The following is a 144,179-nucleotide window of genomic DNA, read 5'->3' as shown; positions in this document are numbered from 1 at the left end:
CACGTCCAGCCACTGAGCACACAAAACGAAACACGGGAAATAACACTCTGTGACGAGCGAAGTCTCTGGGCGGAAAGCCCTCCATGCCAAATGAGCATTGTTGGGTTACGGCAACGGCGTAATACGCAGGCTGCGCTTCTTCGATGCCTTCACCGCTGCGGTGGGTGGTCGTAGCTAGTTGTAGCAGATAGTGTCACGTTTGTTGCTCGTACCAAAACACCAGAGCCGCCTAGTATTCTTGTTGCCTATGTTGCCTATAAGCCTATGTTCCCGGTCTACACACACTACACAAAGGCAGCCACGAGCAAAGCTAGCTAACCCCGTTTCTGCTTCGGCGACAAGCCGTCAGGGCGGTAACACCGCCGCTGAAACTTCTGCCTCGGCCCTTCAAACCAGGGCCACTCAGTGCACAACCATGACACTTGCTAGGCTGCTCTGCCAGTACCAAGTGACACGCGCCCGCATGTTGCGTCTCATAATTCTTCTGACTGTACGTGCCCCGTATTGTACACGGTCATACTGTGCACACGGCGAAAGTTCCCTTTTGAAAGTGCTCCACGGTCGGCCTATAATGCTGTGAACACATAGCACATGACCACTATAGGTGATGACACTTGGAATACTTGTCATCCGTCATTGTGGCGCAGTCGCTTTCTCAGTCGTCCTCACAAGGGGCAAGGAAAGGCAGGCACTGCATACAAAATCAATACTTATTATAACACTGGCTGTGGCAAACTAGTTTCAAAGATGATACAGTCATGTCTTCTTAATAGGGAAACCTCCGTACTATAGAAATTTTTTTTCTATGATGTAAGGTGCTTATATGAGAAAATTAATTTAAAACAAAGATTGGATAACAAGCATAGCCACACAAACAGTTTATTCAGCTAAAAAATAATGAGATGCGAGTTTGCTCTACCGCTTTAGAGCCGTTTAACATGTAGCACTACTGTCGTTTACAAGAACAGAAGGCTGTAAAGTGATGACCGGTTAAATAGCAAAACATGTTGCAATGTATGCACAAGCCGGATGTAATTGACACTTAGCTGCCGGCCAGTTAGGATCCTATAATCTTATGATCGCAGACGCAAATGACATCTGGGGCCTACGGCCGGCCGGAATAATGTCTTGCTTCGTGATAGAAAAAGCACAAAATAAACACAGGATGGAGAAACCGGGTGTCACAAATTCAGGCTTCTCTTTATTTTTTTTTACATACTTTTATGATCTTTTTTTTTGGACCACTTTAAGAGTCGGTACGGTCAGGAAGGGGGAGTGCGGTGCCGCTTTTAATCTCAGTTCGTCCCGTCGTAGTTCCTTTCTAAGTCCCTAACGGATTTGCTCGTTTGCGGAATCAATTTTTGTTGACGGGCGACGTAGATCATCCCAGGTCACAGTTTGTGGCTTTGACCTCGCGGACGGAGGGGTGCGTATGCTGGCTCGCATATGGTGCCGATTTGACATGCGGGGGCGCTGCCAGGATACAAAGATGTTTACACTGGCTAGCGTGCTTTTTGAAGGCGGCGGCTTTGCCCAGTCTGCCACCTGTCGTGGTTGTCGTGTTGTACGTATCGGCGATAATTGATGTTTTTGGATTCGTACGGGGGAATGGATGGGCACGTATGTTTGGTTGTCGGAAAAATGTAATAGGTTTTGCCATTTGGGTCGATGCCGGGTAGTTTTGTTTTTCTGGGAAGCTGACTGACCCGAAAGGCGGGGAAACGGGAGGTTGGTCGGTAGACGAGCCTATAAAAGGGGGTTCGGGAACAAAGGAGGTAGTCGAACCCCGGAGCTGGCCGGCTCACTGCTCGACGCGGTTCCTCCCTGCACTTGAGTCTTGGAACGTTTAATTTTTCGCTTCTGCCCTGCCTATCGGGCAAGTGTTCGAGTTTGTTGTGCTGAAGCGTGTGTGGCTGTGTGGTGCGCGGTGTCGACCTCATCAAGCTTCTAACCGGACCGCCGGACTCCGAGCCGTCGTTCTTCGGCCGACAACCCGACTACGGACTGCTCTGGACTCAGCACCTACCGGAAAGCTAAGCCTGGTTTTCTACGACTTGTATACTTCATCCTCTGGCTCTGAAGTACGAACTGTTGAACGTTGGGAAGATTTTTACGCAGTGTTACTTTCTGTCACGACTGTTTTGGGGGATTACCCCTGTGTGTAACGGCAACGTTCGAGTTCCATCTCGGTTTGCTCTCGTTGTTAGTTAGTTTCAAGTTCTCGTCACTGTTTTGTTGGCTTGTTCCTGTTTTATGAGCTTCGAGTCTTTCTAGTATTAGTTTCTGGCTCGCTGGGCTCCATAGCGTTGAGCTGGAGTGTGGTTTCTGCTGAGTGCTCTATTGCTGTGTACAGCTTAGTTTTTCACTTTATTAAATCTAATCTTTTGTTTGCTTATCCTGCCTGTGTCATTGTCTTTCTCTAATGATTATACACCAGGCGTGGGCCTAGCGCTAGTCACTGGTCGAACTTAGCTCTTTTGCTCTTTTCCCGTAATTTCTCGTTTATCCTCAGAGTGGATCATTGATTTATTTTTATTAATTTGACCCCACTCCGTGACACCGAAGCAGATGGGAAAGCACCACAAAGTATTAAACTCGTCGGACATTAAATTTTTTTGAATTACACCTCACCCATGCTTGCTACGTGATGAATCCCAAAGCTTAGTTCAAAGCCAATCAATATTAAATGTATTTAGATGGGCACCTGCTCCCCGATCATGGCCTTCATTGCAAAGCACTGTTCACACATTTGCGAGCCCTGCAGTGCCTTGCGGAACCGTGGGCGATACTTGCCGTTCCGCAAGGCACTGCAAGACAGATCAGGCTCAACTAGTGCCACTAAATAAGCTACGCTTCAGAGTAGCGACACTTGGCCATATTGTGTCTTAAAATCATGGTTGCCAGTTATCTGAAGCTTTATCTGAAATCACAGGAAACGCTTTTCCGCCCTTCACAAATGTTTAAACAAATCGTGACAGAGCAAAGTAATAATGCGTGACCTTCCTAACACGAAAGCTAATGCTGAGGAAGTCGCACTTTTGAATCATGACGATCGGCAGTTGCGTCTGCTCTGCATACGAGCCAAAATGGCGGCGTCCACAACAATGCCGGGGAACAGAGTGCCGATACTCTAAGCGCAGCTCATTTAGTGGCTCTAGGCTCAACTATCGAATGTCGACGTGCTTACGGAATGCTGCAGCAAACCAATCATACGCCGAGGGAAAAAGAAAGAATGCTGCATGCCTCCGTGTGCTCATTGCCAGTGTTTTCCGCTCTGCTATGTACCCTGCTTGTGTGCTATGATTTGCAAGCCAGTGAAGGATATATTTCCCCGATTTGTTTGTGTGTTCAGCTGTGCGAGGTTGTGATTGAAACAACATGTATAGTCCACCATTCTTTTCTTCAAGCTAAGGTTTCGCTCTGCCGAACGGGGACGATGACTGCTGTTGTTTACACGATTTTCGACAGCTTTGTGGATTGGCTCTGTGTTTAAAATTGCAATCCCAAGTGCAAAAAGAAGTTACCACAGACTATACTGTTAAAGGTTGCAGTTTAGAAATTTCAACTGGCAGGCTGTGGCTACAACCACCTTAATATTCATTCAACATTGTTTGCATTTCTACTTACTTTCTGATCGCTTCATTTGCCAAACACGTTAGTGGCCGGTTACCTTACCAATGAAGCTAATGTGCTGGTGTCTCCGGCGAAGAATTCCCTCAGGGCTACATGCACTGCACAACACAGTTTGTAGCCGGTTGTGACTGAAAGCTTTCACACTGGGGAAACGTTGTTGTTGTCACAAACGCAGTGAAAGAATGCGATAGGATTGAAAGACAACAGGGGGATTATCCAAGTTGACTGACTGACAGCATGTTTCTATCGCCACCGTGTTTCCTCCACGCAGGCGGCGGAGAAAACGGTATGAGACTCCTCGCGCTTAAAGGGACACTGACAGGGTATTTATGCTCGCCGAGGTTTTTAGTTGTACGTGACATATGAGAGCTCAACTACCCAGAACAGAATTTGCGGCTCGAAATTCGTTTTTTTTTTCCGCCCGAAAACCGCCGATCAAGAACTGGCCGGTTCGAGTCTCGCTCACTCTCTTTTCCGCGGTCACGGGCCGTTTTCTAAGGTATCGATGCGACCACCAAATCTAATCAAAGTCGTGGGTCATTGAAAGCACACACTCAATATTAAAAATAGAAAAAAAATATAAAACCCATTTTTTCTGGCTTCTAAAAAGCTGTAAATACGTTGATTGAAAAAAAAAAAGTTCCACAGACAACCGGAAGCATTCTGTGCGTGCGTCGTTTCGCGTATCGTGGGACTCGCAGGGACGGCGATGGCAGCGGACGACGGGCGTGGGACCTCTATTTCAGAACTGTCGTTCGCGGTACCGGCGAATTTTGTCTGCCTTTAAAAGAGAAATTTGGGACTAATCAAAAGAATTGGTATTCATCCCGTACGACACGCCCGACCACCAAGCCGATTTGCACGAAGACGTCGCCGAGCCGTCGCTCCCTTCTTGTGGCTGAAGACATCGCTCGCGCAAACGTCAAGCGCGACGTGTCTACTTCGAGTGGAATATGCACGCGTACGATTTCTTTACTAGGTGAGAATGTCGCCAATGCGTGGTGCATCCCGACTTCGACCCGGGAGTGCTTTTGCTAGAGGAAAATCCTCAGCAATCTTTCCAACTTACAGTTTATCGGCTGAATTATTACTAAGGAAAAAGATACTCCACTTTCGATATGTCCCAGTAGCTCAGTGGGAAAGACGTCCTCTTCGCACCCGGTAGAGCCGGGTTCGATCCCCCGTGAAACTTTTTTTTTTTCTAAATATTTTCTGATGTCTACATTTCTTTCTTTTTTTACAATTATTACTGAAGAAACAAACAAAAAAATAAGAAACAAATGTGTTGGACGACACGTCGCTGAATTAGATGGTATGGGATATCCTTTTTGACACCTGCGAACTCAATGTAATCACTTTCCACAAAATACAAGGAGCATATAAATCAGGTAGCGTCCGCTTTCCGAGGTGCCCCTAAATGGTTTACAGGAATTGCAGCCAGCCATTGGTCCCGATCCCGTTGATCTTTCGGAAACTTTGTCGCACAATGCCACTTCTGTTTCGGACGCGGGACATGTGAGCCAGCTTTTCACGCAACATCTTGGGTGTATTCTTTTCGGAGCCGATCAGAATTCACCACGGGCACTCACTACTCATCTCCAACTCCTCAATGTACAAAACAACTCATCTTGGAGTAGAGAACAACGAGCGGAACATACATAACTGCAAAAATAATCCCACGGCGAGCAGTTCCCAAACACCGCATGTCGTCTGCTACCGGGAAGGAGAAAAAAAAAAAAAACACGGTCGGGTGTAGCCACGTGACTTCCGCCACTCACTCTCTTCTCTCCACTTCTCCGACCTCCGTCGGGTTTCGGTTTCGGTTTCGAGCAGTTGCGCCTTTTGACTTTATTAAAAAAAATACGCTACTCTGTTGCAAAATATTATTTGGGTAGTCCTCCGACACCATAATAAAGCGCCTGGCAAAAAATTAAAAAAAAAATTAGGGGGTGTCAGTGTCCCTTTAAGTCTCTCTACACCGTCGGAATACGAGACACCCAGCAGCGAAGTGTCGATAGTGCCGGTGAGAGCGGCGGGACAACGACCAGCGCAGGATTGCGGCTTCGTCACTTTTATGCGACGGTGTCTTCGGTTTCCGCTCTCTGCAGCATCCGCCGGGACGATAGCCGTGTCTAATTGTGCTAGATTTGCGCACCACAGTTTGTACAGTTCTCAGCGCCCGAGCGAAAGCTCGCGCAAAAGTCGTTTCCTATCGTTGGGGTTGCTGAACGCCGGCTGTGTGAATCGGGCCTAACGATATTGCGTGATACACGATAGAGACCTGAGCCGGCTTGCTCAAAGCAAATCTAACGTTCTTGAACAGCGCGTAATAAAAATTTGAGGCATGCTACGTTCTATACAAACTTGATAAAAAAAAAAACAAAAAAACACTCACCTTCGACTCCAAAGACCGCCGTACCGCTTCGAGGCAAAAGCACGTTTTGGGGCAGCGTTGGTTAGCGTTGGGGCACGGTGTACGTTGGGGTGTTGGCCTGAGGTGTTTTCAGTGTTGCTTACACGCCTATTCGTGTAAACCGAAACCGAAACACCAATTTTTACTACCCCAAGTAATTTTTTGACGATTTATCACTAGCAGAGCGTGTAGGAATATGCTAAGGAGTGAAAATGGGGTGTAAACAGGGTGAATATTACATTTTCGCTAACAGTGTATTCAATCGTATCGAGCGAAACGCCAGTTCTACCTAAGGCTTCTTTTTTTTTTTTTTTTTTTTTTGTGTGTGTTTCGCAGACCCTGGCAGGATCGCTTAACCATTAAAGCCTGTCCACACATGCAGCGGAGCGCTACTAGGGTGCCTTCATGTGCGCTTTGCTTAGGGTGGAGACATCTGGCCATTTTGTCTCACACTTTTATTTTTATTTTTTGTTCAGAAGCGCGTGAAAGAACGTGTCCCAGCACGCGCTCGTGGCGCTGACTGTGCTACGGCGACATTTTGTTTTCGTCGATTTCTTTGTATTTTACCTTTAGCGCGTGCTGTCGGCATCGGGTACTACAAAGGGTGACATCACCCTAAACAGAAGGACATTGAGGCACCCTAAGCGCTACAGGCATAGCGCTGACCTAGCGCTAAGCGCGTGCTGACGGGATCGGTCACCAGCTTTGTATTGCACCGACAAAACTCTTGCTCATGGCAGACGAAAAGTAGCTCATGACACGTGAGCAGCGCTACATCAGCGCTTCGCTGCGTGTGAGAACCGGCATTAATTGAGACATTTATTCGATTGTACACTAGACTTTCGCGTTGATGGCTGGAGATCGTGCCGTCGTTTTGAAGCATAGTTTTAGCACGCACGCGCTTGGTCTGTAATTCGCAGCGAACGGTCTACTAAAAATCTAATATTGCGCTGGTCTGCTGTCAACAGATTGCATGTTGGATGTGAACCATTGTAGCACTTATGCAGCTTTTTGTTATTTTATTATGCGTGTGTTATATCTCATACTTTTGTCAAGCGATTGAGTATTTCACACTGCCCTGTTACTAATAATCCAAATTCATCGCAAACAGGCAAGAATCTGCCGGTGCCCCAATAAACTGTGCTGGGACCACGACCGGTTTGGACAGACGTCCCAGTGTCCAAGCCATCGTCGACGCAAGTGCACTCTTCGGAATTTGGCCTTATCGTGGATTCTACCGCCCAAGAACTTCGACTTCAGTCATCCTTGAGTGCGATGTGTATCTACGAGGCAATAAATTGCGTTTAACCTGTACTGCACATTTCGTTTCGGTGATTTCAGGCTCGGGACCAAATGTAAAGGATAAACCTTTAGTCTCAGAAGCCTAAATCCAAAGGCACAACGTATAGACCCAAGGGTCCAAGTGCAAGGGCCAAACAGTTAGTCCTCGGGGTTCCTTTGAAACGATGTAACAGTTAGTCCCAGGGGTCCAAGCGCAAGGGCCTAACAGTTCGTCTTCGAGGTTGAATTGAAACGGTGTAACAGTTGGTCCCAAAGGACCAAGTGTAAGGGCCTACCAGATAGTCCTTGAGGTGCAACTGAAATGGTGTAAGAGTTAGTCCCAACGGTGCTAGAGCGTGGGACTAACTGACGGGGCGCAACAGTTGCTCCCTCTAGAGTTGCTCCCCTAGGGGACTAATGGTGGTGGCAGCGCATTTGGTCCCCCGAGATCTAAGTCGCGCTCCTTTTTTTCTTAGGGTGTAGTTCAGACCTGCTGGCGGATCTCAAACACGAGCCCAAACCTTACGAACCCTGCTCGATTACTCGACGTCGGGCGACCTCCATCAGAACATTCAAAAAGGAGATATTTTAAGGGAAAAGTCCCGTGAAAGACGTCGCGCGTGAGTGCGACCACTTATTCTTTTTCCCCTCATCAAACGTTTTACACACACACACATTCTTCAATATCGTTGATTATGACGAGGAAAGAGTATATGTTAATGATGATTTATGCATATTATAATCTTCTCTATGAGCTAATACAGCAGGCAAGTGCCAAGCTGTGCCGCGTATAAGAAGATTTTGTGTCGACTACGCACGAGGCGCGCACTATGCACGGCACGCAGACTATGCACCGGGTGGAGACTATAGTCCTTAAAACAGGGCACTTATTTGTGCCGCTCTTATAGCCGCCATTACTTCACTCAAAGAAATGACCAGCTGACGCCTCGAAAGAGCACGTTTTCATACGACAATATGCCTTTTTTTTTTCGAATTAGGGGAATGCAACTTGAAGTCGGGAGTTTTACTTTCCTCGAAAGTACCAGAAAAAATGCTTTAGTAAAGGAAAAGTACATACCCAGAGAATATACTTCAAGTAAAGTGGAAGTTTTCTAAACAGAAGTACTTTAAGTGGCATGCACTTAGAGTACTTCCCAACACTGTTTGCTTATAATTTTTTTTTTATGAAAGTTGGGGGAATTACCAAGGTTTCTCGAATGTTTTTCGAATCTTCGAAGGTCTGCAAATTCTGAGTTTTGGGAGGAAAGGCAACGCAAAAATGTCACTATTGCGTTGCCCTTTAGCGAGATTCTTCGAGTACGGCACAGATTATGGGAGCACCAAATGAGCTTCAAACCGGGCGCTGCATTTTGTTGCCTCCATCGAGTGAGGATGCATTGCGTGCACCTACTGTAGTAAGCAAAAGTTCCTACGTTGGGGAAAAGCGGGTACCACCGCTTTCTTCAGATGGGTCAAGTGTCATTGAGCTTCGGGACAGAAAGAAACGCGTGTTCGGCGCTAATCCCAGATTTGCTCGGCCTCTCTTGCATCATGTATGTTCGCTTCCCACTTCTCGTAGCAGTGTTGTTGCAGTGGGGGCTCGTGAAAATTTTGGGGGTTTCAAAATCTCCAAACCACTTTCTCCCCCCCCCCCCTTTTTTTCTACACCACACGTTTCTCCCTCTTTGCAAATGTCAGCTGATCGTCCCACATCTTATCTCTTTTTGTGCGGGAATGTTTTTTGATTGCAAAAACAACCACTAAAATTCGTTACAATTTTGAATTTGAGTAGAATTCACTCAGACAAAGTACTTAAAGCAAACAAAAATTTACCGGAATAAAAAATGTATTTGAAAGTTACCTTACACAGAAAAGTAGTTAAATTACCGTAACTTGAGTAGAGTAGTTTAACTAGGTACAAGTCTGACGGATATAACACGTGTTCTGCTGAAGACGTTAGCAGCAACTACTTCATTTGGGCGCGTGCGGCTAATAATGCGTACTACGGAAAAGGAAGACAGCACGCGTTTACGTGCGTGCTGTCTTTTTTGTTGTTTTTGTTGCTGTGCGGTTGCTCTTTTGTGTGCTCTTTTGGCACGCACTCTTCTGTCGGTCTGCTTTTTTTACGCTGTGCTGTTTTGTCGCGTGCTGTTTTAACGAGCACTGTTTTGATGCGATGCTCTTTTGAGGTGTGCTGTTTTGACCGTGCTGTTTGTCTCGTGCTGTTTTATCATTTGCTGTTCTGTCGTGGTGCCATGTGCGTTCTGCGCGTGCGCAGAAATCAGGCTCGCGTGAACGCAATCGTCTGCGCACGCGCCCAGCCAACAGCAACGCCACGTAAGGGCCTCAGGTTACGGCCGCGTGTCGGTGTTTAATCCGGAGAAGCATTCTTGTCATGTGACACCGCCGAGTTCGTACTCGCACCTGCTGTCCGTTTTTTTTTTTTTTTTTTTGACTGCCGTTAAACAGTCAGAACCCTTTCGGTACATGTCAACACATTACTTGTCAAATACACGGCTGGCAGCAAACTATCTGAAGTCTAGCCTTAGAAAGTTAGGAGTGGAAGTTACACTTTGAAGCGCTTTCAAAGACACCAAAATTGATAGAGACCCAACGTTAGAACATGCTTTGAATGGATCAGAATGACCAGTATACGGTTGAGACTGCTTTCTTATCAAATAAAAAACAATCTCTACTGTGGCTTTTCTTAGTTATACCTTAATATCGATAGCGTTTTTATTTGAGACAGATTGAGGACAACGCATATTGTTCAATTTGTTTCCGTAAGGAATAAATACATGTCATTAAATAAAAGATTGTATGGGAAGCTTATGTGCCAAAATTTTAATTGTTGTAACTTGAACGCGTTATAACCACTCTCAAATATAATCAAAATATCGAAGCAACCAAGCTTGTTATTCTTTTACGCACGAACAATAATATACGAGTTTGTATAAGTGTTTTAACATTGTGATTCTTGTAGTTTGAATTAAATTCCCAGGCAAATGTGACGAAAACGACAACACACCAAAGTAGGATCGCAGTTTTGGCGCAGTCCTAATTTCTGTCTTTCCTTTAAAAAAAATGTTTTAAGGCAAAATACTTTCCGAAAGCATGGTGAACAAATACAGCGCAAAACAGGAGCACAAAAGAGCAGCATACTCGACACAGTGAAAAGTAACCTCCAAAATATATATATATATATAAATAAAGCTTTGACCAGACTGTCTACGTGATGAACACCAAAATAATTCTACTTAAAACTGCAGTGGCACTCGGTAACTGTGCCAACCGACCACATGTGAATCAAAGCACTTTTTGGCGCAAGCGAAAAAAAACACGTCCAGTGACCCTGTTTTTTTTTGTCTCTGATATATGGGGCTTTTGAACGGAACTGAAGAGACATATACGTTTGTGTTTTTAGTTGATTCTTACGACGCGCCCAGAGCATGCTGCTTAATTATGTTGATTGTTGGTCATTCGCACGGCTTTCGCAATCAGCCCAGCCCCTTTCTGGGAATAATTAAAAGGCGAAATAGGAGACACAATATTTTGACATTAAATTTTATGTTTAAAGCGTGCTTATTTCATCATTATCTTGCAATGCATTACGCAAACGATGATCAAACGAGAAACTCAACTTTCATTCATTCTTTACTTGTGAACAAATTGCGATATAATGGCATAAGCCCTCCGATGTACACCAAGTTTCTGGATTACTTAATAGACATAATATCGCGCGTGTCGAACAGTCCTCTGGATATCACGTTTCACTTAGAATGCGGAACGCCGGAGTCCGGCGTTTCGCTGACGCATTCGAATGCATTGGAACGCATTCGACGAGTGCAGTGGAGACAAAGGCTGCTGACTTTAGGTTTACGGAATAATCATTCGAACCAGAGCTCGGCGTTCTGACGTACCCAAGTGCTCTCATCTCCTCTCCCTGAGCTTCTCGGGACATTCAACTTCCCACTTTGAGTTTCTGAAGATCTAAGCAAGATTTAGTATCTTTAAATAATTGTTTTGACGGTTTGTTTCACTGTCTTTATCTCACGTGATTTAGTCATGTTCACTTTACGACGTGAGTTTTAAGAGTTTTTTCTACTTTCTTTACTCATTCAATTATCTCAACTAGCGTGCCCGGCAAACAATGCTTGTATATTACCCTTGGTGCAGTGATTATTTATGTTTTGACTCATATTTTTAGCATTTGAGTTGTGTCTGACGTGTGCGATTGATTGTGTGCTTTTGATCACCAAGGCAACAGCTGTCGTTGAGAAAATCAAATAAATAATTTAATTAAATAAATAATGATTCAACTAGCGGCGGAAGGATAGCTCGGGGCTTCCAACGGTGTAGAAAACCTCTAACTGACCCTTCCTAACGTTTTTCAGTAAACAAACCAGAAAGTCGCAAATAATGGATAAATAAGGGGTACTCCGCAGGTTTTTCATTGTCTCCGCTTTGCTTGAAATTTCGCTGAACTCACCAACGAACATCGCTAATGTAGTATCCCACATATTAGGTCAAAATACTGTTTTTCGCGAAGTTCTTGAGTTTACAGTTTTGGTACTCAGCGTGTTTTTCAAACTGAAAGTTGTGGGGATTGTGATCACTCAACATTCTGTCGGGTCAGCATTTTGGCACGCCGTTTGGCCGCGCTGACGTAGCGAGAGGTGGCGCTGCTTACCACTGTGAGTGGCTTCCTCCTCTCCCCTTTTGGGGCGATTTTCGTAACGAACCCCCGCAGAGAGGAGATCGACGTGTCGCTCCTTGATTGGCCACTTCGCCCCCGCCGTTATCTTAAAACCAGCGAACAGCAGTACCTCGCTCTCTCTTCTTCCTGGAATTCGGCGGCGGCGACAACGGGGAACCGCCCGGCGCACCGGTGAGCGTTTACCCCGTCTTTTGCACCTTTGTGAACGACCGTTCGGCCGTGGGCGATCTCCACACCGACGACGTTCACCAGCTTATAGCCGCTGTTTTCTTCTTTTTCTTTCTTTGTAAATAAACAGAGTTTATCACCGTTACCAACGTGACTGGTGTCTGTTTGCGCTCAACGAGCAGCATGCCACGCGAGTACGAACCCGCTTCATGGTAGAGCGTCTCGCCGCGAACGTGGTACTCCCAAAGGCAGTGGCTGAAAGGAGAACCACAAAGTCTCTGCTGGCAACAACGCAAAGGTGACGTCAGTGGAAGGCAGGGGTTCACTCTTTAAATTGTAAAATTTGTTTCCAACTGACTCGAAGCAGTTTTATGGTGTCAAATGGATGCTTCGGAAGCTCGCTCCAGTACCCGCGCTTTAGAAAGGAACAAATAATCGGCATATTCTATTTTTAGACCGTTTGCTCGACTGTCAAGCCTCCCTGCCATGCACTGACGTCATGGCACTGAAAAGTGCGGGCATATTTGCATGTTGGTTTTACATCATTTTTCGTTCTTGCTTCCATAATAACTATTATGAATTTCGCCACACCAAAGAGCATACTGGGCCGGGTAAAGGCCGGAAAGTTATAAAATATGGTTAGGTGAGGTAGCTGAAAAAACGATTGGAGTGCCCGTTCAAGATCTTCCTGATAAAACGTGTGTGTGCGTATTTGCAATAAAAATTCGGCCGTATATCGAATAAGCATTATTCAACAACAATATAAGAAGAAGTTGAACGGATGCTTTCATGTGTACTATAATAAAATGTGAAATACACCAACCCAACAAAATATGTCAGGTCCACGAAATCGTCTTGTTCAATATAATAAATAAAACTGACGGTGCGCTAAACATTTGAAAAAGTTTGTTTCAAAAAGATTAGATATTGTGTGGTTTGATCCATGATGAGAAAAACAATGCTGAAAACTCCCAAGGTGTGTTGCCTAATTTGTAATTTATTATCACAGATTTCGTATAAGCTAGAAACGAAACCTGTCCCTAAAGGAGTAGCCTCTTCGCGATGTTCAGCGCCATCGTTCCTCCGACTCACTATTACATGGGCTGCACACATGACTGTGAAAAACAATACAAGTAGAGCAGAACCGAGTAGAATGGATGCTCCCGTACATGACCAATCCACCACAACCATGATGGTTGTGGTAGATTGGTCGAACTCCGCACTGTTTGCAAATAGTCTGAGGCGCTTGAGGCCGTTCCTGAGGTGTCGTCCAGCTTGCTCTGCTTGTTTCAGGCGTAATACTTGCGGAAGTTAAAGAATGGAACTTTACAGACTTTTCCATCTTTACTTTTGCGATATTTGAGAGTTTGCTCACTCAGCTGTGATTGTTCCAGTAACGCATGCCGATAAAAAGAAGATCTGCGTCGTCACCTAGATACTCCGGGGGAATGGCAATTGTCATGTCCTGGACTCTTGAGTTGAGGGTACATGCAAGAAGAAATTAATGTTGGAACCCACATATGCTGCTATTTCTAGATCACTCCTTTATAACACATTTATATACAAGGAAAGGCAGCGGTGCATCAAATTACTGACGAAAATCCGAATAGATGTTATTGAGTTAAATATTTAACTCGGTGGAACGTTTATTATTTAATGCATAATCACTTTAATATAATATTCTAAATTCCAGACTGCTGTCCTCTCAATCCACGAAGGTAAAACTGAAATTTAGCCCCCTTTTTTTCTGTTCAATATTTATCATCTTGTTTTTGAATCCGTGTTTATTTTTTGTTCCTTCTTTTAGTCGTTTGCAATTCGGAGTGCAATTTTTTGTATCCACATTGTATCGAATAACCCTCTTTTTAGCTGACTTTTTTCTGAATATGTTCTATGATGTTTCATAGCTCGTTTTCTGTAAATGGCTGCATGGAATAGTTTTTTGTGCCGCGTCCCTTGTTTGACGGATTTCACATAAACACCCTTTATGTAATCCCAATCGGACCTTTGGGATTAGTTAAATCAAAATAAATCTGATTTTAACCGAGCCACGTAATTATGCAATGAGGACCGGGTTCATAAAATGGTCAGCCCTATAAAAATGTTCAAATAAAAACGTCTTTTTAGCTGTGTTTTGTGACACAATTTCTAGTGTTCCACGACAGTCTGTCCGAAGGTTTTGCGCAAAAAGCTAGGTATTGCACTGAAAAGTAATTGATACCATGTCAGATATGTGCATGAAACACGGCAGTTTTTTTTCTGCAACCCACCCCGAAATGCATGTTTCCGCACTTCAAGGTGCATGTCGAGAGGCTGTAATTTTTCATTACAAATGTTAAAACCTTTTCTCATGTTCAACGCATATTTATTTGGAAAATCTTAGACACTTATTAACCAGAACCATCAGCAAACATTGCCACAGATATGTTAAAAGCAACAACTTTAACAGCGCTGCAGTGTCGTTTTGGTTCTAGCACTGTATCCTTCGGGGCGTAAAGTTTCTTTAGGTACTCCCTATTTAAATTGTAACGAGTTGTGCATAATATACCGACCAAATTTTTTACTCCAAAAACTGTTACATATCTCTGTTTCTCGACAATGCAAAAGACGCAATGTTACTTCCAGTAAAGAAAACATTCAAGATCTTACTTCCAAGGGTCAACCGAAATCAACGATCCAGTCACGACTTCGTTCCACGTAATCAGAGTTGTTTGCGTAAAGTTTTTTTATGAGTTTCTCTTTGTTATCACTAATTCTAATTTCGATGAAGGACGCTGCAATAAATTAGGTGTAATCAGCGGTGGCGTACGTAATTATATTCACCTAAATGATCAGATCCTGCTTAGGGGTACGGCACCAAAAACTGCAATAATTCAAGTAGACTACTGATAGCGTATAACAATATCGAAAGAAAAAAACCTTACATACAAACATCAACCAAGCAATAACCGAACACAAAAACGAAAGCAGTAAAGCCTTTTTGCTAGTTTAGTGCTTTTTTAAAAATATTGTCTGCCATTAATAAATTGCCGTTTTCAAGTTGGTGAAAGTTTTAGCGGAGTCTAGGTCATGTTAGTGATCTTTCTCGCGGTATTTAATGTATTACTTTATGTTTATTCATCACAAAATGCCAACTTACTTGGTGCGCTTAGTTGGCAAGTCATAATGCAGGTCAGCTGTGCTTACTCCCAACATGATAGTGGCGGGTTAAGTCAAGCCGCTAGCAATGTCATTTAGATATTATGGTGAAAAGCACTAAAACTTGTTGTGGACTGACCCGCGCGTGAACGCCTGAATGCGTTTTCAAAGTGCGCCAGAATATTTATGCTTGATAGAATAGGCATAAATTAAAAGAGGAGCTTTTATGCTCTTAAAATTCTAGACTGGTTAAAAAAAGCTCAAAGCCACTCCAGACAAGTCAAGTTTACCACTATAAACACGTTTCCGCAATGAATGGAAAGATTTATCGAAGCGCTGAGTTGCATCGATTGTTGCACAAAACTTCAAAATAGCGGAAGCCAATTTTGTTAGTCGTGGCAAAATGCCTGGGACCAGCGGTAAAGTAAGATGAACAAGCGCACATTGTTCGGCGTATAAATGGGGGAAGAGGGGGTTTGAGTAAAAAGAGCATTTTCTCGTGGTGTTTTTGTTTTAACGTGCGTCTAAACTAAAATAAAGCAAATTGAAATGCAAATGTTCTTGCCCTGCTCTCTAACGTCAGCCGTTTTTAGAGCGCCTCCGAATGCATTTTACGGATACTTGATTTTTGAGTTGGCATCACTGGCTGAAACCCCATTTTACGTTATGCATTTTAAAAAGCGTTATTGGGTCCAATAGCGTCACTACGTACAGTCCTAAAAACTTGGAAGGCATTTTATTTAAATACTCTTTGAAACAACCTAAATACTTTTCAGTATCCTCATTATATGTTCTCTAACGTAAAATAACAAACATTCAAAATTCTGCACAACAATATGCTTTATATCAACCTACGTAGCTTATGTACATGACATCAGCTTTCACGCTTGGATAACCTGGTGGACGGTAAAAAATCTGTGATATCACCTAAGGACATATAAAATGAAACTGAAATAATTATCTCCAGATCCAATTCAGAAAATGCAGAGAAGTTGTTTGCCAGGCATAAATTGAACAAGACTGAACGACCAAAAAAAAACAGAAGTAACACAAATATATAAATATATTAACTCATTGGCATCTAATGTGTTAAAATTTGTTGAAATCAGGATATGATTGCATTCGTTATTTTAACTTTTGTACTTCGCCTGACATCAATACTGCTCAGTAAATCTAAGTAACAAAAATATAACAATATAATTTTACAAATCAGTTGTTCATAATATTCCGTAACGAATGCGGTATTTCTTGTCTTGTGCTTATCGCGCTTCTGTGCTCCTCTGTGTGCCTCGCCTGCTGTGTCTTTATTCTGCTTTGCTGTCGCTGCCGTTACCTACGCTCTCGTTGAGACTTAATTCCTGTTCTTTTGTGTTTCTCCTTCACGCCATTTCAATATAATCACCATTACTTACGCTTCAAGTAAACTACCTCTCCTTGTTGAAATAGCCTGGCTGTATATATAGTGTAACATTGTCATTTAGCTCAGATCATCAGGCACTCTGTGGTCACTATCAGACAAAAACTTCCAGATATGCTTGAAATCCAAAAGTTATACCATATTTTCATAGAACAAATCATAATTTCTATCTTCAACCCTATTAATACTCCCCAGGTTGCTTCAAATATTCTTTTTTGTTCGCTGTATAGATCCGTGAAACACGCCTGCTGCATTTCTTCTCAATTCTAGAGATGTCATATCATTCACGAAACAATTTTAAACGCAACGTTTATGTACATAAACTCTGGGTTTGGTGGTATGTTTTTCATCACGAGGATAAACATTTACAAAAAAATATATAAGTCACAAACTAAGTTACATATTAACTAAAATTAAGTTGATAGAAAGAAACAAATTGCATCACAAGGGCGTTTACAGATAAGGTCGATCATGTAAGGTTGACACTTTTAATTCTTACAAAAAATCTATTTTTGTTTGTTTGTGTACCGAGAAACGTATTCCATTTTTAATTAACCAGAACAAAAACCTTCTAAAAATATTTTCGCCTTATATTTTACGGTAACTCTATGTGCCGACAATCCCGTTTCTCACCTTGCGAGTGAATTCACCGCCACCAAACATCCGGCTCAATGAAGAGACGAGTGTAAACGGGGCATTTAAAGTTAGTTCCCACACCAACATTTGTAAGTAAAAGAGATGTTGCAAAAGTCAAGGGATCGGTACAGTCTCTTCATTGTCCACAAAAAAATGCTTGTATTGCCTGCTCAAAAAAAAATCTTTTGTTTATGATTAGTTTATTTCAACAAAATCTTGCAAGGGTAGACTCTAATAGAAGGCTTACATTTTTCGGCATTTTTCTTGCTCATCCTTGAAGTCTGAAACTTATTATCTTTCTTTACTCTAATAACTACAGCAAACCTGCCATAAATTGCAAATACAAAAATTAGCCGATATATTTTTCAAGGGTTGTATGAAGCTGAATATTGGCCTCAATTTCTGAAAATTGAACAATAAAATAAAAATGGTATTTTTCAAAAGATTATTCAAAATATTTCAAAATAAGTAATCTTTCTACGTTTGAGCTAACTTTTGAAAAGAATAGGTGTCTTAAATTTGTATAAAACTTTTACAAGCAATGAACACCTACACTTGTCCCAATAATCCTGGAGAATCTCAAATTTCTAAAATATTTTAGTGCGTGCATACATAGTTCCATATTTAAAAGATTTGCATTATGAGTTATGTTTTGTATTGTTATATTATAAAAACATTTCTTTGTAAGCAGTCCAAATGTTAAATTATTTTACAGTATGTCCAGTCTCTACCTAAAATATATTAGGCTCTAGCGACAAAAGTTTGTGCAAGATGACTATTCAAAATGTCGATTCCGTGCAAGTCCCGAAACACGCATCTTACCGACAGCAATTGTGTGATATTTGTTCCGTAAAACAAATCCCATTTTTCCCCCAAAAAATGTGAATTTGTTTTAATGTAAACTAATTTCTTTTATGTGAATTAGGAATGTTGACCGAGCATGGTCGTTGGATCTTATCTAAAAGCTCCCACAAAGGTTGGCTTATTTGCAAGTACACAATATCAAGCAAGCACAATTCACTATTATTGCGCTAAGTAAAGTATATTTGTTAACAAGAAATATTTTGTTAAGACGTATTTATATTTTAACATTGTTTTCTTAGAACCTAGTCTAGGAATGCTGAAATAAGGTACAATATGTTGTTTACCAAGTCGTTATCTCGCATAACAGGACGAGGTCAAAATAATGAAATGACTTTCGAGTGCTACGATGCTTGTCTTCAAAGTAATCTACACAAACAAAAAAAAATGTTGAAGCATGCGTACCTCTGTAGTGGCCACCGTATGCCCCCATGCTAGTCCAATTGAATGACACTAGTGGTTTGTGGCGCCTAAATATTGAACGGCCACTAACTGAGAAGTCTCTGATTATGGTAGGACTGTGAACTGTCACAGCAATATCCTCTAATACAATGTATCCTCCAGAAGGCAGAAATATGATGGGCAAATTTACTCGTGCGACTGAGTTCTAGGAATGTATTAAACACAAAAAACATGCCTCAAAAACTGGATATACAAACCCTACTGAATATCAATGTGTTTGAAAGTGCGTTTTAATTGCGTCTTCATTTGTCTTGTTTATAAACGTTTATAAATGTTTAAATTTTGCAGTGTAAAATAAACACCACAACAAAACCGATCACAATGCTTTGAATTAGTTTTTTTTTTCTTTTCTGGTAAGATATACATTTGCTTGTATTAGCCCTTGAGAGCAAAAACAGATCGTAATAAACTTGCTTCACTATAAAAAAAGGGCAAAGCAGATATAATATAAATATTTTAGAGGAAACATGACAAGCAGAGAAGTAAAATTTAGTAAAACCACTTATAATATATTGAGTACAGCTGTTTAAAATATATATATTACAAGGGGTTTACACTTTAAAATATATATCATGGACCTTATTGGTAGATTCTTTTTTCATTTTTACCTCTACTTGCTCTGACCCTAAGAGCCCGATAAAAACAAGTCCGCAGGTTGGCTAAATGATTTCCTTTTTTATCAATGACCAAGAACCAAAAACCAAGATTTTAGGTAGAAGCAAAGAATCAAAGAGCACACGAGCTGCGAGAGGCGCACTTCGTATGTAAACGGGTACAAGGGCTTGCATCTTTGCGCCTGTGTAGCCTATGTTACCGTAAGGGTAGCAACATATATATATATATATATATACGAGGGCGGTCCGATAAGTACTTAGCCTCACCGCCCATTGGCACCACTATCGCAAGAAAAATATACTATCGTGCAGTACATTGAATAAAGTAATTATTACATCAGCGGTATTGTCAAACATATCACTCTACTTTTTTTGTGAGTAAAGCAACACGCAGTCAACAGTTGCTCTGGTATCACACCACAAAAAAAACCTGATGTCACACCACAACACCAGATTGCTAGTGTAACACCAGAAGACCAGATTGCTGGTGTCACGCCTGCACACCAGATTTCTGGAGTCACACCAGAACACCAGGTTCTTGGTGTGAAAAAGTCAGAAATCACATCAGTGAAAAAGTCTGGGGCCGCTTGCTCGAAAGCGTTGAGACACAACTTGAGACAGTCTCAGCCGAGACCGAACGTGAGCAACTTGCTCGAAACGAAACTAAGTCTGGACTTGTGACTGAAACCGAGTCTCTGGCTCAACTTGTGTCTCAAGCCGTGAGACAGCCCGGTAGCAAATTAGCTGGCGGCCGATTTAAGACCCAAACGGAGACCCAAACTGAGACAGTCTCAGAGGTTAGCCACTTGCTCGAAACGAAACTTAGTCTGGACTTGAGACCAAAACCGAGTCTCTGACTCAACTCTAGTCTCAGATCGTGAGACAGCCACGGAGAAGGCTCACTGGCGGTCTCAGAGTAAACAAAATGTCGGACGTGGCCACAAGACACCGGCTCCAAACAATCTTTGCTGCATGAATGCACTCCGCGGCACCGTCGGACCGGTCGGACCGTGTTTTCCAGGACTGATTTTGCCCCTTCGACGTTTCTGACGAGGTTTCGGTTTCGCCGCGACGGCAATATGCGCATCGCCGGAGTCTTGGAGGTAAGAAAACCGTATTATTTCTAATGTTCCTCTTCAACTATATGTTACATTTATTAAGCGGCCGTTGCGAAGTAATTTTGGAGCAATCGAGACTTTTGTTTTCGTCAGTTAAAAGCCTCTTCTGATCAACACGCGGCGCCATCATTGCGTCCTCAAAAGGTTGTGTAGTGGTCCTTTCCCAAGCTCTCTCTATTTTTATTGTCTTACGTGCGGCATGGCCTTTCGTATCACGGTGAGTTTCTCATTACGAAAACAGTTTTGAAATAACGAGTTTCACAACTTGTCAGTGGAAACAGCTAGTATACTTGAGTGAGTTTTGAAAAGGAGCAGACTCTTCAAAACGGTAGCGAATGACATGTATTGATAATATCTCGCGGCAAGCTTCGTTCTTTTGAGGACTATGTCGGCAATGGAAACTGCTATAGTATTCAACTGACGGCGTAAACCACGTTTCCTCCTTCGGGTGGTCAACAGCAGCGGAACTCCCCGAACTGCAGCAGAAGTTCTACGCCATGGGCGGATTTCCGGGAGTCGTGGGAGTCATCGACGGCGCCCACGTTCGGATCCAAGGGCCGCCGTGCACGAGGAACTGTTCGTGAACAAGCACTACGTTCACTCCATCAACGTGCAGCTGATTGTGGACGCGCGCTCGAGGAACCTGAATGTGGTGCCATGTGACCCGGAAGCATCCACGATTCCTACGTGCTGTCGCAGAGCAGTGACGGGGAGAACGTCGCGACGGGCGCGTACGGCGGCCTCCTCTTATAGGCCGTTGCAGCAACCCGTGCAGAGCGTGGGTGATAGCGCCTTTCCGATCGCCCACCGCGCCAGTGGAGTGTACTTACAACCAGGATTACGGAACAACACGGTTTGTAATCGAAAGGTAGGTATTATGAAGAGCTGCTTTCAGAGAAACAGTGTGCCTGTGAGATGTCTCGGAGCTACCTTTTTCTAAAGCGCAAAGGGCACACTGCACATTGAATAGCCATACCATGCACAAACTGGTTTATGTGCACAGCGTATCTTACGTCGATAGCCACCATGCCAGGTTGTAGATAAAATTTGATTGTAGCCAGACTGCACCGAATGGAAAACAGCAGCTGTACCAAGGGGCCTGGCAACAAAACTGCTGAGTACAGTTGTATCGAGCATCACAATAAGTGGAGTCCAGAGTTCTGTTTGTTGTTGTAACCCCACAGACAATGAGCTGAAACACCCGATCCTGACTTCTCTGTGTCCATGATCCTCACAGGCCCTATTACCTCAGTTCGCTAGATTTATGGCTTTTCGGTACATCACGCTGTTTTCTGTTCTAAAGGGTGCGGTACGTTCTGAGTATCTTAATTTCGCGCCTCCGCCAATGAGCTTTCGACTTTTTCCAGTAAGAAATAATTGCGAACCTAGAAGCGTGACCATATTAAAATACACTCTGTGTTTCTTACGCTGTCAGACACGATATTGAGGCACGTCAATTTTTCAGATGCCAATGAGGGGTCAACTTTCTGCGGAAATACAGATACAGAGCCAAAGCATGCCATTTCGCTGCGTAGCTAAATATAGTTCAACCAAAATAGTTTGCTGGCTTCACCACTTTAAGAAAACTCTTATTGTTCTTTTTAGCCTTGTTTCGGCAACATTGCTATGATATTAGTCAGAATGTGTTAAACATGTTTTTTCTTTTTTATCTCCCTTGGGTTTCCTTCGTTTGTTTGCCGCAAGTTTTCTCTACTTCATTACATCATAACTGGGTTGGGAAACGGCGAAGGCTCCAGTCTAAGCAAACCAATCAGCGGGTTGGGAAGAGACACTTGACTCACTAGGTGCGTTCAGAGCTGTCAAAGACATGGGCGAAAAAGAGAAGAATGCCGCTTTTGTGAAAATTTTGAGTTACAGGTAAAGTTTCAGGGGAGAGAAAGGAACTTCCAAGTTCCTCCTTTCCCACTTCTTCAACTGCTTGGGTTACGCTTTGCCTCTGTCACTGATTGAATGGAGGGGGCCGTAGCACTTGCTCTTTGCCAAGTGACGGTGAGACAGAGTTTAGTTGCCTGTTGAACAAACATGGCGTCTTTCTCTTGTGCAATGCAGGGGTGTGGATTGAGCCACAAGCTTTGAGCCGAGGGTCCCTGGGTTCTGTATTGCGAGTTTTTGCTATAGAATTTCCGAGCTGTGGTACGCCACTGACTCTACCTAGAGCCAACACTAATTGAATGCGATCCAAATAGGATTTCGCTTTGTGCTGTAGCTTGTGCATGCTCCTATTTTGGTGTATTGCGCAGACGCTATGATTTTCCAGCACCAGAAGAGTTATATCGATAACCTCAAAACTGCAGTGCCGGTGAACCTAACGGCGTTGAACTTCACGGCATTCACGGCACGACACAAATACTAAATGCATTGACGCTGCCTACATGCCACTCGGCGGTGAAGTCTCAAAAAGCCTGTACAAATGCGGTGGTGCGGAAGGCAAAACTTTTTCTTGAGGTGCGGCCGTGGCAGACGTTTTTGTGGTTTTGACTTTCTCTTTTAGTTGACTGAGCGTCTAAAAGTTGTTGCAACCTTTCTATGAAGCCATAATTTCTTTAGTTTTGCATGCTGCCAAACAAAATAATGAAGTGGAAGGTTTGTGCATGATAGAAACTAAAGGTGGGGACATTAAATAAGACTGAACAGAAAAAAAAATTTAATATGCTTACAATTCCCCCCCTCCCCCTCCCCCCTCTTTTTTTAGGGGCCTTCTTGTTGAGCAGCCTGCCCAAAGCAGGGCAAAGACTTTTTTGCACTGTTCTCTATAAAAAATCGCCGCAATCTGCGTCTCCCTTGTTGCTTTGTGCACTGCGCCTGTGCCGTTCTGAGCTCCTCGAGGGCTGTATTTAGCCACGGAAGGACACATTTTCATTTGAGTGGCATGTTTTCCGCCTGTTGCGCAAACAGGTATTTATAATACTGCCTGTCTGCAGCCTGCAGGTGGTATGGTGGTCCTCCAAACTGATTGTGGACAACACGGTCCCGGTCAGCATAGGCCTGGTGGTGGTGGTGGTCGCCCTTCCAACGGCAGCAGTGCTGTCTCAGGCTGAAGGGGCGCCTCCTCCTCGTCCAGCTGCCAGTCCGAAGGCTGGTAATCTTTCGTTCCCCGGATTTCGGCATCTTGAGGAAAATGACCCCGGAGGCCACAAAGACCTTGTGGCCGAAGACCCAACCTTTCGGGCCAACCATGTTAGTTGCTGGCCGCACATTGACTGGTGCTTTGTTAACCCTGAATGTTTTTCAGGGTTTAAAGTATGTTTTCAATGTCACGCCTGTACACAGTTCGAGCGCACTCTGATTTGTTTCTCAGGAAATCGTTTTGTGTGCATGTGGATCAAGCTCGATCCCTCTGCTCTCAATCGTTGCGGCTATTAGTTGTGAAAGTAGCTGTGCTCGAGTAGAGCCAGTGTACGGTGTGCACGTCAAGCGGAATCTTAGCTGTTGCATGTAATCTTTGTGAAAATAGCTTGCTTCGATTTGGGCCAGTGTGCAGTGTTGATGCAGGCCACCCGATTTTCTGGTTGCTTGTCCATGTGCTTCTTTCCAGTGATTAAAAGAATACCATGCTAAGTAGCAGGTGTGCTAGGGTGATACCAAATTTAGCGAGTGTATGCCGGTCGGTGCTTAATAGATGGTACTAGCTCACTGCTCAATATGTGCAAGCAAAGGATGACTTCTTATTAATTGTGTTCCAAAAAAAAAATTAGACGTTTACAATAGACAACTTCCATAAAGCCCTGCATGCAACACGGCGCGCGTTGCAGTCTGGTATCTAGTTGGCCAGGGAGGAGAGTGGCATGGTTTCGGTTTTGATCGACACGTCGACAATAGACAATACACAGAGCGTGGACTATTAACGGCCGTTATCTTATGTTTTCTGGTCCCGAGAGCGTCATTTGTGGTCTCTAAACTAACCTAAATGGCCAGACCTCGAAGCTTTAACACAAGCCCATGAGGTGTAGCTTGTCTTAACGCATGCTTGTTGAATTTTTGTACTTGAGCCTTTCTGTTAGCGTTTCGAGGTATGTGGACGAGCCAGTGCTGGGAATCTCGACGCTTCGAAGCTCGGGGATCTTGCTTGTGTACGAATCAACAAGCTGTAGCAACCAATAAGTATGCATACATCGAGCTCGTGCCTTTGCATTAGTGTTGTTGATCAGGAAGTTTGTTTGTTTTGTGCGTCCGTAGACGAAAAATTACTTTTTGCAATTACTGTTCTCTTAATACGCCTGAGTACGCGAGGTAAAACTCGGAAAAGCTCCATTTGAACACACTTCTCATCTCTTATCTGTAGTGGCGGGTTCGAATCCCGGCCGAGGTGCCCGTAATCTGACGGAGGCGTAGCCGGGAGGCTACGGTTGCACGTCAATAGATACCCAGGTGGTCGAAATTAATCCTCAGTCCTCCACTGGGGCGTGCCAGATGCCCGTCGTAGGTTTGGCACGTAAAACTCCCAAATTTGAATTCGAATCTTTTATCTGTACTGCCCCGCAGCTCTGCACGAAGCGATGTCCCCACCCACTTTCATTTTACTAATATTCAACATCGCGCATGCGCATAACGTTATCCTGCAATCGTATAGGCACATGCGCACATACAAACCGTTTTAAGAAAGCAAAAGTCGAGCACTTGAGTTAAAAATGTCGCACCGTTCGCCAGAAGTACGCCGGACGGGCATGAACCCCTGTGCGGTGCGCCAAACGAACGAAATTATTCAAAGCGTATTTGACGGTTGCTAATGGCCATAATATTCGTTATGTGTTTGCTTTCTTCCTGACTGAGTATGCCGAGATAATTGCAGACACACCGTTCAGGCACAGATCTTGGGCGTCAGTAAAAGCTCGTTCAAAAAGGCTCAGCGAGGAGCAGGGGACACTTTTTAGGGCCTCCGTCGTAGCTAGCCAATATCAGCGTTTGCGAAAACCTAATCTTCTATCAGCATAAAATTTGAGTGGGAGATATATGAAGACACGAGGAAGACATCACAGTAACTTTGGTGCAGTAGTGAGGTCGAATTTATTGCGTTTCCTTCAAAGTCCATGCGTCAACGCTGGGCTCAACTTTGATACTCCTGCGAGGATGCGGCTTGCTTTTCGCCCAATAAAGTAACAAGAAGCAGCCGTTTGGCAAACAAAATACGTGTAAGGCTCCAGGTGATTAAATTTCAGTTGTAGTTCACTAGTACTAGACGGGATTATTGAAATTGAACTCAAAGATGAGGTGACTAAGGCACGTCTTACTACGTTTGCATACGCACTCATAATATCCGGTGTTTCGGGAAGCAAGGAAAGTGCCCCGGTCTTCGTTTTGTATCGATCGAGAATGAGTGTATTGTACGTTCGCGAAAAGTCAGATAATCCAAAACGCGAGCAGCGCGTTTGGTCGCGGAGCGATAGCATAATATGGCGATGCCCAGGCGAAACCAAAACTGAGTGGCCAACTAGTTCCTAGAGTGCACTGCGTGGTATTTCGCCGCGGTGGGGTGCGTCGGTTTTGGAAGAAGTCCATTCCCTGTAATGCCGAACAAGAATGCATCTCTTAGGAGGGTACGGAGAGGAGGGTGTTGTTTGTTTATACCACATTTCTGGGACCCGGATCGAATGGATTTGGGGATGAAAAACGACATACAGCTGTCAAGCTTCCATCTTGTTTATCAAGCGGGAAGAGAGGGGGAAAAATACAAACAATAGGGTAACGGCTGCACGACCTTAGCGCTGGATTCGTGGCGCCATCTTATAGCGGTCCATTACACTACCAACAGGTATGCCCTTCCTGTCTGTACCCTCCCCTCCATCCTCCCTCCACCCCTTCCCTCCTTCCTCTCTTGTGACGTTCACGAGTGACCTTTGTGACGTCACTCGTGACCCTAGTGACGTCACATGTGATGTCATTATGGGAAACGTCCAATGTAACACAGAGTTACGCCAACACCGACGCCGTTCACTCCGGAGACGGGCGCCTAAGAGCTGCACTATAAAAGACATTCTTCATGTGGGCAATGTGCATCTTACAGGTCTTGTGGAAGCTTGCCGAAGTGCATATGCTCCGCGGCTGCGAGCTCAGCTATGGCTACGAGTGAATACTACCTGTAAAATGAGCTAGATGTAAAAGCACCTGCACATACATATTTATGTAACAGACTCTCAGCTTTGTGTGTGCATTCGTTTGACTTGGCATCTCAGTACAGTGGACGCAAAGAAAATGGGTCCCAAAGGGAATGAGGTTCAAGTGTGGTGTGCGTTGCCTTTGGACCTACGGAGATGTAGATTTTTCGGCATATAACATCAAATTCATGTTACTGCTTGCCATGTTTTGGCTTTACCTCATAAGCTTCTAGACTGTGTATTTTGTGGTGATCGTGCAATGAAAATACAATAACCTTTGTATTGTTTGCATTGCCTAACTTCTTTTTAAAATGTACCTTCTAGCATTTGAGCAGTGTACAAGATTAATTCTGCTATCGATAAGTGCAATGTCCTTTCATTGGAATACCGACCTTAACTTTTAACTGAAATGACATGGCTCAGAGTTTCAGTGTTTTTCAATGTGCACAGATCCTTCTTGCTTGGGAGAGAACTAGCTGGAATGTTTCCTAGAATGGGCCCATTATTTAGTATTTGCATACCCAAGATACTACAGTTATGAAATCAATGTTAACTTTGCTAGTAGAACCCCCAATCATGTCAACCTCAAAAGGCTAGACTTGTCTGCATCAAATGGTACATACTGCATTCTAGCATATTTGTAGAAACAGCAGTAACATGACAGCTCACTGGTCCTGTGCCTGTGGAAGACGGCTCTTTTTACATTTTCTTGGGTCATTGGATTTTGTCTGATTGCAGCAAGTGCATTCATTGTTTTGATTTGTTTGTAATAAAAGTTTTCAATCCAGAACTCTTGACAACTTCTATAATTTAGCCAGGAAAATTAGAAGTGAACAAAATTCCTTGAGCTCATAAAAGGTGTTCTTGATTGTATTAAAATGTTCAAATCCAGAGCTCTTGACTACTACTATAACTCAGCCAGGAAAATAAGAAGTGAAAAAAATTGATTGAGTACATAGAACGTGTGCTTCATTTTTATGTGCAGTAAAGACAAATGTATAATAAACTCGCCCTTGTGGAAAGCGTCAACTCTGCAGCTAAAAAAATTTACGTTCTGCAACTTCTTTTTTTTTTTTACTTTTTGTCTCGTGCGTAGCATCAGTTGGTACCGCGAGTTCAGTACGGATAGTATCTATGATCTCTATGGAACGGATGCCGTGCTTTCTTTTTTAGTAACTTTTGTAATCTTGTTAAATTTCTCTCGAATTACGCTTTTTGGTTTCTGCATTTCGTACACCAATTGATACTTTTTAACTTTGCACAAAATTACATTCGTCTTTACCTTTGAAGGGACGTACAGTGCTGTTCCTTTTTCTTAGAAAATGCATCGGCACGAACGGGCATTTCTGTGGACACCTTTATTCGGCGTACGCAGTCAACGTCGACGATGGTGGTGACAGACACGTCCAGAACCGCGGCTTGCTGTCGCTTTTCACGTGTAACCACGGTTTGCACAAAAAACACGACGCAGTTATGAGACTGTCGTCGTTTGTCGCTGCCCAAAACGACCGCGGCTTAGCAGAAGCAGACGACCCCGTGTCACATCCACGTCCGAATTCTTCGTTTTTCTCCGTTTTTCCTAGATTCCCTCTCGAGGAACCGCTCACTCCGTTCTAGGTACCGGACTCAAGTCCTGACGTGGCTGAGACGGTTCCGATTTCGTTTCGAGCAAGCGGCTCAACCGGCGTTTTACGCTGGGTCTCAGCTGAGACCCAAGATGAGACCACACGAGAAAACAAAATGTCGGACGTGGCTACCACAGCCACTACGCACCGGCTACAAGTCATTTTTACCGTGTTAATGCTTTCGATAAAGCGAGTTTAAACTGCTTTTACGCCATCGACGTCTTCGACAGGAAAGCCTGCCACGACTGTTTCGTTTTCGGTTTGGTGGTTTCGCAATCGCTTGTTTTCCTGTGAGCTTGACTGGTCACCCATGTCCTGATGCAAGTGCTCAGGTAAGAAATAATACCAATAACACCAGTGTTTAGTTGTGCTGTTTCGTAAAGGCAAATGTGAATAAGTTTGGCATAATTATAACTTATTTTCGCGGTTCAGTTCCTGACGCAAATGCAGCGCCATCCATTCAAGAATGAACGGAAAGCAAGACGTAGTACGTAGTCTTATTGTTCAGACGATTTTCAACCCGAGGATCACGGAGTTGGCCAAGGTACAGTTTCGAGGCAATCCTTTCTTTGTAAGATGATGTGTTTCGTGTTTAACCACAGTCGGAAAAGCAAACAGTTTCTCAAAATGTCAGCGTCAACTCCCAACGGACGTCATGTTCCAAAACATTTTGGAAGATAGCGAGTAGCTTGATACGTTATAGCAGTGTTTATGAACCTTCGCTAGGAATCGTTATGGCGGGGCTATACATATTTGAATCGAAACTCCGCTGGCATTTTTATTGTCTGTCGTGAACGAATCTCAGACATATTTCTCCACTTAAGGTGGTCACCAGCAGCGGAGCTCCTCGGAACCAACGCCGGACAAATAGGTAGTCCTCTTGGTGGTCGGCACATGCTCACAGATCGTGAGGTGCTCGCCAAGTGGCAAGGAAGCACCCATGACCTCCACCTGCTATCGCAGAGCCGTATCAGAGACAACTTCGGAGGAGGAACTTCAAACGGGCTCGTCATCACGGATGGCGATCGGCTACGATGGCCGTGATTGATCGTGCCTTACCGCTGGGTAGACACGCCAGCGTAGTGCGCATGCAACCAGGTGCACAGAAAACTGGAAAAAGTAAGGGTTAGAGGTAAGGGTTGTCTTTGAATTAGTTAGGTACAAGTACTAATCACGCTGTCTACGAATATCTCGGGGCCAACTTTTTTTAAACGGTCTGATCATACTGTGCTTGAAATAATGAGTCCGTAACTAAGAAACTTTTTTCAGTACACTTCAAGTATAGTCACTTTTAGATTCTGGCGGGTAGATGACGAAAAGATAACATTAACGATTAATTAACTCAAGATACAGAGGCTACATGACGACGTGAAAGGTTTGCTGGCTGGTGTAGGCCGTTGACTGCATGCTTTGCAATGTTCCCGCGGTGTGGCATGGTCTTCTAGGTTTGGCATCTGTTTCCAGATGGTACCACCACTCAATACACACCACTCCTTCCCCCTAAGTGAACTCCTCGAAGAGCTCGAGCCCCGTCTGATCTCTTCTGCCTGGCCACATCCACTTTTTGCCCTGGGCCCATCACCGACGTGTGCACTGCACTGCCTGTATCAGGGTGCCCAGGTGGTTGAGGACGAGCAGCTTGCCGCTCTCCGTGGCTGATGCTGTCTGTTGCGACTCTCAACGCACCCCTCCTACATACTTCGTCGACAGAACGTCGCACGATAATGCCCTCCTGGGTGCGGGTTTCGTAGGAAACTGGACCCGTCATTTCAACCACTGTCGCCAGTATCCGTGAAGGGCCACTGCTGTAGCTGCAAATGAATACTGGGTCTTCTGGTCGAAACATTCGTGACTTCGGTTGGGCTCCTTCGCTGGAATGTTCATCAGCTCCCTTCCTCATGCTCTCAGCGAGGTCCGGGTGCAGTCGGTCAAGTATCGTCTTCAACGTCCTGTTCATCAGCATATTCACTGGGCTCTTGCCTGTCATCATTCATGGTGTTACATGCTGCTGTAGCAGAAAACTGGCCAGATGCCGCCCTCATGTTCCCTTTTACAATACGCTGTAGCAAATCTTTCGTTGTGTGCACCATGCGCTCTGCTTGTCCGTTAGTTGACGCGTGGAAGGGTGCTGACGTGATGTGTCTGATGAGACCGGCTTTCAAGAATGTGCGGAATTCTTCAGAGGTGAACAGCGCTTCGTCATCCGAGACCACGGTGCTGAAGTTGCTTTCCATGCGTCTACTGAGGCACGAGGAGGTGCAAGTCGTTACTCCTGGCATGCCATGCACTTGATCACATGCTCTTCTATGTTTCTGTCCATCTTGGGCCACCACACATAGCTGCGAGCCAGAGCCTTCTTTTGGACGATGCCAGCATGTCCGGCATGGAGGGCCTCCAGCAACACCTTCCTGCCTTCTGGGGGAATTACGACCCTGTTCCCCCAAAATATACATCCTTTGTGAACCGGCAGCTCATGTTGTCGAATCTTGAATGGCTGAAAATTTGCCTCAAGGCCTCCTGGCAGCTAACCCTTCAGAGCCCAGTTGAGAACCCTTCAAACGAAATTCTTTGCTGTCATTTGTGCGACGTCCTTGGCGTGGAGCGGTGGATTGGATGTGTTCTCCAGAAACAAAACTTCTAGAGGAGGTGGCACCACAAACTCTGGAACGGTATGTGAGAGGCGACTAAATGCATCGGCATGTTGTATGTCCTTCCCAGGTCAATGATCCAAACTGTAGTTATAAGCATTCTGTAGGATCGTCCAAAGCAACATTCGTGGAGACAAGATGTATGGCATTTGCTTTGCAGGTGTGAACAGTCCCAAAGGTGGTTTGTGGTGTTCTGGTCTCGAAGGCGATACGCGTAGTCATGGAACTTCTTTACGCTCGCCAGCACTGCAAAGGCTTCTTTGTTGATTTGAGCATAGTTTGGCTTTGTAGATGTCAATGTGCGTGAGTAAAATGCGACGGGGACCTCTTTGCCATCTTCCGGTCAACGGCCAAGTACAGCTTTAATGTATGTCTTATGGCGAGGCATCACAAGTGAGCACAAAGGGCTTTGTTTCATCATAATGGTGCAGCACACTTGCTGACGACAGCAGCTGCTTGCGTTTGTTGAAAAATTGTTCATGAAGAGGCGTCCACTCCCACCGTGCCTCTTTGTCAAGTAGCTGGCGTAGTAGCTCGGCCACCGCTGCCTTTTTCGTAGAAAGATGCGATAGAAGTTTAGCAGTCTTAGGAAAGCCTGTAGCTCCTGTTTGCTTGTTGGTACTGGTGCCTCATGAATTGCCTTCATTTTTTCTTTTGTTGGCTGCACACCCGTCTCGTCAATAAGAAATCCCAGGAACTCGAGCTGCGACACTTCAAAATGGCACTTTTCACTTTTTGTCCTGAGTCCAGCATCAGCGAGACGGTGCACGACTTCCTCGAGGTGGCCTGCCAACTCTTCTTTGGTGCTTGCAGCAATTCAAACATTATCGAATTATTACACAACCCCGGTGATCCCCTTCAGGAGGTCGTCCATGAACCTCTGAAAGATCCCAAGAGCAACATTTACTCCAAACCGTAGCCGCTTTACTCGAAATGCTCCTCGATGGGTTGTGATCGTTTGTGCCTCCGCCGCCTCTTCATCAACCACCAGCTGCTCGTAAGCTTCTGTCAAATCCAGTTTTGCAAACAGCCTCCCCCCCGAGAGTGATGCCAGGAGGTGCTATACCATGGGGATCGGGTACGGGTGTTGAGCGAGTGTTTTGTTGAAAGTGCACTTGTAGGCGCCGCATATTCTGATGTCTCCAGTTGCCTTCATGAGCGTCACAATCGGGGTCTCCCACTTTGGTTGCGTGACCGGCTCCAAAATGCCTTGTTCAATAAGGCAATCGAGTTCAGCGTCAATTTTAAGCGTGAGTGCGAAGGGCATTTGCAAGGGTTTCATGCGGATGGGCATCATTGTAGGGTCAAGGTGCAGCGATACTGGGGGTCCCTCAAACTTCCCAATCTTTTACTCGAAAACGCCATCATACTTTGTAAGCACACCTTCAATAGACAGCCCTGTGACCTTATTTACCCCTAGCAGCCTGATTCCCAATGGTTTAAACCAGTCCATGCCAAGGAGGGTTGTCCACTGTCCCTGTGCTACTAGCAGTTTCAGGTCTCCTTCGAAACTGCCGTGCTTGACATGGACCTTATACACCCCCTTGATATGCACCGTATTGCAATGGAAATCTGACTTGCCACTGACATGGCTCATCCGCTAGAGCATCTTCTTCATGACCTCATTTGTTTGTTCTGGGATGATGAATAACTCTGTCCCCGAGTCAACTTCCATCATTGCCGACGTCTGGTGCTTACGTGTCTGCGATGCCTGTGCCGGGGCCAGTTGGTCAGTATCATACACATCATCAAATTGTGTGTCCAAGTTCAGAACGTTCGCCGTGGTTTTGGATCCTCTTGTTCCGATGACCCGCTCTGCGCTCATTGTTTCATGCGACACACACAGTCGATGCGGCCGATTTTTCTGCATAAGTGACACTGGGCATCCTTAAATTGACAAAACTCCCGTGCATAAGCTCCTCCGCACCCATTGCAAGGCTTTGTTTTCCCGTGGTATACTGTTCTCTTGTCGGTAGCCTAAGCGTGTTTTCTCCTTCCTCTTAGTCCTGCACGTATAACAACTTCGGTTGCCACAGCTGGTTCTCCTCGCCTCACATCGTGGGTTTTTTGAGCCACCGCTTCAGCTGCCAGCACTTCTTCCTGAGCGATCTTGAACGAGAGTTTTGTTTTTGCGAAGAGTCGAGCTTCAAGAGTTTCATCCCTCAGGTCACACACGAGTCGATCTCACAGTGTTTCCGTGAGATTTGGAAAGTTGCAGTTTTGTGACAACCACCATAGTTCCACAATGAACAAGGCCACAGACTTCTCTGGACCGTGATTCCGCCGGTAAAGGCATTCTGGCGTACAGCTGCTACGGAAAAAAGTAGCACAAGTGACCGACGACCGGAGCGGAAAAATCGCGACACGCGGTGCTATTGTTCCCGAGCGCGCCGATAGCGAGAGTGCCAGTCACGTTCAATGTCTCATTGCGGGGGGCGGGGGGGGGGGGGGGGGGGGGGGGGGGAGGTGGCCGGCAAAAAACAGCCCATCCTAAAGCCCTAATTTTAACAGCTATCTTATCTCTCAATTTAATGCCGGCCACCCCCGCGTTGAAACATGGAACGTGACTGGCACTCTCGCTATCGGCGCGCCCGGGAACAACAGCACCGCATGTCGCGATTTTACCGCTCCGGTCGTCGGTCACTTGTACTACTCTTTTTCCGTCGCAGCTGTACAATCTCCGACGGTTGGCTGAAGGTCTTCGTTTTGGGAGTTGCCAACGCGAGTAGTGACTGTACTAAGTCAAAAGTGGCAGCTCCGCAAACGCTAAAAACAAAACAGCACGTTTTTTGACTGGGTTGGTGATATCGTTTGCCTCGAGGTGGAAGTTCAATCTTGCCTCGTAGGCGTCCCACTTCTCCGGAAACTCAGGGTTGAATTCTTCTATCTGACCCAGGGTCGCCATTTCTTGTCGAGGGTACAGGGAGGGTACCCGAACAAAGGGCGATGTTCACAAACCTTGTGAACATCGCCCTTTGTTCCTGATAGCGATGCCCTTTGCCTTTATCTTCATAATGTAGTTTCCATGTATTGAGCGCACCATCGGGGCCTCCTCGCCGATTACGGGAAGCATGCCTCGCCGCGAGCTCGGCCAGGCAATGATCAGTCGGCAGTGGCCCCCGAATGCATGCTCGCTGAAACGCTGCCATCGGGACATCGGCATTTGCGGTACATGACATATGGATCCTTGCATTGTTTATCAATACTTCACTAACTCATGCCTTTACTACGAGTGGCGTCTAGAGCCGCTGGTAAAATAATTGCGGGATTCCAGTTACGCCTTGAACGCATATTGAAATTTCTTCTTTCGACACAATAGCCTTTCGCATCAAAACTTTGATGGTGGCATATTTGAACTTTCTGCTCGTAGCACGCTTCACCAACGCCGAAATCTCCCGTACGTACTGTTTGAACGTTGTAATCGTAAGTTTGGCGCAGTTTTTAAAGTTCACATGCCAAAAACCAGGTAGTTTTGTAGAAAATATAGTGCACATCAGTGCATGTCCGGGCAATTTGTGGCATCCTATGCCTTGGTAAGTGCTTCCATGTGGTGGGAAGTAAACCACCACCATGGTGCGGGGCCCCCGATCGTTTGCCGTCTGATAAGCAAATTAGTTGCTTCGTTTTATATGAACCACAGGCAGCCCAAGGAGTTGTGGCTACGTTTCGATACAGTGCAGACAAACGCACTGAAACGAAACTGTGTGTATGGACCTTTACGCCGCTGCGCTTCCATTTTGGACCTGCAGTTTGTACTTTCTTTCGTTGAAATTCCCACTCGGCTTTGACGTCAGTGGATCATAGATGAAGGTTGTTCAAACATAAGAAGGGAGATGAATAGTTAGATGTCTTGGCTGAATGTGCCTTAAGCAACTTCGACAATAGGCAGCAAGAAGAGAGATGATTGTAAGGACTGCAAAGGAAAAAAAAGCTTTGATGCTGACTGCATGCCACGTCGGCGGTGACATCGCTCAGGCCTGTACAAATGCAATGGTGCGCAAGGCAAACATTTGTTTTGTGGGTGCGGTCCTTACACGTGTTTATTACAGTAATGACTTTCACTTTTACTTAGCTGAGTGTGTAAAAGTCGTTGCATTTTTTATGATGCCATCATTTGTTTAGTTTTGCATGTTGCTAAATGAAATACATAATGCAGTGGAATTTTTTTGCATGCTTGGAACCAAAAAGGCATTGAAGAGAACTAACCAAAAAAACTGTTTATTGTATTTACAAAGTAAAGCTAAAACGGTAATGCCTCTTTTCCAAACTGAAGGCCCCTCCTCCCCTTTAAGGGCCTTGTTGTAGGGCCTTCCCAAGTACCGTGAACATTTTTTATCCCTGTTCAATATAGAAGTTTGCTGCCTGTTTCATCATTTCGGCAGCCTCGCAGGCTGCCCTTGCTGCCCTTGCCTGCTCTTCCGATGCCCTTGCCTGCTCTTCCGTCGCCTTCAGCTTGGCAAGGAGGCACTGCCGTTCTAACTTTACGTTCTCGTGTTGTTGCTCCAGGATGTCTCTATAAAACTGTTTTTCTGCAGCCCGTGTGCTGGCTGCCGAGCCTGCGGGCGGTGTGCTGGGCCTCCAGACCGGTCGTGGATGAGGTGGTTCCCGCCGGCCCCGGCCCAGTGGTGCCGATCGCCCTTCAACAGCAGCTGCTGCCTCAGGCGGTCCCCCTGCCACAGGAGGAGGCCCCTCCCGACGTAGCAGCGCAGCTGCTGCACCAGGCTCCACGGGTGCCTCATCCTCGTCCAGCGGCCAGTCCGGAGGCTCGTAGTCTTGGGTGTCATCGGATTGCGGCACCTCGAGCAAGGCGACCCCGGAGGGCCACGTCGACCTCATAGGTGAGGTCCCCTTCTCCCACCTCGTTGGTGGTTGGCTGCACGCTGACTGGTGCTGTGCTGGCCCTAAGGAAAATACGCAAGAATGTCAGTCTTGTCACCCTTGTACATAATTTGAGAACACTCTTATTTGTGTTTCATTCAGGCTTTTTTGTGTGCATGTGGATCAAGCTCGACTCCTCAGCTCTCGACCATTGCTACTATTAGTTGTGAAAGTATGTGGGCTTTAGTAGAGCCAGTCTACAGTGTGCAGGTCAAGCCCGATCTTGGCTGTTGTGGCTATTAGATGTGAAAGCAGCTGGCTTCATAGATCCAGTGTGCAGTGTTGATGCCGGCCACATATTTCTGAACGCTTGTCCCTACAACTCTGTTTTATGTCAAAAAGACTACCATGTTGAGCAGCAGATCTGGTCAGAGTGATTTTAAATTTAGTGGTAGTGTCTACTGGTCGGTGCTTAATAAATTGTACTCACTGTACATCATATTTGAACTGTCTTCTCAGGATGATTTCTGATTTTTTTTATTTATAAATACTGTTCACCTTTTCAGGGTGATTTTATTCCAGAAAAAAACATTCCTCATGGTATGCAATGTGCATGTTGGAAGTGTTGCAAAAGCTTGACGTCAGCATATGCTCAGCAGCAGCGAACTCAGCTGTGACAGTGAATGCTACCTACAAAATGAGCGAGATTTCAGAGCACTAATCTCGCACAAATATGTTTATGCAACAGACTGTCTCAGCTTTCTGCCTTCATTCATTTGACTTGCCATCTCAATACAACGAACCTGAAGCAAATGAGGTCCAAGCTTTGTGTTTGTGACCTTTCGGTCTACGTAGCTGCAGAGTTTTCAACATAAAACTATATATTTGTTTTGCTGTTTGGCATAGTTCGGCTTGACTTCATAAAAGTCTAGCCTGTATACGGTCGTCTTGCGATAATTCGAACTCGGATATTATACTTCTGGTTAATTCAAACGAATTTCCTAAGTTTGGTTGTCTCGCTATGTTCTTAGTGTATCCATATGCCACTTAAACCGAATGCCGTGTTTTCCTGTAATTCATATTTTTTTGTTCTTGCAGCCCTTTTGTTGAGTGTGCTTCTTTCCGAGCACCGGTCCACTGCAGAGGGAACACCCATGGAGCTGTTGCTTCTCCGCAATGCACCGGCGCTCGGTGATAAGCACACTCAACGGGACTCATGCGGAAATTTCTACAGCAACTTGCGCAGACGCTGTGATCTGGTAGCATGGCATACGCCGAGCACCGGCACATTGCGGAGAAGCAGCAGATCCATGCGTGTTCCCTCTGCAGTGCAGCGATGCTCGGAAAGAAGTGTGCTAAACAAAAGGGTTGCAAGAACAAAAAATATGAATTACAGGAAAATGGCGTTGAATTTAAGTGCCATAGGCATAGCACGCGCATGTCACAACGACCTCACAAGTTGCTATGAAAACTTTGGTGCAGTGCCCGCTTTTATTGTTCACGTGTCCCCGTTTAATAGTTCACATTGGACAACTTCTTGACCCGATTAACGAACTGAATTTTGTTTTAAGTTGTCATGGGCTGTTTGAACAGCCCACAACAATGAACATTTTTGAGGGATAAATAAACTTTTGTCTTACATTTCACGATTGTTTCATGTGTAGCGTACCTGGTTATGATCAGTAGGCCTATGTAAAGGAAAGCATGAAATATCTTCTGTGTATGTAAAGCCATTCATAAGGCGAATCATATTTTTATCTTGCATCATTATTTAGATAAATTTATGATAAATCAAACGAAATTCATGGCTTCCTGGAGTAGTTTGAAATCATGAGAGTATAATGTATTTTGTAATGGTGCAGTAGAAACACAATCACCTTTGTCTTGTTCGCATTGCGCGACACCTTTTTAGGATATACCTTATACCATTTCAGCAGTGTAGCAGCCTAAGTCTATCATTTTTATTTCCCAAACCTTCAAGACTCGGCCAACGGCGCTAGGGATGTTCAGAAGACTGGGTCGTCCTCCCCTTGTATATGTGGGCTCATAATCACCATCATTTTAATCTTGCATCTCACAAGATTAGGTCGTTATCTTACATCATCACATAATCACCATCGCTAGATGTGGCATTGCGGGCGTACCTTGTACGGGCTGTTGCCTTTCTGCAGTGCTGTGACTCTCCTGATCCAATAATTACTATTATTATTATCATTTATATTCTTATTATTATCATCATTGATGAGTACAGTGGCCTTTCATTGACATGCCTAGCTCGACCTTAACTTCAAGTAACATGCCTCAAAGTTTTAAAGTTCTTGGATGTGCACGGTTCTTTCTTGCTCTGGAGAGAACACACCTGAACGTTTCTTTGAGTGGCCCAGTGTTTAGAACTTGCGAACCCCAGATATGAGTATGAATACAATATTAGCTTTGCTAGTAGAACCCCCAATCGTGTGAATCTCAAAAGGCTAGACTTCGTACAAATAGCCGTAACATGACACCTCACTGGTCGGTGTCAATGCCTCCCTCGATACCCAGAAGGTTGGGGCTAGTGGTACCGATGACCGCCAGCACAGCTTCAGCCAGCGGTGTCAGTTGGTAGTTGTTGCGCCCTGCGCCTGTGGAAGACAAGGTTCTCTTTATACTTTGTTTGTGCATTAAATTTTGTCTGATTGCAGCAAGCACATTCATTGTTTTGATTTAATTGAATTAATAGGTTGATATCTTAATTGCTTCTATAATTTAGCCAAGAGAATGAGAAAGTGAAAGAAAACTTCTTTAGCACACAATGTGTGCTTCGTTTTTATGTGCAGTAAAAACATATGTATAGTGAACTCACCGGTCGTGGAGTGTGCCTTCTTCGAGAGGGTCAGTTCAGCGTGGCTACGAGATTTCAAGTTTTGCCACTGCTTTTTGAGCTGCGGCACAGTGCGCAGCGTCGATGGATGCCGCGAATTCATCACGGATGCGATGTCCTGCCATGCTTTTCTTTTAGCAGCTTTCGTAATATTGCTGTTAAATTTGTTCTTAATTACACGTTTACGTTTCTCAATTTCGTAAACCAATTGAAACTTATCATCTTCGGACCAATTTGATTTTTTTACCTTGGGAGGCATCTGTGATGGACCGGCGACATTCATGCCTGCGTGCAGCAAACGCAGACGGTCGTCTGCTAACTTAATGATCGAAACTTAATTATCAACTTTTATTGCAAATGCTTCCGAGAAAATACGTCCAGCGCAATTTTTTTTTCTTTAAAAATTGGGCGTCTAAGGACACGCAGGAATTTCTGTTGACAACTTTATTCGGCGTACGCACGGGACGTCGACGACGGTGGTGACAAAAGATCGCGATACGAAGCAATATGAGAGCGTTGGTGCGCACTAAACTCTATCCAAAACCGAGCATCGCTGACTCTTTTTTTTTTCTTCTTTCTTCTATTTTGCACGGAACCACGGTATGTACCAGATATGTGCCGTCGTTTCTTTTTGCCCAAACCGATCGCAGCGTAGCAGAAGCAGAAAATCTCTCGCTTGCCGCCTCGCGTCGCTGGCGCTTTCTTAATGGACAGGAGGGCACAACTCGCCACTTCCACGTCCGGAATCTTCGGTCGTGGTCCAAAATTTACTCGGTCTCACTCTAGGGTGAAGGTTTTGTACCTTTGCGATCGAAAACGTACCCGCGTCCACCATTACTCGATTTTTGTTGTCACGTGACATGATCCGCCAGGGTAACTGGGATAAATTCGAGTACATTTGAAGCGCACCCTTTGTTTTCTCCAGTATTTCTTCAGTTTTTCCTAGATACTGTCTCTAGGTACTGCTCACTCCGTTCTTGGCGGTCTTGGTGCCAGACTCAAGTCCGGACTTGAGTCAAGACCTCGCTGGAGACTGTGCTGGTTCCGTCTTGGTCTCAGTCATGGTGTCAGCCGAGACCGCCAGGCGCCTGAGTCAAGACTTGAGCCAAGATTTGAGTAAAGACTTTCTAGCAAGCGGCCCCTTGTGTCACATGAAATCACAACAGCCCTCGACCTTGTGTATGTTTCACTAGGGCAGCTTAAGAGTTCAGAAGATGCTCAGCCTCCATTGCAAGTTTTGTGCTTTTGGTAACATTTCGTCGCATGCGCAGCCAAAGCCCGGCTAAGGCCTCGAGCACATGCTATAAGCAGAAATACTACTGCATTATTTGCCTGCCACCGGCTGTAATAAGCAACACATGCTGGATTTTTACGTCACCTACCGCGGGCCTGCGACGACGCAAATTAGGCACGAGTAATGAGTCTTCGGCTGCGACTCGTTTTTACCTGTGAGAACACTAGTCAGATCAAACACTGATGCAGCGTCTAATGTTCAGTCGGTGCATTAAGCCCGTTCCGCAGTATTGTACGTGCAAAAACCAGTAAAGGTGCCTTGTTATCGAGACGGTGTTAGCTACTCCAACACAGTATATGTACGTGGCTGTACGAAGTAAGAAGCGGCAAAGTCCACGGAACAAACGAAATAAATATTTGTCAGGAGCTCTGCTTTCAAACAAACTGGTTTCGTCTCAACTATTTAATATTGATGCTCTCTTTGCCAGAAAACGATTACTGGTTGGGGCACTCAGTGCCTTTGTAGTACCAAAGGAAAGTTTTGTTGTTGCATGCGCCAAGATATTTTGAGCAGAAAGAAGAAGGTAGTTCATTCTTTTTCGGACGCTTACTTTCCCAAAGCTCGCAGTCACCTGCAATTGAAAGAGTAACGGCCATCAAAAGTATATTAAAGGAGATCAAAGTACATTCCGCAATTTAGTATAATTGTCAAATTTGTTTTATGGTAGTATGGACAATGAAAAGAATACGAGGAAGAGGAAAAAAAGAACAGTCAACGGTGCCGACGAATTAAGATGACTGAGGAAAGAATCCGAATGTGGTCATGGCTAACTTTTTAGTTTACTTTATATTCTTCTTTTTACCATAATCTGGCCAAGAGCGAACGATGCGGAACCCTCGTGTGAATCAGACCGATGGAGGCGAAGCACGTGAGAGCCCTTGCCAATGTAAAGGGGCGGACACTAGTACGAAAGAAAATAGTATTTTAATAAATCAAAGCATTGAGATTCATTTAAGTCAGATATAGTTTACTTCGATGAGGGGATTTTGAGGTAAAATACTCTGGCTATAAAATAGTTATTCTTTGTCGATTTGGTCCTTTTCTCATCAAGCACTGTCGTAAAAAATTAAAAAAAAACATTTGCTTTTTGCGAAGTTACAAGCACTTTAACGTTAATAATTAATGTGTTGCATTTTAAATTAGATATATAATGTTCTAAATTAACATTCGAACAATTATACCTGGAGGAGGCTTATCTGCGTGTAGAGCGAAACACATTTGTTTTTCTTTGTGACTTTGGACTGATCTATGTCTTTACTTCGATAGTTCCTCAAATTGAATCTACAATCAATTCCTTTTTTTTTTTGAGGCAAGAGTAGTACTCGACCGTGTGAAATTAATTTTAGAGATTAGTTTTAACACATCACTGAAAATAGACTCTAATAACAGGAAAGCATGTGTGACTTCATTTTCTTGCAAAATAGGGGGAAACGAATAATGGCAAAGAAATTACTGAGCTCAAAATGTGATTAAAAAAAAACGCCGGATGTGCAGTTTGACAATGAGGATGGCGTTTCATTTGCCCACTGTCCCTTCTCCCATCGTGCTTCCTCCCTGCGTGCTGGAGATGCACCATCTCCAGCATACATCTTTTGCTTTCCGTCATGCTTTAAATACACGCACACCAAATTGTTAGGAAAAGCAGAATGCTCCCGCTGAGTAAGAATTTTCTGTACTTCGTTTCAGCTGAAGTCCAGACACAGCCGCGGGCATGTGGCCCTGAACAGTGCTTGTACTGCACGAGCGCGCGTGTTGGCAGGATCGCATGTGCTTCTCTCGCACTTACCACTCATTCACGCTGGAAGCGGATCCGCTTTCGCAAAGCGATTGCGAACGCGGTTGTACAAAGATCCAGTACAATCGCACGCGCGCTTGATGTCACCGAGTGCGCGTGCAATTGTACTGGATCTTTATACAACCGCGTTCGCAACCGCTTTGCGAACGCGGATCCGCTTCCAGTGTGAATGAGCGGTTACGCCGCACTCACACTGGCCGCTAAACCGCATTCGTAAAATGGTTATGAACGCGGTTGTTTAAAGAAGCAGTACAAAATCACGCTCATTTGATGAGGAAAACGAGCGAATCCGCTTCCCGGTTTTCTTTATGGTCAGGAAAAGAGAATAGCTCTCGTTTGCATTTAGGCGCGGAGGGATGTTTTTATATGAAAAGAACCCGTTTTGTGCGCTTGCTTATATTACTTTGTGTGTTTATGACGTGTTGGACTCCTGCATGACAACACCCTTGATATAAGACACACAAGTTTCCAAAAGGGTGCTTACCTGATTCTTTATGGTAAAATAGAGCGCATGAGCTGCGGTCAGACAACAAGAGACAGATCCTTCCTGAATATATTTCTAGAAAAAAAAAACGCGGGACATGCTTGGCACGTGAAAAGAATATGCTAACAGACTAAAACAAATTACCGCAGAAATAACCTACGTGTATTTCCTTGGTGTCTGTAGGCATCCATGCAGTTGGGAAAACTATATCCCTCCGATCGAGTTGGCTTCATATCATACGTCGTCATTAACCTGCAACGGTTGTTAAGTGGAAACTGAAGCGGTTTTGTATTTCAGGAAAAACTTTAAATCTTCTTCATTTGGTGTCCAAGATCACATGTATCACGAATATTTTTTTTATTTGGTGCATGGAGGCTGCAGAACATCATTTCCCGATTCGATAACTGCCATTTATTTTGGTTCAGGAGAGCCGCGGCGCCGCAGTAAAGCAAGTCCCCCACAACGTAAAGGCCGCGGAGCCGCGTCCAACAATGATCAGATGACATTGAGAGGCGCATCTTGAGCACCTGCCAAAGTTATGCACGCGCATATACTTGCGATTTTTGAAAAGGTCCTAAAATCACGACACGACTGCTTCAGTGCGGAGAAATATACTTGGCAAGCTTCCAACCAGTGTTGCGGAGTTGCCACTCCGGAGTTGGAATGATTCCCGGAATCATACCGCATTTTCACGTCCCCAGAATGAAATGGGAATGGAATGGCGGCAACGTTGAAAGGAATGGAATGGGAATGAAATTAGGTGCCTTTTGCCCGGAATGGAATGGAAATGGAATGGGCACGGTTCTTCTTCTTTTTTTCTTTTTTTTGTGTTTACGGTCAGCTAAACCGAGCCAGTCAGTGAGTCAGTTGCTCAGAAATAAAATGAGCGGGAAACTGCTAGCCCGCGAGGAGCCCTAACAGACAGCAAAATGCAATACAAAAAAAACAAGCGTCAAACAAAGAGCAAAGGGGGAAAGGGGGGTAACGAAACAAGAAACCAAGCACCAAGCAAAAGAAAAGGGAGCGGCAAAGAAAGAAACCGCCATGCACAACTCCTCATCGTACTTGTCATGCTTTTTTTGTTGTTGTTGCGACGGTTTGTAGAATGCACGCGCGCGCACAGACTGAGATCTTGGAGCGGAAGGGACTCATAACTCGCAGAGCTCTCATAACTCGTTGACTTGGGCGCCGTCGAAACGTTGTTTAGCAGGCAGCCAACCCTGCTGCCTTCCACGTTCATTCGTGCGCACTCCTTTGAAGTGCGAAATGTGGGTTTGCTTCGGCATTAAAACAAAGTGAGATTCACTTCCCTGTTCTCTTGCGCTTTGCTCCGAGGCTTGTTTTTTTGTACTGCAATTGTATTGTATTTCCGCCTATTACTTGGTCTTTGTTCCGATGCTTGTTTTCTGTGTTTTATGTTTTAGTGGGTTGGACTTGGGGAGGGGGGGGGGGGGGGCTACAAGCAAGCTAGCGGATTCCCGCTCATTTTCCTTGACTTTAGTCTCTGCATACATTGTTTCCCCTTGCGATGGACCGCTGCGGACGCTCGCTACGAGTCACCCTAGGCAATCCAGTACCGTGTACGGGAGTGCAGGGTGACGAAGCACTCAGAAAGCACTGGATTGGTTCGACGGCTCTCGTGCTGTCTGTTGAGGTCCATTGTAGGGTGAAGTAGACTATCGTCGCTGCTCTTGGTGTGACCGAACTGACTAGTCCTGCAGAAAGACCGTCCCGCGCCAGACGAGGTGCGACCGTTGCTGTGAGGACAACTGATAAGGAGAGCTGGGTGCTAGCTGCCGCTGAGGTTTTGGCTTCCGTGCGTCTCGGCTGTCCGGTCTGCATTCGTGCTCCTTGTCTTGGACCCTATTTGAGGCGGTGAGAAGTCAGTTGGACGGTGTTATTGAGGAAGAGGAAACACGGGGTATGTCAATTCGAACGGTGCGGTATTACCCCGTTAATTGTATCTTGTTGTGAAGAGCTTTGTCAACGCTGACTTCCCTACCCGTCGCCACTACGCGAGCAACCGACACCGAGGTAAAAGAATGAATCGGTTGGTACCGTCTGCTGCCTGAACCCGCCACTCGAGCAGCGCGAAGAGGAACATCATAATTCCGACGAGAAGGCAAGACAATAACAGCTTGAGTCATGGCATCGTAGAAGACATTTTTCTACATTAGTCGCAAAGAAAATAAACAAGCTGCACGCTGAAAGTTGTGCAACAAAACTATACACGGTGCAGTCGGCGTATATAATCGAACTTTATTCGCCGCCTGATGAGGAAACACGAGAATGAGCATGCGAAGGGTGGAAAAGGGCAGGCGAACCAGCCAAAAATTGAATTGAATAGGATAAGAAATATCGAGATTCGTAAAGCAAGCGTGAACTTATGCGTTTTAAAACAGGTTTCGTGACATGGTCTATACGGTCCCTCGTGCTGCGCCGCAGAGGTTGCATTTTGTCAGAGGATGTGTTCTGCCGCTGTGCCTGGAGTCGCCTCAAGGCAGTCTACTAGCCGTGTTGCTGTATTTGAAGAATACAGTAATACGGCTTATTCCTCCGCCACGCACGAACTGGATATTTTTTTATGGTCTTATCAAACAAACACGCTGGCCGCGTATGTCTTAAAAGTCAAATGCAAAAAAAGTTAAAAAAAATAAAAGAAAATGAGTGCATTTAAGTTTTGCTGTTTGTTGCGAGCGACGTGGTCGCGAGAACGACGTCTTAAACAAGCATTGACATATCAAGGGGCTTTCTCGATGTTTGCAGTACATTGTAAATAAACACTTTCTGCCACCAGCGGTCCGCTTAGTAAAAATCAGTGCTTTTTTAAGGAATTTTGCTTGTTTTTCTTTTTTTTTGCAATTGTTTCTGCATTTGATAATGTCAGCTTTATGCTGCTTATGCCGGCAACAAAATGTAGCTGTCAAGTGCCAATTTTTACGTTTAGGAATTAAAGGAATAGAATGGAAAGATTTGGCCATTCCAGGAGTGGGAATGGGCTCAGTGTCTCCATTCTTAGGAATTGAAAGGAATTGAATTATCGAAAACTCTAATTCCCCGGAATGGAATTGGAATGGAATGGGGGTGCCCATTCCGCAACACTACTTCCAACTGCACGCACGCCCCACACGAGCGACATGTGCTTGGCGGCCGAAAGACCTGGGTATGACGTAATGACTGGTCAGAGGTTTTTTTGTGTTCTTCCCCGTATTGCTACGCCTTTGAGGAGAGCGAACGCGATATTCCAATTCATGAGAAAAAAATACTCTATACTCGTCCGTCATGCTACATTGTCAAGGCTAGCCTAGCCTCACTAGTGCTCCAGCGTTGTCAAAGCTATTCTCGGCGTGAACTATTTTATGTTACGTCACCGGGGGTAGCGTAGCTTCCACAGTTCTCCAACACTGTCAAAGTTAGACTTCGTTTCAGCTGAAGTCCAGACGCAGCCAAAGCAAAGATGCAATGAAGCCTCAGCCCACCAAGTGGCGTCTAAACACAAGTCACTACGCCGTTTCTGTTTATGATTTGTTCAGCGATTATAGAACACCGTAAAGGAACATGTCGAGCACCATTATGTGCGCTTTTTACGCTCTCTTATTTATACCCTTATCTCGTAATGTTGACTCCTTCTGGAGTATACTTGCGCGAGATCGCACGAAGGAGACTAAATATGAACCTAATTACATCTTCAAAAGCGCGGGGCTGCTGCGCTGTGGACATTATGCAGGCCTTACAAATGTAGCACGAATCAGTTTACGCCGAGTATAGAACCCAGCTCTAACTCGTTTTTCTGAAGAACCCCTTCACCTTCCCTTTAAACAGGCACGGGATCAAAATAACGTGAACGCGAGCTCTCTTCTCTTCGAAGTCAGTCACCGAGAAGCGCAATGCGTATTGCGCTCGTGACGTCAATAGTTCCTGCAGGGCTAAGTTACTTCCAAACGTTGCCGCCTGGTGGCGTCAAAGCGTGACAATCTCACCTAGAAGTAATATCCGAGGACAGTACGCCCTACGGCTTATACATAGCTTGCCCATAACGTCATTCGCAGCCATGCCGGTACTTTATGGTCCACAAGCATTCGGCTTACCGTGTTAGTTCCACCACCCAAAGGTGGCAGCGTGAGGAAACCAATAAGTACAAATAAGCGTAAGTGCCGAGCAATGGCGACACCTCCAACCTTCACTTTAAAAAAGCCTGTGCGTCTACTTTCAAGCACAACACTCGGAGAGCGAATTACCGCAACTAACGGAGGCATCTCGCTGAATGACGATGCCGAAGCCTATGTTTAGACCAACAACCGCAGTCGTAGTTCTGACACTAAGCAATGCAACCGTGACATTTTGCATTGCTTAATGTCACAACTCGGACTGCGTTTTTTGGTCTACACATATGTTTCGGCGTCGTCATTCGCTGAGATACCTCCGTAAGTTGCGCTGATTGGCTCTCCGAGTGTTGTGCGGGAAAGTAGACGCACGGTCTTTTTTTAGGGTGTATGTATAAAACATATTCACTGGGTGCCATATTTGAGCGCGCTAAACACAGCGCATAGGGGAGGAGTGAAAGGGGGGGGAGGGAAGAGAGGAGGGGGCTTGAAAGGGCTCCCCGCATACTCAGATTACGCTCCTAACGCCTGTAAAGAGCGGCGATCTTGAAGGTGTGCAATGCAAGTTCCGGAAGCAGTGTGGGAGCTTGAACGTATATAACGTAGTAAATAATTTTTTTTAACCAGAATCAAACTTAAAATTTTTAAATCGCTATTCTAGCCCGTCTTATGCTACGCGTAAAATAAGTAAATCCACTGGCTCAACTAATTTAAAGTTACTCCGGGTGCTGCATAGAAACTTCTTCATGCCATAGCTAATGTTCCTTCAACCTCCCCATTATTGTCCCTCTTTGACAACCTTTTTAAAGCCGATGTGTGAAAACTTGAGTTAACGATTAATATTAAAATACCAATTGGCTATAAAAGGTAAATCTGAAGCATTTATGAACCTCGCTAAAATGTGGGACCTTCATTCCCACATTTTACATCCATGGCAATACATCCATGGCAAATATTAAAATTGCGTACTAACTTTCGCCACAAAATAATTAGACATGCACTTCCTGCTTGCTAAATTATATCGCATCACAAGAGATTAATGTTATGTGACTACATAAAAATAACATCAATAACATTGTATAAAAAGTCGCATTGTTTATTTGTTTGTTCGTCTCTTTTGGTTGTTTCCTTTTGTTTGTCTACCATAAAGAAGTAGCGAGGGCTCGTCAAGCTGTACAGAAAAAACTTTTTCCTTCTGTATCCTCTATAATCATGTGTGATAAAAAATAAAGATAATATAGAATTGAAAAAAAAAACACTTCAGAGTTCTTAGCCTAGTCACATTTAGTACTAAGCAACTACAGGAGCGAGCCATACTTCCCCGACTTTGCACTGCTTCCAAGGAACTCATAACGTGCGGCTTTCCAACGGAACTTCACAGACCGCCCCAAGAGGCTTTTTTGAAATCTCTAAATTTTCTCCGAAATTAGTTTTCTTGACTTTCCTGCCGGTAGCCCCGAAACACTACTCTAGGTTGGTGTTTCTCGACAGACGGCGCAGCAGAAACTACACATAAACAAAAAAAAAAGAGTGCATACATTTGATTTCCGTACCCCTTTAACCAAGCCCTAATGGCATAAAAGTTTTTTCCTGGAAGGCCTTATGAAGGCCTGATATAATTGCGTTAGCCTAGGGTAGGATGTGGGCTCACCGCGCCCGCTGCTGAGGCGGCTCATGTCTGAATTGAGTGATGGCGCTCCGGACGACTTCTCCTGAAGCTTCCCCGCGCACTTCTGTGATCACGTACAGGTCAGTGCGTGTGTGCGTCGTTGTTTCCTTCGCCAGATGTGGGAAGATTCGAAAGAATCGCAGAAACTGTGTCGGCCGAGAGAACAAAAGTCTAGACGGCGCTGCTCGTTTGCAAGCTCGACCACAAGCTGGGACAGTTCAGATCCCGAATCCGCAAAGATCGCCGCTCGGCCAACAACGGCTCGAACCCCTGGGACCCCACCACGGGAATGCTGAACTCCCTGCATCGCAGGAAATTCGGCCGGCTCTTCTGATATCCGGGCATGCAGGGAGCCCTCGACATGTGCTCGAAACCGGCCTGCTAGAAGTCAACAGCCCATGGTGGCCCCACAAAGGCCACTGTCGCGAAGACCGCTAGAAGCCAAACGCTCTTCACCCTCTTCAATTGCAAGATCCACCCCTCTCCGTTCTCCACAGGTTGCATTTAAACCAGCATCACCATTTCTTTAAAAAAATTAGTCAGTGCAATACCATCTCACCGTCGTTTTACGCGGCGCCGCTGGCCTTCACGGTATAAACAACATGCCTTATTTCGGTGCCGCGGCTCTCCTTGGCCTAAATGAATCACTATCACTATTTAGTGCAAATCTATAGATCCTTTTTGTAAAGCCGCTTTCATCTTGGGAGTTGCAGCGCCGATGATGCCGTCTAACGGCTTAGACTTTCAAATACCGGCTGGGTTTGGCATCCCATCTATCTGGGTAGGCAACCGTGTGGTTATGGGATAGGCTTGGCTAGACATGGCTATGGTGGGCTACAATACCTTGGCTGGAACTTGGCCGGTCCAATCGAGCTGGCTAATGAGAGGCCATCATCTTGATTCTCCGAAAGAATGAAAACGAAGACGGTGGGGAGTTTTGAATGAGTTTCTCCAACGAAGCTATATATGAGGAGTTTGATGTAGTATATGCAGGTGAGCTCTTGGCATTTGACAGCTGCATTTTGAGTGGTGACATATAGACGTTTTTATATTCTTCACGCGAAAATGAAGCAATAGTATACCTTGGAGTGATAACCTAATCGGACACATGCACCGGATTCGAATCGGTCCGTTTGCCGTAGACGAATTTGACGTGAGCATAAACTTGACGATGAGTCTGATACAAAGGCCTCTCGAAAGAGTATCACAATAGACTGACTTTATAAATAAGAATCTTTGTGAAACATGTGTAGCGTAATCACATTGCAGCACCACTCTCGCTGCAGCTTCTTGTGGTGCACTTTCCGCGATTATTCTTATGCTTACTAAAAATATTGTTGCAACCGGCGACGGCTCAATGATAGCCAGACAACCGTAGATTTTCAGAAATAGTAAAAATAAGCACTTAAAACTAATTCACGCATGACGTATGTTTCTATGTCCAACATCCAGAAAAGCACCGGGTCGAGGGCACGTCAGTTACGCACTGGTATGAGGTTACACGAAAAAGGTGTATTTTTTACTCTCCTTCTTGATTTTGAGTGACTTACCTTCCCGTTTTTAACTGAAATGAATAGACGCGCAGTTTGTTTGGAAACAACAATACTAATCGGGGCTGTGTGGATATTTAAGGAGCGTGTCGTTCAGCCATTTTAAAGTTGCGACGGGTCACTCTCTGTAGATGAGCAATTTAGCCAGTGCAGTACAACCGCTAGCTTGGGGCCTTTAACGTGCAAAACGCACTAGTGAGACACGACCGCATGCCGGTACGATAAATAACTTGAAATAAATTATGTGTATGTTTATACAGCCGGAAATTAGTCTGTCTCTGGGCGTCCCGTGTCTCAGCGGTAGATAAGCAATTAAGCCAGTGCAGTAACACCGCCAAACTAGGGTCTTAAACGTTCATCACGCATTACACTGTTAGCAAGTCCCGTGTACTTGGTGAATATTTGGGGTAAAAAAACACGCTATTTACACAGATTACCTTAAATTTACGCGTTGAGTAACGGATAATTCATTCAAAAATCATGCGAGGTTGTAAAAAACGTGTTTTGGTTCGGTCATACACGTATAACCGTGTAGCTGACCTCGAAAACACGCATTACCCCCGGCGGCGATCGCAGCATTGCCGGCTACTGAAGCACCGGAATGCTTGAGGACACGCCTAGAAAGGACCGTGGAGACAAATTCCGCGGAAATAAACATGTCTCGGGGGCAGATATGCACCAAAAGCAATTACGCCATGTCGCGGGACGAGGCGAACAACGCGCTTCTTCCTGCCATTGGAGCCATTAATTCTGGTCGATGGCAATGCGGCTTCCCTCATGTCGCCATGTTTGTATTCATTGTAGGGGTCTTAATATTTGTTTCTTACACACCACAAAGAAATTTAGGGGTCTATCACTCGTTCTAAACATTTACAATGGTTATAAAAAGCGTACAGTGGTAATCACACTTGTCTATAACGCGCGAGCGTGCGGCTTTCTCCGGGGAGCGCTAGACTGGTGGCATTCGCGGAAGCTAAGCTAGTCACGTGGCGCAACATGGAACGGCCCGCTCGAGGGGTGTCGTTCCCACTCTATCAGCTGGCGGCGAACGCGGAAGGCGGCTTGCAAGCTTTTTACAAACGTCATTGCTCGAACAATAAACAAACTGAAGCATGAAGGCGTATCGACGATTTCGTCATCAAAGAACAGAAAAATATATCATAAAGCACTTCACTTTTATCGCTTATCAAGCTGATAGAGTGGGCAGGACAGCCCTCGAGCGGGCCGTTCCATATTGCACCACGTGACTAGCTTACTTTCCGCGAATGATAACAGTCTAGCGCTTTCCGGAGAAAGCCGCACGCTCGCGCGTTATAGACAAGTGTGATTACCACTGTACCTTCGATCTGAACACGTGACATTGCAGTTGGTTTCGTTTTGGCTTCAACCCTTCAACTGCAAGCGAAGGTGCCGCCCCTTCCTATGCACCCTCCTCAGAATTTACGGCGCTCCGTGGTGGCCAGTGTTGCTGCATCTGTAGGTCATCTTTAAGTTAGAGCTGACAGAGAAAACCTGGCCACGGCGCAACGCCGATGTACGCTGGAAGCTAGAGCCGGTTTGCTTTCGTTGTTTTTATTGGGACGGAGAAAATCTAACAAAAACGCACGTTTAACATGGCGCCGGTATTGTTTTGGTTGGACGGACAGGGGGGAAGCTGCTCGGTTTGTGAGCACATGTGGCGAAAACGTGACCAGAGAAGTGCCCCAGTAATGTTCCCGGAAGACGGAAAGTATCATTCGGAATTATCGTGTGTGCTTGGAAAACGAAGGTAGTCACGGGGTCCACGAGTGCGCCACCACCAGCCAAGGTTCACGACAGCGCTGCGTTGACTTCGGCGATCTCATTCTGTTTGGTGCAACCCGGCGATGCGACTAAGAGCTGAAACGTTCGCGGTGTGTGGTGCGGTGCTTCGAGGTAGAAAGCCACACTAACACGGAGAGCGAATTGGTTGTTGTGGGGTTCAAATTCTACGGGTTCAGTCCCGTCGTCTTCAGTTGATCCGGTCCAGCTGGTCCGGGAGGCCGCAGCAAGCGTCTTTAAAAGTATATCTTCCTTCGTTACGTTTCAAAATGTGGAAGTATACCGACGCATGCCGTGAGTAAACAGCTGCGGGCGTTTTCAACAAAATTACGTCGTTTAAATTGAACAATAGACTCCGGATTGTTGTCCTATATCTGCCGTTTTTTATGTTCCGTGTTGTTGGACTGCGTTTGCACGGCGACCTCTTTGAACAGCAACGCACGCCGCTCAAGTAGATGATTCGCTCCTACAAACGACCGTTATACAGAATTTCAGGGGAACTTAAGTCTCCACCGATATTTTCCTGTAAATCACGGGCGAGTTTTTTGCGCTCATCATGCGGTGTGAGTAAATTAGGGCAAGATTTCGTACCTGCCCACAGATGCATTAACTGAGACCATTTTTTATGTAGTGAACATAGTGCTTTTTCTTTATTTTGGAAAGAGGCGTTGGGGCATTTATTGCTGTACAATCACTTGAGAGCTTAGAAATAGCGGAGAGCGAGCAAGCTTTCCCAACTTTGTCCCTTTTCTCTCTGGCACTGCCCCTAGTTTCAGTTACAGTAGGTATTCCTACTAGCAGGTACAAACTGCTCTAAAGCATGTAAAAGACAGGGGAAGTCAGGACGTTGCGAACTTGTGTTTTGCGCTTTTTGCAAGGTGACTGGGTAAATGCTCTTGCGAACTATGCGGAATATGCAAACGAGTTAGTTATGCGCGTCGTTTGCGTCTCTCCAGCAAAACGAATAAGAAGATATACAAAGGCGCAATCACAAGCCAAGATTTACGATAACTGCCTTTGGTTCGGTGGTGCGTGTAGTTGTATTTTACCCTGCTCTCAGCAACACCGTCTCATGACGGAGAGCTGGAACGGTCACGGTTTGTGCTGGCCTACCGGTTGACAGATACCCGCATCGCCCGCATCGGTACCGAGTGTACTTGGGCTGTTGATGGTCAAGCCTTTCATCCGCGGCTTGACGCCAGCTGATCCTGCTGGTCAACGGTGAGGAAGCGCCTAGAGTGACCTCTTAGGTAAATTAAATCCTCGTTCATTCAGTTATCCGTTGTCGAAGTGTGGAAGATGTCCAACGTGTACTGAGGGAGGAAAGTACGAACGTTTTGCCTTGCTTTTATAACCAAATCCAGAGCAGCGAGATAACTGCATTGCGTAGTTCAAAATTACGAAGCAATAAGTTTCAACCAGGTCGAGTACTTCACCGGGGATAGAGGCGAGACGGTGCACACTGTTTAAACGCTTACAGTATAGTCACGAGTGGTACCAGGAAAACGACGTCAACAGAGAAGGAGCTCGTAATTCAGCATAATGCAGTGCCACGGGCCCTGGTATTTTCGAAATTCGGAAAGATAACGGTATAAACAAAAACGCATTAGCGTTACACAAGTGATCACGAATAACACCGGTCACAAACTCCCGAGTCCCACCGCTCCACTCAGCACCGACACGACATACGACAACAAACTGCATTGAAACGCCCCAAAAGTGAAGGCGTCTGCTCCCGTACTGCAACCAGCGGAATTGAAGAGTTGGCCGGATGTCCTTCACAAGAATATATAAAAGATGCTTTGCGCAAGGATCATTTCCATTTAATATTAATTACATAATGATAAAATCCCAATAATTTGTATCTAATTCAAGCTAGTCGGACTGCTAATAACACTGGTCTAGCATAAAAATAACAAAAATATAAACTTCTTCACGACCGGTTTAAGATTTATTGTTAATACATCGTTATTTTTCGCAACGAACTAACATTATAGATTTTGCCTGCATACTTTTTAAATGCAAACAGTTCTTTCATACGGCTGTCCATTGTGCCGTGATTTGTGTTTTCTTCTCTAAATCTGTAACGGTCAGCAACTAAAGAGCTCACCCGCACATGTCAAGCTTATATACGCCGCGGGGAGGAAGGCACGTTGAGTAGGAAGTGTCGGGCGCAGTGTTGGTGCTGTGTTTCTGTATATGTCGGTGATGTGTAATGCGTGGTATTCGTGTTGTCTGCGATATATGTAGGGTTCCCGTTTACTCGTGATCGGTCGTAGCGTATTAGCAGACTCGTTGTTTTTTTCTATAGACTGTTAGAAATCTCGCTAGGTGGCGTAAGTTAACGCTCCATTCCAAATAGTTCGCTCGAATTATTTGTTCATGTAAGTTCGACACTCGTGTTTCTGTCTAGCGGCTCCGTCACACTGCCGCACTGCGTTGTAGGTACCGACGCCGTCGACCGCCGAGGACGCACGTACGTACCTTTGCACGCAGCTACGTCCGCCGCTTGGAGACTGTTTACTGTGTATAAAAGACATCGAACGAATCAAACGCGTCCTGTGTGCTCTTTATTCGACTGAAAGGCTCGTCTCTCGCCTGTTCTCAGCTGCTGGCCGCCATGTTTCATCAGCAGCACGCTCAGAGCACGCTCAGCCAACACGCTCAGCCGTGTTTAGCGGAAGAAAAACACGGTATATTGCGTTAAGTTTACACGGCACCTGATATGTAGACGAATTACACACATGGCTGCGTGTAAAACGAAGACGTTATGACGTGTCCGCTATGGGACTACGATTTACACGTCTGGGCGTGTTATTTTCGCTAACAGTGTAGGGATACACGACCGCATGCCGGTACGATGCTCATACAGATGAAAACGGGAAGGGGCGGGTAGTAAAGCCGGGATCATGAGTTCTGCAGCGCGAGCTTTCGCTTCACGTTCTCCGAGTTCGTGTGCCCTAGACCACACAGCCACAAATTTTTCTTTGTATTTATTGCATGGAAAGGTGACAGAACAAAACATCAAGCATACAGTGCGACTAAGTTATCACTTATAAGAATAACAATACAAACAATTAATCGTTTCTTGATCACAGAAAAGTAATTTTTTCGCTTTACGCTCGGGAAACGAAGATAGGATTCAGAATAAATTACATAGTTAAAAAACAAGAAGATGGAGAGATCAATCAATGAGAGCTATGGGAGCCGAGGGTGAAACACGCGGCAGAGGGCACGTTACAGACGGTCGGTGGAGAAGTCACGAGCTGGCGCGAGACAGTGCGTGATGAGCGAGGCTAGAGCTGGGCAAGAACGTCGGAGCCGGGCTGCACGGCGTGGCCCATGGCGAACCCCACCCAGCCAGGTTCGAAGTCCGGACTGGTAAAAACGGCAAGCCCTGGCCATATGACCTGGGCTACGACCATCCCGGGGTGGTTCCGCAGCGAGTCTCGGCAGTGATATCCCGGGACAGCCAGCCTACGCAGCGCTGGCGTGGGAATGACGATCCGCCGGCCTGGACACGGACCCTGAATGTGAGCTCTGATCGACGAGCGACAACAAGGAACGGTGTGCCCGGACTGCCAGCTCTCGACGACGGGCAACCGGGAGGTACAGTAAACAATTAGGTGTTTCTCGTTGTGTTACGTCACCCCCTGGGTGACGAGCGAAACGCATACCTATTCTCATATGTTATTCAATGTGCACTAGTTCCTATTGGAACAATTTATTTACCCCCCCTATGTAATACCCTCTCACGAGGGCCTTAAGGGGTAATATGAATAAATAAATAAATAAATAAATATCGGTCGGCTATTATTAGTAGAGGGACCTCCATAAAAAGAACCCAACATTAAGATGGCGCCCAACGTGGGGCCCGTTCGGTATGCCTCTGCTTCTACTCGTTCCCACGGAGTCCCATGGATCCGTTGAGCGGGTTGTTCACTAACGCTAACAATGCCCGTTTAGACGAAGTATGCTGGAATGTTGCGACTTGTGTCACAGCAGGGCTCAGCAGGTGTCTCCTCGAATCGAGTACCTAAAGGGCTCGAAGGACGAGGTTGCGGGTGCACATTTTCGGGTACTCCAGGATAGTGGTTGCCGGGAGGTGATGCAACCGGGGGAGGCCGAAGAGCGCGGTTAAGATGTAAGAAAGTCGTCTTCGGAGGCAGAGGAGAGGCACGGCATATTCGCTGGAAGGCGGGATAGCGACTGGCAGGAGGGAAAACAGCCAGGACTCATTGCAGACTTAGTATATAGGCTTAGGGTGATGCGGTAGGCAAGTAAGCGCTTCTCGAGGCCCGGGGTGCAGATTGGTTTTTGTCAATAGGTGCCAGAAAGATTGCGGGAATAGCAGTTGACACCGGGAGCGCTGGCGGACGAGAGTGTCAGCGGGTGTCGGGTAAACAGGCGGAAATGGCGGTTGACATCCGGAACGCTGGCAGGCGAGTTAATGAGCACTCTGATTTGTAACTTTCTGGGCCATGACGGCTCGTTGCTTCGCGTCATTCCAAGAATCGACGGAGTGCAGAGGGACGACTCTCCCTTGAGAGGGGTCGTTCCAAAAAAGTTACGAAATGATTTATATGATCCTGTCTCAACTTCACTCTGGCCGGTCGTGGCAGTGACAGCAAGACTTTTGATAAGTTATGTCGCGTCACGACCTGGCTGGGGGTGAGGCGGTAGACATTTAGGGGGCTTGTTGCTGTCCAGATTTCCTTGAGGCGTGAACGGTTATAGTGGGCTTGCTCGCTGAGCTGCCGCCCCCTCCGAAATCCGATCAGTCCCTAGAGCTCGTATGCACGTGGACGGAACGGGACGCTGAAGCTTACATCGAGTAGCACATGGTGTATGTAGCCTGTATTGTTAGCCTGGGCTAGATGTGCAGGAAGGTTAATCTAGCCCAGGCTAAACAATACAGTAAGCTGTGGCACCAAACACAAGACAGAATACGTTCCATGCGCCAACGGAGTCGTATACAACATACCATTGTCATGTGAACGTAGCTATATTGGACAAACGGGACGTTGTATAAATGACCAAGTACGAGAACATGCAGCTAACTTAAGAAACATGACTGCACCTGGACACTTAGGAGCTCATTGTAGAGCATGCATGTGCAAGGCCAAGCTCGAAACTGTAAGCATCCTAGTTCACCACAAAGACCGGTCCGCCCGAGAAATACTTGAGGCCTTAGCCATAGAAGAAAATAAGACAACTGCGTCAGTTCACCATCTATCACCCTACAGGAAAGTGAAAAGAAGTTCCTGCAAGACGCAAATGCCCGTGAACGTACAAGAAGATTAAGAAAAAAGAAAACGAAAAAGAAGAAGACGTAAAAAGGACAACCACAATACCAGTAGAAGAAACAGCAGAGGGTTAATAAATAGTTGGTAGTCCAACGAACGGATGTCTTTTCTCCTTTCTCTCCTCACCCTTTTCTGTAAGTTCAGCTGGTTTCCACAATCCAAGTGTGTACAACCAACTAGCTCAGCTCCTTCCCATTTTATGTAGCCGTTGCAAAACGCGGGTATGGTATATGGCCGTCCCGGCACAGGCTTTGGATCCCTTCGCTTGCGCAAAAGATGGACTAGGTTTACACCATCGTTACCTGTTCTGAAGGAAACTCACGCGTTCAGCAACGCAGCTGTTGGTTTTGCCGCATCGCTTGCTCCGAGGTGAGAAGGGTACCTGAGGTATAAAGACGTGAGCGTCATGTCTTACTTTTAGGCTTATTCGGCGAGATACAAACGAGGAGGCTTGACGGGTTCACATCGCTGACTTGAAAGGATACTACCGTCGTCGCGATGGGGAAGACGTATAACATGACGTTGCGGTAGGACACAAGAAATACCCTGTTCTTGGCAACCCAGGAGGGAGTTTTGGAATGCGGACTTGCTGAGTAGGCCACATGGTACACGAACCCGTCGGCAACCAATTTGTCCGTGGACGCTATGGCCACTGCCACAGTCTGCGGCAGAGTACTTGTTCGCTGTGTGTTGTTTTAACACTTTGTTCTGCGCAGAATAGCTTCTTGGAAAGACGGCCATAGACGGCATAACCCAGGAAGTCCACCGGGAGGAAAGACGGGCCCATTCGTTTTCCCAAGTCTACAGGGTGGCTGACAGCTGTTCGGCCTGACGACCGGTTCAGGCAGGCAGCTCTAAGCCCGTTGCGACCTTTAAGCGGAACGGAGCAAGTCTGTCCGCGTCGGGCGAACCAGCTTGAAGCAAGCCCCCTGCTGCATCGCGATGAGTGGAACAAATAGCGACGGACAGGTCGGCATTGTCTGCCGACTTCGCTAGAAGAGCCAGCTGATGCTGGCACCAAGAAGGACCGATGCCGAAGGTCCCACCACCACCTACGCCGCTTTTGGACGCTGCAATATGGCCACTCCGGCAACAGCAACAGTGGCCGCCCATGACGCCCAGCGGCTCCCTGAGGCCCATGAAGTCCCCCGAAGTCCCGGCCTTGAGGGGGCTGGGGGGGAGTGTGGGATCCGAGGGTGAAAGGCGAGGCAAAGGGCACGTGACAGGCGGTCGGCGGAGAAGTTACGAGCTGGCGCGAGACAGTGCGTACTGAGCGAGGCTGGAGCTGGGCAAGAACGTCGGAGCCGGGCTGCTTGGCCTGGCCCATGGCGAACCCCGGAACGGTCCACCAGCGAGGTTCGAAGTCTGGACCGGTGGAAACGGCGGCCCCTGGCCATGTGACCTGGGCTACGACGATCCCGGGGTGGTTACGCAGCGAGACTCAGGCACTGATAGCCCGGGACAGCCAGCCTACGCAGCGCTTGCGTGGGAAGGACGATCCGCAGGCCTGGACACGAACTCCGACTCTGAGCTCTGATCAACGGGCGACAACAAGGGTCGGCGTGCCTGGACTGCCGGTTTTCGACGACGGGCAACCGGGAGGTACAGTAAACCCATTCGCTGTCTTCTCGTTGTGTTACGTCACTCCCAGGGTGACGAGCGAAACGCATACCGATCGAGCGGCGATTATTAGTAGAGTGACCTCCATAACAAGAACCCCACAGAGCATACCAGTATATTTCTCACGTCAGATACAGTTTCTATAAAATTTGATTTTGTAGTCCGAGGCGGATCGGCATTTCTGTCGATTATTCTCGCCTTCCAGAGACTATAGTAGTAGTAGATTGAGATTTTATGGCGCAAAAGCAACTTAGGCTATGATGCTCCAAGAAATAAAACTATTGCATAAGAGGATTTAGCAGAAGCAAGAGCTTTAGTAGCTGGTAATTTATTAATTTCTGAACATGAAATATGTATAACATATGCGCAGGACCTTACATTGTGATTAAAGCTACAATTTGCGTAAAAGATCAATACTTTCTCGAAACTTAAAAACCAGGGTTGGTGCGAGTAGTGGCTCGTTTCCAAGTAACACACATAGGTGTAAAAGGACATGCTCTTTGTACCTCTGGGCGAATCAGTGGAGGCATTTTTCATCATAAACAGGACATTTAAGAAGAATACTTAAGACACTCAACGGTTCCTGGCAATGTTCACATTCAGGAGGAATCTCCCCACCTCGATATTTATTTATTCGTACATTTAAGTACAGGCCGCATAGAAGGCGTTTCCGCCCGTACACATATGTGCCTATGTGGCCAGCTAGACGATGATGGCGATGCGAGGCTTCTTGGCTTGAGAAGTGTGGGATGATGATGATGGGATGGTGAAGAGGGTGAAAAGTGATGTGGGTGACGTATGATGAGGTACGCAGGGCATTCGTGGGTGTTTAGAGGTGTTTGGCTGCTGCCGTGCAGAGCTGTGTCACCTCGTCTCTGTCTGTGATGGGCAAGTTGGTGATGACGTCAGGCAGAAACCTCCAAAGCCTCGCACCCCGGAGGAGACATAAGTTGTCGTGCCGTTGGGTGCGCGCGAAGAGAGAGTCTATGCGCCCGGTTCGTTCGTTGCGCCGGGGCACAGAGCGAAGGTAGTCGTCCTGTGAGATCTCAGGACCAATCACCTGAGCCGGCAACCGTAGGGTGGCTACATCTCGCCGGTGGGAGAGTGTACTCCACTTGGCTGCTCTCAAGAGTTGGGTTGTCGGGATGTCACGTGGCAAAAAGCGAGGACTTGGAGAGGTTCAGCAGTATACGCCATAAGGTGCCCGCCGCTGGATGGTCTCTAGTGTCGCCTGAGCTGAGGCTCCCTGCGGTGGCCAGATAGGCGAGCAATGCTCTGATAGGGGCAGGACCAGCGCAGTAAACAGCTGCGCCAGCACAGCACGCCCCAGACCCTTACTGATAGTTTGCACAAATCCCAGCATCTGCCGTGCGCGTGAGGCGACGGAGTGAACGTGTGCAATGAAGCTCAATTTGCCGTGGAGGGTGCCACCCATCAGGGTTATTTTCTCCTTTCGTTCCCATGGAGTTCCATTAACAGTTAAAATTACTTGTGGATTCTCTGCTTCCTTTTTGTGGTGAAGTGAATTGTAGCAGTGTTTGATGCACTCAGGGGTGAGCCGCGTGTGTCCAATGCGTAGTCGACAAAGGACTGCTTCATAAAACCTGTCTCTTTGCCTAGCACTCTTCCACTCACTAAGGAAGGGCTTAATCATGTGCAGTTTGTTTGAGACCTGTAGGCTCCATTCTGCTTGCCACTGAGCTTCAGCACGGTGGGGGGGCACAGCAATTTCTGTATGGGATACTACCAATGTCTACAGCACCGGTGCAAGAAATGCCCGCAGCACGGTCTACCTCTTCATTCCTTGGGATTCCGACATGGCTTGGTACCCATCAGAATAGGATCATTACATCCTTTCTTGCTCGATGCTACTAGTTTGTTTTGTAATAAAACAACGAGAGCATTTTTGGGGTTTTAAGTGATGTCATAGCCCGTAAATCACTCAGCAAATGTGTATATATAACTGACCAGGAGTTTCTTGTTTGGATGATGTGATCTACTGAATCAGAAGGCCATGCAGTTCAGCAGTGAATACAGTAGCGGAAAAATTTAGCCTGCGAACACTTCTAACTGAATGAAGGGCCAATTAAGGCACAGCCAACAAATTATGCAGTTTTTGTGCCGTCTGTGTAGTAGTTGAAATGAGAATCATGTTCGCTGGGTAGTTCGAAAAATTATTGTCACATGACCTCAGTTGGGGTATCCATCTTATTGAATTTTGTTAGTGAAAACTTCCAACGTACGCAGTTAAAATCCCATGGCGCGACCGTCCTTGCAACTGTAGCAACTGGCAGCTTACTGTTTATCGCAACAAACTTTGCCAAATTCCGGTTTCTCATCGTGAATGGAGGGATAGTGTTAGGCTTGTTTTCGAATATCCTCTGATAATTAGTACCCTCAACAGCCTCCCGGGCTAGATGCTGAGCGACTGATCGTACCCTTAAAGAATACATAAATCCCAGGGAGAATCGCAGTCTGTCAAGAGACATCTCATTTCCCTCAGCACAGAGACTGAGCACAGGCGATGTTCTGAAGGCTCCGGTTGCTAAACGAAATGCCTGATGGTGAGTGGGGTCCAGTGCCTTAGGAGCCGATTTCCTAGCAGATCCATATACGAAGCTACCATAGTTCAGACGTGAGCGAATCACAGAGCGATAAATTTGCAGAAGACATTTACGATCAGAGCCCCATGACTTGTGGGACAGAACTTTAAGGAAGTTCAGTGATTTCTGGCATTTTATCATCAGGTACTTTATGTGAGATGTGAAGGACTGTTGACGGTCAAAAAAAAGGCCCGAAAACTTAGGCTCTAAGTTTACAGCGATGGGAATCTGGTGCATTCGTAAAATAGTTATAATTTTTTTTTAACATGGCTTTGTGACAATAGAACTACACTTTTATCAGTACGTGTATAAAACGCAACACTATCAAACTTCTGATAATTCATTTTTTGGCGTTTCGGCAGTACAACATATAGTTCTGCTTCCGTGAAATTTATAAATCACACATGCATTTAGAGATCAGAGGGGCCGTTGAAATAAAAGAAAATCCGGTGCTCCGGAAAAAAAAAAAGCTGGGACTCTAATGGCTGCTGTTTGTATCGTGAACTGGTTAGTTTTGTTTCTTTTTCGCACAAGGAGATAAGACACTTTTTAGAGTGAGTAGCTTTATCTTTTAAAGCACTGCTTCGCGGGAATGAAATGTAGGCGCTGAGGGACCCCTATTTAGGACGCAGCGCCATTCTGACTTGTGGTAGATTATTTCGCAACATTATGACACAACCCAATGAAAGAAATCAATGGCATATTTTGTTTTTGCAATGACGATATCAACAATCTACATTTAATTCAGAAAATCTTATCGTATGAGAAATCTCGGAGCGATAAAAAACCGAAAAAAAGGAAACTTTCGAATTGTTTTATTTTTCTATTTTGGTATTAAAGGAACAAAGGGCTCACTTTGCGATGGCTTTGCAAACCCACATCCATTCTCGCCGCTCGCGGGGCGGGAGGCTTTTGGGGGGAGGCTTTTAGGGTCAAGCCGTCCGCCGGTACCAGAACAAAAGGACGAGCTTTTTCTTTATTTTTGTTTGGAAGTAGCACTATATCGCGTAAGCCAATGGGTGGGAAGGCTTCCTCCACAGTGCCACCTCGATTCAGGAAAAGATCCTATCGGAGATTAAATTCTACTGCGATATCCTCCTAAGGTGTAACCCTACCCTTGGTTAGTGTGATTTTGAACCAACAGATGGCAGTGGGATCGCCTTCCAGGCCTTACACCAATGCGAGCAATCGTGTCTGGTGGCGCTTCGATACGTGGGGTGTTTCTTTATATCCTTAATTTGACGTCTCTGGTCGTTTTCTTGTTTTTCTTTGCGCGAGCTTGTTTTGGAACGCGCACGGCTGAGTCAGTTTTTGTGCAAGGGGGCCAGTTGCCTACGCTTTGAGCTCACGTTTCCGGCAAATGTGAGCAGAACAGAACGCGAAATTCGTCCTGAGCCAAGTGGCGAGACACCTGCACAGCAACACCACCGACGCGTTGAAAAATATAAAATTGCCTGTGCGCCGTTGTCGGAGATTTTAGAGGTCAATTACACATATTTTAATGTGATGAAATTTATATTGTCCCGAATGAAGATGACGAGAGAACGGACAGTGAACTGAAAAATAAAGGTTTAATCGGCGAACTTGTGCCAAACCAAAAAAGTAAACAAAGAGCGTCCAGGCAGCAGAAAAGCAGGCGGCGATTCAGCAGCGTAACAGAGAGCAAGAGCGAGACTGACTCGACAAGGTCGCGGGCAGCTGCTTATCTAGAATGCGTCACTATCTCGAAAGTGCGGCGAAGAAGGTTCGAACGTCGCGCGCTCGGGGTGAGGATGAATTGGCACTTTCGAGAACAAGAAAGCAGAGCGAGAGTTACATCTGGTGCAAAAATGAATGCGAATCTTCTAGAAGTCCGTGACCGAGCGTTGCTTTTTCAGCTCTGCGGGCGGCAATATGTCGGGCCGGCCCTTTTGTCGTGCATGTCTTTGGCTCTTCATGGATTTCCAGGAAGACGTGATGACGTGATAGACTTGGGTTTCCAAAATTCTAGCTTGAGGAATTAACTACTTATAAAATCAAAGAAAATAAACTATTTTTTAGGCGGTCAGGTGTCTTATTTAGGTAGCTGAGTGTTTATATTGACCAAAACCGCGAGACTAGAAAGAACACAAAGAAAGGCACTCAGGTTTAGATGTTGAGTTTGGCAAACCCAAAGTAGAACTGTTGTGGGAGTCATTATAAAAAAAAGCCGATGTTAAAAATTAACTCACAGCAATAAATGATAAGAGTTTATTTTAAAACGAATCTAGTGATAAATGCAATGACTGGGCAGGCAAAGATTCTGGATCTGTGGATAACTTTTGCACATAGCTTAAGCAATGTAAAAGGTATCGCACACAAATATAAATACAGTTTTTTTACCGCAAGCATAAACTACACATCGCCAGACACTCATTCTCCGCCAAAAGGTAGTGCTAGAGGTCACAAACAGATGTCAAAGTTTCAGTCTGATTCGATTACTTATTCAAAAATTATAAGTGATTTTCTAAAAAGTTCAATGGGAAAATGGTGCCCGACGGAGATTTCGAATACATGGGGCTCTATGGCACCAGAAACCGAAAACAGGGAAGAATGGGCGCCATTTTCCCAATGAAATTTTCAAATAATCACGTAAGTTTTGAATAAGGTGTCCGTTCGGGATGAAACTTTGGCATCTGGTTGTGACCTAACGCTACCTTTGGGTGGAGAATGAGCGTTAGGCGATGCGTAGTTTATTTTTGCGGATAAAAAAAAACTAAATTTTTTTGCTGACATCCTGTACCAGCCTTAATTTGGTGATTTATGCGCGCTAGTAGTGGTGTACATAAATGAAAGAGATGCCAACGGGTAGAGTTTGACGTTGTATAAAATATAGTGTAAGCACGCACCTGGTACGCTGATTAAGTATGAAACAGCCCTGCATTTTACACTAGCGTCGAGCGTATCGAAAGTTAAGGGTGCGTCAAAAGCTAAAGCTTGTACACATATACTGCTCATGCCGTTATGTTTGAATACTCCTAGCACTTTATTACCCTAAAATTTGGGGTAAGTTGACTCCTGATTGCTTACAACAAAAAGACAGAAACATTCTAAATCCGGGTTGATAGAAAAAGTCCACCTGCTGACAGCTACCAATCATCTCGGCGCTGATTATGAGTACTCACTGCATGCCACCGATCGCGTGCTTAGCACGAGTTTTCCCCACGTGATTTCATACAATCGCAATTGTTCTTGACAAAAAACAATGTTTACTCAGATAAGCGGTCACTTGGGAAGCTTAGAATATTTTGTATTGAATGTGGCACACGTGGCAAGTTGCTTAGGTTTTTTTTTTTTTACAATACGCGAAATAAAATGCTGCTGGGTTACCTTGGTCTCTAATGAATGTAACACACAAAAGGTCACAAAATGAATCGCAGTGAAAAACGAAAACTAGACGTCTGCACGCGTACGGGCCAGCCCGCGGGCCACGGGCCGGCAAGGCCCGCGTGCCGGGCTTGGGCTTCGCGGCGATCATCATGAAAGCCCGGGCCGGGTACGGGCCTTGCATCCAAGTCTACAAGGCGGGCCGAGGCGGGCCAAAAAAAAGAAAAACTGAGTTAATTATTTTTTTTTTTAAGTGGAGGGGTCGCCGGGGGGGCTAGAAGGGAGGGGGGGGGGGTTGTTTTGCAGAATAAAGTAAAGACATACGATAAGGCAAAACGAAAAAAAAAAACAATTGGGGTACGTGTGTCGTTTTCGTCGCCGGCGGCACCGCCGTCGAGGAAGCGCTCCTCCCCATCCAGCGCCGACACAAATGGGATACACAATGCTCAGTGCCCACCCTCGCAGGCTCGCGCCATCTGTGCCTACAACTCACAATATGGGTAAAGAGGTACTGCTTCCGCCAAGGCCGTTGTCTCAAAGGCGCTTCTTCACCTAACCACTTTCTGGCAAACCACCGGAGGAGACGGCGCTATTCTTTTGATGACAACTTTTTTGTCGGTTGTGGAGGGCTGGAGCGAGCAATTCAGTATACTCCGTTCACTCCATAGCTGAGACTGTAGTGGGAGCTACGTTCCCGCCGGACCAATCCGCCGCCTCCCTCTTATGACCTGACTCCGCTGTCCGCGCCTGGGTATAGGCTGGAGCGTAATGACATGCCCAAAAGAGAGGCGTATGACTGGTCCAACAAAGACGTATAGCTTCCATCGTTGTCTAAGTAAACGGAGTGTAGTTCGTCGTTTCTTCCTCTTTTTTTTCACTTTCAACTTGGGGAGACGCATCCTTTCTTTCGGGACTTTTGCACGTGATTTCGCTTACTGTTGCTTTCAACACTGGTTTCGTCTCATCCAAAAAAATAAGAAACGGAGGCCGCTTTTTTTTAAATTAGGAAGCGGTGCTGCGTGAGGGTGGTATATGTCTCCAGGATCGCTCAACAAAGGCAGCAGTAAAAAAATGAAAGCCGTTAACATCTCCCTGTAACGCCGGATTAGAGCGCAGCTCTTGAGGAGCAGGATGGAAGTGCACTGAGGGATAGGTGACTACTTGAGGTCACGTGACCTCAGGGGGAGGGGGTCGTGTCACGTCAAGGGGTCACGTGACCTCGGGTGGAGGGGGATCACGTGGATCGCACGACCTCAGGCGGGTCACGTGACCTCGGGGGGCCACGTGACCTGGGGGGGTCACGTGACCTTGAGGGTCAAGTGACCTTGAGGGTCACGTGACCTCGCGGTTTCGCCGACGGCGACGGCGACGCCGACACCGCTCAAGCCGGAAACGGGTCCCTAAGAGCTGCGCTCTAAAAAAATAAGTTTGAAACATCCTGAGCTGGTAACGTTTGGCGAACGAATGACAAACACGAAACAAGAAGTTTCGTGATCGTTTTGCTATTCCTTGCCAGGGTCTTCGACTCAAGCTGGTAGACATTACCAAACCGCCTGTGCATAAGCTAGTACAGCGCGTAGTGCTTTCTTCGGGACGGAAACACTTGTATGGTAAACAATAAAGCTGGGAGGAAAAAAAAATCAATTTGGGAGCCATTCCATCAACTCATTACCCCAGTGGCCAGCGATGTAGCTGGTCTGCGGAAGCTCCATAGGGGAAGGGCTCACAGCATCTGTAGACAATAAACCCCGCCCAAATATTTTGGTATTTTGTTTGTTAGTATCCTCAAGTTCCCGGCGTGGGTGACGAGATTCTCGATCCGGCAGTGCAGCAGCGTGCAGGTGGAAGATGCAAGTTGCAAAAAGACACTCGGATTTGAAAAAGCAGCTATTATCCGTTCCGGTGTGCTAAAACTTTTGAGCAAAACGAGCGAGAAGAGCAATATCTGAAAGACATTCTCTATGGTGGTGGGTGCAGTATCGTCGGAACCGCATGGAATCGTCTAGTATGATGTGTGCAAAGGATTTCTGACGTACAGCGGCGGCAAGACCGGCACATAACGCACCTTGGCCGGCACCGGTGGAAACCCGTCCAGCTTACAGCACCTATCACCTCCTTCCTCCAGGTAAAGGCACTCAACCTATACTCGAAAAGTCGAGGCGAAGTAATCACGGCATGTGCTTAAATGCGCGCCAGGGACCTACGTCCTTTTTACACAGGAAGTGGAACTGGCTTTAAAATGTGTGTCGGGCACTAATCAAAATTGGCGCCAATTTCGGAATTCTTGACGTTGCGGCTACCCTCCCTGACGCTACAACAATTTCATATCATGTGGCCGACGTCGCGGACAGTCTCCGAGGCGCAAGAAGGTCGGAAGTGGAACTTGCAATGAAAAAGAGTAGATGTGCAGCAACCACTGACATGTGGACCGAGGACTTCAGGAAAGTTGCTTATACCTCGCTGACAATTCACTTCATCGATGATACTTGGAACATTGAGAGCAAGGTACTGTTCACTTGTGACTTTCCTAACGAAAGAAAGAGCGGCGAAAACATCAGGAGAGAACTGCAGCGCAGATTCCTAAATTGGGGCCTTAATGTGGAGCTCTTGAAAAACATCACTTTCGTGACAGACCAAGGCGCCAACATTGTTAACGCGCTACAATTGTTCACGCGACTAAGCCGTGGAGCCCACTTGTTGAACACTGTGCTTTGCCACGTGTTTAACTCGGAGTTCATGGCAAATGAAGTGCCAAACCTGAAGGATTCGATTGAAAGAACAAAGGCTGTCGTGACCTTCTTGAAACAAGCGGGCCTTCTGAATCGCCTGCAAAAGACCGTCAATCAAGACGTGCAAACGGGGTTGAATTCAAAACTAGGCATACTGAAAACGGTCCATGACCAGTACGAGAACATCCAAGCAGTGCTGGACGAACGAGGTAGCCTCCTGACGGAAGGAATCAGCAAAATTGATATGAAGCTGCTGATTTTGTTGTTCAGCCATTCAAGGATGCCAGCGATGCGATGGAAAGGGACACGCTTCCAACATTACTGTTGTTCCTATTGCACTGGCACAAGCTCAAAAGGCACCTGAGCGCATAATGCCACCGTGACGATGAGTTCACACGGATCAAGAATCAAGCTGCAAATTTCCTTGCAGCAAAGTTGAAAGCTCACGACATTCACATGACTGCTAAATTTCTTTGGTCCCAGTTTCGTCAGCTTCGCATGCTTTCTGGCAGTGATCGCTATGAAGTCCTTGAGAAAGTCGGGCAGCGATTGAAATTAAATTCGGCTTGCGTGAGCCAAGATTAAGAGCTCCCAGGATTCCAAGAAACGAAGTGAGCAAAAAGAGCATCGGACGACTTTCTTGAATGGAACGATGTGCGTCAATTAACTTCAACTACTGAAGTATCTGACGAGCTTCAGCGATATTTGAAAGTAGAGTTTCCAAACTTCAGTGAGAGAGAACTTCTGCCCTTTCGGAAGTGCCATCAGTGTGAGTTTCCAGGGCTATCTCGACTCTCCAAGCAGCTACTTTGTGTGCCAGCCACGAGTAGATCCAGCAAGAGGAACTTCAGTGCTGCTGGCTGTCTCATCCAGGAAAGGAGATTCCGTCTAAAGCCACATACGGTCAATAATCTTCTATTTTCGCACAAGAACCTCTAAGACCACTCGCTCTACTTTTTGTTAATCTGGACCCGAGTCTTGGAAAATATTTGGTGTCTTTTTCATAGGAGTACATTTTTATTTTAAAGCCCTGTTTTGTTTAAAGTGTCCGAGTACCGATCTCCCTTTGCCCCACTGCCGACTCTTCCACTGCCGACTGGTTGAGCGCATTCCTGTGTTGTTATTTAGTTTGGCGTGTTAAAAGTGTCTTATTTTCGTCGTCAACGAAGTTTCGCAATGTATTTTAGATGGCTTCACGTGTGCTGATTTGTCTTAGTAACTGCATGACTTGATATACATTTAAGTGGACTTCTCGCATTCATATTCATTTAATATTACACTTTGTCTCACAAAAAGGAGGGTTTAGTTTTTTATGATATAATTTATTTGAATTCAAAAGGCATGTCAAAGAGTGTTTTTCATGTGTGTTTTCGTGTGCTAATATTTCACGGTGAACATTTATTGCCTCTTGAGTTGTAATGCAAATATATGTGTGACAAAAAAATGATGCTAACTTTCAAGTACACTGTAATAAATATCCGCACTAGTGGCAGGTGAGCCTGCCATTCTGCGTAAATTCAGCTTGATACTGGCGAAAATGGAACGGGCCTGAGCGCCCTTACGAATATGGCAGATCTGGACTTATATAAAAAAAAAAAACAAATATGGATATATAAAAAATTGGACAGATCTGGTCATATCAAGCATATCAGTTTATATAAGCCTTATATAACCAGATCTGCCCAATTTTTTATACATCCATATCTGGGTCTGCCAAATAGGGGTATATCTGCCTCCCATATCAGGGTGCTTTTTTTTTTTTCTTATTCTTGCAGGTTTGTTTTTAAAAAAAGTCATGAAAGCCACACTTATGCGGTTTCTGCGAGTGAGTTATACGAACAGGGGGACATTACGTGGGCACTAAGCTTTGCGATTACTCGGCTAATTAATTAAAATTCACTAATGAACTTTTCAATTAGTGAAAATAGACATACGGTTCCAATGAGCAGCTAGCGGGGCGTCGTCCAAAATCCCTAAATCAGTCATCTTCAGAAAGTCTTTCAGCGCGTGAGAAGCGCACTTAAGCCACCACTCGTGGAGCGGGTACAAGGCTAGCGGTTTCGGTAAGGCGCCCGCGCAATTTTTCTGTCTCTTGTCTAGCCCCAGCCTTGTACCTGGTCCACAAGTGGTAACTTCAGCGCACTACTGCGCTTCACACGCGCTCAGTCTTTCTAAAAATTACTGGTTTAGGGGTTTTGTACGACGGTCAGCAAGTTTCTAATTGAAACCATATGTCTATTTTCACTAATTAAAAGTTAATTAATGAATTTTATTCAATTAGCCGACTTATCGTAAAAATTGGCAAACTACATAACGTCCCTCTGGGCGTATCACTCTCGCACAAACCGCATAAGTGTAGCGTTCACGGCTTCTTTTAAAACAAATCTGCAAGAATAAAAAAAAACAAAAAAAAACGATATTTATTGTGCTGGTAGTTGACACTTCGACCCTCCACAGCGGGAGCAATGGTAGACTGTGCCGCGCTCGGCTGTAGCAATTACCCGGTATCCCGGCGATCGTTTCGTCAGCATGAACCGCGAAACAGTGTCCGTCAAGTTAGAGAAAGTACAAGCGGGCGGAGAGGGATACGCCCGCGGATGACCTAGCATTGTTTACCAGTATTTCGCAAAATCGTAAAAATCTTTCTACAAGCGACTCGTAAAGCCGCTCGTCAAATTTTGGAACGCGTAATTAAGAGTCTGTGCTTCTGTTGTTTTTTGGCGACACGTCAAAACTTTGTCGGCGGCATGTCGAGACTTTCTGCTCGTAGCGCAATCGCACCAATGCCGAAACATTCTGCACAATGATTCTCTAGGCTGCCAGAAGATAGACACGGCCTAAATCTAGAGGTAATCTGGAAGAATACATTTAGGAAAAACGATCAATTGTCACGAAGTAGGTTGCGGCGCACTTACGTTGACGAGACGCGACTTGAAAGGTGTTGTACGAGGGAGAAGTCGACACGGCCACGGCAAAACCACCACTCGAACACAGAAGCGAGAAGGTGCCCGTGAAGATTCAACACGATGTAGCACAAGCTGTCGCTTGTAGAACCGAACACTAAACGCATCAGAAAAAATTCTTGGGCTCCTTTGAAGAAATCACTTGCAGAAGCAGACATACGCATCTGCCACAGAGGGAGAATTCACACGCCAAACTAGGTCCGGCTAAACGCATTCCGAGATCGGCAACGGCTAACGCGTCATCCGTCAAACCACGTGACCACTCACCATTTACAACGCTTTCAGCTTAGGGAGAGAGAAAAGGATCGAAGGAGCGGCCAAAACGGGGTTTCACGAACAAAAGGCTTATCTTTTGGGGCCACAACCAGGAGATGTGTCACTTGTAACGAAGGTTGACAGTGCTGTGAATGCTATGTGTGGCCTTGGGCGCCAGGCAGGTGCGATGTCCGGCTTTGTCACCAGATCCTAGACTGTAGTCACGTGATCCTAACCGGAGACACGATGGGCCTAAAACACGCGTAGCGTCTACCCTGCTGTCAATACCGAGTGAACATACAGCTCTATGAAGTCTAGCTTTTGAACTCAAAACGATGCAAGTTTCAAAATACTATGTTTTACGCTGTATAAACCACATTATAATTTTAAATGAAAAATTAATGCGACTATTTTTTTTTGTGCATGATGTCGACAAATAAACAGATAAATAAATATGTGTATATATATATATATATATATATATATATATATATATATATATATATATATATATATATATATATATATATATACAGAAATCAAGATCAGAAACGACGGGTCACTAAGCTGCGAGGGAAACGCCGAGATAGAGCTATATGAGCAGAAAAGACGCAACGAGCTGTGGATAACGAAAAAGAGAAAACTCGAGCGTGACAAAATATCTGACGCATGTCCCCAACCGACGTTCATGATGAGTACTGATTCGATGGCAGCCGAAGCAACTATCCATGCCCACTCTCCACCGCCAGGGCCTACACGGGTCGCAGACGCAGAACCGTCGCTGGCTTCAAAAAACTTCGCCGCTCTAGACACGATTGGCTGCCGGCCGCAAGTTGCAGCGCGTTCCGGGAGACATTGCGAAAAAACAGTGGACAAAGGCAACATAGTAAATTTATCGGACGCAGTGTTAACGCGGGAAGAGACCAACATCCTTTCTAAAGGATTAACCTTCTGCCCCACAACTGGCCACTACAACGAGTTTCAATTGTACCAAGATCTGGACAAGTTTGCCCGAAACATGAGGCTCCGCGAGTACTTTCACGACCGCCAACCGAATCCTAACCAAACGATTCTGACCAACCCAGAAAAGCAATGGACGCCTAATCCGCGAAGAGATAAGTACCTCGACATGTACATTGATATCACGCAACGCGAAATCATTTCCGCTGTGAAGAGGCAAAGACCGACAAAATATAACCTTTCTCGGCCAGAGAATGAGTGCCTGAAAAGACTCAGTGCCAGGGCAGATTTAATTATTAAACCTGCAGATAAGGGCGGCTCCATAGTTGTTATGAACCGACAAGATTATCTTGATGAGGGCTTTCGGCAATTGAATGACGCATCATTTTACCGCGAACTACCGACAGACCCCACACAAAGGCTTGAAACGGCCATCATAAAGGAATTAGTAGCTCTAAAGAAAAGTGGCAAAATAACCAAGGAGGTTTTTAACGCCATAAAACCATCCCACTCCAAACCCGGTCGCTTTTATCTCCTTCCTAAAATACACAAGATCAACAACCCCGGGCGACCCATAGTGTCAGGAATAGGCACAGTCACCGAACGTATCTCGAGTCTTGTCGATACACTGATCAGGGACATTCCTCCAACCTTCCCTTCGTTTGTTAAGGACACCAGCCACTTCCTGCAGAAAATTTCCCCACTAGACATTCCGGATAACGCTTTTCTCGTAACCCTTGATGTGGCTTCCCTATATACAAATATACCCCACAGAGACGGAATTGCGGCAGTGATCGAAGCGTATGAACACGCTCAGCACACACTTGACATCGAGGGGGACGTCCTTTCAATTCTGATGAAACTGGTTTTGGAGAACAATCACTTTGAATTTGAGAATAGGCACTTCCTGCAGACCAATGGAACCGCTATGGGAACTAAGATGGCGCCAAATTACGCTAACATATTTATGTCACAACTGGAAACCACCTTTCTCGCTGAACGCCCCACTCAACCGCTGTTTTACACAAGATACATCGACGACATATTCATGATCTGGGCCGGTGCTGAAGACGAACTCATGAAATTTATCGCCGCCTTCAATTTAGCTCACTCATCGATAAAATTTACTCACTCCGTATCACAAAAGTGCATAAACTTCCTGGATGTAACTGTGGAAATTTCCAACAACAAATTAAGTAGGAAACTTTACAGAAAAGCTACCGATAGACAACAATACCTCCATTTTAACAGCTGCCATCCTCGACACTGTAAGACTAGTCTGCCGTACTCTCAAGCGCACAGATTTAAGCGCATATGCTCAAACAACAACGACTTTGAACAAAACGCTCAGGAACTGAAACGCGTACTAACCCAGCAGAGGTATCCAGCAAATGTAATCGATGACGCTATAAACAAGGCAAGAAACCTCGACCGCTCAGAAATCATTGGCAACCGAATAGAGCGTCCTCAAGAAAGCAGACAGTCTAACCTCATTTTAACGTATACAGGCAATCTTCCAAACATCAACAACATATTGAGCAAAAATTACAATCTTCTGTCACAGAGCGACCGCCTCAAAGAAATCTTTCCCGCCGCTCCTCGGGTCGTCTATCGACGCGGCAGGAATCTCTGGGACGTCTTAGTAAAATCAAAAACTACCACTCCCGCAAACCTAGGTTGCCGACCATGCCGAAAGCCCAGGTGTAAAGTATGCAAGCACATGTTAGAAACAAAGAACGCCACGAGCACAAATTCAGAGTTCACGTGGAACATAAGGGGTAGCTACGATTGCGGCACGTCAAACGTGATTTATCTCCTGCACTGCAATGTCTGTAATAAACAGTACGTCGGACAGACTAATTTGGCTTTCAGACTACGCTTTAACAACCACAAATGTCACGCACAAACACTCCCCGACCTTCCGCTCTCAAAGCACCTGTCTCTTTCTAATCACTCAATCAAGCACATTTCTGTTGTAATTTTGGAATCAGGCTTCAGCACAAAAATTGAAAGAGAGCAAAAAGAATCATATTTTATTTATAAGTTTAATACCTTCAACCAGGGCATTAATGAAAGTCCGGGAAGGCTGTTTAGTTTGCAGCTGGCTCGTTGGAGAGCTGATCCTCTCCGCCCTTGAGCTTCTCTAGATGCACACACTGAAGACACTAGGAGATCTTTAAACTTAACAATCGATTGTTAAACCACATCCTAATACGTTTAAGTCCGAAGAGAACCTCCAAAACGGATAAATGCGGCTCAAGCGGTTAATCTCAGGCAGGCACAGACTGTCACATCCCTACCACTCCTTATCCAAAGAAAAATCCCCCAAAGTGTTTAACTTCGACCTCTAGCACAAAGGAATGTCACGGGATTTGGGGGCGTCGGTGGTCACAGGTATCCTATTTCTGGTTTGAAGACGAGCCACCCCCTTTTTTATTTTTATTTTTTTTATTTTTTGTGTGTGAGAGGAAATAATCTCTCCACCAACAACTTTTTTTTTTTTTTTTTTTTTTGCGCGAGCGTAAATAATTTTCTTTTGCGTTTTTTTTTTTTTCTTTTTTTTTTTTTTTTGATGATTGTCAAGTTTTGGTGCCCTCTCCTTTCTGTGTAATCTATCTGTTTTGTCAACGCTGTTTCCATTTTCTACGGCACTTTACTCCCTCTAATTTCTTCTTAGTTGTATATAAACATTCGCGGGCTGTATACTCGCTACCTGATGAAGAGCGGTCCCCGCTCGAAACGTCGTAATAAACTTCGAATTAGTAACTCCGACAGTACGCATCTTTCACTTATTAACTTTTCCCGGTCCATTGTTTTCATATTTACCTTACTTTACCTATATATATATATATATATATATGTATTTCTACCAATAAATTTAAAATCACGTGTACACTGTTTCAGATTTTTTTACGAACGAGTTATACATAAAAGACACCACGGACAGCACATCTTCCGACTTTCAACACACGATGAATCGCTGTCGCTCGCGAACGAACGGATGCGATGCTGCGCGAACGGTTTTGAAAGAGCTGCGTATTATACTCCGGGCGCAACGGCTTTCGTTCGAAGGGAAAAGGATTCGGGACGGCGAAGTAGCGTCTTGCATCTTGAGTAAGCTAACGGTTCGTGTTTACCCGCTCAATTTAGCAAGGAAACATGAAAAAAAAAATTAATTTCATTGCTAGATTTCGCAGCAAAATTGACGTCACGTGACATACGTACCAATTCAATTTCTCGCTAAATTTAGCGGGGCGGTTACACCGATTGCGACGCCAACACCGCTTAACTCGGAAACGGGTGCCTAAGAGCTGCGACTAAAATCCATTATTTGATTAACTCGCGTTCCGATCGCACTTCGTCATATTGTCACACATCAAACATACAACCAAATTTCATTTGTCTTTCAATCTTCAAATTGCACAATTGATTAATTGGTTCAAATACCTGGAATAACTTCACTTTCAGGATGTTGAAAATAGTTAACCAATTACATGAGACTCATGCAATATAGATCAATCAACTAGTGTCTTAGCGAGTACATATAACTTGTTGCTTGCACGACTGAAACGGGCCCATATATCATTATCAGGGGCGCTATATTTGCACGCGTATATGGTGATATATGGACGTATTTACGCACTTATACGGCCAGATCTGGCAGTATTTGCCCACCTATATGTCGAAATACGGCCGTATTAGCTCCCATATCTGGCGAAATACAGCCCTATTTGACTGCTTATATTATTATATCTGAACGTATATAAAATATATCAGGGCCATATCTGACATTTTCGTACGGGCGGGCCTGTCTAAGCCAATGAGTCGGGCCGGGCCGGGCTGGGCCGACTGTCGGAAATCGACAGCGGGCCGCGAACGGGCCAGGGCCAAAGTAACAGCGGGCTGGGCCGGGCCGGGCTATTAAACATCAGCCCGTGAAGACCTTTAACGAAAACTAACGTGACAAAGAATCATGTAATCACGCGAAAAGTGGGGGCATTGCACATATATAGAGAACGTATAAAAGCTTTGTTTCACTAAATACATTGCCAGTAAAGTATTTGGTTTTATCGTCTGAGCGAAGCGGAACATACAACTGCGAGCATACTGCCCTCAACTACACTTCCAGTTAAGAAGCGGACCATCCAAAGCATCGAGCTCGCTTTTATAGCTTTTGGTGCGCTGAAACCTTTGAAAACACAATCATAATAAATTCTACTATTTCAATTATTTTTATTAAGTGCGCCTATGTGTGTGTGTGTGTGTGTTTTTTTTTTCTTTGGCGTTAACGTGTCATTTTCTTAGTTATATAATATTTTCCAGAAGTCCGACAACTATAGGCTGTTTCATCACAAGGAAGAGCCCCTTAATCAAAGATGTAAACAAAAAAGGACGCTATCACGCGAACACACATTAAAATGCAATGTAATGGAGCATTCAAAATTAGTCGTTAGTTTTTTTAGAGAGCAGCACATTCGTAGGGTGACATTGTTACCCGTTGAAGATTATAAAAAGTGCCGCACAACTGTTAGCTCGGGGTCTTTAACGTGCATTACGCAGTGTATGTGGTACACGATCGCACGACGGTGGGATGCCGATGGGCGACTGAACCCAGGGTCCCTGATAAAGCCCCTTGATAAAGGCGTTTTTCACAAGCACCGCCAGCCATTGTTGTCGAAACGCGCAAGACACGTGCCATGAGCGGGTGCTACACCGCCATTCGCTTTCAAGGGCCAGTCATTTTAGTGCTGCGCCGCCATTTGCCTCCAAGTGCCGCTCGAGAGACGGGCCTCGAGTACTGGCACACATGAGTGTAGTTGAAAGACCAACGCAAACACATCGAGGGTCGTTGCGAGAGGCGGACAGAAGGTAGTGAGGGCCGGAGGAGGGGGAGGAGGGCGTATCTTTTCGCGTACGACTTCCGTAATTGAGGTAATTTAATAACGTTGATCGCTTTGGCCTAGGCATAAAGAAAACCCTGGCTTTTAACTTTGAAATCACGCCGTGACAAAGAATGCCGCGTCGGTCCCTCTACTTCCAGTAAGCTTGTGTAAAGTGAAAAAAGAAATAGTCTTACGGAATATTATTCACAAGATTAGAATTCAAAAAAATGGACAAAAATGATCTTGTAGTTTATTGCCAATAAAGACAAAGCTTTCTTTTGTTATTTTCTTCGTTTCTTCTCTCTTTCTTGTGCATTAACCACCTGCAGTATGCCTTTCTTGTGGGAGATGGCTATAGTTTGCATTTTCTCCTGTCTCTTTCGTTGCTCTCTTAATAATCTCCCCCAATCTTTCAGTGTGCCGTCGAGGGGGCAATATGTCGGTGTTTCTTCAGTTAAATTATATTCCACCCCCCGGCCTCAAATAAAAACAAAAACAAAATTCGAAATGAAAGACAAGTTTTGGCGCTTAGCGTTATATCGGAGATATTACGTGTTTTTTTTTAAATTTTTTTAGAAGCTGAGTTTTCTTTGAAAATAAAGCATCCTTCGAAATAGAAAACGCACCGAAGACACTTCAGACTGCTTACGTGTAGGAATGCGAAAGCACTGTAGTCCGGCGGTGACATCACGCTCGCCACTGTGCAGGTGTGTGCCCCTTCCGGCTTCACAGCTTCCGTGACGATGCATCTGCGTTGGCTTTTCTTTGAGTTCTATTTTTGATGCGCGTCCACTTTGACTTTGAGCGGTGCGTGCTTGAGGATGTCTTTTTATGGGCATCTTTCGGGGACAAGGTCGAATGCTTTTTCGTAATAGAACATATAAGTCTTTCACCCCAAAAACATTTTTAATCGCAATGTGGATCGGTGGCCGATTGAACTCGGAGCACGTGGAACCAATACTCTCACTCCAGAATCAAGAGGCCCTGCCCCACCCCTGCCCATTTCGATGTCAATGAGGATCGTACCGGTGTGCGGTCGTGTGTCACTATCGGCTGGTGCACGTTAAAAACCCAAAAATAACAGATGTACTGCACTAGCTAAATTTATAATCTAAGGCTGAGACACCAGACGCCCATTGCGGCTAAATCCCGCATTATTATTACTATTTTTTTCAGCGCGAACTGGCATATATAAGGAACGATCCTAATATATTATAGGAGCAGTAGATGATAATATCAAGTGAAATCCCCATCAAAACTGCTCGTCTAAACTAAAAATATAATAAACAAAAAACGTGGCGACCAAAATTAATACACATTTGGTAACATTGCTTCTTACGCTAACTTCTTACGCCAACTCACAAATCCCTCAGCGCTCACGCTGACCACCACGAAAGCACTAATTAGATAAATATATACTCCATAAAATCCGGACTAATATGGCCATCCAAATAGTGTACTAGATTACAAATAAGTTTAACTGATTCACACTCATCGCGCCTAACCTTTAACCGAGCAAGTAAACGCAACAGCCAAAGCAAGATTTGAAAAAAAAAAGATAAAATAATAATGAAGGCAAAGTGAACAGCTATTTTTGTAGAAATCTTATACTATATTTTGAAAATGATGGTTTTGCTACATATATAGATTACATGACTAAAGCTTTTATTCGCATCTTTATTCTGCAACTAACAGTGAACAATTATTATACTCCTGTTTTATTGCGCCAACGGGACTTAAGATAATCCGGTCATTTGCCTTGATGTTGATGATAATACGTATACATTTCCTGAAGAAAGCGATAGATATAGGACAATAAATAAATTACGCATAGCCTTTCTTGAATTTTCAATATTACTTGAAGTTTGCGGGCAACCTAACGATCCACAGCGTTCGACCAGGTTCCCCGCATGGTAAAGCGTCTCACGTGATTTCGACCGAGAGGTGGCGAAGCGTAATCTGTCGCGCAAGCGGCTCTCCGCCGCTGATAAAGGAGGGCACAGAAATATGCACATGTTTTGAACTATTGCTTTGTGTTTTTCTCTTAGACAAGTAGCAGCAAGTAAAGAACTACAACCTCCAAAAATACTTTTTAGCTGCATAATTTTTACGTACATACCATTTGCCCCGAAGCCTCGCGGTATAAATCCACCGCTGCAGGGAGAATTTCTCTTCGGAAAGTTTTCCCGTTTTTACGATTCCGCATTTGAAAGGTAGTTGAGAATTTTTCCTCAGAAGAGGGTCTTCATCAAATGTACCTCCGACCACGTAAAGCGGTGTCTCATCTAAGAATAGCTGAAGAATATGCATGAATTATTATATATTGTGTGCACTCTGCTGAGAAATCATAGCAGTGAATAAATTAATTCTAGGTAATAGGTGTAAAAGAGTAAATAAACATGAAACAAGGATACCAAAAAGCTGCTGAAGATTAAACAGTTGCCTTACTTGAGACTGGACTATATTTTGTAGGTTGCGGTTTCAAGAAATTCTTCTAGCCTTTTTCCGATCATAAAAGATTTTTTTCGTTTCCTTGGCTCCTCTAAAATTGTGAACTTTAGATGCCCGACCTCAATTTTAGTTTTTAGCAGCAATGGGTACCATTACAAATGAGAGTATAAGAATTAAGTATTTAAAATGCATTGTCTTCTGTCTCGTTTTCAACCATATATTCAGAACCGTATTTTTCAACTGTATTTAAATAGTGTCGCCTTGTCGTCTTGTCTTTTGTGTTATTTATTGTTGGCTCGAGGTTCAGAGTCTAGAAATTTTATGATTGTATCTAAAATACTGTTTAAATGCAATTTCGGGCGCAGTTCTTCTCAGCGAACTGCGATTTTTGTTACTCTTCGCGATGAAATTCATATGCAGAACATGAAATTTCATGCGCCGATTGCGGACAATAAATACCGAAAAAGAAATGAACTAGGCATGACCGCGATGGGTATAATTATTGTGTTTTTGACTACGTTTTTTTTCTATATTAAAAACGCATCGATTTTGAAATTAAACTCTACCACAATTCCATATGTTTCTGTCTTTGTTTTCAGGCACTGATTTAGAGATGAGATCGTCAATAGAAGGCATTATTAAGTTATATACACCAGTATATGTATTTATGCTCAAGTTCATTCCAACAAAAGTTGTAAAATAATTTAAAGCGATGTTAAACCAAACGACGCAGTGTCAAAAAAAGTAGCGCATAATCTTCCCACGAGCCAGCCGACACAGGTGTGCGCGAGCACGCGCAACGAAATTGAAGCCGTAGTCCGCCATTCACGGTTAAGCCCTGAAGTACACTTCGCGCTTTCCACGCCCTTCGAAGAAAAGGAGAATAAAAACAGGCATTTTATTTATAGAGGGGCCTGGTGTAAAAGGTAAGCGATTAATTTCTTCAATTCTTCAAATCCTTCATAAATATATTATCAGAATCCGCAGATGAAAATCGCCCTTCTCAGTGCCCCAGATTGAGTTTTTGCTAAGGTCGACAATGTGTGTAAAATAAAATTCATCCACAGTTCATCCTTGTTTTTTTACACTTTTATGGTACCCCTAGTTATTTATTATTTGGATTCATCACCCAACGACTTTGTAATAAAAATTAGCACCTATACGTTTTATTAACTTAACATTGTTCTCGTGGATCAAAAGAACGATTCATAAAATTGTATAGTAATATGTTAGCTTGCTGTTATCGTCATTTAACATTCATTTCATGCTTTGTTTTGTGGATTTTATTTGGATTTTTTTAGCTTAAACATTGTCATTTTACGCTTCATTGTCTTATACCATGAAACGGGTCCTCAAGGTAAATATATGAAGTGAAATTAACTAAAATATTTGGTCAAACAAGCATGCAGCTTTCACTTGTGAAGATAAAAAGCCTTTCACTATTCAAAAAACTTTTCTGCGTTCACTAAATACTACATGGAATGACTCCCTAACGCTATTATCCGAATAAACTTGCTTTAAGTTCTTTTTTTTAAGAAATGGCGCTCGACAAATTAATTCGAAAAATATGAGCATAGTCCATTCCTTCAACTTGGAGCCACAACAAGCGGCCGTGTGGCCTGGTGCCTATCCTAAGTCGCTATACTCCGTTTCACCTTCAGTCCGAGCGCAGTGGACGCCACGAGCCATCCCAGCCGATCCAGCGCCCGGAGAAAAACGCCTGACCTGCCGGTGGGGCGGGGCGACACAGGGAGCTCAAGGTCGCATGACACTCCCTCAACGCCGCATTGGCTGGGATGGCTCCTAGCGTCCGCTGTGCTTGGACAGAAGGTGAAACGGAGAGACACGCGCTTCGGTCTGCAAAGTGGGAAAAACTTGCTGAGGCCCAGGCAATCTTAGGGTTCGCCAATTATCATCGCCACAGTGGTTGGACAGGAGCCACTACACGAGTGTCCGCCGAGGTATTCATTACTACGAGCTGAAGTCCAGTGCTCAAGCAGTTCTCGTGTCCAATCCATGAGCCGCGCTCGACTGTCGTCAGGCAGGTGGTTTCGATAAAACAATTATGTCATCAGGCTTTGTGAATGCAAGACTGTTAAAAACAGTCTCTTTTTATCGCAATTTCACCGCCACCAAGAAGCTTCTGATTCAGTGGCGGTCCATGTGAGGATATTTGGGCAAGACTACGACCCATAGGCCTCTGTAAAGTCATGAACATTCTAAGACGATATTGTTTCATGTCCCCTTTAACCACGAATGAAGGATTGTGACGTCAGTTTCATTGCGTGTTCTCGCGCAAACCGGCGGCTTCTATCTCGTGGAAAGATCGTGCGCCACTTATTATGGTTACTAAATTGCATGGTTCAGTACCCTTTAACGCTTGTGGGCAGCCTGGTGATTCACAGCGTTCGTCCAGGTTGCCCACATTTTAAATCGTCTCGTGATTTCTGCGGCGAGGTGGCGAAGCTCAATGACCACGCGAGCGGCGCTCCGCCGTTCATGAAAGCCTCACACAGAACTGTACATTCTAATGACGTGTTCACACTGGAAGCGAATCCTCAAACGCGAAGCAGATCCGCGCGTTCTCACCCGCAAAGCGGCTAGGATCGAGCGGTTGCAGCACGTTTTAGCCATGCGCTTCGAGACCGAGTTCTCCCAACAGCTTTCACGAACCGTAAAGCGTCAACCAATCACAACGCGACGCTGATGTGACGTTAGTGACTTTCGAACCAAGATGGCACCTGTCGCTAGTGAGGCGTCCAAGACCCTTACAAAAAAGTGTAATTCTTTTTTGTGGAAAGTCTGCTGCAAAAAATCAACACAGTTATTAAATATCAACAGGTTTCCATCATACTTTCTGCAGATTGTATTTAGCTTTTGACTTGACTTCCAGGAGCCGTTTTGCCCAAAGTTCGTTAGAAAGGCAGCAGACTTCTTGGCGCCTTGTCAACTTTTTGTTGACACTCCACTGAAAAACTAAATCTCCAGCATAAGATAACCTTGTGACACCTCCAAATTGGCTGCAGCAAAATTCCGTAAAACGGGGTAAAAACGCAATTTTCTTTTTTTTTTTAATTTTGTTAGTAAATGGTGTCTTTATGGTGTTTGGATAAACATACATAAATCCGAGAACTACACATTAGCAACGAACACAAACGCCTGACACGCATTCCCAATGACTGCTCCAGAGCCTTATATAGCCTACATATTGAAGGAATTCATCTGACCGGTGACCACTTCAACACCTATTAGGGTTCAAAGTATTTGATCTTCTCCTTGGGTGTCGTTCAAAGGGAAAACAGTGTTTTGAAGGTCGTGAACGATATCTCTTAATAGAAGGTTTTGGTACATCTAATAATAATTCGGGACAGTCGCTAAAGCAACAACCACAAATACGGCTCCTAAAAGAAATATCATCGCTTCTCTGCATAACACCACTCAGGATGAAGCGAGTCAAGGCAGTTTCTCCGATTTCAAATAGTTATTTTTTTATAGTTGACTATTTAATATCGTCATTCAAGTCACTATAGTCAGTTACAAAGTCAGAACGGCAGGGCATGCCTTTCGAATGCCTGGCCTCCAGCATGCGCCCTATACCTTCCGTCGTGCTTTGACTGCACACGCGCGCTCGACGTGCACGAACGCCGCAGCGTTGTCGAGGGTAGTAGGCGGCTCGCGCTGGAGGCGGGACAACTGAAGCTGCTTCCCGTTCTCATCTTGTCAGAGACTATTAAAATCTTAGCTACTTTTGACATCTAGTCGAGGTGTGCAATGTTCAATAAAATATGAACAGAAAGTTTTTAGCTTTTCTATTGACACCGGCTATAGAGAGTCAACTGAAAATTTTCAACACGAAGTAAACAGAACGTCTGCAACCATTCTGATGACACTGTCAACAGAAAGTCAGCAGAAAAAAAAAATAAACATAAAGTCAATACAAAGTCAACAGCTCTTCTTTTGACTCAAGCTGAAAAAAAATATTCAGAAAAGCTTCAACACAAAGTGAACAAACGTTCTGTTGACCATGTCAACAGAAAGTCAACAGAAAAGAATCAACATAAAGTCGAAAGAAAGTCAACAGCTTTTCTTTTGACTCAGGCTGACGAAAATCATCAGGAAAGTTTCAACACAAAGTAAACAAACTTTCTGTTCACCATGTCAACAGAAAGTCAAAGTCAAAAGAAAGTGTTCACAGTCAACAGGAAGTCAACATGTTTTCAATAAAAAGTCAAAAATCATTTTAATAGGGGTAGTCCTAGCGCTACAGCAGACTAATTGACGGAGAAACGCCGGTGTCCACGTCCGTCACTTGAACACGCCGCGAAAAGAATTGACTCGTAATTTTAACGGGCTTCTTACCGGTGATTTGGTTCGAGTAAGAGTTAGTTTATTATTCGGATGCCACAGCCCGAAGCTCGCTGCCTTGTTAGTCTCTGCCCGTAGAACGTCAAACCCGCCCCTGATCGACCGAAACGTCAGCTTTTTTATCCACTAAGAAAGTCGCGTGAAGTACTGAAAGCTTTCGACACCGTGCATGACCAAAACGAAGGCCGATAGAGACGTCGTAAGCCTGATTGCGTAGCCAACGCACTACCGCTGAGAGGGTAGGGTACCTGCGCTAGCTCGACCTGTAACCTGTAACGTTTATTACTAACAAAATAAAATAGAGGAAACATACTCAAGAAATAAAGGATACGTACCAGACGAGGCAGAGGTAATCTATCGGCGTCTATTTGAACTCAATGTCAAATAAACAGTAGACTCGATCGACGTGCGAATGACGAGAGGAGAGTCCGCCGCCAACGAAGCCATGACCTGCTAGCACCGAACACGTTCCCCCGCACCACGGTTCAGCCCACCGCTCACAACTTCGAAAATGTTAAGAGCAAACGCGGGAGGAAAACTGGCCCAGGGGCCCTCTATCCGGAAAACACGGTCAGCTATTCAAAAGGAAAACGTCCTCTTCGAAAAAAAAAAAAAAAAGGCCGGGGGCATCCTTTTTTGAGTCAGCAAGGCGCGCATAGCTGGGCTTTGCTTGTAAGCAAAGTCGAGGGAATTACAGGCGAGTTTTGTGGGTCCATGCCTCGTTTTTCGCTGCCTAAACTCGTGAAGCGCGTGAAAATTCCCAAGAAAAAACTTCAGCGCCAAAATAGCAAAATTTTGGCTTTGGATCATAAATTAATGTGCATTTTGGATTGTAAAGCAGGGTTGCCAAACGCAAGTCTCAAAAGATCACGCGTGATCGGCGAGGAACCGCCAACCGCCTACCGCCTACACTCTTAGAAAAAATGGTATGTATAGTCCTCTCATAGGGGAGGCACGGTCTTGTAACCTATGTTCCTTCAGAAAGGGAGAAACTTCCATTTCTGAAGCAGGGGAGCAAAGTTCCCCCTTCGCCTGCATCTCAATATGGCGGCCCCGAATCGAGCGAATCGAGCCCAATAAGGCTTGACGAGGGCGCTACGTCTCTTGTCCGGGACGAGAGGAGCAGCAAATAAAAGCGTAACACGAGCTTTCCGCGAACTGTGTTTATTTCCGAAGCCAGATTCCCCCCACAGATACAGAAACTTGCGTTTCGAAAGCAGTTACTCAGTCTCTCGTCGACAGCACTGCGATGTTGAACGGAGACAACTGATACCCAGCTACTTCGCGCACTTTGCGTCTTACCTTTGGTGTCCCTCGAGTCACAATTCCTTCGTCAACCGCACATTACGGAAAAGGGCAAACTCAATCCGCGAAACAAAAAGCCGCTCTCGAAAGAACAAACTCAAAGCCGCTGTTTACCGCGTAGCGAGAAAGAACGTTAAATCGCTAGCCACCAGATGGCGGGGTCAAGCAGAGTAATTGCAAATAGCTAGGCTAGGTGGCGTTAGGTACCACCCAATTCATGTTCTACAAAAAAATAATTTGATTTCCTCAGGCCACTATGCCCGCTTGGGGATCCTCTGCTAAGCACACATCACGCTTGTAAGAAGCATTAGCTGAACATACTTTGAGCACATATACGACACACACAAATATCAATACAACCGACCACTACACTAAACCGAACACTACACCCGTGCTCCGAGTTTCCGCCTTTTATACTGGTCGTTTTGAACGGACGAAATTTTTCGGTGACTGAATAATCAATAAAAAATATTCACAGCATGATGATTTTTTTCCAGCAATGTCATACCTCTAAGACTATTTTGAATGGCTCAGGGGGTGAATCTCTTATTAAACAGCAAACGCTCGATCATGTCGTAATTATTTGAAAGCCAATAAATCAACCGCTCCAATGCGGTTCGAAGCCATGAGTTTGTTTCCCCGCACGGCACGTCGTAGACTGTATTTCTATTGTAGTGTTTGTTTTTCTATTCGTGCTGTTCGCGCAAAGCTGCAATTGCCGTCTTGAATTAATCTCTGTAGAGCGGATATTCACTCAGCTGGAAGTAATGCTTCACGGGCTGAGAAATCGCTTTTCGATCAACTTGAATGCAGTCAAAGCCGCGACTTGCGCCAGGTGTTAAGTGTACGGAGCGACGCCGTGGTGACCCCGAAAACTTCTAGCGCTCATCCCAGCGCGCCACTTGGAGGGCAGTTTCTCCAGGAACCGTAGTGTATTTAAACAGCAAAATAAAGGGTAGCTTTCTTTTTCGATTTTGCCTAGTATTGTTTTTTAATGCTAAAATTCCACACTGTAAATAGACGTACTTTCCGTCACGATTTTGCCCCAGAGCGCAATCGCTCTCGGGGACGAGACAGTTCCGACAGTCACATTGGTCACTGTACGATATTAGCTTATACTGTTCAGACCAGCGTTCCAACATGACTATCCGCACGTTGATCGATCGCGCGTAATCCCTCAAGTGGTATTAAATTTTTTAATGTAAACCGGAAGGTCAACCTGCGACACCCCGCCCCCTCCGATCACGGCCCGACCAGCGGCATCAAAGTCAGACAGTTTACGATCTCATCTTCGTGTTACACCACTGATACGCGAACACACGGTCACATCAGCGATAATTCCAGTCTTCTGTTCACAACCCACAACACTGCCATCACGATGTTGCAGCTATGTTGCTGATACGCACAAATACAGAACCACGTCGAACGCCGGTTGCACTCGGCATCGGAAAACAGAACCGAACTCAGGACGGAAGGCACCCAGGCAGCCGGCAGCAAAACCTGCCTTTCTTGGACGCAGTTCCTGCGGTTTCCATAACGTCGAAAACGTCGACACAGTTCCGCGTGGTTTCGCTGTTGTAGTTCCGTGCCGCACGAGTCCTGCAATCCGGAGACAGCCATCCCCCATGTACGTGGCGCTGCTGGCACCGGTCCGGAACTTCGCTGTTTCTAGCGGCTTCGTTTGTTCGTTTGATAAAATTAGTGACAAAAAAACGTCAATGCAACCGAAATGTTCTGCACGTTTAGACTAGAAGACGGAATTACAGGCGGCTTTCGCTGCCGCTCAAGCTCAATCAACTCAACAGCTATTTATTAAACAACGTGCGCGACCTGCTCGAAACGCGAAACCGAAAGAAGATGAGTCGGTAGGGCGAAAGTTTTCTCCCGTCTGCCTGGAGAAGCAGAAAAACGTTTCGTTCCTCCACTTTTTTCCTGTCCACTTGGGGGCGCGTCAGTAGAAGGGAGGAAGACGCGCCGTTGCTACTTTTTTCCTCCATTTTTTCTTAGAGTGTAGGTGTAGCGTATTCGGCGACGCGATCGGCCATCTCCGCGAGGCGGTCAAGACTTAAGTCTGCAGCTGTGACGAGGGCCATGCACATCCCTTGGGGCCAAGCGATGAAGGAACAATTCCCGTAAAATGGGATTGCTTGTGTCAGACGCTTGCTCACCCAGCAGTTGCCGCATGCGGTGGAGCAGCTGGGATGGCCTACGGTCGCCCAGCTCTTCAGTGTTTAAAAGCTGCTGAAGCCGCGATGTCTCCGACTCCGTCTTCCTGGCGAGGATTGTTTGCTTGAGGTGGTCGAAAGCGTCGTCAGGAGGTGGCATTGCCAGTATGCCGTCAAGCTCATCAGCCAGTTCTGGGGGGAGTGCCGACACGACATGATAGTAGCGTGACCATTGGGTGGTAATGTGCCGCAAGTGGAACTGTGCTTCCACTTGGGAAAACCAGGCCCGTGGATTTTTCGCCCAGAAGACTGGAAGGTGGAGCTGGACGGTAGTGGTCAAGCCTGCGTCGTCGGTAGAGTTGCCTGCGCTCTGGTTCATTGCAGTCGGACGTCCGGGTCACCAATTTGTCGGCGATGTGTTCGAAAGCGCCGGAGAAGAAAAAGAACGTCCGGCGCAGAGTTTAGACAAAAGGCATATATTCTCTTATATCGCGCGGCTCCCGAGGCCACGCCGTAGCGTGAGCTGGCGCGCTCACCGGCACTGCGCCCGGCGCAGTGGAGCCTTGGTTGTTTAGTCTGGAACAACATTCACCCTGGTGTTTTTTACAACCCGTGTGGTTGTGGCAGCTGTCGGCTCTGCTACAATATATATATATATATATATATATATATATATATATATATATATATATATATATATATATATATATATATATTCTTCAGGCAGTGGCACTGCCTGAAGAAGGCAGTGCCACTGCCGAAACGTCGACGGACGTCAGGCCCTTTTCTTATTTTTATTCATTTTTTTATTTTCAATTTTTATTTTATTTTTCATTTAACAATTTATTTTTGTAAGTTCTTGTGTGTTAACTTTGACTTTTACTCCGTCCTGTTTAGAAGTTTCTTTCCCACGTAATTAGCGTTGTTGTGCCTAGTCTTCATTATTCCCGTAAACTAATACAACTTTTTTTCGGCACTTCACCCTTTTTTCTTGCGTGACTTTTCTTCGCCATTAAATTAGAATTTTACTCTTTTCATCCTACGGCTGCTGTGTCTGCGCACATCACTCTTGCCCATATATCAACGGAAGCATTTGTCAACATTCGTCACTCTTTATATATATATATATATATATATATATATATATATATATATATATATATATATATATATATATATATATATATATATATATATATATATATATATATATTTATTTATTTATTTACTCATATATATATATAATAAAATTTATTTATATAATAAAATAAGATTTCGGTGGGTGTTTGGACACCTGAACGCCCCCCACCCCTCCCCCCCTGGCTACGTGCCTGAATCAACCCGTACTGAATACCAAGCGTAATAATGTTATTCGTCGTTTTTTGCTGGTGCATTCGCACACACACAAAAAAAGAAAAATAATATATGTATGATATTTTTTTTCCCTCTTTGTGTGATTGCACCAGCACCTTGAAACACACCCAAAAACATTTTCTGGCTACGCCCTTGGCTTGATTGGTACTATCAGCTCGTAGCATCGGCTGCATTGTGACTTCACTGATGGGCGTGGAACGAAAATGTAAAAAAAAATCTAACGATTTTTTTTCTTATTTTGAATCAACGCAATGGCACCGTAAGAAAAAGTATGCACATAATGATTCAGAGATGATCATGCACATACTACGTATTTGTGCTGGACTGCGTGCAGTCGTGTATCGCTACGGCGTGATGGACGCTAAAAACCCCAAGCTATCAATGGTACAGCAATGGCCAAGTTTCTCGTCTAAGCGTAAACTTGTTTCGCTGCTTCTGAATGGTAAACCGACATTACACGGTATACACCGAGAAAGTGCGGAAGAAGAGGAGAGGAGAGCGCCAATGCACGTCAGGACGCCGAGATATGGTTCGATTCCTTATTGATTAGGCCTAAACCATTGCTGCCCTTGTTTCCACTGCACTCGTCGAAGCGTTCGAATCCGAAAGCCAAACGGAGGACGCTGGCGTTCCTCATTCTAGCGTGTTTGACGAGTGCAGTAGGGACAAAGGCAGCTAGCTATAATTCTACGCACTAATCCTTCCAAACACAGCTTGGCGCTCTGACGTCCCCGCACCTAATCGTATCCTCCTCTCCCTCAGTTTGTCTGCGTGTAAACACAAACATCACATCTATATTTGTGTCCCTTCGGATATATACGCCTTCGGCCCCTTTTCTATATATATATATATATAGATAGATAGATAGATAGAAAAGGGGCCGAAGGCGTATATATAGCGAAGCGAAAAACTCACGGTGAGAAACAACAAACAGCGGAGGTTTAATCGACAGTTTCGCTTCCAGGCGACCCTACGAAACGCCACACTCAGAACGTACCGTCAGAGGTCAAACAACTTGTACACAAAGGCAAGGTAACCATTAATGTATATAATATAATGGAGCCAAAACAAGCATCCCCCCGTCGCTTTTAAATGCCTCCGAAAATTCACAAAAGTGGTAATCCAAGCCGCCCAATCAATCCGGGATAGGAACAATAACGGAACCTCTATCGGGCAAATAAGACGACCTAATTCGGCACATACTTACAACTCTCGATTCACATGTCAAGGACAGTACCGACTTCTTCAGGGACATATTAAATTTACATATACCGGAAGGATCATATCTTGTAACCATGGACATGTCTTCATTGTACACGAACATTCCACACGACGACGGAATAGCTTCTTTAATAGATATGTACGAGTCCCAAAGAAACCCAGAGAGCCCAGATAGTGACGTCATTGCGACTCTACCAAGGCTTGTTTTAGAACTAAATGTATTTGAATTTAATTATGAATATTTTAGACAGGTTAGCGGTACCGCAATGGGCATCAAGATGGCACCCAGTCATGCTACCATTTTTAATGGGGAAGTTGGAGCCAAAAGTTTTGTGCGATTACCCCTTAAAACCACTACTGTACAAAAGATTCATAGATGATATATTTTTTATCTGGACATACGGCGAGGCGGACCTGCAGGACTTCATAGTTAATTACAACGCTGTCCACCCTAACGTTACTAGATTCTCTTCAGTTCCCAAACTGCGGAGCTCCGCCTGACGCCTATCTGTAGCGCTCCGCTTGGGGGCGCGCGCGACGGAGTTTGCCTAGAGTTCCTGTATAGCTCCCCCGAAGGGGGAGGAGAGTTGCGCATTCGTTTTCCCCGCGCCGCCACGCCGCTATTCGCCGAGATCCATCACGTGAAGAGCAAAGCATCCGGCGCCGTGTAAGAAAGCCACCTTTACGGTCGCTCCGCCGACGTTTCTCGCGCCCCGGCGTATGTTCCCCTGCTTTCGCCCTCCTTCTCCTCCTCTCCTGTTTTCCATGCGCGGCGGCGCGCGCGGCGCCGCTATTCGCCCAATTTAGTCACGTGAGGAGCAAAGCATCCAGGGCGTGCGGGACAGCCGGCGCTACGGCCACCCGCCGAGGCTGAATGCGCAACTCTGCTACCGTAGGTAGCATATACAGGAACTCTAAGTTTGCCCGTAGAAGCGCCAAACCCTACGGCCGACCCGGCATAGCAACACGTGAAACACGTTGCGAGCAGTGTGCGGCAGTGTTTCCGTTTGGTTACGTTTGTGCTCGTAGCCGCGTGTGTGGTATTTGTGCATCGTGCTGCAACTGCATGAACAATGCCACGCTCTTTCGTGCCACGGTGTAAAAGCGGGCACGATTCCGTGCAATCTGCGGGAGAGAAGAGACATTTTTTCAGGCCACCCAGCGACGCTAAACGCCTTGAACTACGGAAGGGCGCAATACCAAGGCTGGACAAAAATCTTTCGAGCTCGTCTTCCGTTTGCGATCTTCACTTCCATGATGACGACATCTTCAAGGTCTTCGAGCACAACGTTTGTGGTGATGTGGTAGCGATACCGTGCCACAAATGGGCACTGAAGCACGACGCCGTGCCTCGCCTGTTCCCGAATTGTCCTAAGTATCTTTTTAAACCGACACGGAAACGCAAAGCACCTACTCGCAGACTGTCCCTGGCAAAAAGCAAGCGCCGAAAAGAACAAGGTGAGCGGTCGATTGCAGCAGTTCTAGGCGAGCCGAGTGCTGTACTTGTTGGTGTGGAGGACACATTGAAGACCGCTGAAAGTCTCGGCGATCAAACAGAGCTAGCTTGAGCAATGAGATTCAGGCTAGGCTACTGGAAATGACATTTTCATGTGTTACTCCTGACCAAATCAGGGATGAGCACAGCTACTTTAGAGGTTCACCAGACGACAGTGTTGCGTATTACCTATCTGGGTATGTTGTACACAAAGCGAGCAAGCGCACAGAGTGCCAGTTGTGCCTGCATGACATTAGTTCAGCAGCTCCTGTCGTCGGTTCTGACGCATACTTGACCATATATCGGAGCTTTAAGAAAGGCAGCCTGAGGCACCCCAGCATCAAGAGGCTACACTTCGTGAGAGTTGTATATGAATCAGTTTCACTTTCTCTTGATGAGGAAGGTCTCTGTGGGGACTTGTTTTGGAAGGTGCTGGACGAGCTGGATGAGTGCAATCAACGCGGCTGGGTTCATGTGCCAAGTGTTGTATTTTTTCATTGTCACGCGGATGCAGTTTTACGCGACGGATGTCAACCGTCGCCTTCAAATTCTCGAGAAAGTCGCCATCGCCAGCAAAAAAGCTCGTCTATCGTGAAACCATGTTGAACAATCCCACTGCAGCAAGCAGTGATTCTCCCCCAGACGTTCCTCCAGTCACTCAGAATGACATTGCAAAGCTGAGTATCTCATCGGAATTGAATAACGGTTGTAGGACTAGGACAGCTCGTACATCACGGGACATCAACCCGCGACAGGTCAAACCCAAACCACGCTCCAGTAGCGAGTGTATAGGACGGGCCGGTCAATGGGTTGCCCGCTTCATCGCGATGATGACTGCACTACAAACATGGTTTAGCGCCCGGCGGGTAAGTAGGCCATCATCGGCAGTGACATGGAAGCAAATTCGCGCCAAACTGCTTTGGCCATTTCGTTTTTGTGCACCAATCGATTTTGTTCCATTCCTTGATAAGACGCGACGAACGAGAAACGGGGCCAGAGAAACCTACATCATAATTGACATTGCCCGGCAGGAAATTGCAGCCCTTTTAGATACGGGTGCCACAATATCTCTTTTTGGAGACTTCGTAAAACAATTGTGCAAAGACCGTAGTATATCTAATCGATCCTCATAAAAAAGTTGGCGTATGGTATCGAACGAAGTAATATCCGCTAGCGAGGGAGCTCGCTTGCAACTCTCCCATGATGGACGGAAATGTTGGCAATACCTTACTTACCTGCCAGGTCTCGCCTGTGGCATCATTCTTGGGAGGGATTTTATAACTTGAGAGGGCATCATCCTAGACCTCGCAATGGGAGAATACCGGTATGGCTGGAACTCAACGCCTTTAAATTTTCCAGTGAGACCTCAAACAATACCAGAGCGTCTCCCCCGAGGCGAAGCACGCCGTTCTGAACAAAATGCAGACGTTTCGTTGATCACCGACGTGGTACAAAATATACGTGTAGCCTTGAGTTCATTCTCTGGGACAGATATTCAACTCGAACGTCTTGCGAAAGTGCTGAAGCCGTTTTCGCACATGTTCACTGAGATTCCCGGGAAGACTAATATACTAGAACATAAAATCGATACTGGGGATGCCCGACCAATTCGATTCAGCGCGCCCCTTGAGTGTTCATAAAAGAGAGCTGCTCGACCGCGCGTTAGAAGGAGTGATCGAGACCAAAACGGTGCGCCCCTCAAACAGTTCGTGTTCCTTTCCTACTGTCCTGGCGCCCAATAAAGATGGAACAGCGCGTTTATGCGTGGACTATCGACCTCGTAACGCCATAACGAGAAGGGATGCATACCCTTTCCCATCGATCTCGTCCGTAGTGTATGCACTGGGATCGGCAAGCATTTTCACCACTCATGACTGTAGTAGAGGGTTTTTCCAGATTCCTGTCGCCAAGGCCGACACTCCTAAGACGGTCTTCATTTGCCAGAGGGGCCTATTTGAATTCGATCAACTTCCCTTTCGACTGTCTAGTTCTCGCGCAAGCTTCCAGAGGCTCATGGACACCGTCTTGGGGGATACTAAATTTAACTGTGCGAAGGCTTACATGGAAGATGTAGTAGTGTTTTGAAAGACCTTGGACGACCACATTAACCATTTGCAGGTTGTTCTGCAGCGGATGAATGATGCAGGACTGACGATTAACGCAAAGAAGGTACAGCTGGCCTCAAGTAGGGTAGCACTTCTTGGATTCGTGGTGGAGCATGGATTCCTCCATCCACAGGAGGAGAAGTTGAAAGCAATGATAAAATTTCTCACTGCTCAGGACAAAAATAGTTTTACAGCGATATCTCGGCATCGTGGGATTCTACCGCCAATTTATATCGATCTGTGCCGACTTGGCCCGACCTCTTCATGAGCTGCTGCGCCAGGATGTCCAATGGAATTGGACTACAGCTCACGAGGAATCATTTAGAATGCTGGCAGTCGCCATTGCCGATAAAGCGTCCCTCAGACTTCCCGATCTCAATGCCAAATTTGTGCTACAAACCGACGCCAGCGAGTACGGACTAGGAGTAGCGCTCCTGCAGGAAGATAATGGGGCCTTACGACCCGTTGCATTTGCGAGTCACACACTGTCGGCAGCGAAGCGTAACTATACCGTCACCGAAAAGGAGTGCCTAGCAATAGTATTTGCCCTAAAGTATGTACCTTTAGGGCAAATAATATTGCAAATAATACAAGAATATGTACCTTGACGGAGCCCCCTTTACAATTAAGACGGATCACCAAGCGTTGACCTGCCTCAACAATCTTAAAAAACCTAGCAGGACGTCTAGCTTGATCGGCTCTCACCTTACAGGGATACAATTTCTCCATTGAGTAATGGCCTGGCAAACCCAACATTGCGGTGGACGCCTTGTCTCGCGCCCCCCTTCCACCCCAGGAAAAGAACGAAGCGACGGAGTTGGTCGCTGTTACTAACGAGCAACTTTCCTGGGGTGTAGTCATGACCCGGGAACAGCTGCTCAGAGCCCAGCGAGCAGACGATCTGTGCCAGCAGATATCTACGCGGTTAAATCAACCCACTTACAGGGGACAGGACATGACTGATGCACCCACATACACCTACGTTCAGAGTAACGATGGCCTTTTACTTTGATACATACCTCAAGCAGATGAGGGTGACCCTACCACGTCGCCATTTCGCGTAGTCGGGCCGAAAATATTAAGACGTACTTTTATAAGTTACTTTCATGACAGTGTCCTGGCAGGTCACAGTGATGGGAAAAAATCCTACCAAAAGCTCTGCCGCATTGCAACCTGGCCTCGAATGAACCGCTATGTCTTGCGTTATGCCCGCAGCTGTCCTCAATGCCAGACAGCAAAACCCCGAGGCGGGAAGCCCCTGGGTTTCATGGTGTCGGTTGTGGGCACCCTGGCGGCTCCCAAGCCAAGTTGCCCGACTGCGAGGCTCAAGCCGAACTTTTCCCGCGTGGCGGCGACGTCACGCCAGCCACGCGCACATCGGATGCGCCGCCTTGATAAGGCACATCAGAGGCGGCGCACGGAGAGTCGCTGCCTGGACTCAGGCACCGGTGGTAACCATGTTAATCGTCTCGTCCATGTCCCATTAAATGTAGTTTCTTGTTGTTGAAACCGTTGGCTCCGTGTTATTCCTCCGGGTCGGGTATGCAGCAAGGCTAACCGACCACAATGGCGCCCAACCGTGGTATGCTACCCACTCGCAGGAATTTCACGGGGCTTGGTTTCTTCTTTCGGTAAGCCTTTTTCATATTCCCCGTGTTTCCTATCGTTGTTTCGTGCTTCCGTCACGTCTACGTTTGTTGTATTGGCGTGTTTGTGACCGTGTCTTTGTGAACGCGGCAATCGTTTTGCGCGCTTGTGTTGGGTTTTTGGGGGCGTTTCTTTTTCTGTGCTTGCAGGAATGCTCACGCGGGAGCAGGAAGCCGCGATGGCCGCAGCAGCACAAATGAACCTGCTCACGAAGGTCACGGAGATGTGCGACTCCGTGATGCAGCGCCTGGCCCACACGCCTGGCCAGCAGGAAACCCCACCGCGAGAGCCCAGACCACACTTGACTGTTCCGGTCTACATGGGGTACGACGACGTCAAGTCCGTGGCAGACTTCCTGGGCGAGCTGCAGACGTACCACCTTGCCTCCGGTGCCTCGGAAGCCTTCATCGTGGAGCGGATTGTCCCGCTGGCGTTGCAAGCCAGCGCCAGGTGCTGGTTGGGGTCACAGGCCCCCTTCGCCAGCCTGGCGGACTTCCAGACAAGGCTTCGAGAAGAGTTCCTGCCTGCAGGCTACGCGACGCAGATTCTCCGAGAGCTCGAGGCAAGGACGCAGCACCCGGATGAAAGTCTGGTCCGGTACGTTCGGGTCATGCAAGAGCTCTTCAAGAGGGCGGACCCGAAGTCACCGGAGTCGGACAGAGTAGCTCGGGTCAGAAGACAGTGTCACCCCAGGTACCACGTCTACCTGATCAACCGCACCTTTGAGACCCTTGAAGAGCTAGCCCGGGGCGCCCGCCTCATCGAGGAAGCTCTTCATGCCGAGCGGAACTACGTGCCGCCGCCACCAGCCAAGTACGCGCTCGAACCGGCATGCGCATGGCGGGGCCCCGAGGCCTCCACGCAAGTGGACTGTCCGAACGAGACCTCCCTTCCCCACCACGTCAACCAGGAGAGTTGGCGTGGCATGCATGGTGATATCCCGTGCGGGATAAGCGTATGTTCGCCTAACTCTCCCCGAGAGGTCCCCGGAGGTCACAGCGAGGCCCGTGAGGGTTTCGGGCGGGGGTCGCCACGACAGGTGGGAGGTCGTTGGCCGTGCCCTATCGCAAGCTGGGGCCCAACGGAGATCACCACCCAAGCGAACCATCTTCATCAGTCTGCTCCTGCAAGTGCTGGCGAAAACTGGCACGGTGCGGTCGCAAACCCGCAGCCCAGCAGCATTGACCCCCGCCGCAACGGAACAAGCCCTCCCCACAACAGCCAGTCGCAAGCCTGGTGGAGGCCCTCCCATAGTGGTTCCTTATCCGATCACTGGAGGCAGTCCGACGGGCACCTCGGTGCGGGTGGCCTAAGCAGGCAACTGTCGTCGGACTGCTGCTACGAGTGCGAGCAGCCCGGCCATCACCGAAAGCAGTGTCCAAGGCTTCTGGACACTACAAACAAGAGGTGGCACGAGACGGTGGCAAAGGGCCGGAACCGAAACAACCAGGGAAACTACTACGGCCGGCGACGCTGAAACCAGACAGCCACTCGCCGACGGCCGGTGCAGTCCCTGGGAGCGGTCAGGCCGCGGCACAGATTCCATCGGTATGTCGAATCCAGCCCGAGCCTAACATCATTGAACCGCGCATGACAATATCACTGCTCGATTTTCCCATTGCCGCACTTTTGGATTCTGGGGCCGCTATCTCGCTCATAGGGGATTTCGTTTTCGAACTCTGCAAAGCAAAAAAGATAAGCCTCCGGGAGTGCGAAACCCGTTAGCAGCTAGCTTCTGGTACAGCGATAACAGCTGGAGGAGCCGTGAGGCTGCAGATTCGGTTTAATGGAAAAAAGCGACGTCAGCGATTTCTTTATATGCCAGGACTTGTGGTACCTGTGATCTTGGGCCGAGATTTCATTACAGGCGAAAGCATGACACTCGACTTTTCTGGTGGTGGATACCGGCTGGGACAACAACCGGAGCTGACTCCGTTTACCAAAAGGGAGGACTGCATCCCTAACTCGACCACTGCAGCCCACTTCACCACGGTGCCAGACGCCTTGCCTGCCGGCGTTCGAGAATCGTTGCGAAAGTGCCCCGCAAGCAGCCAGCAGAAGCAGGAGCTGCAAGCCGTCCTGGAGTCTTTCTCACCGATGTTCACGGAAACACCTGGAAAGACCGACATTCTGCTGCACCGTATTGAAACCGGTGACGCGCCGCCTCGGAGGTGCAACCCTCGACCGATCAGCGTCCACAAAAGGGCACTCCTTGATGCGGCGCTCGAGGAAATGATCGACACCGGTTCAGTACGTGAGTCGAAGAGCCCCTGGGCATTCCCCGTTGTTCTCGCCCCGAAAAAAGACGGAACAGCCAGACTCTGTGTGGATTACAGGCGGCTTAACGATGTGTCCGTACGAGACAGCTACCCTTTCCCCAGCATTTCCTCGGTGATGTACGCGCTCGGTAACGCGACCGTGTTTACAACGCTGGATTGCAGTCGCGGGTTCCTTCAGATAGAGATTCACCCATCAGACGTTCCAAAAACGGCTTTCATCTGCCACAGAGGGTTGTTCGAGTTCACCCGACTGCCGTTTGGCTTGTCTAACTCTCCAGCCAGTTTTCAGCGCCTGATGGATGTTGTACTTGGGAACTCGAAGTACGAATTTGCCATGGCATACATGGATGACGTGGTTGTTTTCTCGAGAACTATCGAAGAGCATGTCGAGCACCTTCGCATTGTACTTGAGCGAATGCGTAATGCTGGGCTCACGATTCATCCCGGAAAAGTTCAGTTAGCCGCGCCCAAGATTAACCTCCTTGGATTCGTTGTGGATAACGGCACGCTCCGCCCCAACGAAGATAAGTTGCGCGCGCTAACGGAATACCCAAGCCCACATGACGTAAAGAGCCTACAAAGATACCTCGGAATGATTGCGTTCTACCGGGATTTCATTCCACACTGTTCCGAGATATCGCAACCGCTCAATCACCTTCTAAAAAAAGGCGTCAAGTGGTGTTGGTCCAAACAACAACAATGCGCATTCGCAGCCCTTTCAAAAGCCGTGACTGACAACGCTTGTTTACAGCTCCCAGACTTGAACAAGCCGTTCGTTCTGCAGACAGATGCAAGCGACTGTGGCCTGGGTGCTGTCTTGCTGCAGGAGTATGGCGGTGTGCTTCGGCCAGTTGCTTTCACGAGCCACACGCTAACTTCAGCCGAGCGCAACTACAGTGTCGCAGAACGTGAATGTCTCGCCATTATTCATGCTTTGAAGCGCTTCGATATGTACCTAGATGGCGCAACGTTCCAGATTCAATCTGATCACTTAGCGCTATCATGGCTAAGGGGACTTAAGAATCCAGCTGGACGTCTTGCTCGTTGGGCGCTTACGCTACAACAGTACGACTACTCCATTGTGTACCGCCCGGGGTCAACTAACAAAGTTGCTGATGCGCTTTCTCGTGCTCCACTTCCTGAGGAACACTCGCAGGATACCCATGGCTTGGTGACCGTCGCGGCCACGACACGAGGATCCCCAGATTCACGGTGGGGTACATTGGTGAGCCGCGAGGAGCTTCGCAAGGCGCAGCTGGATGACGGACTCTGCCAACGCGTGTCCGCTTGGCTGGCAGCAAGAGGTCCAGTCGACCGCCCAAGTGACGAGGAGTTCGACTCCTACTTGATGAGCGACGACGGCCTCCTGCTGCGCTACATCCCCCAGGCCGACGACGATCCGGATGGCTCGGCATTCCGGACCGTGATACCCCGCAAGCTACGTAAGCTTTTCATCCGATACATGCATGAATCTGCCTTGGCAGGACACAGCAGTGGGAGCAAGACCTACGAAAAGTTATCCCAAATTGCTACCTGGCCAGGCATGAGGCAGGATGTGCTCCGATACGCTCGTAGCTGCTCGGTGTGCCAGAAGGCAAAACCACGTGGTGGCCAGCCCCCCGGTCTCATGCAACCAATCGCGAGTCAGAGCCCTTGGCAGATTTGTTGCTGTGACGTCATGGGCCCCTTCCCACGTAGTACCCGGGGCAATCAGTACTTGTTCGTGGTAACCGACCACTTCACGAAGTGGGTTGAGTTATTTCCATTGCGGAAGCTAGATTCGCAAAAAATCTGGGAGTGTCTACTCGAAACATTCGCTAGGTTTGGCTTTCCTGCACAGCTTGTAAGCGATAATGCCTCCTATTTCACGAGTAAGGTGTTTGTGGACGCATGCGCGGTACTGGGAATCAAACACAAAAGAACTTCTCCGTACCACCCGCAAGCAAACATCACGGAAAGGGTAAATCGAAACCTTAAGATGATGCTAGTGGCCTACACAGAGCGCCACAAGGACTGGGACGCGAAACTGCCCGAGCTGGCATTCGCGACCCGTACAACCACTAATCGGTCAACGGGTCTCACTCCTGCCCAATTAAATTTCGGCAAGGAGCTCGCATTCCCGCTTTCTAACAGCCTCCTTTCTACAGAGTCTGGAGGAAGGCCTCGCCCCTACGTGAAGTTCGCAGAGGACCTGCGAAAGCGCTTCTCCGATAACCTTCGAGAGGCCAGAGAAAATCTCGACGTCGCCCGGGTACAGCAGGCTGAACAGTACAACCGGGGGCGACGTGACTTGCAGTTCGAGGTGGGAGATTTTGTACTCCGGCGTACTCACCCACTGAGTGACGCCGCTCGAGGCTTCGCAGCCTCCCTCGCCAACAGGTGGGAAGGTCCGTTTCGCGTGCGTGAAAAGTGCTCGCCACTCACTTACAAACTAGTTAACTGTGAGTCTAGTGAGGAAACCGGACCTGTTCATGTCACCGACCTTAAACGATTTTTCCAAGCAGAAGACGAAGATTCCTCGCAGGACCGGAACGACACTGACGGCAGTCCCGTTCCGGAAACCCCCTTGTCTCCACCAAGGCGGCGGTATAACCTGCGACGTCGGTGACACCAAAGAGAGAGGAACTTTTTTTTTTGTCTCCTTGGCCTCTTTCGCATTTTGGGGGTAGTTTTCTACTTCCACGGATCTGCCCCTTTTTCAAGAGAGGGGGGAGAAGATTGTGTGCCCACCTCAGATCCGTTATTTCAAACTTTCTGGAAGGGGTCCGAAAATAACGTCAGGCTCAGCCCTCAACTGAGTCCCATGTCGTCTGCTTCCATGTTTTCTACGAAGCCGACTCATGGACAAAACCGTCGCCACACCCGCCATCTGAACGACACGGCGGCCGGTCTCATCGTGGACCGCGGCCACCCTCTACAGGACCACGGGCAAAGCAGCCACCTGGTGGAGCCCTGATCCCGAACAAGCGACAAGCTGGAGCTGACCGAGCCGCCGCGCTCGTCAGCAGCCGCCGCGCTCGTCCAGCAGGCGCCGGCCGGACTTAAACGTCAGTCCGCCCAACAGCGCCATCCACCCCCTGACGCCCACAACGTCTCCGTCATCGACATGCCGGACGAAGCTTGAGGGGGGGGAAGTGTGGGCACCCTGGCGGCTCCCAAGCCAAGTTGCCCGACTGCGAGGCTCAAGCCGAACTTTTCCCGCGTGGCGGCGACGTCACGCCAGCCACGCGCACATCCGATGCGCCGCCTTGATAAGGCACATCAGAGGCGGCGCACGGAGAGTCGCTGCCTGGACTCAGGCACCGGTGGTAACCATGTTAATCGTCTCGTCCATGTCCCATTAAATGTAGTTTCTTGTTGTTGAAACCGTTGGCTCCGTGTTATTCCTCCGGGTCGGGTATGCAGCAAGGCTAACCGACCACACGGTTCAGAGTCATCGTCCTTGAGAAATTGTTGCGTGTGATATCATGAGCCCATTTCCACGCAGGCCACAAGGCAACAGGTATTTCCTTGTGGTCAACGACCACTTCTCCAAGTTGGTCGACCTTCATCCCCTGCGTCAACTTACGTCCAAGAAGATATGGGACAAACTTCGAGAAACATTTTCCCGGTTTGGGTATCCTGTTGTCCTTTTAACAGACCAGGCCACCTACTACACCAGCACTTTATTTGAAACTTTTTGTGAGATTCTCGGTATTCAACATAATTTTACTTCCCCTTATCACCCCCAGGCCAATATCGCTGAAAGAGTAAATCGCAACCTCCGGGCAATGCTAATTTTGTACACTAACGAACACCGCGACTGGGACTCTTATATCCCAGAGATAGCCTTTGCTACCCATACCACAGAAAACCGAACCACGGGATTCACACCGGCACGATTGAATTTTGGTCGGGAGCTAAGAGTACCCATGGAAAACATTATAGAGCTTGCGCCAGATGCTTGGCCGCGCCAATCACACTCAAGGTTTGCGCAAAGACTTTGCGATAATATCCGAAATACAGTGACAATGGCCCGGGGGAATATCGAACTAGCCCAATCACGACAACAAACCCAATATAATAGAGGCCGGAGAAACGTCGAATTTTCTGTCGGAGGTCTAGTTCTCCGACGCACTCACCCACTCAGTAACCCAGCCAAGAATTTTCCGCTTCACTCGCCAAACGATGGGAAGGGCCATTCGTGGTCGAGACGTGAATTACACGCCTCGCATATCGAATACGGTGCCCCATAACCGGCGCACGTGTCGGACCTGTTAACATCAATGACTTGAAACCTTTTATTAAACCTGGCGAAGAGTGTTGAGAGTTCAGTAACGTCGTCTCCATCATGTCTAATTGTGCCTCTTCTTAACCTCGACTACCTGCAGCCACGCCGCCAGTCCGACCGTGGTCACGGCCACGCCACCCACCCCCGCGGCGGTCGTCTTACCATCGGTCGCGCTCCTCCGGCAGCCGCAGTCTCGGCCATCGGCCGCCTCTTCAGTACCCACGGCGACGCCCCCGAAACCATGAGGTTGCGACGTGGTGCATCATGGAGCATCACAGCCTCGTGGGGTTCGCTTGCCGCCTACGCTGGGACCGACAGCCACAGGTCCCACTAGGACTGCCGCCCGACGTCCGAGCACCATTCCAGGAGAGTTAACCCTGAATGAGCGGTGCGCAGAGGACACACCGTCGATCTACACCGACGAGAAGCGTGCCGGGTTATGCGCCCTGTGCCAGATGCCCATGATAGCGGGGGAGAGTCATCTACACGGGGCCCTCCACACCGAGCGTCGCCAACGACAAGAGAACAACGCATCGGCAGCAACTCGGCCGCTAACATCCGCCGACGTCGAGGCGGCGCTCGTCGTCGTGTCGAGATCGTGCCCCAAGAGGCTTAGGGCGCCTAACCAGGCAGCACACGCACACGAAGATGTCATCATTGATGAGTTTTAATCCGCCTCCCTGCCCCGTCCCTCCTGCTTTATTCAGCGAGCCAACGGCCCCGACCGCGGTATAGAACACCAGGACCACAGTGAACGTCTCCCGTTCCAGCGCAGACGTCGAGAGTCAACACGTTTCAGTCGAAGCTCAGAGTGCCAAAAGCCAGAGTCTGCTTCCACTGTCCTTGCCATCAGCCATCGCTCGCGCCGCCCCCAGCTCTCCGATTCGCGCCTTTTCAAAGGTCCTTTGAACCGCACGTCAGATACCGTTCTGAGTCCCAGTACCAGTACGTTCGGAGTCCCAGTACACTACGGTCCTCCGTTCATCTTCGAAAAGCTCAAGACTCGCAAAACCACCATGGGAGCCACCTTGGTCGACATCATACAGTCCGGCGTGGAGAACCTCGACAGTGACGTCGGCCTGTGCACCCCGGATACCGAGTCGTACACGCTATTCGCCGGCCTGTTCAACCCGGCGATCGAGGACTACCACGGCGGCTTCAAGGCGACCGAGGAGCACCCGCTCAAGGACTTCGGAGACCTCAGCACCTTGGTCAACGTGGACCTCCGACGACCAGTTCGTCATTTCCACCGGCGTGCGCTGCGGACGCTCGTTGCAGGGCTGCCCTTTCAACCCGTGCCTGACGAAGGCCCAATACCGCGAGATAGAAGAGAAAGTAAGCTCGACTCTGCGCGTGCCGGAGGGCGAGCTGAAGACCACCTACTACCCACTGGCCGGCATGGGCAAGAAGACGCAGCAGCAGCTCATCGACGACCACTTCCTCTTCAAGGAGGGCGACCGCTTCCTGCAGGCGGCCATCGCTGCCGTCAGAACCAAACGCTCCCTTCCCCCGAAGGGGGGGAATGTGTGGGGAACGGAAAAAGACGACAATTAAGAGGACCGACGACCGGGGGCGAGAGGGCACGCGGGGCAGTAGGAGCTTGAACACCGCGATAACTGGTGTTCGTTTTCTCGCCTCCACAATATGTATATATATATATATATATATATATATATATATATATATATATTACATTTAAGTTTTATTATACTTCAGGGTACTTTTAGAACCTCTAGAGACCGCAATTGAAAAGGATCTCAGTTTATTCATAACTTTAATACACTAGACCCGAAGTGCGTCAACAGATCAAAAGGAATGTTACGGTCTTTTTTCATAATATTTAGTATAGATCTTCTAATCGGTGCCGCACTGCTTTCTTCTTTTTTTTTTAATCGTTTAATGCCAACACGAGCAAAGATCTATTTCTTTAATAATTAGAATAAGAATGACATCAGGTATTTGCTTTACGCCACCCAGATGCCCGAAAACTGTTTTTCAGCAAAACTAATTCAACATTTCTTTTGTTCGTATTGACTGGTATCTGACTATTTAGCGAGATAGAGCAGATAATCTTCTCCCGGTAACTATCTTAAATGCTTCTTGTTCGCGAATCACAGTTCAATATTTTATGTATCCGCCTATGCAGGCACGACCAACGCGAATCGTTGCGTAGCACGTGACCTTTTTTTTTTTTTTTTTAACCGTTTAAAAAAGAGAACGAGAAAGAGAACGATTGACTGAAGAAGGATCTACCAGGCTCCAAACGTTGCGCATCGCCTCGTCCTGACACAGCTATTACGGGCAAACCTTTTTTGGATATTTGTTACTCGCCAGTGCCTTCTTTTTATCCAGGCTTCTCTCTCCCAACTCTCTCTCTCTCTCTCTCTATATATATATATATATGTATATATTCCATGGAACATAAACATGTTGGGGTGTAGACTGTTAACCGTAGGGCTCGATGTTAATGTCCCCCTCGGGCACAACAATCACGTCTCGTTTGATTGGTTGATGATGCGTCGGGGCCTCTACCCAACGGGGTTTTAGGTAGACCCTGATTGGATGGAACAGGGCTTCGGCGCACTGTCATAACCCACGAACGGACCGAAAATTGTCGAGTTTAAAGGGGCCCGAGTGGCCCTGTAGTTCGCTGCGTTACCTCTGTCGCGCGCGACATCCCTGCACTGCGGCTCAGCCGCCGTCCTCACCATGCGCGGGAGGACACTTGACGACGAAGCCTCCGCTTTTGTAGCTGCTTAACCATTTAAGCTGTGCGCGGCAGTTAGTTGCAGTGTGTCATTTTTTTTTGTGTACACGTAGCAGAGCGCGTTGAAAACTAGAGAATACACAGAAAGAATAAAACACTTACAAACACAGACACACACACTTCTTTCAAGAAAGAACTGTGTGTGTCTGTGTTCATCCTTCACGTGCTTTATTTTTTTTTTCATTTTGTGTAACTGTTTTTTTTTTGTTGAAGTAAAGTTTATATTTATCAGTGGCATTTATTACAACTTCGCCTCCAAGTTTATTAATTCTCTGCCGTCGGCCTCAAAAAAAAGCAAGGAGTCTTCTTGAACGCCGGCGAGCCAGCGAGCATCCGGATCCATCTTCCACGATGAGGCCCCGGTTCCCGACGGTAGATACACTCCAAGGTGCCCATCGATGTCCGAAACCAAAACTACCTAACATTTCTACTCCATTTAATAGAATTAGTGCTATCAAGTTTTTCAGGCGCCACTCACGGAGGCGGCATACCGTTCAACAGAGGTAGCGAGAATTGATTTGTCTAGTTTTTCTTAGAGAAGGTTTTGATCAGTGTCAAACGTTTATCGCATACGTTTGTGCCCCGAATGAGCAATTTCCACCACATGTAGTAGTATTTTCATTAAAAAAAACTAAAACATCTTATGTTCATATCAACAGTGTCAGGCAGTGAACACATTTCACGTCAAATCGCTTTACTGCTAAAAGAAAACAAAAACATTAATATATATATATATATATATATATATATATATATATTTAATTTGGGGTAGCATTTTTTGGATTAAAATTACACCAGTATTACTGTAGCTACAAAATATTTATTATTTATCACTATTTTGAATTTTTAAGCACAACAAAATGATTGATAAATTCTTCCGATCACCAAATTAATGCGGAAATAAAAAATTAGTGCAATTTTAGCAATTTTTTTCACAAAAACCTTGGTCTTTTGTTTGTCAAAAAGCTGTATTGAATTTTTTTTTTGCGATTTAGTTTTCTTGTCATACATTAGTTTCCTAATTTCAGTTTATATCATTAACGTTCTAATTTGAGTGAAAAAATATGTCGTCACTGGCGAACGAAGTCGGGGGCTTGGTGGCAGCGTCAGGATGCAGGCCATTTACAAGCCACTTCTTTTCGCCACGCAGGTACTCATTTGGGGGTGCCTGTTTTTTCGGACAAACGACTAGCACGTCATCAGCTTCGCCCGGTTTTCAAGCGCATCAAGTACAAGTTTCACCCGCCATCGACGACAGCGCTTTTTGGCCTTGCTTCGGCGAGGTGACAGTTTCGGCGCCTATCTTCGCTGATTTGCTCCGCTCATCGACAGTGGCAGAACCACCATCGTCATCGAACGTTCCGCTAACCTTAAAAGCGGGAGCATCTTCCGTCTCGCTCTGTGGGCTTGGTGGCAGCGTCAGGATGCAGGCCATTTACAAGCCACTTCTTTTCGCCACGCAGGTGCGTAACTCTTGCTGTCTTTTTTCGAAAAAAACTAGCAATGTTTGCCTGATGCAGCTACCGAGCCCACTATGCTGTTAGAACCTTGTTTTGTGAGTTTATTGATGTGGTAGGCTCTCTCCTGTTATTATCCGGTGATGTCGAGGTAAACCCCGGGCCCGGACCTGACCCTGATATCGCAACTACTCGCAGTAAACAGTCGAAACAGATGGCTCTTACTAGTACGCAATCACAGGCCTCACCGGACGTCATCGCACTTTTAACAAAACTAAGCGAAGGGCAGGACTCACTTTTACGTGAAATGCAGGCCATAAAAAAGAAAGTTTCGTCTACTGAGCAAGCTCTTTCTAACCTTTCCGAACGAATAAGTGGTCTAGAAAAGGAATGCTCTTCCTTCTCTTCAATTTCAACTGAGGTCCAGACCATACAGTCTAACATGTTTTCAATGTCTAACACAATTGCCTGCCTGGAAGCGCGTATTGACGACGCGGAAAACAGGTCTCGCTGTGATAATTTAATTTTTTACGGCTTGCGGGACGTCGCTGGTGAACCTTGGCACGATTCTGAGAAGCTAATAATTGATACATGTTCAACTCATCTTGCAATTAACCTGGAGCCACCGAGTATCGAGCGCGCCCACCGGATTGGCCGTTTTTCTCCCGAAAAAAACAGACCGATAATTATGAAGTTTGCGTCAAGTAAATCCAAAGAATTGGTACTTTCTAAAGCGCGGCTTTTCAAGGGAACGCAGATAAGTGTAGGGTAGGATTTTTCGCCAGCCGTTCGCACAGCCCGTAATCACCTTCTTGCTTTTGCACGCTCAAAATCATGCGCGTTTATTTTGCGTTTTAATAAACTTTTTATTCGAGATAAGCGGTATTTTTATGATAGTTCTGTTGCCGAGGTAAAAGATTGTTCCCCATAACTAGTCCCCCGACCACCCATTGACTTGATGGCAAAAAGTGTATCGCCAAAAAGCGAGAAAACATCGTTTTTATTCACTAATATTCGAAGTGTCATTCCGAAACGTGACGAGATTGCTGCACTCATATCCACAACTAACTGCGACTTCGTCATCTTAACCGAGACATGGTTATCATCAGCTGTCGATGATAGCGAAGTATTTCCTTTTATGAATAACTTTACTTTATTTCGCGCCGACAGAAGTGACAGGCGAGGTGGCGGTGTCCTAATCGCTGCCAAAGATAGTTTAAAATGTTCTCTGATTAACGTGGCCTCTTCGCTTGAAATGTTATGGATTTGTTGCCGCGTTTTCTCGTCCCCTGTTTTGATTGGAGTATGTCATCGCCCACCGGGAAATGACCCATCATTCGTACCCATCCTTAACGACCACATTGTTTTGTTGAAGCGTAAATATCGTAACGCCAAAATGTTTTTATTTGGCGATTTCAACTTTCCTGGTATTAATTGGTCTACTGGATTACACACTAATGCAGTCGAGCGTGATTTTTATGATATGTGCCTTAACTTAACCCTTACTCAAGTAATAAAAGATGCTACGCGTGTGTCCTCCCAATCATCCAATATACTAGACTTAATACTTACAACTGCTCCTGAAACGTTGGATAGTATATTCCACCTTCCCGGTATTAGCGATCATCAAGTAATACTGGCTAACATCAAGCTCTCATTTAAAAAAAATCCTACTCAGCAAACACTAATAACACTTTATGACAAGGAAAATTATGAAGCTATTAACACTGAACTACAAAATTTTTACGATGCCTACAAGGTCGGTTTTCCAACGCGGGATGTTAATGATAATTGGCTTTTATTTAAGGATGCTATGCGGGATCTCATTAATTTATATATACCAACGCGTCTAATTCAGTCAAATCCTCAGGCACCATGGTTTAACTCGTCACTAAAGCGTCTTAATAATAAAAAGAAAAGGTTATTTAGGTCGGCAAGTAAATATAACACCCCCGCTGCATGGAATAAATACAACTCTGCCGATGAAGCATACAGGTCTGCTTTAGAATCCACCAAACGATCATTTTATTACCAACGTCTGCCTAATATGCTAATAAACACGCCTAAACAGTACTGGAAAGTTATCAATCCATCTCCAACAACATTAATTTCTTTAGTTGACAAGGAGGGAATAAGCATTGATGTTGAAGACTGTGCTAATAATCTTAATGAAGTGTTCAATTTCGTTTTTACAAAAGAAATTGTTGGCAATCATCCAGTAACTTCTGCCTATAACTTTCCACTTCTGTCAGCCATCGAGTTCGATGAAGAAGGCATCTACCATATAATAAAGAATCTGAAATTATCATCTTCAGCTGGTGTCGATGAGCTTAATTTAAAAGTTCTTAAAAACACAAATACTCTTACTAGTAAAATATTAACCCTCATTTTCACCCAATCACTAACTACTGGCTGTATTCCTGACGATTGGAAAGTGGGGAAGATCGTTCCTATCTCAAAAAAAGGCAACAAGTTCTCTCCTTTGAATTATGGGTCCATCTCGTTAACATGCATACCCTGTAAAATCATGGAACATGTAATCTTCTCAAAGCTGGTATCTTTTCTTGAAATGAATAAGTTCTTTTATCGTTATCAACATGGTTTTCGCAAAGGGTTTTCATGCGAGCCGCAACTTTCCGCTTTCATTCATAATCTACATTGTAATCTTGACAATAACATACAAACTGACGCAGTTTTTCTGGATTTTTCCAAGGCCTTCGATAGGGTCCCCATAACCGACTGATGCTTAAACTTTCCCAGCTTAACTTAGATGCTAACGTCATTTCTTGGATTAACTGTTTCCTTACCGGTAGAACCCAGTTTGTACTCGCTAACAACCACTCTTCTTATCCTTCTCCCGTCACGTCTGGAGTACCTCAGGGGTCTGTTTTAGGTCCTCTTTTGTTTTTAATATATATTATTGACCTTCCAATATCAGTAGCTTCTAACATTCGTCTTTTTGCCGATGATTGCGTAAAATATTGTAGCATTATTTCTCCCGCCGATAATATTATCTTGCAGAACGACCTAATAACCATCGAAAAGTGGTGCACAGACTGGCAAATGTCACTCAACGCTGATAAATGCATGCTCCTTTCCTTCCACCGCCGCACTAACCCAATGTCATTTGTGTATCGCTTAAATAGTTTCGCCCTAACATCCTGCACATCGTATAAGTACCTTGGTGTATATCTCACCCCAAACCTCTGATGGGCAACTCACATTGAGCATCTAATTAAATCTACTAACCGCTCTTTAGGTTTCCTCAAGCGTAACTTAAAGTCAGCCCCACATCACCTCAAACTAGTCGCCTTTAAAACACTTGTTCGCCTTAAACTAGAATTTGCTTCATCTGTGTGGGACCCTCATCAGTCATATATCTCTTCCGACGTCGAAGCAATTCAAAATCGCGCAGTCAGGTTCATTCATTCAAATTATTCGTATAACACTAGTGTCACAGCGTTGAAGAAACAAGATAACTTACAAGATCTCAGCATACGCCGCAAAATAACCCGTCTTCTGCTCTTTCATAAACTATTTAATGACGCTACTAAGTGTGAGTCATACATTCAAGTAGCTGCTGAACGCCATCTACTCAATTACCATCCTCACCAAGTCATACCTGCAAAATTTAAAACAACTACTTTCATGAATTCATTTTTTGTCAAAACTGCTAACGACTGGAACGATCTTCCCCGTGAAATCACTTCACTTGCTGACCCATGGAATTTTAAAACAGCTCTCCTCTCATTTTTCTAACTTGTGCATATGTTTACGTTGTCCATAAAGCCAGTATTGCTATCATCAGTATACCAGTCTAGCTAAACACCAGTATCATATTTAGAATTTTTGCATTTTTTTTAACCTTTCATTACTTTTTGTGTGCGTTTACTGTTTAATTTTTATTTGTATTGTATAATTTGCAGGTCCTTATTTGAGTGTCTATTTGTTACACTGTTTATTTTGTATTATCTACTTGCACTTGTTTATTATATATTACACGACCACCATGCCCACCCTTTATGTAATACCCCACAAGGGGTCCTTAAGGTATGGAAATAAATAAACAAATAAATACAGCACAGCGCATCGATTTGCTAAGAAGACCACTGCCTTCTGCTCGTGTTCAGCCTGATATAAAACTCTGATGGGTGATAATTTTTCGATTTAAATACAAAACCGATGCGCATATTTAAAGCATAAAACGGCAAACAAACGCTATATAAAAGCAATTTTCGTTTAAATCTATTTCTGCGGGAAAGTTTCGATTTAAATCACACTAGAAAAACCGGCCTGATTTAGATCGCGACTTAAAGGGTTACTCCGCCGATTTTTGAGCTACCTCGACTAACTATATTTTCTGACTCCCCGCCCTTTACCCTTTCCGGTAAGCTATTTAGTATCCTGAAATTCATAATAGTTATTGCAAAATCGGCAAATGAAAATGATGCAAAAACCAACATTCAAATATACCCGCCCTTTTCAGTGCCGTGACGTCAGTGGAAGGTCAGCTTGCCATTCGGGCGAGCAGTCTAAAAAATAGAATATGCCAATCATTTGTTCCGTGCTGAAGCGCGGGTCCTGGAGCGAGCTTCCGAAGCATTCATTTGACACCATGAAACTGCTTCGAATCAGTTGGGAACAAATTCTACAGTCCAAAGAGTGAACCCCTACACTTCCACTGACGTCACTTTTTCGCTGTTGCCAGTAGAGACTTTCAGTTTGAAAAACACGGTGAGGACCAAAATTGTAAATTCAATAACTTCGTGAAAAAAAATTATTTTGACCCAATATTTGGGACACTATTTTGGCGATTTTGTTTGGCGAGTTTAGCAAAATTTCAAGCAAATCGGGGACCATGAAGAAATCGGCGGAGTACCCCTTTTAAGTCATCTTGATTTCTACTCACCACCCTGGCTACAGCCCTTGTTCCACTTGTATGTCAACCGATTTCGCGTGGGTGCTACGCTATTTCATTATGACATTGCCGGGATAGAGGAAATGGAACCTTTATTTTTTTTTATTTTCCTTTCGAGTGAGGTAAGAATTGAAACCACTCTTTATTAAAAAAGTGCTGAAATGTGAAGATTTGGAAATGCGTTGTCGGTATGCTACATAAAATGTAAATTTAAAATAAATATTTAGAAAATACTGACGTGGCAGTCTTCTGCGCTGGTTATACCCTTCCCCCGCCCCCGCAAAAAAAAAAAAAAATTTTTTTTTTACGTAGTGTCCTATTGAATTTGCTTATTTTATTTTCGTCGTCCAACGCTTGACCTGATGCAGGCCGTTTTTATAGTTTAAAAATAAATTTTGCTACTGAAGTAGAGAACGACCGCGTGCGCAGAAGGCATTCCTGTATACTTCAGTTGAGTGAACGTATTTCAGTGAACGTTGTATTCGTTAATTCGTAGGTAAGCTCTTCTCCGAATCTGTCAAAAGGCCCGTGAGCTTTTCTCCGCATCGGAGAGTTTTGCTGTTACCTTTTTTTCGGTAAGCTTTTTTTCCGCAGCACCGTTGTGCCAAGCTCCAAGCCATGTAGCAGCAAGAGAAATCCTACAAGGTACACTCCGCGACACTGTTAGCTGGAAAGATGACCACGGCTCATCGCCATTCTCTTTCTTATTTGAGCATTGAAGGACTGACATTAAAACTACTACAGTACAACGCTCCAAAAATTTCTGCGCGTCTACTTACAAGCAAAACACTCAAGAAAACAGTCAGCGATCTACGAAATCAGCCCAGCGAATGATGAGGCGGAACATCCGTTTAGACCTAGAGATGAAGACTGCGCTGTTGCATTACCCATTGCGAAGCTTCATGCTTGCATTGCGTAATGCTACAGCGCAGACTTCATTTTGAGGTCTAAACGGATGTTCCGCCTCATCATTCGCTGAGCTGATTTTGTAGATCACAGAGATTGGCTCTTCGAGTGCTTTGCGGGTAAGTAGGGGCGCAGGCATTTCTTAGAGTGTAGAAAGTAGCCAGTTGGGCTGCCAATTCTTGTGGTAAATTATAATACGCGCAACCACCCCTTCAAGTTAAAATGCGGAAACGCCCCGAAGTTACGTTCGCGATAACAGTGTCGCGCAGTTTACACAATATTGTTCAAGATATTTTCTTTAAACTCAATCACCATATAAAAAAATCCGATATAATCAATGCAGTCACTGAGAACTGCGCAATGACCTAATAATATTATAATGTATTCAGTGATCTCCTCCAACAAGAATATAGGAGTAACAGAATTTTGCGCATAGGGCTCATTTTAGGAATCCAAATTAGCTCTGAATCACCAAGTTCCTCAGCTCGGAAGACCCAAATATTAAACCTGATTCTTGCGTCACAGAAGCATACATATGAACAAAAATTAACTGAATTAAATCGCAATGCTCTCTGTTAAACTGCAGGACTCCTGTAAAGTAATGACTTCTGAAGTTATTTTTTGTTGAACGAGAGACACCACTATCTTCCCGCGCTAAAGTTTAGCTTTTTCTTTTTGCGATTTTAGGAAGAAAGTCTGAAAGAAATGATTCATACTCTATATTTCCTCTCGATAGGCACTCTCCTTTTGTGTTCCTGAGGAAAGAGTTTTTTTTTTTCTTTATTTCTTTCATGTTTGTAAGGGTTCTAGAAGTCTATATAAACACCAACTGAAGACAAATAAATTCAGCTGTGTTAGAAACCTCTGTTTGTCCGTCCTTTCTCTTTCCCAGTCTCGGGGAGCTTTTCTGTCTTCTTATCTTCTGCATCACTGTTTTTGCTGTCGTGAAGCACATGAAACCGTTGTTTCAAATTTTGTGACTGTCATTCCTAAATTCACGTATTTACTAGACGCTCCAAGTAGGCGGAAAAATAATAAATCTCGAACTTTACATTGTCACTAATGACAATTGATGAGGTGACAAAAACTGAAGAAAACAAAACGTTTATTGGGCGAACTTGTGCCCAAAGCAAAAAGGAAACAAAAGATAACAACAGAACGGCGCAGGCGTCGAGGTTGGCCTAACGGCAAAATCGAAACGCTGGGACGAGACTGACTGCGGCTCGCCACGCGGAGCTCCTTATGTACACGCGTTGGCTTCTGGAACAGTCGGCGTAAATGGTTGGGCCCGTAGAACATGGGAAATCGAACAAGGGACAGGGCCCGCGAATTTACCAGAACATTATATTAAAAGAATAAAAACACGCGGAAGTCCCAGGAATCGAACTCCGGGCATCCGCATGAGCGTCAAGTGTGGTAACCACTCGGCCAGGCACGCGCATGCACGAAGACACGCGTGACAATATCAAATTCACTGCTCGTTCTCAATTAAAAAAAAAAAAAAAACTGTAACTAGCCGAAAATGCTAATTTGCAAAAAAAAAAAAAAAAAAAAAGATTATACAAAGAGTGGCCAAGGAATAGGTAATAAAGCACGCTGACCAAAATTCAGATCAACGTTGCTTACCAGCCTAATGGCTTGAGCGTTATCATATATATATTTAACTGCGTCCGTAATATCAGCCTGGGCCAAGTTCAGTTTTAGCAGAAGACATAACACGGTGACTTGCATTGTCCACGCCATCTGGTTAACCTATGAAGAAAAACTGTGTGTAAGCAGAGTATTTTTTTAGGTGGGAAAATACAGTTTTATGCAATAAATAGTAAGAATTTTTTTTATGTTCTTGTTAGAAATTGCTCTCCCCCCCCCCCCCCCCAAGTTTTCATCTTCCTACACTACTATCAACATCAAGCAAAGAACTACATACATGAAAGCAATTATGCTACAATCATTTGGTTGTCTGTGAAGAATGTAAGTAGAAGTATTGCACTAGTTATCAAAATGCCCCAGTAAATATCAAATGCCGCAAAGGAAAAACAAAACACCGTTTGACTAGAAATTGGTCCCACCGTTTCACCACGTTTCACAAATCAAGAAACAAAACCAAAACCAAAAATTTTAATTGAAACTTTTTTTTTAAGCCCTACTGGGCATAGACTTACGTTCTCGTGTCATTATCTATTTCACTACGCAGATTTAGGAGTAAATATTTTCCCGAATGTCTCATTAAACTGCATTTTTGCGTACATACTTTAACTTTGCGTGCTTGGCTTGTGATCACAAAGAATGTGCACGTATAAACACTGCTCTGTACTCCCACGAAAAATTACAGTCCTGAGGACACTTCCGCATCGCCTTTAACAGCCCTGTTACACGGGCACAATTAACTGTGGCTAACTCAGCTTTAACTGCTGCCACGCGTCACCACAGTTACCGCACCATATGCCCATAGGAGGATATCCCTACTGAAAAAACCTGTACAAATGTATACCGGTCTATACCGCTTCACACCGGAGTCCTGTATTCTCATATATCGGTAACCGGTAGCTCTGTACCGGCGACCTGTAACCATGTACTGGCGAAGCCGATACGCCGTACCGGCTCCGCATACCATGTACAGGCGACCGGTAAACACGTACGGCCACCGCCGGTAGGCCACACCGGTAGCCGGTAACCACTTACCGGCGAAGCCGATACGCCGTACCGGTTGCCCATATCATATAAAGGCGGCGAGTGAATACGTACAGGCGAAGCCGGTACGCCACACTGGATGGGCCGTAATAACGTACCGGTGGCCAGTAATCGATGCGCGGCTTACAGCAACCACGGATCGGAGCGACCGGTAACGCATTGCCGGCGCCGGCACTTAAACCGGCGGTCGATAACCTTGTACAAGCTGTACCGGTATACACAATAGACCGATCTCACTAGGCAATTGTAGTAGACCGTTTTTCTCCTCCGCTACGGTATCCCCGAAGAAAACGCCGCAGCTGCGCATGCGCGCCGCCAGCCTTGTCTGCATAGTTCAAGGTCTTGTGGCGGATTACGGAGCGCTATCCGGGTGCTTAGCGGGCTGCGGAAACGGTCTACTACAATTCCCCATTAAGCGTTGGGCGCATGCGTAAAGCCGCCATACCTTTAGTTCACAGGAGGCAGGCGGCCGTGCACGCGAGGGCTCGTGCCTTCTCGTGCTCTACACGCAAAGAGCTCCAGCGAGGTTGTCTCACGTGCCCAAAGACTAAAGTTCCCTCGCTGCATTGCGGCAGCGGTGGCGTAGTAAAACTGGCCGGTGAGATCGGTCTATTTAACGCGACCAGAAATTATCAGACCTCGACGGGAACGCGCGCACCGCGAAACCAAACTGTGATATTTTTTTCAATAAAGAATTTTAAACAGAAAATCACATATTAGGTCATTTCAATTTAACAGTTTTGAGCTATAAAACTCAACCATTATAAGACATGCCTATTTAAAGTCATAAAATGCGAAAACCAAATCCATGAGAAGCGAGGCCGAGATAAACGAGAGTTTGCTTCATAGCTCCGAGCCCTGTACCGCGGTTGTTTCGGTTTCGGTTTATTGACATCGGATTGGATTGGATTGGCTTTCGTAGCTGCAAGCCAGAGTGCAGAAACACCACCAACGACGGACAAACAATGTTTTTCTTAACAAGAAATAAACTGAACTTGGCAAGTTTTCACGCTTTTAAATGTTTTAAAACTTATTTGAGTAATAATAGTACTAATATAAACTAAGGCAGATTATTTCTTCAATCCAATCCAGTCCTTATGTACCCGCGCCGCTGGCCAGCTGGCCAGTGCCAGCCAGTGCAGTGCTCTGAACTATGGTGCCTCGAACGCGTCTCCGACTGGTGTGTTTACCGGGTTCAAAAAAGTGGTCCCTCGATTTCCGCCTGATGACGTCATAGAAATGTCATGCTGTCGCCTGGTGTGACCCTGGCGGCGCCCCAACAGTTGTGGTATAAGTGGCAGACGCCTGTTCTGCTGCAGGTCGCTTTCCACTGTGACAGTTCACGGAAGCTGGAGCATCCGGAAGTTGGGACGCCTAAAGGGACGCCGTGACGAAAGCGACACTCGCGTTCGCTCGTGCTTTTCGCCAGCATTTTTACGGCCAACCGCCAGGATCGCGACAGGCAACAGTATGACACTCGCGTCATTTGTTGCCACATTGGAACCACTTTTGATGTATGGGCGGGATAGGACGCTAAACACACCAGTCGAAGACGCGATCCAGGCACCATATCTGAACCAAAGCCGCATTGACGTTAGGGCTATCTCGATCGGTGTGTATCGGTGTCGATATGTACTAAGCGCACGTGATTTATGTTGATGGCGCGAAGGCAATAGCCAGCGTGAACCGTATCAAGAAGTTCAAACCGGCGAGCGTTGCCGACTTCGACCCCGACGTGCCGAAAAGCGTCTACTGGGAGGCTGTTGGAGTGTGCGCCGGGGAACGGTAAGTTGTTTTCTACGCATCAGGGGCTCGAAGCACAACGTTTACTGCAAACCGTTAATAGGGAGTTTTCGTAGATCGTTTTCGCCGTCCCGCAACGCCCTTCGCAACTCCCTATATACCTGGAACTCTACAGTCAAGGCTATCGGAGTGCAGGCGCAGTAATAGAGTTTTAGTAGATCGTGTTTTCAGGCCACGCTAATCGTAGCGGGAGCTCGCGTTGCCACTTCGATGCATGCTCTGAAGCGCGCGCTCGTAGCGGTAGCGGGCCTTCGAAAACGATCTACTAAAACTCCCTAGTAACTTCTTCGTTGCGGAAAGATTAGCGGAGGGGAAAACGCGGTCTACGAAAACTCCCTAATGTTCGCGAGCCCCTAGTTTTTGGCAAATTCTACACGTCCAAAAATTGGCGAAATTAAAGGACACGTGGAAAGCGGAAATTCGGTGGGCACCCGTTCCGGCGTCCCCCGTTCCGGCGTCTAGAATTCGCGAAATGTGGTGAGCACGAATATGCCCTTGCGCCGGATTTGTAAAGAACTGGGCGGCAAAAGCAAAAGGTTTTACATTGTTGAACTGCAGGGCGCTCCAGATGGCAGCCACGACATTTAAAATAAATCACAACAAATCGGCTCTGTAAGCTGCGACGACTTTACCACATAAGTTCGACTAGGTGGTGCATTTAATTTGCAAAAATATAGAAGAAAAGATTTGTTGAAACAAGGGTTATAGCGCAGGCAAGCTGGTGAACGGTCATATTTATAAACTTCGATATAAGGGGCGGGGGGAGGGGGACAAACACGACTTTGAGATGTAGCTCAATGTGCATGTTTTGTCTTACAGAGACACGAGGTGAGCTGGTTGCTGCTTTGAAAAAAGAAGCACGTGGCCATCCCTATGATATTGGACTCAAGGTTCGAGGTATATGTGCGCCTTTAAACTGTTTTTCTTACCCCATTCTTAGACTCTGTTCAGAACCGGCGGCCTTTAGTTCGTCTTTTGTGTCCCTTTTTCAAATCGGCACCATACTTCACTTGTTACCAGTTGGCAGTAATTGTGGGTAAAATTGCACGGTTAGGCTAAGGAATATCTTGCATTTTGCTCGCCTTATGAGTAATTGTGTCCATTCATCATGGCTGGTCAGGACTATTTGTATAGACATTTTTTTTTTAAATTGCTTGCTATTCTGTTACGCAGATCCGGTGGGTAGATACGCTCTATGAAAGTGGACCACAAGCCGCACTTTAACACACAAAGAGCCGCAGCTTGGTCACTCCTGGTCTCGATTGTGCTGTAGCCGAAGTTGTCCGTCTTCAATTTTAAGAGATACACTCCTGCTTGTTTCTCGACCGCATTCTATCTGATTTTGACCCTGTTCAGTCTTACGGGGCGTCCTCACCTGTTCTAAGTCTCAATCTCGTTGTACTCGAAGGTGCATCTCTTCTCCACTATCGCAAGACGTCCTCGTTTGTTTGGCGTCCTGCTTGCGTTGCAGCCAAAGTTTCCTCTTTTGAATCTTTTCATCCGCTTCGATGGTCCTCTTGTTGCTACTTTCCTCTCTAGCTTTCAACAAACATGTCTCATGTTGTTCCGAAGTGCCCTAGGCACTTTGCTGGCGCTGCGCCTCAACATGCTTGCGTGTATGTTCCTCTGGTAGGACTTGCTTTCGCATACCGACAACGATAGATGATGCTCAAGTCTGGTTCACAGAGCTCTCCTCAGATGTGGCTATACACCACTGCGACCGGACGTGACACTCATTGCTATGGCAAAAACGGCGTTGAGTCACTGGCACGTGCATCAACGCAGCTCTTGCCTGCACCCAGTAACTCTTTCGAAATGCTTGCCAATGTGTGCTCGTAGTGAAGCGGATACGATGCCCGGCTTAGACCCCAACAGTTGTGGGTTTGAGGCACAGTGCCGGCGCTATGTTTTTCTTTTCTGAATTATAATGTGCCGCCAAATGCTGTTTTCAAAAGCAGTTACAAATCCTCGGACCAATGGAGGCCTAAAGTGCATAGGGTTTGCTTATAAATGCTATCGTATTTAAAAGTACTGGATTGCAAGTACAAAGTAACTGAGAGTTTACGTACCTCATAGAAAGTACACTGGGTGCAAAGTAGTATAATCATAATTTACTTTCTAACTAACTAAGAAGTACCTTTTAATGTAATATTTTATCATACTATTTCGTTTACCTATACAGTGTTTTCTGCCAACAGGTACACCTAGCGCAAACAGATACACATATTGTCCTTTACACACTAGATTGTTTAAAGGACGACGTAGCAATTATTTCCTGAAATGATAGTGAATACCGGATATATGGTCATGGGTATCTGGAAGCATTCTTTCAGGGGGAGGAAGCAATCACAGGTATAGGGTTGAAACATACACCTAGAAAATAAAGGAGGGGGGGGGGCAATTTAATATGATTTATGTGTGTCCGAATCCTGTGTTGGAAGTTTATATTAAATGAATATTGAAATGCGTGGACCTTTTTTCTTTTCCAGATTGAGATGTCGCCATCCCCTGCAGTGGGTGGCAAGTACAAGAAAAAAAAAAAGACGGAGGACAAGACGTCCACAGTGTCGCTTGTGGAGCATGCCTGACTGGTTGAAAAGCTGCGGTCGGCAAAGCAGGGGGTGGTGAACCTAGAGCAGGAGCTCCAGATAGAGAGGACGCTATCAAGAAGACTGCAGTAGCAGCTGCTGGCACTACTGGGTAAGCGTGGAGGCACTTTCAGTTGCCCACCTCACACACGACCCATGTGCTCACACTTTATCTGAGATATCAAAAGTAACTAATTTTTTTTTTTGGTCGCAAACAGAAGTAAGCATATACTACAGGGTGGCCTCAATGTATCAATGAGTTGGTGTCTATAATTCTCTTTTCCTCTCTTAGGGTGCAAATGGAACTTTGAGAGTTTGTTTCTTGTTGCTGATGGCGATGGGGGTCATCGCCATCAGCAACTATTTGCTTGGCAGCAGTGTTGTTTTGACCGAAGAAATATTTTTTTGCAGTTCGTCAAACAATCATGTCCATACCAAGACACCATGGTCTGTGCGCATAGATGAGGCTTGAAGTGAAAGTTTGTTCTGTCGGTCACAACATTGTAAATACGCACTTTCTGATGAGCCCGGCCAGCGCACGTCCTTTCTTCATTGGGGAGAAAGGAGTTCTTTTTGTTGAGGAGGAGGGAGTGAGGAAGCTGGTCGCAGGCATGACCACAGCACCAACAAGGCTGAGCTTTAATTGGGCGCAGATTGTAAATAGCAACGCAACTGTGCAACTGGTTAAAAGGTGGCCAGACGATCTGCTACAGCATTGGATTTCGTCAGAAAGATGGAGCTTATATCTCGCAAACGGTCGGAAGTGCTAGGTAAGAATATTCATTAGCTATTCACCGGTATTTTTTTGTAAAGATGCTCTCTGCCGCCCACTGCCGGCGAATTTGAGCGCATTTCCTTTTTCCTCTTTTTCTTTTTTGGTTTTGTGTCTCGTCCTTTTTTGTGTGTTCTGCTCGCACCCTTTTCCAGTCCCGGTGTGTTACGGAAAAACAAATAGGCACACTGCCGACAGTCTTCTGTGGCATGAAGTACTATGAAGCCCTCATGCCATCAACGGACCAGGAAAGTGCTGAAGTCCGAATAACCAAGCATGTCTGAATTTTTAGCGTCCGAAAAATCTGTTGGCTCCTGTAACGTATCTTGTTTTTAAACAGTGTTTTATTATGTTGCAGTGGACAAAGTCGCGTCTGGCGGTGTTGGGTCAGCTCCTCCTGCTTGCCCAGCAGCAGTTCCTGCAGCTGGCGCTCCTGCTCCAGTTCACGTTGTACGAGCTGGTGTGGATCACGCTTGACCCGTACCGGCCGCTGATCCTGCTGTTCCAGCAGCGGTTCTTGTAGCAGGCCCACCGGAGGCACCTCCCGAGTGTTTGCCAGTGCTTGCAGAAGTCGATGATGAGGTAAGTTCAGAATTTCATTGAATATTCATTTCAGATATTGGTCAAGTGACTACATTTTATGGTTTCCACAGCTCTTTAAATGAGGTTATTTGTATGCTTTCTTAAATTGAACCATCGTCCTGCTTCAAAATGCTGATGAATGTAAAGAGTAGAACCAGGCATTCATAAGATATTTCTTCCCAATTAATGGGCGCTTTTCTGAAATGTTTTCTATCTAGTGTCCTCATTTTATTTCGATATTTTTCTTAAATCGTGTACCACGAGCCCAGATTAAAATTCTGTTATAATTGGTACCCTTCTTTCGCTCTTCCTCTTTACTCAGAGCTCACTTAAACAGACACTTACACCCCCCCCCCCCAAAAAAAAAAAAAAAAAAAGTTTAATTTTTTTGCCAGGCGATTTATTATGGTGTCGAAAGACTACATAATTAATACTTTGGAAGAGTCACATATATTTTTATTAAAGCCAGAAAACTCAACTGCCCAGAACCGAAACTTAAACCCGTGCACGGAGGTCGGAGAAGTGGAGAGGAGAGAGTGAGTGGGAGAGGTAACGTGGCTACACCCGACTGAGCTTTTTGTTTTTCCTTCCGTGTCCTTTTTTTTTTTTTTTGTGTGTATAGCAGACGACATGCAAGGCTGGAACGGTTTGCTATACGATTCTTTTGCAGTTATGTTTGTTCCGCTCTCTGTTCTGCACTTCAAGATGAGTTGTTCTGTACATTGAGAAGTTGGAGATGAGTAGTGAGTGCCCGTGGTGAATTTCCGTGATAAGCTCCGAAAAGAATACCATTAAGATGTTGCGTGAAGAGCTGTCTCGCATGTCCTGCGTCCGAAAAAAGTGTCATTGTGCGGCAGACGCCTGCACAAGTTTCCGAAAGATCGAAGATCGAGATTGGGACCAATGGCTGGCTGCATTTCCTGTAGAGCATTTGTATCTATTTCTAGGTTCACCTTGGCCACGGTGTCTTGGTGCAAAAGTACAAACTGTCCTACGTCAGGGGAGCCCGGGGAGACCCCATCTTCGTTAAAGAGGCCACGAAGCTGATCTTCGGCAGGGAGGACCTGCATGGGCCGGGGCCGAGTGTGAGGGATGCCATGACGGCGCTTCAAGGGCGCCGTGGTCAAGGGGGCCCTGACTCCAGTCAAGTTGGCAGCAGTCAGCAGTAAGTGCCCACTTCTCACAGATGTCTCATACTTGGTGAGACATTCAAACCTTATGGCTTCCAAAGTTGCAATCTGCTAGGGCAAAATGAATGGGATAAAATGTTCCAAGGCTTTCAGAACTTTCAGTGTTATAGGCTGTTGAAGGGCCACAGTTTGACTAGCTCGAGCTTTAGGAACGTGAAGCTCCGAGCGCAAAACCGAAGTCAAGAAGCCCTATCTCCTTCTTTGTTTTTAATATATGAAGAAAAATGAAGTGAGCTTGTCACGGTCATCTAGGTCGCTTGGCGCTTTCTGATGCATTCAGACTATGGAGGTTTTATAGCAACATGCTCCGCGTCGCAAATATCTGCTAATTCCTGCAAGTTTTGGGAGAGGTCCATTATATCTGTAGCCTGCTCGCAGGACCTTCTGCTGACTCCCCGGCGGAGCTGTGAGGCACTTATTTTTTCTTTTGAACGAAAAGCTGGCACTAGCAAAGTTGTGAAACGAGTCTGTTTGTCCACTAGAGCTGCTGCAACCGAACTATGTTTGGCACTGTCCTTTGAGTACTGGCCATTTTTTCTGAACTACCTTCTCATCACGGGTATTCCTCCTATCGCGTATGAATGGACCATTGAAGGGTCATGACACGGATATCAAATTTGTTAAATGATTCTTGATGTCAAATCTGTGTTGTTAATTTATATACATGCCCAGAAAAACAATTGCGGCTCAAAATCTTTCTTTCGCACAAACACCGTCGGCCGAGAATTGTGTGTTCAATGTTCCTTTCACTTGTTTCCATGGTGACATTGTTGGGCATGAAATGTGTTCGAGGCTCTAGACAATCGGAGGCCCATGTTCATAATTGAAAATACATATTTGGATTCATAGAACATACTTTCATTTTAGTTGACAGGCAGGCGAGCTGGTTAAGGATAGACGTAGTAACCCAAGAGCGTGGGGACAAAAAGGGACAGACAGACATAAAGCTCCGGAGCTTCGTGTCTTTCCGTTCCTTTTTGTTCCCCTTCTCCAGGGTCTATATTTTTTATAGACACTAAAATGCAAGGAACACACTGTTGCAAGCAAACTTTAAGTGCATAGTTGTGGGAAGTCACTCTAGGTCTTTTCGATTTGCTTGAACCAGCCCATATAGTTCAAATAGTGTAAGAACTGATGCATTAGATTCAATCGGAAGTTGCTTGGACGCTGAACTGACCTGTTCGATTTACCTAAGTGCTGCACGAGCTCAGCCTCAGTTCCACAGAATCTTACGCTGGCTGAAGTCAGTTCAGCATTCATGCAGTAACAGGTGGCAACTCCTCGGTCTTTCGGAAACCAATTACAGGGTCGTTTGTAAAGCTGCAGCTTAACTTCACGCAGCGGCAGCCCGACTTGCGCACTGCTTCTGCACTCCTCCAAACTCGGTCTGAACTGGTTCAAAACTTTCTGGCCGAATCATGCATGCCTGTTGTTTTCAGCAGACTGCGTAATCGTAAGAAGTTGCTCTTGGAGTCTACATGGTATCACAAGATATTAACAACGCATTTAATGGTAGTGGAAATTGCTTGCTTACAATTGAAGGAAGTAAAATATTATATTTTTCGAGAAACTGCAGATATACATGACTTATTGTTGTATTATTTTCCCCTGCAGATGCCTTCAACGAGTACATATGGAGGCATCCTCGAGAGGCCTCTCCAGGGAAGAGGACAGCTCGGGTCAACCTATCGCAGTATGCCAGTTGGTTAATATTCTACTGCAGGATATTAACAAGAAGCTTGACTTCCAAGCTTGCTTAGAGGTTAAGCTTCTTGTTGATGTTCTGCAGTATGCCAATTAACCTTCACTAAATACACATATAACCTGAAATGACCTGGCTCATGCTCATTCTTTGCATGGCAAATGCATGCGAATTGTTAAACCTGCAAAGATCTGTACGTCCGTATGCAAACGTTCAACACCATGTTGATTCCTATTACTGGGTCAGATCGGACAAACCTGTAAAGATGTAGGTTTCTCTATCTGAACAGGTGAATCTGTATAAATATTGGTTCGTATATCTGAATGGGTGAACCTGTAAGGTACAGGTTCCTACATCTAAGCGGGTCAACCCACGCAGGCACGGTTTCCCTTACCTAAACGGGTCAACCCGCACAGGTACGGGTCCCGTATCTGAGCGGGTCAACTCATACAGGTAAGAGCTCCTGTATCTGAATGGGTCAACCTGTGCAGCTACGGGTTCCCAGTAGCATACGGGAGACCCGTATCCCATAACACCGTATGAGATATACGGGTCAACCAGTATGAATTTTTATACGGTTTTTTTCAGTATGGATAGCAGTAGAATTTCATCTCCGATAGGAACTTTTCCGGAATCCAGATGGCACTGGGGAGAAAGCCTTCCCACTCACCTGCTTACGCGATATAGTGCTATTTTCAAACAAAAATAAAGAAAAAGCTTGTCTTTTTGTTCCGGTTATCAGCGGACGGCTTGACCCTGAAAGCGCCCCACTTAACCCACCCGTCCCTTCACCCCGCCGTGCAAGCTGCGAAAAGGCTTTTTTTTTTCTGCAGTTTAGATAGAAAGAGGATAGCAGTGAGGGTTGCGGGCCTCCAAGCCCATCGCGAAGGAGGCCCTTTGTCCCATTCTTACCGGATTAGGAAGAAAAAAACTCGGTTAGAGAACGCCTCATTTCGCTGCCCGGTTTGACTTCGGAAAAATATTTTCTCCATTTTTTTCGGGTATTTTGTGTTCCGAAATTTTTCGCACGATACGGTTTTCAAATAGCGTGTATATTGTTGATATTGTCAGTACAAAAGCGAAATATGCCATACATTTCTATCGTGGTGTTGTGTCATAAACTAAAATGTTGCAAAACAATCTGCCACAAGTCGGAATGGCGTTGAGTCCTAAATAGTGGCCCCTCAGAGCCTACTTTTCATTCCAGCGAAGTAGTGTTTTGAAAAATAAAGCTACTTACTCTAAAGAGTGTCTGATCTCCTTGTGAGAAAAAAAAGAAACGAAATTAACCATTTCGTGATGCAATCAACAGCCATTAGAGTCTCAGCTTTGTTTCTTTTTTTTTTTCCAGAGCACCGGATGTCGTTTTATTTCGACGGTGACCCTGTTTTTAAATAGGTTTGCGATTTGTAAATTGCACGGAAGCACAACTATATGTTGTACTGCCGAAATGCCAAACAATCAATTACCACAGGTTTAGATAGTGTTGCGTCTTATATACGTACTGATCAAAACGTAGTTCTACTGTCAGAAAGATGTTTAAAAAAAAGGTTCTAATTAACTTTTATAATTACGTGTTCCGATTCATCACTTCATAAAAGTGAATTGCCACTAGGGCCCCAGCATCTTTTACCGAGCATCGCATTTGTTGTTGTTTTGTTTTGTTCGCCCCGACGAGACACGGCCTCCGCAAATCACTGAAATACGTAAACGCTTTGGCACCAAGTAATAGCGTCAAGGGGCGCTGGACACTTTTTGGGTCATGTGATTGTCTTTTTTACGAGATCATAAGAAAAGAACTTTTTTTTTTCGAAGTGAGCCAATTCTATGTCAAGCGAAAGTGAGATAAATGTGAAATGTTTCAGTATCAGTAAAGCTATGAGGCCATGTACCTCGGTCACCTCCGCAGGGTTTTTCTCGCATAATATGACCAATTTCAGTTTAAAAACATGAAATCAATGCACCTACGGATATAGTCCGAATTTCAGAAAAAAATTAGATGAGTTTCGGTTTCTGGCTTGTTTCGGGCCGGCTCCCTCTTTACGCTGGAGATACCGCTAATTAAACTTGAGGAAGAAAACGAGAAAGGACGGTTGTCCGTCCTTTCACGTTTTTTTGCATCCTATACCAACCCGCTCGTTCTGTCCTTACGAATAACGCTACTTTCAAAGTTAATTAGACGGGGTCCACTGGCTTGCGGCTGGTGTACGCGTCGTTGCATTGCATTCCGAGGAGTCTGGAACTCCTTTGTGTTTTGCCAATTTGTCCTTAGGGGAAAAAAAAGGGGGGGGGGGGCTCCAATTTGCGCCTGAGTTGTCGTCGAGCAAAGCAATAACCAAAACAATAACCCCAAAATAAAAAAAAGGGAAACGCGTGGGGTTTTTGTACATTTAATTGAACGCCATTTCATCGAAAAAGTGGTGATCCCGTACCGAAACTTGCAATTGCAATAATTTTCCGGTATTTTTAAACAAAATATCCTAATAGCCAAAAAAAAAAAAAAACATTGCTAATCAAAACGAAAAAAAAATATTTGGGGCTGGTGTAGAAGGGAGGTGTTGGAGACCCCGAATCCATCCGCTTGGTTACAACTCCAGGCGTGTCCTCCGTCGTACCATCTAAGCGTCTGTCGTACGAGACGACAATGAGAAATTACTTCATAGTTTGCAAGATTCAATGATTTCAAAGAAAGTATAAATTTTCAAACAATATTGGCAGAAACGTCTGATACATTCAATGAAACGGCGTTCTGTGAAATGTCCGGTCCCAGGTGCGGTTGACCTTCTAGTGCGCCACAGAACCTCAGATGCCTCGCTTTGTGAAAATATGATGACTGAAAACCGGCACCGTGCGATCTTTTTACGGTTCCGATATAAAACAAAACGTGCAGGTCGATGCCAAAGTCACGAATCTCGGAAAAAAGCTAATAAAAGAAAATCCCACCGCAAAACCGACCGAAGCGGAGAAAAGCCCACCGGCCTCTTCATGAATGCGGTGGAAACTCACTTACGATTTTCGTTTTCGGAAATGGAATTTTTTCGGATATAGATAATAGCAACAATCTTTTCCGTATTCTTTTTTTTTTTTTGTGGTAACTTATGGTTTCTGGTGCTGATGGATCCTGACACAATTTGGGGGCTCTCTGTGGCCGTCAGGTGCAATGACGAGGTCACTTTATTACGGAACTCAACGTTGAGGCAATGTCTTCATAGAAAAAATGCGTGTCTATTACTTTGTTAATTTTTCCCATCCTGCATAACTGTGGACTGCTTCTTCTTTGTTTCTATTGGTGTCTGTGATATACGAATTTTGTATATATCTCCGCTTGCATTCCCCGCAGGACCCCCAGGGTAGAGCCGCAAATACTAAATTTAAATGCTTGACCGTATAATTCTTGCGTGGATATATCTCAGCACCTGTCTGTTTTGTGGTGAGCTTTTCTCCCGTGAGCTTCTCGGTGTTGCGCTGTTCTCCGGCGGAGAAGAGCTCACAGAAATCCGGCGAATGCGGTGACGAGCTCACCGAACTTTTGATGCATGCGAAGAAAAGCTCACCTTTACAAACCAATCTAACATTATATCTTCGCAGCTCTCGATATTTTATCGAACTCTGTTCTTTCGAAGATATCTATTTCAACGCCATTTATTTGAACCCAATTCCATCAAAGCCGTTTAGTAGAACGCCGTTTTATCGAACATCATGCTTTCTGGCCAGATCGTTTCTCGTTTTTTGTAAATCGTGTTTTTCTTTGCATCCAAAGGATAAATATATTGTCACAAATGACAACTGATGAGGCGGTGAATAACTTTAAAAACTAAAAGTTTAATCGGGTGAACAAAATAGAAGGTTAGCGTCGCAGGCGCCAATGTCGGTGAAACAGCAGGATCGAGACATATTGCGGCTCGACACGCGGAGCCTTTTATGTACACGCATGGGCTTTGGAACAATCGGCGTAAAAGGTTCGGCAGTAGAACCAGCTAACCTCGAATAAGCAACAAGATTCTAGAACTTACCAGAACACGACCTTACAGACACAACACAAAGTGTATCCGTGGCCAGGCATTGAACATTGCCCATTTGCGTGGAAGGCGAGCACGGTAACCGTTAGGCCACGGGCGCGCTGCCTACCTGGCCAACTGCGCACGCGGTAATGTTTTGTTCCGTTTTTCTTTTGCTTCGTAGTAAACAATGACCACTTTCGGTGATGTGGCCTAAAACGGACTTGATACTTTCTGGGAGGTCAGGAGTCGTCGGGTGCCGTGACGGAGGTCACATTGTTGCTGTTCGTAATACTCAACTTTGAGGCAATGTCCTGTCTCCATGTAAATGATAACAAAAAAACTAGTCCCCCACTTTTTTATTGTTCGCATTCGACAAAACTGTGGAATCGTCTGCCCCTTCCTCATTTTTCTTAGAAAGTAAGCTATTCTTCTGGGACTGAACAAGAACACTCGGTTTTACAACTATACGAACACGCAAAAAGCGCAGCATGAGCGGTGAGCAAAGTGCGGACGTGAGTTTTAAATATAAACACCGCAGTGCGAACAATGCCGAGAATATTAAAATTTAAATGTTGAATAAATTATTTTGTGACTGAGCTTTTCTCCGCATTTGTCGGTTTTGCGGTGAGCATTTCACCGGCAAGCTTTTCTCCAGTGAGATTTTCTTCGCCGCGCAACAGTAACAGCCGACCAAGGGCTCATCGCAGCCAAGACGTGCAATCGACGAACACCATAGTAAAAGGTGTGCGGGTTCTTGATTAAAACATTCGCTTCTATTTCATAAAATACTGAATCAAGAATGTGTTGGTTTGCGTCAAACAAAGAATCTTCATCGCGACACTTTCACAACTTCCAAATGCAAACGTGTGACGCGCTATTACCAAAAAGCTTGTTCTGTTTTTAGCTTCGCTGAAGAAATTTTCACAATGTTTGTTTTATTACGGTATAAATCAGCCTCCACAACTTGATATGCAAAGCGAATGTCGGAATTAAAACAAAATCGACGAACTTACGTATGTTTCTTCTACATTTAAAATATGTAAACATTTTAAATGCATCTCTGCAGAATATTTGAAATCGCCAAATCAAATCACCTCTCCCACTTCGAACAGAAAGATGTGGTAAGACAGTATTGACCCTTTGACGCTTCGGTAACTTTTGTCTGCCTGCATTTGGTAACTTCAGGACTCAAGGAAGGACCCCTTGAAGGGCGAAATATTTCACCCCCATTTTCGTGACTCAAAACGCCAACAAAGAACGTAACATCCTCCCAATGACGCGCTCTGGCGATCGAAAACTAATGACTCACACCCACCCGCAAAATAATCTCTGCCGAACAAAAAAGGAAAAAAAACAAGAAATTTTTCACTCGCATTTGTGCGACCCCAAAACACCAACAAACACCGGAACATCCTCCCAAGGACGCCAGGGGCTAGCGCGGAGCACAGATTAAACGCAACTACTGCATCAAACATTCGGCTGGGACTCACGTTCACTCAGTGAGGACACAAGGTCCAGGCAAACAATGATGCAACAATCGGGACCACTCTGTGCCCCGTGTTGACCCTCTGTAGTTCGCGTAGAACGTTCAGTAGGAAGACCTCGCCGTTTGCTAGGTGTTGGCGGGAGAGACTACCGTAAAATAACTTGCCTGTTGACGAGGAACTGCTCATTGACAGGCGCGCTGAGATGATTGAAATGTTCGGGAGGCAAGGGATTTCTAAAGCAAAGATAATTCGCCTAAAGGCCGGTTCACACACCACCGTTTGCTTACGCTGCGTTCTTTTACGGAAGTCTTCTTACATAGAGAGTCACAGGGACACTCGTACATAGTAGGAAGCCTGACAACTATTCCAAAGAATTAGTTTGTGCGCAAAATTTCAGGCTCAGATGTTCCGGTGACTTATATTTAGGGTTCCGTGTTTTCGCTAAATAACGATGAGCACCAAAAATTGACCTGCAGGGCCCGTTTGCTGGAGGCCGGTTAAATTTAACCCCGGTTAAAAGTTAACCGCATTTCCCTACGAGGGAGAATTTTAGATCACGTGACTAGCAGAGTAAGGACGGTGGGGAAACATGGCGTTGCACCGGCGAGCGAGCGCCGCTCGCTTTGGAGCTATGTCGTAGCAGTCGCAATATCGGGCGCATTAGTCAGCAATGAATGGTGCAGTAGGCTTTCGCTTAGGCTTAACTCCCTTCAATTGCAAAGCATGGACAATGACCTCGACGCATTTTTAGATAGTCTTTCGATTCTGGCCCTTCCTAAGCCTAAATTGACGCGATAATTGCCGGCATGGCAACGTCTTTGGTAAGTGGATCGCCTTGACTCAATCGGCCGGGTATTGATAGCACGCAGAAGCAGACAACGTCCAAATAAACCTTTTGCTAGATTACCCAAGTATCATGGATAATGCAGGCATTGGTGCTCCACGCGCCGCACGAGCTACCCTCAACGGTAATAACTTTTCTAAAGAAAATTTCAACAACAAATTGCATCTTTCACGCGGGTTCGTGAGCGCTTTATTTTGGTTGTTTACTTCCAATTTTTTATACCAGGAAGGCCAGCGCGCGCGGAGTGTAAAATTACAGTTTCAGCGTTCTGCACGATGATTGGGTAATTTAATAATAAGTCTATTTTCACTGGAGCCGAATTTCACGGTTTTCAATTTATGATGGTGTGATATAGTTCTTACAAGCTGGCCCACCATGCTGCCGGTGTACAGCCTGCCTTTCACTGCTCATTTTTTCCTCATTGTTTCTATGACTGTACTTTGTTGCCGTCTTGTAAACTTTGAAAGAAATTTTAACGAGGCTTGTCTTTAATTCACACAGCCAAGCGTTTAGCAATTTTCCAAACAAGGGTTATTTTAGTATTATTTTCATCAATATCTCTACCACGAGCAACGAAAAGTGTTTTTTTTAAACTCATATCTATGCCGCGCTGCATCGCGAAAGCATGGTAGCGTGCGTTTTCGGGTCCCCCCTCATCGGGAAGTTTTTCCACTGAAGCCAGTTATATTCGCTAGAACCAGTAGGTGACACCAGCTACCACCCCATAATAAAACACGGAGCTATCGCTCATACAGTCCTCGTTAAGCTGGGCTAGGTACTTGTAGGTAGCAACTAGGGAAGGGTGGTTAAGTTTTAACCGCGGTTAAAGTTAACCGGCTTCCACCAAATGGGCCCAGGACGGTTTTATGAAAAAATCGGGGAAAACCTAGAAATATTCAGAGTAGGAGCTTTCCTTCACTGAGAAAAACCCAATCTTCACGGGAATAAAATATATACAATTTCGTGTTTTGTTCTCCTTATACACAGCCCCACTAAGTAAACAACTTCCATGATACCGTCAGACCATGGGTTGGATTCGAAAGGCATGCCGGACAGGAGCGAAGCGCGTATAAATTCTGCTTTCCACTGATTCTTACAATGCTTAACGTTGAACTACGCCGGAATGGGGCGCTTCGTTGTCAGATTAATTATATTGTCGTCGGAGGTCGCAGCCTTGCGCACGACATTTGAGGCATGGATATTTCGGTGAGGCAAATGCTTCAGTATAAATGGGCCTCAAAGAAATAAAGCGTGTGCTTACTTTCGTGTGAATCGGCCATAGCTCCCGCTTACACTGGTCACTGTAAGTGCGTATTTCGCCATTCTATTTCTTTGTACCGAAGCTTGAAGATTTAAGCCCCCAAATGCGACTTGCTCTAAAAACAATCTAAGCAGGCACATGTGAGTTCCGTCTCAATGACAGGTTAGCTAGCTATATGTAATAAAACGTCTCAGCGCCAGACTCGTCTAATCGTAAAGGTAAATCTAAGGTGGAGGTTGGGAGTTTTATTTGTTATGCTTTAAATTTGCAACATATTTAACTTGAATAAGGAGCCAATCTCTGGGATGTACGAAGAGAGCTTCAGAAGAAAAGAATGAAAGAAAATGTTTTCACAAGAACATTTATTTTCTGAATTGCAATTGGGTATGAGCTTGGAATCTCAGATTACATTGCAGACTAGGGCTAAGCATTTCCCCAAACGCCTCAATGTACCACCTGCTTGAGTAAATAATTTTCATTTGATTTGGGTACTTGAGTTTCGTTAATAAATTATAGGCACTGATTAACTTTTTTATTTCTTTTTATCATTTCATTTTTTTCACATATTTTGTACCTCTCCAGCACCTTAGGGAGGGGGGATTCGACAGTATATAAAGAAAACAAAATAGTGGAATGATGAACAACCATCATGCAAAAAATACAATATAATTAACGCACATGAAAATCATACATATCAATTCCCGCAGTATATTGCACACGCACTTTTTTTAAATTCTTCGACGTTTACTAAGTACACAATGTTGACTGCCAGTTTGTTTCACTCGGCAATCGCCAACTGTAAGGGCGATGCCTGCAAAAGTTTTGTATGCGATGTTTCTAATAGCATCTTATGCTGATGATCAAATGGAGAAAAAATATAGCGTGGGGCTTTAAAAGTTCAAGCTTGAAGAGTGGTTTATTATAATACATCTTATGAATGAATGTTAGCCTAGAAAGTTTTTTTCTGGTAGTGAGGAGTGACAAATATGTTTTCTCGTCCATTTCAGATACGCTTGTGGTTCGATAATAATCCTTTGTAAATAAATCTGCTTGCCTTGTTTTGAAGTGAGTCGATTTTTTTTTCAAATAAGGTAGTCTTGAAAAGGATTACATATGATAGAAGCATACTCTAATTGAGTCCGAACATATTATTTGTAAGCGAGTAAACCAACATCCGGAGGTTCTGGAGATATATTTCGTCTTAGCAAACCTAAGGATCTACTTGCGTTGCTGGCCACATAATTTACGTGATATTGACAGTGAAGGTTCTCCCTTAGAATAACTCCTAGATACTTGTAGTTATTTACTTTCTCGATTGATGTATTATCTATTGAGTAGTTGAAAATCACAGTGGATCTTATTGTGGAGAAGCTCATTAATTTAGATTTTGAGGTATTGATGCTCATTTTTCAGCGATCACACCCCAAAGAGAGAGCGTCTAAATCATGCTGTAGTGAGAGACAGTCGGTCTGATTTTTAACAATATATGAATGACGCCGTGTAGTCTCCAAAGTATCTGACTGTGGAAGAAATGAGGGTGGCAATATGATTTATATATATAAGGATCAACAAGGGGACCAAAACTGATCCCTGAGAAAATCCACACTGCACATTAATACTAGTAAACACATTAAAATAAAAACAAAACTGTCTGTGTTCTGTTGGTCGAAAATTCCCGAATGCAGCTAATCAATTAACTATCAATATTGCCACGAATGACGAGGTCACAAAACAAAAAATAACTGAGGAAACTGAATCGTTTAATGGGTCGAACTTGTGCCTAAAACAAAAAAAAAGCAAACAGTAGATAACAACACAGCGTCGTGGGAGTCGAAGTCGGCGTAACAGCTGGATCGAACGCTGGGACGAGACTGAGTGCGGATCGCCACGCGGAACACCTTTTGTAGCCGCTTGGGTCTATGGAACATTCGGCCTAAAACGTTCGGCGCGTAGAATATTCGTAAATCAATCAGACAAGAGAGTTCTCGAATTGGCAAGAACGCCAAGTAGGAAGAATAAATAAAAGAACATTCCGCTGCCTGGAATCGAACCGGATCTTCCGCGCGACAGCAAAGCACGGTAACCATTCCGCCACGTACGCGCTCCCTCAATGAGACGCGTGGCAATAGTACGACACTCATTTTTTTTTTTTTTAATTTGGCGCTTATTTGGCACGCGGTCAAACGCCCTAGTAAAATCAATAAAAAATGTCAGTCTGAACTCGTGAATGTATGTTTGTGTCTAGATCGGTAGTTAATTTAAAAAAGTTGAAATTCTCAAGACCGGTTCTTTGTAAATCCATGCTGGTTAACGACAATAAAAATATTCGTCTACACGAAAGTTCATTCTATGAGTCTGCAAAACATGCTCAAGATACTTGCATGGAAAACTGGTGAGAAATATTGGTCAATAATTTTAAAACAAAAATGAACTCCCAGATTTGTAAACTTGAGTGACGATTGCATGTTTCCAGTCATACATATAATGCCTGGTCTAAGGATTTTTGATAAAGTTGTGCAAGAAGAAGCCTGTCATACGGCTGAGTTTGTTTAGTAGCTTGGAACTGATGCCGTCGGCACCAGAGGAAGACTGGGGGAGGGACGTTTTGTATCATTTGGTTAATACCATCTGGGTCAATTTTATTCTTCGATAATAAAGAATGGTTCTGTGAAAATTTATGCTGGGGCAGTGGGTAAGACTCTTCGGTAAAAACATCTCCGATATACTCAATAAATTTGTTTGCATACTTCATTGCTCAGATTACATTGCAATGCTGGTCTAAGACGCAATTAGAAATTGTGTGTTTAGATGGGTTAATTATTTTCAACATGTGTTGGGGATTTTTTTTTCATCAAGTTTTTTAGACTGTAGCCATAAAAGTTAAATTTCGCAACCCTGGTCTCTCGTCTACACAGCTTTGCCTCAGTATTTTACTGAGACCATAATTCATCAGTATTACGAGATTGTGTCTTTTTGAAGAGACGTCTTTTTATTGTTCAGCATTTTTCAGTGGTTTAGTGAGCCGCGGCTTTTCTGGTGCATCAAGTAATGTAATTTTTAGAACAAATGTAGCAAGTATGTCTTTGAACTTACGTTTTTATCATTTGCCAGTTCTCTTCTACTGACCGAGGCAAAAAAATAGCAGGTAAATTCACCAAAAAGAGTTTCTTGGACACTGTTGATACCATCAATGTTAGCCTTAGGGAAGACGTGAATTGACTTGGAGTGTTAGGACGCCACGTGGTCACTGATCTTGTCAAGACACGTGATATTTAAAAATATTTTGGCACAGAAGTGAACAACACATCGAAACTTGCATCGTCCCGAGTGGGCTTGAGTACTACTTGCGTCAGGCAAAATGATTGAAAGATGTTTAGAAAGGCGGATCTCAACAAATTGTTACGACATTCATGAGATACGGTAAAAGTGGTCCAGCCAACGCCAGGAAAGTTAGTCACCTCTAGAAAAGACAGGCGAGCTTGGGTAACGAGAAATATCATTTCCAATAGAGGTATACAGGTGATAAAAAAAATCAGACGAACAGTTTTGCGGTCAATAGCATACACCTACTCGTATGAACGAGGAAACAACCTTTACACCAGACTTGTACGTAACTTAAACATTCTACTCAAGTTACTGTAACTTAAATACTTTTGTGAGTAACTTGGTATCTTGCAAATACTTTTGAACATCAGTGTTTAGTACTCTAACTTAAATACATTTTCAAGTAACTTGTACTCATTTTAAAGTTACTTTTAAGCTACTTTCTATTTTTTATTTTCTTTAGAGGCGGGAAGCTTGGCAAATAGTGAACACCAGTTATTTTGGCTAAGCGCCCTGCCATTGGAAATATAATTCGTGCCAGGTAATAGAGTGCACATCCGTGCTTCTGCTGAAAGAGGTGAGACGGAGAAGCAGGTGTCGCAGCCTCAAGCCGAGCGGACGCGTGTCATGTCTTCGAACTGGGAAAAACGTCAAAGCACATTTTCTTACAATTTGTTTGTAGCCAAGTCTAAGAGCAACAAAGATTCCGAATCAGAAGGGCATGCGGGTGAAAGCATGAGATGTGTACAAGGCTACAAGCCAGAGGGAGGGCGCTTGTGTCGGAGGAAGGGTGGGTTCTACAAGTGTCTGGTAACAGTCGACAGTAAACCGGAGTTTATTTTTCTGTATTATGAAGTGAAAGCATATAAAAGAAAACCTTCCAGCTTCAGAAATGCCTTTGCATCCGCACGCAGTCGCACACACCGATCGTTCGTTTCACTAGGCTCTCTTCGCACACAAGACTCGTAAGACGCAACTACACGGCTCCAATCCGGCGGCCCATCGCTCGCGGCGTACGCAGCATTGTCTTCAGTAGCACGAATGACCGCCGAACAGCTATTCGGCATCGGCGGACATGCGTTTAAAAAAAAACAGGGGCAGACCATCGGACACCAATTTCGAAAAGCAGCTGTTCCTCCAAGGGAACAAGGCTTTTTGGTAACTGCGTTTTGATTTTCATTTTCGCAAGTTAATAAAGGTTGATTGAATGACGTTTTTATTTTTGTTTCATTCGTAGTCACTTGGGACCTCATAGAAGCCTGAGTGGCAGCCAAAGTCTAGCTAAGAGATTTCCAGAAGATTCCATAGTAGCTGGGAGGAACAATTTTTTCTGACCGGTTGTGCTTGACAATGAATTGCAGGGAAAATTGTAACTTGAGAGTATCTTGAATGTAATGAGTTACTTTTGCGCAGTATTTTGTACTTTACTCAATTACTTTACAAATTTAAGTATTTAGTAATCTACTCAGTTACTATTTTTCGTGGTACTCAGTAACTTAACTTAAATACTTTTAGTGAGTGTCTTGTACAAGCCTGCTTTACACGAACCCAAAGTATTTCAATGTTGTCATCAATCAGAATGGGAACCGCAGGCAAATTTTTTTTTCACAGCAACAAGGACTCCACCACCAAGTGACTGTAGCCTATCTTTACTTCTAAAAATCGCGAAGCCATGGTTGAGTACTAACTAATTATTCAGTATATTACCAGAAAGTCATGTCTCCGTTCCTAATATGACGTCGTTGCTGCACATTGCAATTGTATCAGTGAGAGCGTCTTGTTTGAATTGTATGCTCCGAAGGTTGGCAAGAAAAAAGGACGAGTCATGAGAAGTATTATTTTATTTTTAGTCAGTTCGTATTTAGGCTTGATATGATTCTTTGTGATTCAACAACGGTATATGTTTAGGAATCTTACAAAAACTTCTTGTCATTCATAAAATGTTTATGAAAAACTAGACGCACGCGTGATTGGGGACCACGATAGGTTTTCCATAGTCCAAAAGCTTCCTGTGTGCTTCGCGTACCAATGGCGAGTGATCTTCTTGAATCCGTACCTTAAAAGATGCTGGGCGTTTCAACTTGTGTGTGTTTTCTAGAATCGTTTGCTTGTTTTTGAAGTTAAGAAATCTTACAATGATGGGGCGGGAAAGTTTAGGTTATTTCTCCCTGCCCGGTGGGCTCTTTCAGTTTCGTCTGCCTCTAGATCCAAGTGATCTTTGACAAAGCAAACTATTATTTCTTCAGGTCTGGCCCAGGTTCCTCTGGAATGCTTTTGAATACAAGATAATCCCGGCGCATGCGGTTATCAAGAGCGTCCAGGTCGCTAACAAGGTTTTGCGTTATTTCAAAGTTAAACGACAATACTTCGACTCTTTCTTCAAGCGAGCATAGGTCTAGAGAGACTCTAGTAACATCTTTATTTCCTGACAGTTTCTCAACCTTTCTTTTAAGACACGTGACCTTTTCGCTTAATTCACCGACCCCTACAGTAATCGCGCTAAGCTTTGACATACTTTTTCGGTGGTTTAACTCAGTCTTTAGGAGAGGAGCTTCCAGCTTCTCTTGCAACATTGGAAGAGTTGGCTGGTCGGGAGCTTGCTCTGGGGCGGGATTCACCTCTAGGTCTTTGGACAAGATGGGAAGTGAACATAACCACGCGAGTGCAAGCATAACTCTGACGACGTAACAACAGCAAGAACTACTGGACTAAACAAAAAAACGTTTCGACTTTACACATTTGCGGTGCTAGGAGGAAGGAAACATCCTATTCTTGCTCGGTAAACACAAATATTGACACCCATGACTTGCCAACACGCACTGTGCAAACAAACGTAGAACACAGGGATCTGCGGCCGGGAAGTATGAAAACATCCACGCAAGAAAAGAGTGCGCGTGCACTCTCATGCTCAAACGTACGGAAGACAAGATTAGCTTTTTCAGCCAAGCAAGCGGCCGCAAATTCCAGGCGACGGAGGCTCAGCGACCCTTTTGTGCAGACTCGTAAGTAGGTGACACGGGATGTAGAACCAGCAGGTGATTAGAGTCCGAGCGGCGTGAAGCGGTCAGAATGGGAAACAGTTTGCTCCGTAAGACAGTTAAATAAGGCGCTGAGTGCCGTCGAATGCCACGTAAAAGGACAGCACAGTACGGTAACGCTGCAGACGCTTGTGCTTCACTTTGGGTTTCAGATAACTCGTTGATGAAACTTCAAGTGTGGAAGATAAAATCAGCTTTTTCAGCCAAGCGATCGGCCGCAAATTTACTATTCGGAAACTTGCGGTCGCTTGATTGGTTGGAAAAAAAAAAACTAAATTCTCACTAGCGAAAACAAAAAAAAACACACACATAATTCTTGCTTTTTTTTGGCGACAATAACGGCTTTTAAGTTTGCAGAAGCATGTAAAAAAAGCGCGTGTAATCGAAATCCCCGCTGTTTCGAACATGCAGGTGACGATCGAAGCAATACTCACAGCAGCTGAATCGATCAGGGAGACAATAGGTGCAGTACGACCGTTTATCGTGGTCAAGCGAAGAAGTGTATGCACGCATCTTCTTAAGTAAGCGCAAATTATGGAAAAAAAAACAGCATATACATAAAAGAAAAACCAGAAAAAACAACAGAAGCAACAATGTGGAGTCACGAAACCAGAAAACAATAAGACCTGCGTGGTGTTTCCGCAATTGATGCTGGGATCTGAGTAGAGGGAGGTTAACTGCCTCGAGATCATAATGCCCTTCGAAACGCCACTTCCTCCTTATCGAAGTAGGGGTAATTAAAGTTCAGATTCAAAGCTGCATTGTCCATTTTAAACATACAATCGTTGATTTTTTTTTGTCTTAAGCTGTTAAAATTTGTAGTAAAAAGTTTGAAGCAGACGTTTTTTTTATATTTTTTACATAAACGAAACAATTGAGTTATTTTCTTTTTACTTACGGCAAACCTTGCGAAAATAACATTTATTTTATGATTTGTGGAATAAACATATCCGAACTTGTAGAATATATACAGTTGGTCCACCGGGTGTTTTCGCAACTGAGGACCAAATCAATCCTGTCAGAACTACACATCGCACAGAAGAAAGGTTAATGCCATAATGGTCTGTGGCCAGTGAGAATAAACTGAATATCTTAGACCAGTCAGCATACGTGTGCGCTGCGCTACGCCGCGTTTGCTACACTCGACGTCGGAGTATCAAACTGGGGTCACACTGCTCATTTCCAAGTCCCACTAGAGCGAAAACAGAAACAAACGACAGCGTCAAGCCTCAAAGACATGCAGTATGCTCGCGATATAACTTTTGTCAGGCATTTATGTAGTCGTTCGGTGCTTTGAAGTCAGCACGACTGATTGCAAGCCTGCCAAAGATACCCTGGTGTACATGATGCTCGGGTTTGAGCATTGCCTCCTTTAATATACAAGTCTGCCTCGGCTTAGGCCAAGGCAGACCTGTAAATGGTTTTGTCTATTCCCATGAATAAAAGTTTGTTATTTATTATTTATTCATCTATTTGTCAAATTGCGAAAGACTGGTTTGAGGCTTGTCGCTGTCGTTTGTCTCTGTTTGTCACTCTAGTAAGACTCGGGCATCATATATCATACAAAATACAGTCTGCAAACACGAGTCACCGCAATATCCGTGGTTTGAATGCCACGCGCCCAAGTTTCTCTTCAAAATCATTGCGATCCGGCATTCGAAGCACGGATCTCGCGGCGACTCGCGTTCGTACCTGTATGCACACTGTCTTTTGTATGATGCATAAGCAGTATAACCACAGCATAACATATATTTTATGTGCGATTCAAGGTGGCGCTTTGACATTGCGCGTTTTGGCTACGCGGAGGCAAGAATAGCGGGGTAGGGGGCGGATTCCGGCGCAGCGCTTTAATGCCTAGAGACGCGTCTAAATAAATACATTTTTCAGAACAGCGTGAAATACTGCGCGTTCCTTGTAAAATTGTAGTATGTGTAGATTTATTAGTTCTGAATGATTCGCATCAAGTTTCTAGTTGAAACCATACGACTAAAAGTAATATTTAAAAAAATAATTAAATTACTAAAATTACTTAAATTTTAAATTACACTGATGGCTATTGATTTTCCTTTGGGGTCTTTGGCACAGATACTCCAGGCATTAATTTGTTTTTTGTGCGGTGCTAAGTTTTCTCAGGAGTGATCGATTTCTTCAGCTTTTTCGAAAATTCCCCGTATAAGGTATTTTATGAACTCACGACAAAAGTTTGAATCGTGCAAAGTACATTGGGGGTTTTAGTGTTTGTACTACATTATATCAGTCATTGAGGTACAATTAATTGTTAAAATTCCATTATCCTCGATATTTGTTAGTCTACTGTTTGAATTAATGCTCTGTTTAATCTTTACTACACTCTGTTTTCGTTAGTAATAAAAATAGATCTCTAACGTTTACGCTTTGAATTTCGTGCGAAGTTTCTTTAAGTTTTTAGGTTATTTTTTGTGAACAACGACTGCTGAACTCTTATGAGGTGAGAACACTTGTTCTCACTGATCTCTATGTCTATTTGCTGGATCGCGTTTGACCAGCTCCTCCTATGGACCAAAATGCGGTCACTGGCGGCCATCTTTAGGTAGAGTTATATCATCTCTAGCCATCATAGTAATATGGCGGCAGCGCAAGGGCGGCCGGGTGCCATAAAATAGCCGTGGATCTAGTACACTGTACCGTGGGAGATATTTCGTGCTTGATTCAAGTTGTTCGACGACGCGGATTCTTGAAACCCGGCGTGAACGGTAGCCTCATCTTTGAGGACCCGGAGAAAGTTCTACGAAAGCGCGGCACCGGGGGAAAGCAGCGCAGCTCGCATCGAAAGCAGACTCCGTACGGGCGTCTGCTTTTGATGCCAATTTCGATGCGACTTTCGATGCGAGCTGTGCTGCTTTTCCTCCGGTCCTGTGATTTCGTGAAACTTTCACCAGGTCCTCAAAAATCGCGCTACCGTTCACGCTGGGATTCAAAAACACGTTTCGTCAAACAATTTCAATCAAGCACCAAATATCATCCACCCTATTTTGACGGCAGCCTGCCACTGCCTGCCACCACACCTGCCAAAACGCTGTCTGCCATGGATGGATTACAGTGGCTGCAGGAGCTGTACCTTGGCTAGAGGTAATATAACTCTACCTAAAGATGGCCGCCAGTGACCGCATTCGCAGAGCGGGCAAACGCGATCCAGCAATTGTCACTGAGATCAGTGCTTGTTCTAAAGAAAAGACCTTTTTCTTTAAAGCCCTGCCGGCATTGACCAAACAAATATGCTGAAAATTAAAGAATGCGTTTTCATATATGTTTATTGTACACATAGATAAAATATTTGAAGAAAGAAGTTTATAAACACTTTGTTAAACAATCGAATATTACCTATTCAAGTGCTCTTCAAAAGCACAATAAATTGTCGTGGTGCTGTGCTTCACTCTGAGCAATCGAGGTACTCGTGTCATGGTTAGTGTAGGCCCTGGTTAATACAGCGGATTTAGACTACCATATCTCAAAATATTTCTTCCTCATGGGGCAGCCAGAGTAACACTGCGTTGCACGAGGCGTGGGAAACCGTACGTAGTATGTTTTCCGACAAACAACTCAATCCAGTCGAAGAACCGGCTAGATATCTTGTACACCACAAATTCCCGAACATTTGTCGCCAAACAGTCGTACGATCGTAAAGACACCGAACCTAAAAGAGTATCGCAAAGCTCCTGCGCGCGATCTAAGAAACGTCCCTTAATAGTCCATTATGACATCTGAAAATTTTGTTCGGCGGATATAAAAAGCTAAAATATTACAATGCAGCCATAATGAACGCATGGCATATTCGCCAACATTTACCTTTACCTCTGTTATTCAAGCGCTGAAATAGCGTTGCGGCCAGAATCTTTATGGTTTTACGATTTGTCATTGCCCTACAGTAAAAAAAAAAAAAAAGATACTTTGAAATTTAAACAGTTCTATATTGTTGCCGGTTTCACCGTTCCGATAAAACGTTTGAACCACCGTTTATCAGTATAACCCAACTGCCCACCTGTTTGATCAAACTCACCGTCGCCCTAGTCAAACTGATTACAGGCTTGAGCATGGCGTCATGCTGAAGTGTTGAAACCGCATAGCGGGTTGGCGGGCTGGTTTAAAGCTGCCCATAGGTTTGGTCAGACAACACACCAGCCTAGTCAAAATGCTTACAGGCCTGATCGTGGTGGTATGCGGGTCTGTTCACACTTTATAGCGGTGTGACGTACTGGACTGAAGGAGAGAGAGAGCGAGAGAGAGAGAGCGAGAGAGAGAAAGAGAGAGGGGGCGGAGAGAGAGAGAGCTACCTGCCCTGGCCTACCAGACTTTCAAGGTCGACTGGCCTTTGGAGCGCAGTGGAAATTTTCGGGAAGGCTCGCATGAGCTCTCCAGTTTAACTGAATGAACGAAGCATAGCTTATTTTAATGTTTAATAACAAAGCCACAAATCTTTTTGCTCTCTGAGAACTCGGAAACCGGTAAACCTATCCAACTATTTTCAACATGTTAAGGAGACGACAAAACTAACTGGATTAGATTTACCTACACCACCTACACCCGTACAGAAAAGTGTAGGGCGGTGTACCTTCGGTCGTATCTCAATACAGATACCGAAAGTACACTGTCCTACAGTTTTCTGCGCGCGTGCAGGAAGTGTAGGTAAATCGAGCGCAGCTACTAAAGCAAACTAAACGTTTAATGGGGCGAACTTTACCCTAAGTGAAAAGATAAATGCTAGCATGGTAGGCGTCGATGGCGGCGAAACAGCTAGACCGAGCGCTGGGCGAAAATGACTCCGCTCGCCATGCGGAGTCCCTTATGTACGCTCATTGGTTCCTGGAACATTCGGCGTAAAACTTTTGGAGCGTAGAACATGTGGAACCTAATCAGACGAGAAATTTCTCGAACTTACGAGAACGCCAAGTTGAAAGAATCAGGCACGTACGCAGGATTTTGTTTCGGGGAAGGCCCACCCATTACAAAATGCTATATGAGGGAGAGGGGGGAGAGGAGGTCCCAGCAAAACGGAAGATTTCGGGGGGGCCCGGGCCCCATCCCCCCCCCCCCCCCCCTGGCTACATGCCTGGAAAGAATAAATGAAAGGATTTTCGGCTGACTGGAATCGAACCTAGACATTCAGCGCGAAAGGCAAGTTCGGTAATCATGCGGCCCCACACGCGCTCGCTCGGCGATTGAGCGTGGCAATATTTACTTCCTGGAACAATATTCAAGATCCAATAGACGACAAGGTAAAAATTACCACAGACCTCTCACCCCTGGGAGGCAAATATCACAATATGTGAAAGAAAATATAAGAAATCTTGCTTGGCATGATACTGTCCCAAACTTATTCCAAGAGAGAATTTTCAAAGTATCATGTAGTGGTGAGTTAGAGATATGTGCAGTTAGTCCTAAAACAGTTTACGATTGCACATTCCTTTTCCAGCAGACTTATGTTTAATCGTTTTCCATAGCAGTCAGTAACCTAATATCATTGGGGACGAAAGAGCGTTGTGCCCGAATATCTGCACCCACGTCGTAACACGAAAGACACGTGTGAGGCTGGTGCACTAGTTTATAGGTTCCGCTAAAACTTGCTGTTGGCCTAGTTCGTTCATGACGCAGTCTAGAAGTTTTTGCGCGACACAAGCGACAATCAGAAGGGAGTAGACACGAACGAGCGCAGCGCGTGATGGTTTGGTGTCCTCAGGGGGCACGCGGTTGTCGTGGCATTCGACTCTTGCATTTCAAGACTGTTGGATAAGGTTCTCATTACTTGCACGGCCAGTTATCTTCAGGCTGTGAGAGCCAACGAGGCTCATTACACCATTCCTTGCTACGTCGAAGTATTGGTGCTGGGACGCCACCTGTTAATAGATCTGCTTAATTGTCCTTGGTTGGAGAATGGCTGCACCGAAGTCTTCCGTTAAAAGCCTGATTTGGAAAACACTGTTGCTAATGAAAGGCTGCCATCGGCTCGGGTCACCTAGGATCGACTGGATTACAATCTCGCAGTCAGTCCAAAGATGCGCTTGAAGCTGTTCAAGAGTGTGAATCTTGCGCACGTAGTTAAGTAGGCGTCCCGTAGAAGGCGAGGTAAAGTTCCAATCAGGGAAGCGATTCCTGTTTTATAGGGGCAAGTCGACCCTTGACTATCAAGACTTGCGTTGTGAAGGTTCCCTCCAAATATACTGCTAGTAGGTAGTTTACTGTTCTATAGGCCCGTGGGCTGGCATTTTTAAACGCATGGAGCTAAGCTGAAGAGTCTGTGAATTTCGGAAGTAGGCACATATTGGGGAATCCTGAAGGACGAAAGAGACGCTAGGTCGGAACACCAGGAATTCCATATGGTAAGTTTTTCCAATGAGAGGTTTTCGTCCCAAGGGCACTTCTGCAACCAGAGTGCTTGAAATAGCGATTCGACTTAGACCATAAATCATGTGTAACCAGGGGTTGAAAGAGTGGTGCTAATAATTGAAGAACGTTTTGCTTTGTGAATGATCGCGCTGTCAAGTAGGTGGTCACATTTTGTGTGCTGAGAATGATCTCGTCATTGCTTCGGTACCGTATAACTCCTAGCTTCTTCATTGTGCTAGCCTTTCCAGCTGAATTTTATAATCGATTTCTTCGCGTAGAAATTGTTTCGGCAGATATGACGAATTGGACGCACATTGCCTTAGCTGCTTAACTGCTTCTTTGATTATGGATCATGTATGCTCGTTGGCTTGTAAATCATCCGCTCGGATGAGCAGCAAAGTAGAATGTCGTCCACATAAAATGACAGCTGCAGACGATTCACCATGTCAAAATACCGTTACTGCATTGCCATAAGATTATGGTGTTGAGTTGCAGACTGTAGAAATTGGCTGAAAGACGTCCCGAAAGGGAGGCGAGAAGTGTCATGCGGCATTCCACCACACTAGGCGTGTTATTTTTATTTTTAGTTTTTTTGTTTCTTTGCGTAGCATGGGAGTTGATCTGCTCACAGGAAGCGAAGTGCATCGCGATCCCGCGGACGCATGCCGATCTGCAAGAGGGTTTTGCAAATTTCTGCATTCATGATGACAGGAGTGCAGCGGAACTTAAGAAGAAGCTGGATAAAGGCTTTTTTCAATACTAGGACTTTTTTCCAGCCAGCGGTTCAAAGAAGGCTCGTCGGGCAGATGGGATGATGCATCGAACACAACTCGGAAGTTTATGGTTACAGCTGTCTTACGAATGACTGCGTGATGTTGTAGGTAATAAATATTTGTTGTCCTGTCCTTTGACGGTTGAACTTTCTCTGCATGACCTTCATCAACATACTGCCGAATAGTTAGATTGTAGTGTTCAAGCATTTCCGGATAAACAAGAAACCATCGTAAGTGGGTAAAGAGTCGTGTGTTTGCCTTGCCTCGGTTGCCATTGTAAGTTCCAAGGCCGTGACGCTTCATAATTGAGGAAATTTGGATGGCCGTTTACCTTAGTGATCTCAGTGTTGCTTTTATCATCGTTGGATATTTAAGTAAGCTTAGTCCTGTGCATTCTGAGATGCCAATGGCGTCCAAGAGGCATATTTCTGATGAATTAACTTTTTTGCAGCTGGCTTCGATTGGCTGATAGGCAAGAAACAGTGCAAAAGTTCACGTTGATGGATGACAGATAGTCGCAGAATACGTCCCTCGAACCATCCAGCCAAAAATTGCTTCTACGGAGGTGAGGTCTACGCTCACGAGCTGGATCCGTCCCATGACGACCTTTCAGCGCAGCGCCTGAGCTTATTAAGACGCTAACGTTTTTATAAGTTGTTCAGTGAGCTTCAAGTAGGAATTGTACCTCCGGCCTGAAGTCCGTTCGAACAAAGTTGCCTCAGAGGAGTGCCGTTGAGTTTCTGGTGTAATACAGTGCACAGCACAGGAATTTAGAGTGCTATAAGCGACGTTTTCTGATTGCTGTGATGGATCTGAAGGGCAGAAATCACACGTCAACAGCAGTGTTTGGTTGCCGTATTTCCAAATGTGAATATGATTTATGCTTCTTCGCAAACGACTTTGCACCCAAGCTGATCAGAAACATCATGCCTGATTGATATGCCCAGGCTGCCACTGTCGACAAATACTTTTACGAGCAGATTTCTCCATTTTCTTGAGGCCCACACTCTGGCAGTTTGCAACAATACTGCAGAAGAGCGGAAATTGTCGGTTGGGGCGCTGACTTCTGTTGCAGCTTGCACATGAGGCATTTGTCTAGGTTGTGTTATGTCGGATGGAGCTGGTTGGGGACCGGTTCGATCACAAAGAATTGTCAG

At 45.4% G+C, this 144,179-nt stretch overlaps 1 protein-coding gene and 3 pseudogenes across 1 annotated transcript; 3 read left to right on the top strand and 1 right to left on the bottom strand.

Moving 5' to 3' along the window:
* Positions 1-40,250: 40,250 nt before the first annotated feature.
* LOC120849326 lies at positions 40,251-78,191 on the bottom strand. Its single transcript, XM_040221530.1, has 4 exons — positions 78,001-78,191; positions 42,256-42,347; positions 42,096-42,170; positions 40,251-40,387 (listed from the first exon to the last, which is right to left on the bottom strand). The coding sequence occupies exons 1-4, from the start codon at positions 78,189-78,191 to the stop codon at positions 40,251-40,253; spliced, it is 495 nt and encodes a 164-aa protein (XP_040077464.1).
* An 11,644-nt stretch (positions 78,192-89,835) lies between these two features.
* LOC120849327 lies at positions 89,836-90,852 on the top strand (annotated as a pseudogene).
* A 715-nt stretch (positions 90,853-91,567) lies between these two features.
* On the top strand, positions 91,568-101,229 carry LOC120849328 (annotated as a pseudogene).
* Positions 101,230-101,523: 294 nt separating this feature from the next.
* LOC115317001 lies at positions 101,524-102,112 on the top strand (annotated as a pseudogene).
* The last annotated feature ends 42,067 nt before the right edge of the window (positions 102,113-144,179 follow it).

The sequence above is a fragment of the Ixodes scapularis genome, unplaced genomic scaffold, assembly GCF_016920785.2.
Source record: "Ixodes scapularis isolate PalLabHiFi unplaced genomic scaffold, ASM1692078v2 ptg000065l_1__unscaffolded, whole genome shotgun sequence".
In the NCBI taxonomy this organism is placed as follows: domain Eukaryota; kingdom Metazoa; phylum Arthropoda; class Arachnida; order Ixodida; family Ixodidae; genus Ixodes; species Ixodes scapularis.
The sequence above is the reverse complement of the archived record's forward strand: the minus strand, read 5'-3'. Positions and strand labels throughout refer to the sequence as shown.

What these genes read in the sequence shown, in the direction of transcription:
- LOC120849326 (XM_040221530.1), bottom strand. Translation starts at nt 78,191, where the DNA reads ATGCATATTCTTCAGCTATTCTTAGATGAGACACCGCTTTACGTGGTC. An exon ending in GCGAGGCTTCGGGGCAAATG is followed by an intron (nt 42,348 to 78,000) that starts GTATGTACGTAA and finishes CAACCGTTGCAG; the next exon opens with GTTAATGACGACGTATGATA. An exon ending in CAGACACCAAGGAAATACAC is followed by an intron (nt 42,171 to 42,255) that starts GTAGGTTATTTC and finishes TTTTTTTTCTAG; the next exon opens with AAATATATTCAGGAAGGATC.